This window comes from Rhinopithecus bieti, unplaced genomic scaffold (assembly GCF_001698545.2).
Source record: "Rhinopithecus bieti isolate Rb0 unplaced genomic scaffold, ASM169854v2 scaffold_6380, whole genome shotgun sequence".
NCBI lineage: Eukaryota > Metazoa > Chordata > Mammalia > Primates > Cercopithecidae > Rhinopithecus > Rhinopithecus bieti.
Window position 1 is genome coordinate 10,585,580 of NW_016806642.1, and position 141,206 is coordinate 10,726,785.

General features: G+C 43.1%; 1 long non-coding RNA gene across 2 annotated transcripts; it reads left to right on the top strand.

Annotated features, from left to right (window-relative positions):
• The first annotated feature begins 39,348 nt into the window (after positions 1-39,348).
• Positions 39,349-85,767, top strand: LOC108532923 (uncharacterized). 2 transcript variants are annotated; one of them, XR_001886590.1, is made up of 5 exons: positions 39,349-39,431; positions 46,323-46,391; positions 50,735-50,795; positions 81,274-81,466; positions 85,612-85,767. It is a non-coding gene; the product is annotated as an uncharacterized LOC108532923 (long non-coding RNA). The 2 variants fall into 2 exon arrangements; XR_001886591.1 differs by lacking the exon at positions 85,612-85,767 and adding an exon at positions 81,716-81,833.
• The last annotated feature ends 55,439 nt before the right edge of the window (positions 85,768-141,206 follow it).

Sequence of the window (141,206 nt, forward strand, 5' to 3'; positions counted from 1 at the left end):
TATATATATATATGGTAAAATATATATAATGTATCATTTTGACCATTTTTAAAAGTACAGTTTAGTGTCATTGAGTACATTTGCATTGCTGTGCAGCCATCACCACCATCCATCTCCAAAACTTTCATTTTCCCAAAATGAAATTTTGGACCCCTTTCCCCCATCCCCTGGCATCCACCATTCTATTTTCTGTCTCTGAACTTGACTACTCTAGGCTCTTCATGTAAGTAGAATCATACATTATTTGCCTTTTTGTGTCTGGCTTATTTCATTTAGCATAATGTCTTCAAGGTTCATCCATGTGTAGCACATTTTAGAAGTTCCCTTCTTTTTAAGGCTGAGTAATATTCTATTGTATGTAATATACCACAGTTTGTTTATCCATTTATCCATCAGTGGACACTTGGCTTGCTTCCACCTTTTGGCTGTTGTGAAAAATGCGGCTATAAACGTGAGTGTATATTTCTCCCTGCCTTTGAGCCTCTTGTGGTCTAATGTGGGGGAGGGATATGTAGATTCACCTTCAAGTTGCCTTCCATGAGCTTCTGTTTCCTAATCTGTAAAATGAGGACCATGTTACCTACTGTGGAAATTAAATGAGACAATGCATGACTTAGTACAGTGCTTGTCACACTGTAAACATTCTATAAATATTAGCTCTTGCTGCAGCTACGGCTGCTATTAAGCAGAGATTTTTCAAAAGAAGAGAGGACTGGAAATGGGGTGGTTAGCTTGAGATCTCTCATAAACATCACATCAACCTACTCTCACAAACATCCTGGCAAGTAGGCCTGAAGATCTCGATTTTCCAGACAAAGATAAAGACTTAGAGAGGCCCTCAACCATGAGACAAAAGAGGAGAGCCTGCAACATAGCTTGCTAGGGCTTCTTACTCAAACTGTGTGAGCAGGGGCAGAAAGGCTCAGGGGAAAGCAGCAAATAAAATCTCCCTTGAATGCAGGGCTGTCCTGGTATAAAGCAAGCACATTTGTCCCAGGCAGCTGGAGGAAGGAGCTGGGAGGGCAGAGTGAGGAAAGGTGTTATGCAGAGGCAGGAGCACAGCCTAGGCAAAAGCCTAGAGGTAAGAAGTATATAGCATCTGCAGGAGAAGTGGCAGGACTCCAGTCAATGAGGTGCAAAGGGCATGTGCATGGGAGGGTGGGGCCAGGCCACAGAGGCCATTGCAAGGCGGACCAGCCCAGTCCAGTTCCTGGGCCTGAGCGGGTTCTGATGAACTGCCCAAGGTGGCATTTCAGGGAGATTAGTCAGACTGATTGGACAGAGGTGCTTGCCTTGCAACACTTTCCTGCCTTCAAACCACAAGCAGTATTTTAAAAATTAAACTTGTGTCTTACCAACATTATGTACGTAGTTCAAAAAGTCAGATAGTTCTACAAAGCCTATTTCCCTCCACTCCCAAATCTTACCACCCAGAGACAGCCACTGTTCAATATTTCTTCCAGTATTTAAGTCCGTGTTTCTAAATACTATGTCTACACATCTTTCTTAATTTTTTCATTAGCAATATGGCCTATTGAATTTCTATTACAAAAGAGAAGGACTTAGCTCTGTTCTCTCATGGAAACAGTTTACCTTTTCCAACTTTCCAATCTAGTTATAACACTCCTTTTGTTAGATTGGTGTTTATAGCATTGCGACCATATAAATCACAGCTAAGCCACATTGTATCATGATTAAATTTTTGCTTTTATATGACTTATTCTTTTCACTGAAACTGATGCTTCATTTAAAAAAATCTGTTAGCGGCCGGGCGCGGTGGCTCAAGCCTGTAATCCCAGCACTTTGGGAGGCCGAGACGGGCGGATCACGAGGTCAGGGGATCGAGACCATCCTGGCTAAGAGTGAAACCCCGTCTCTACTAAAAAATACAAAAAAACGAGCCGGGCGAGGTGGCAGGCACCTGTAGTCCCAGCTACTCGGGAGGCTGAGGCAGGAGAATGGCATAAACCTGGGAGGCGGAGCTTGCAGTGAGCTGAGATCTGGCCACTGCACTCCAGCCCAGGCGACAGAGCGAGACTCCGTCTCAAAAAAATAAAAAATAAAAATCTGTTAGCTTTATTTCCTAGGCACACACATCCTTCTCCCCTCAGTGAGAAATTTAAGTCTGCTCTCAGAATCTTCAAGCACATCAGGTAATCAAGTCATCCATCTTGCTTCCTTCCGGAGCTCTCAGTGGTTCTGCTCTCACCTGGATGTTTGTTCTCTGTCTGCTGCCAAGATGTAGCTGTCCCCAGGATGTGGCAAGGCCATCCCTGATGCCAGACAGGTGAGCACCATTCATCTATGGATTTTACCTAGAAAACACCTACTGTGTGCTTCCAGATGCCAAAGCGGTCCCATGCTGGTGATGCAGAGATGACTTGGATACAGTTTTTACCTTCAAAGGGCCCTCAGCCCAGTTGGAGTAAATACAGTAAGTGATGGGCCAGAAGTGAGCCTGGGTATTATGGGAACTCAGCCTTTGGAAGAGCCAGGAGTCATGAAAGGCTTCCTGTAGGAGGTGATGCTAAATGAGCCTGGGCTCGTTAGGAAGCATTTTCCAAGTGTTCTGGGAACAGATTCCTTGTAAGAGTGCACAGTCAGGGGAGCATGACAAGACATGACTCCTTCTGGAAATTATAAGTAATTAATTAGTGATGATCATGTGGGAGGGTTCCAGTCGAGGGGTGGGCAGGGTCCTGTGTGCCAGGTTAAGGGACCTGAGAGCAGTGGGGAGCCACTGAAGGATTTTAAGAAGGGGTGATATGGTCAGGCCTGCATTTAGAAGGGCTAGTGAAGGGGACATTGAGGCCTAGCAGAGGATAAAGAGGCCTGAGCTAACACTGGCACTGGGAGTGAGGCATGGGGCTCAAGATACCTTTTAAAGAAACCAAATGGACTGGACTTGGGGACACAGGGGATGTGGGGATGACCGATAATTCCCAAAGGAAAATGGGTTTCAATTCCACACATGTCTCCTGGGAAACCTGAAGGTACTCTAGGCTGGGAAAGCCACTGGCCCCTTGGGACCAGACATGCTAAGGGGGTGGATGCTCAGAGACTGAAGGAACAGGACCAGGCCCTAGGGTCTCTATAAATTGGAGAGCAGAAGCAAGCCTGAAAGGCCATGTGGTGGAAAGGGTTGGTGCAGCCTGATAGGTAAGAGCATGAGCTCTAAGCTCAGGCAGGCCTCAGTTTAAATGTCAACTCTGTCACCTGCTTGTTGAGCCTCAGTTTACCCATCAGCAAAATGGGGACCATAATACTACCTACCTCATGGAGTGGTTGTGAGGATTAAATGAGGCCTGGTCTGTAAAGCACTTGGCGTGATGCCTGGAAGAGAAGTGCTTCGTGTTGTGTCTTCCTACTGTTGGTCTTGGAGAGCAAAACCTGCTTCAAAGATCAGGTGACATTTGAGGTGATCTCCGAAAAGGAGCAGGCAGAGATGGCTTCATGGGCAGGCCCACAGGGCCATGAAGAGCCCTGTACATGATTGAATGTTCTGCTCTACCATCTTGAAATTCTCAGTGATTTTTGAGCAAGGAGCCCCACATTTTCATTTTTCACTGGATGCTGCAAATTCAATAGCTGTGCTGTCATAGGAGACCATCAGGCAGAGAAGAGGAGGGGAATGCTTTTTAAGCAAAAGGGCTTTGAGTGTGCAAAGGCATGCTGGAAACCAAGGCTCAGCCTCTTCTGAGAACAACCAGCACGAGGTTTGATGTTCCCAGCTGGAGAGTTGTGTACAAGGTAGAAGCTCAAAGAGGAAAATAGTGGAAGGCCTCAAATGCAACACCAAGGAATCTGGCTGTTACATATTGTATATGTGGGGGGCTTCCAAATGTTTCAAATATGAAAATGTTAAGGTCAATGATATTCAGGCAGAACACTGGTGAAACTGGAGGTGGAATGATGTGGAAAGTGTTATGATCTGTATTTTATAGAAGAGAAAACTGAGTCCTAGCGAGGTGATACGAGCAGGGCTGCAATATGATTTTCACAGGCCCTAGGCAATTTTGCCTGTGCGGACTCTTTTCTCCAGAAAAGTGTGCGTGTATGTGTGTGTGCATAAAATTATACTTTACAACTACATTGACATAAAGGCAAAGATCTTACTATTCTATAAGAAAACATTTTCTTATAGACCCAAGGTGCTGTGTCTGCTGTGCTGAACAAGTAAGTCGTCTGGGATGTCAGTTGCTCTCTTTTCAGATGTTGTAGCCAGGACTCCTGGGCTTTTCTGAAATGGGTGGGCAGTCCTGTTTCTCCTCAAAGGGAATGCTAGCTAGTCCCAAAGGCCATTTCAGCTGGGGCCGTCTGTGCCTCCAGAGACACTGTGTTCCAATCTCCTACAGAAGGAACTGAAGGTTGTCTGGGTTTGGAACTCGAAGGTGGGGCTGACTGACAGGTAAAGGAGAGAGAGTTGTGAATGTTCCGGGGTTTGGGGAGAAATCAAAGGTCTCATATCTGCAGATGTTTGCGACTTTACCCTTATGTCACCTACAGCTTCAACCCCAGGGACTGGGCTGCCTACCTACTCCACCCACGGAGAGGGCGGGGAGGCTGAGTCAGCGGCGGCGGCGGCTGAGGATGTCTGGAGAGGAGAAAGATCACTGTCTGTCTGTTGGGGTTCCAGAGAAACCTGTCTGGAGAGGGGGAAGCATGCAGGCCTTCCTTTGCACGTAGGTCAATTGCTCACGTAGCCAGGAGAGTCGATAGAGGTTCTAGAAGGATAGTCCCTGCTTTACCTCCTTCCTGAGATTTTCCTCAATGATCTTCACTAGCCTTCTCTTCCTTTCCCCCTGCAACCCAAGACTGTGACAGGATGGCCTAATTCATGAGCTTCAGTCCATTCCTCCCCCTCTCCCAGCTTTGACTACTCATGTAACTGGTGGGGAGGGAGAATGGCAAACAAAAGACAGCATAGGGAGCAGGGGGAACTATTTGGGAAAGAAAATAGATCTGGCATAGCTGTCCCTTTAGGTCTCAATCTTCAAATCACCTTTCTCCAGGCCCCAGACCCTTTCTTACTAGGAGTTTATGAGTGAATGAATGAATGAATGAATATTCAACCTTTCCTGGTCTTAAAAGTCACCCCACCTTCTGTCCTCCAGTTCTCACGGTCAGGAGATACCTAACTGCTTCTAAAATAGGAAGAAAATGGATCAGAAAGGAAACCTGCAGATAAATTTGGATGAGAATTATTGAAACAATTCCTACCTGATGACCTCTATTTTCTCTACAAAGGCTGAAGGTTTGGTGGGATAACAAATAATAGGAATCACTATTGCATAGAGAAGGGATCTGACTGCGGAATTGCAAACATGTTACAGGGCAGTGTGTGGCCTTACCCTGTGATTTTGGTGGCTAAGAGTAATAGCTAATGTTTCTTGAGCGGTTATTATTGTCCAGGCGCTGAGCTTAAAGCTCTGTGTACATGACCTCTTTGGTCTTCAGATGCACCTAGGAGGCAGGTGCCCCAGTCAAGATGAGCCAGATCATACTGCAGGAATTACAAAAAACATTCTAGGTGACTGCAGACACAAAGGTCTATTTCTTGCTCCTGCTCCATGCATCCATCAATGTGGCAGGGGGAAGAGACATGGCAAGTTGCAAATCTGAGAAACAAATAAGGTTTGAAAGACTGGGAAGGAACGGAGAAAGGGGTTCAGAGTCTGGAATTCAGGAGGAGGTCAGTGAGTCAGTCTGAGGAGAACTCTGAAAAGATAAGAGGGAAGGGTCAGAGTGGGACCCTGCTATCTGAGATTTCAAAGGTGGGCACAGTAGCCAGCCGAGATAAGAGCTGGGTGTGGCTCTGAGTACAGGTGACTGTCGTGGAATAAAACAAAGGTCCCTGGAGTTGAGGAGGTCAAAGGTGGGAAAGAGGGAGCTATACTTCTAGACTTAGGAAAAAGAGGGTCTGAAAGGATGGAACAAGCCCCTGGTGAAGTATAGTGCAGCTTCTTTGGGTGTAAATTTTACCAGGACATGAGATTTGTAAATGATGTTTTTTAATAACCAAACATGGAAATAAAATTTAAGATTTCAAAAAAGTGTGTGTGGAGATCCACATGCCTCTACTGTGGAAAGCTGGAGAAGCACTAGGTGTGGGGGAGCCACTTACCTGTCATAGATGATAGCAACCAGGAGGACTAGAGACACAAACACCCAAGGACCGGGGTCTTTTCTGATTTCCATCTAATGATGATAATAATAAGAGCTAACAGTTCATGAGAGCTTATTGTATGTTAGGCACTGTCCTAAACACTTTAGGTGTATAGCTACTTCAGTCATCTCTTGATGCCCTGTAGGGACGTGCCATTTTTATTCCCATCTTATGGAAGAGGAAAAAGAAGCCTAGAGGAATTGTGTACATTGGCCAAGGTTGCATCACTAGTGTATGTCACAAGTGGGATTTGAACTCAGGTAAACCGGCTTTAGAACCCATACCCTTAAATGCTGCACTGGTGGTTTTCCAACATGGATAACCACTAGAATCGCCTGGGGTGGGGTGGGGTAGAGGATTTGTTAAAGCAGGATGTTTGGCCCCTCCCCTAGAGTTTCTGATTCAGTCAGTCTGGAGTGGAGCCCAAGAATTTCCATTTCTGAGAAGTTCCCAGGTGATCATTGAGCAGCTGGTCCCAAGGCTGCACTTTGAGAACCTCTGCTCCACTTCATACCGCCTCGCAAATAGACACACACAGCATCTCTTCAGTGCATGGCAGATCCAGCATCTCTTTCCAGATGTGACTACCAAATGTGTGGCAACAGGTGTATGTGTGTCACAGGAGGGTAGAGGATTAAGGTATAGGTAGCACTAGGGGACACAAAAGAAGCTCAGTCCTGCTTCTCAGCTTTGAGGTGTGTGAAATATGGAAAAGCAAACCATCTCCATGGGGACAGTAAGGTATACAGATTCCACTTCAGATCCAGAGACAGAGCCATGCAGAGAGGTGAGGTTTTAAGTGGAGTATATTTGGCACAATACTGGGATACTACAGGGCGCAGTAGGAAGAGGGAGCAAAGAAGACAGCAGCAATGGGCAAAAATGAGCAAGTTGGGTGTGAGTGGAGTATTGCTGAGGGAGACAGGAGTTGTCTAAAGAGAGCAGTGCTGCAGGAAAGAAATGCAGACAGGCAGTCCCTGGAGGTGTTCCTGAAGTTGATGCTCTCCAGTCCACTTTCAGAATCTTCCCAGCACAGAATCTAATGACAAATAAGATAGAAGCTGATGCCCAAATAGAAGTGAAAGAGCTTGAGACTTCTCAGGGAAAGGGAAGAGAAAGAAGTTCAGAGTGAGTCAAAACCAGGTGTTGGCCTCTGCAAAGCCAGCTTTTAAAAGCTTGAATTCACGTGTAACCAAAGTGGCCAACTTTTTACCTTCTAAAGAAAATCTTCTGCCCTTCCCATTCATTCCTTTGCATGAGTGTGTGGGCCACTGCAGTTTCCCACCCGCCGTCTCTCCTGCAGTTTGTGGTCCAGCTTAATTAAGAGTTCTGCTGGTCCATTAGTCTCGTTCACCTCTCTAATTGGGCACCAGCTGTGTTTTCTCTTGACAACGACTCCTTTATGGAACTTCTAAAATGCATTACATGAAACAACATAACTGTTTCAGGGTTATATGGTTATAAAACCAGGAACACTTGTTTTCTAGAGAAATGAAGAGTTCATCTTTCTATGTTCCAGAAACTATTTTTTGAAAAACGGGGAGGGAGAGTATTGAAGGGCGAATTCTCCATGTGTTTATGTTTGGAATATGAATGCTGATTGTGGTTTTGCATAATCACAGGTGTTGCTGCATAAAGACTTGAGAAGTTTCCTGGCAGAAAAGTGAGACTTGAGAAATTGAACCATGAATGGCTCCATTTACGAACAGCCACCAATGATTGACAGAATGACTATTAGTAGCTAATATTAGCTGAGCTCTTCCTATGGGCTTAACTCTATGCCAAGCACTTGACATGGATTACCTTGTTTAAACCTGGCTGTTGCCTTATGGCCTTATTAGATGAGGGCAGTTACTTTCCCCATTTTCACAGATCAGAAAACCGAGCCCAAGGAAGATGAAATAATTCATGTTTAAGGTCACACAACTCAACATGAAGTGGCTGAAGTGGAACTGAAACTCAGGTCTGTCCCATGCCAAAATTCCTTTCTGCTTCTCTCCAACTAAACAATGCAATTAACTGGTGGAGCTAAAGTGCTCCACTTGCAACAACTGCAAATATCAACAACAATCTCCCCTAACATTGGTACAGAGCTTCCAAGTACCAAGTTCATTTATGTTTGCTGCCTTATGTGAAATGACAGCCCTGTGTGAGAAACAAAGCAGTTGCCATAATCCTATATTACAGATAAGAGAACTGATCTAGATTCTCAGGCCTAGATTATTTAACCAGACACATACTACCAGTAAAGAATGGAGTCAGATCTTTCTAATTCCTAATCCAAATCTAGTGTCCATATCACTACTTCCTACCCTCTCCCAGTGTGGGTTTCTTGTTGAAGAAAGGGAAGATAGATAGACAGACAGATAGATAGATAGGTAGGTAGGTAGGTAGGTACACAAATAATAGATGAGAGATAGGTATTTCCAATTATTCATTTATTCATTTGTGCCTTTATTCATTTAATTAGTTATATTACATTTTTAATTTTCCTATCCTGATCACTTATAAGTTTATTTAGTTGCTGCCTGTCACCCCTCCTTGGAATGTGAGCTCCATGAGAGCTGGACTTTGTCCCTCTTTTTTTTTTTTAATCAACTTTTACGTTCCAGGGTACATGTGCAGGATGTGCAGGTTTGTTACACAGGTAAACTTGTGCCATAGTGATTTGTCACACAGATCAACTCATCACCTAGGTATTAAGCCCAGTGTGCATTAGCTATCTTCCTGATGCTCTCCCTCCCACCACCGCCCCCCAGCAGGCCCCAGTGTGTGTTGTTCCCTCTCACGTGTCCATGTGTTCTCATCGTTCAACTCCCACTTTTGTAAGTGAGAACATGTTGTGTTTGGTTTTCTGTTCCTGTGTTAGTTTGCTGAGGATAATGGCTTCCAGCTCCATCCATGTCCCAGCAAAGGACACGATCTTGTTCCTTTTTATGGCTGTATAGTATTCCATGGTGTATATGTACCACATTTTCTTTCTAGTGTATCATTGATGGGCATCCTTGTCCTTGATAATTATATTCCCAGGCCCCCAATAATGCCTAGAACTTAGGAGATTCTTAATTAACATTTATTGTTGAATCCATTCAAACAACTATTAATTAATTTGCTCAATAAACATTTATTATCTACTATGTGCCTGGCACAGTTAGGTCTGAGAGATACTGCCCTGAAAGAGACAGATATGGTTCCTACCTCCATGGAGCTTTCATTCTAATAGGGAGGGGAGATTTATTCACAAGTAAATGAGATCATTGCTGCTAATTGGGATTTGTGTCGTGTGGGGTTTACCAGAGTGATGTGATAGAAAGTTTTTGTTCTAGAGCTGTTCACATGCTACTGAGGCAGACCTTGCAGCCCCCAAAGCAGCTTCCATCTCACGTGATTAGTAGGGGCTTTACAAACTCAGAGAAAATGCGCTTAACTCAGAATGGGAGGGGTTGGGTTGGGGGGAATCAGGGAAGGCTTCCTGAAGAAGAAGCATCCCAGTGGTTTTAAAGACAAATAGAAGTTCTCTAGGAAAGGGGTGAGGAAGATTCTAGGCCTGTGCAAGGACAGGTGGCAGAAGGCCAGTGGGCACACTGCAAGGCATGACTGAGACTTAGTGTGGGGTGGGAAGAAAAGAGGTGAGCGAGATGGTTATGAATCAGGTCCAAAAGCACCCTGTTAGGATGGTTAGTTTTATGTGTCAACTTAGCTAGGCTATAGTACCCAGGTATTCAATCAAACACTAATCCAGGTATGCTGAGAAGGTATTTTGTGAATATGGTTAATATCTACAATCAGTTGACTTTAAGTAAAGAAGATTGTCCTCAATCACCTGGGTGGGCCTCATTCAGTCCATTGATAGGCCTTAAGAGCAAGACTGAGATTTCCCTGAGAGAGAAAGAATTCGGCTTGTGAACTGCAGCTTTAGCTCTGTCCAAGAGTTTCCAACTTGCTGACCTGCCCTGCATATATCAGACATGTCTAGCAAGATCCCACAACTACAGAAGCCAACTCCTTGAAGTAAATCTCCAGATAGATAGATAGATAGATAGATAGATAGATAGATAGATAGAGATGGATAGATTCAATGATATGTAGATTAGATAGGTAGGTAGGTATATAAGATAGATAAATTAGATAGATAAGGCAGATGATAGGTAGATAGGTAAGATAGATGATAGATAGATAGATAGATAGATAGATAGATAGATAGATAGATAGAAAGAATCCTAATCTCTTACTGATTCTGTTTCTCTGATAGACTCCTTCCTGACTGATACGCATCTACCTAGCTAAGAGACTTAGACGTCCTCATTAAGGTGAGGGGAAGGACTCGTGGAGGGTTTAAGCAAAGGCACAGCATAACCAGATTTGTGGTGGTTTTTGTTGTTGTTGTTGTTGTTTGTTTGTTTGAGACAGAGTCTCGCTCTGTCGCCAGGTTGGAGTGCAGTTGCTCAATCTTGGCTCACTGCAACTTCTGCCTCCCAGGTTCAAGGGATTCTCCTGCCTCAGCCTCCAGAGTAGCTGGGACTACAGGCGCCCGCCACCACGCCCAGCTATATTTTGTATTTTTGGTAGAGACGGGGTTTTACCATGTTGGCCAGGATGCTCTCGATCTCTCAACCTCGTGATCCGCCCACCTCGGCATCCTAAAGTGCTGGGATTACAGGCGTGAACCACTGTGCCCGGCCTGTGTTTTAAAAAAATAGCTCTGGCTGCAGTGTACAGTGGATTGGAAGGGGCAAGGCTGGAGCCGCTGGGAGACCAGGTTGGAAGCAGTTGCCTGAACTAACTCATGGCAATGAGAACACCCAGAAAAGAGGGAATCAACTCAAGTGATTCTATAGAAGCAGAATTGGCAAGACTTGGTGGCCAATTGCACAAAGATGGTGAGGAACAAGGGAGTTGCAATGAGCCCCAGGCCCTTGGACATCTTGGTAGAAGCAGTGTAAGTGCTGTAAGAGCAGGGACTATGTCCTCTCCTTTGCTGTAATCTTTACTCCTTGAACAGTACCTGCACCTGGAAGGTGTTTATTACACATTTATTGAATGAATGGCGGTGCAATTCTCTGAGATCCAGATCACAGGTTGGATGATTGGGTGGTGAGGATGAGGAATACACAGTGCAGGAGAACCTCCTTTCTCCTCACTCCATATACTCTCAGAGTGACTTCAGTATACGGAGTGAGGAGGAAGGAGACTGGGGACTGAACCTTGGAGAAACTGCAGCATTTAAGGACTAAAGGAAGGAAAGGATCCCTTACAGGAGAATGAGAAAATGGTCAGACAGGGAGGAAGGGAATCAGAGGCCACAGCAGCAGAGAACGTGCAGGGACAGAGTGCTCCCATTGCTGCTGAGGGGTGTCATTTAGATTTACAACAGTGACCTTGGGCAGGGCGGTTTTGTTTGGCGTCAAGGGGACAGAGGTCAGACTGCAGACATTTGCAGAGGGCATGGGAAATGAGGTAGAAGAGGTAGTGTCTCCAGTGGTGTCCCTCAACCTTCCTACCAAAGAGTTGACAGACAGCCCATTACCACCTCATTTTAAAGGGTCTGAAACTGAGGCACGCAGAGACAAAATTGGTTCAAAGTCATTAGCAAAGGGGAGTTCTGCTAGAAGACCACAGCTGTCCAGACCACACACTACCTTTTATGACTTGGCAGGATACAGACTTTGAAAGAATGGTTGTACAGGGTGGGGCCCAGGCCCTGTCCGGGCTGATCGCTGCCGACGTGCAGGGCAAGAGCCTCCAGGGCGTGCGAGAACATTTTCTCAAGGGGAACCACCTTCCCTTGAAACAGCTTGTTCTGCTGAGTTGACAGGAGAGAGGAATGGGGACTCCTCAGTCCCGGGCCTTGTGCCAAAACACGGAGCAAAGGCGCCGGGAGGCTGGGCCTGGCTGCAGTCTTCCTGGGCCCTGTGTGGGCCATCCCAGCACCTCTACCCTCTCAAGGCACTGGAGGGAGGTTGCATGTGTTGGATTTGTTTGTTTTGAACTAATATTAAAAGAGTACTTACTATGGGACAGGCCCGGTATTCATCATTTTATGTACTCGAATTTACTTAATCCTCATTACATTCTTATGCTGATTGTCCTCATTTAAAGATGAAAAACCTATCCCCAAGAAGTCAAGTCACTTGCCCAAGGCTTCACAGCTAGTTCTGTAGGTGGGAGAGCAGGGATGCTCAACTTTTGAACCTATGGGGTGGACAACTATTCAGCCTTGGAGTGTGGGTTCGGATTATCCCCAGACACAGGAATAAGGATCCAGGTCAGGTCAGGCTTCCCTCTCTGGCTCTGGGACCTGGGGTAAATTACATCACTTCTCTGAGACTCAGCTTCCTCATTTGTAAAATGGGAGACATGTTGCCCACATCACAGGATAAAAGAAAATGTTTTCAAAGTGTCTCACGGAGAGTCTCCAGCCTAGGGTGGTTGCTCCATAAAGGTTAATTCTCCTTTCCACTCTTTTTGTTTTTTTTTTCCCCATAAGCTTTGGTCCAAACCAGTAGGTTGGCAGATTAGGGCAAGAGCACTGAACTGTGAATCAGAAAAAAACCAAGATTGGTGCTTCTGAAGCCTAATTATTTATTTTGAGTTAGTCACTTTTCCTTGATAGAGCCTCAGTCAGTTTCCTCAGCTCTAAAATATGGGAAGATCAGCTTAGTCCAGGATGGCATTCAAGCCCCAAGCACCTCCCTCTATGCCTCTGCAGGCATCACCAATTGATCACAACCTTTTCAACTGAGCCAAAATAACACCCAAGAATCCTTCTTAGTAGTGACTTCCTATAGGTTGGGTGTAATTCTTCCAGTAAGCAATTATGCCATGGGTTAAATCACCATATTTCAAGAATGTACTTGCTGAGATGCAAAGCCCTCTGATAAAGGTAGCATATTAATCTTATCATCTATTTGCATTAGTAAGGATAAGTTCATATAGGAGCTCCAGAAAGCACAGGTAAGTTTATTGTTGCAGTTTTGTGTTTGGGGTTTTGTTTCAATTTAAATCTGGTGGGGTATAGATGAATAAGCCTGGGATAGAGGATTGATCTATGCATCCAGAAGAAAACAGGGAAAGGGACAGTTATCGAGAGGAAGTTACCAGTAATTGCAGTATACAGATGAGAACAGTGTGCTGGAAAATGAACCAACTAACTGAATTAGCTATTTTCACAGCTAGTAAATGGCACAGTTGGGATTCAAACCCAAGCAGTTCCACCTCCAGAATGGACAACTATGCCATAAATGCAGAATCCATTTATTTAGTCCAAAAGTTATTATTGAATGCCTACTCTGCACCAGGCACTGCTTTTAAACCTGGGAATGCAGTAGGGAACAAAATTGTCCAAATGCCTTGCCTTATGAAGCTTACAGTCTAGGATCACATTTACTTGGCACCTGTTATGTACCTAGTGTTTCACCAGCACTGGAGACAGCGAGACCCAATGTCAATGGCTCTTCTTGGCAGGAACATATGTTTGAAGTTTAGCTCGGCAGCTTCCTATTAGATAAGGGAAGCCATTCCATCACTTTGCTCCTCAGTTTCCTCTTTGAAACATGAAAAGAGTAACAGCTACTTCCAAGGATTTCTGGGAGGTTTAGACAAAGCAGTATTTGTAAAGCACACAGTATTGCAAATTTTGGATACTCAATAAATTATAACTAGCATTATTAATTCTGCATCCTCTTAACAGCTATATGAAGTACGTACTGTTTTCTCCATTTTGCACAGAGGGAAATTGAGTCTTTGAGAGTTTAAGTCTCAGAGAGGTTAGGCAACTTGCCCAGGGCCACACAGCTAACCAGTGGTGGAACTGATACTCAAATTCAGGACTACTTGACTCCATTGCCCAAATATAACACCGTGGTCACATTTTTTAAATTCACAGTTGGAGTAGCTGCAAGGCAATGGCAAACCATGTTCCTCCTTGGCGTCTTATGCAACAAACCATATGGACCCTCAAGCTCTTACATAACTGGCCTAATGCTAACAAGAGGAAGTTTAACAACAACACAAAAAACAGATCACATTCACAACAGACCACCATATGTTCTCCCATCCCCTGACAGCAGCCGTCCCAACTCCTACTCGGGCGCCCACAGAAATCTTCTCCACAAAAACAGTTTTATTCCCAAGTGACTCAAATGATTGATGCCTTTATAAAAAGAAGGGGCAGCAGGGAAGAGTCTGCACTCCTTCAAAAGAAATCAATCTTAGTAACTCCTCGGGAAAGCCCAGAAACCTTCAGCCTCTACTTGGCCTTTTCTTGGAACCTGGAAGCTTCTCTGGGAACGGCATAGACTCTGAGACATGGCAGCCCCCTCACTCAGAGTGAGGGAGGCCATAATGGGTTTTGGTTTCTGTGTTTACAAGCCAGATAGCCTGGGTTGTTTGGGTCACCCCCTTCACTTGGTCTCAAACTCTTACATACTTTGGTGTTCTGGTGCTCAGCTAGAGAGTCTCAAGTTTGCTGTAGGCTTTCTGAAAGTGCCACTTCTGGAGCTGAACCCAATTCTGGAAGGCTGGTTTGACTGTGGACATTAGGCAAGGGGTGCCTGTGGATGCCTCCAAGCCAGGCACCATCTTCCTCCTCTATATATAATGCTATGCCTAGTCTCCTGTTTCCTTCACCGCCTGCCATCCATTTCCCTGCCCCACAGCCAAAGCAATTTTGCTAACATGTGAATCTACTTCTGTAGCGCTACTGCATAGATCATGTCCATGTGGCCCTGTGCAGGCAGGATAGCCTTCACGCTCCTTATGGCCCCTTTGGTCATGCATGCTCTATCTCTTCACCTCCCTTTGCCCTATTCCCCTGGTCCTCTAAGCTCCAGACATATTAGCATTGTTTCCATTCTTTGTGACTTTCACTTGCTTTTCCTTCGGCTCAGTCCATCCATCCATTCTCCTTCTGCTCACTCCTCATTTGTTTTGTTTTGTTTTGTTTTGTTTGGTTTTGTTTTGTTTTGTTTTGTTTTGTTTTTGACACAGTCTCGCACTGTTGCCCAGGCTGGAGTGCAGTGGCGCAATCTTGGCTCACTGCAACCTCCGCCTCCCGGGTTCAAGCAATTCTCCTGCCTCAGCTTCCAGAGTAACTGGGACTACAGGCGTGCACCACCACGCCCAGCTAATTTTTGTATTTTGTAGTAGAGACGGGGTTTCACCATGTTGGCCAGGATGGTCTCGATCTCTTGACCTCATGATCCATTAGGAAAAACTTATTTTTCCAAATAAATAAGTTTATTATTTGGAAATAAATAAATAAGTTTATTATTCTTTTTTTAATTTTTTTTTCTTTTGTTTTGGAGACAGTCTTGTTCTATTGCCCTGGCTGGAGTGAAGTGGTGTGATCTCGGCTCACTGCAACCTCCGCTTCCTGGGTTCAAGCAATTCTTGTGCCTCAGCCTCCCCAGTAGCTGGGATTACAGGTGCCTGCCACCATGCCTGGCTAATTTTTTGTATTTTTAGTAGAGACAGGATTTCACCATGTTGTCCAGGCTGATTGTCCACGTTGTCCACCATGTTGTCCAGGCTTGAACTCCAGAGCTCAGGTGATCCGCCTCAGCCTCCCAAAGTGCTAGGATTACAGGTGTGAGCCACTGTGTCCAGCCTCATTTTCTATATTTTTAACATATGTTTGATCTTTCTGTTTCTGTACTTTTTAATTAATGTAAGTACTGAGGTATGAATTTTCCTCTGAGACTGCTTTATGGTATCTCATGGTTTTGATATATAATATTTTCATTAATGTTGTTTTTAAACTTCTCTGTCTAAATTAGAAGTTATTTAAATGAAGTATGTACATCACTAAATTAATTTTTAAACTTTATTATAACTGTCTTGTTTGGTTGTTTTGTAAGAAAAGAATATTACCATGAGCATTTCTGCATTTTGGAATGTTTGAAGTTTGGGCAGCTAATATATGATAAATTTTCACGAGTATAAAGTGAACTTTTGAAAACAACATAAAATGTGGTCTCTATTTTCAGAGTATGTAGTTTGAAACACATCAATTAAATTGGATTTATATTTGTTATTTAAGTCTTTGTTACATTTAATTATGTATTTTACTTACTTATGCATGTATTTATTTATTTATCCTTCCACTTGATCTATCAGGGATTGAGAAAATAGGTTACATTTTTGTACCGTGTTTTTTTTGTTGTTGTTAATTTTGTACTATGATTATTTTGTTGTTAATGTCTTCTTACAGCTTTATGAATATTTCTGCTGTGTTATTTTGGGTATAGATTTATAAAATTCTTGTAGCCTCATTGTGAATTTCACACTTCATCATTGTTGCATACCCCTCCTTGTTTGGTTTAGTTTTTTTTTTTTTTTTTTTAACTTGAATTCAGCAGTTTCTCATATGAAATGGCAACCTCAGCGTTCTTTATGTTTGAATTTGTCTATTATACATTTTCTCATCATCTTATTTTCTTAATCTTTTTGGACAATTTGGGATTTTGCTTTATGATCCAGTCTGATAGTCTTTCTCTTAGTAGGTGAATTAAAGTTCATTCATACTTATTAATATAACTGCTATGTTTGGCTTTTATTTTTGTCATTTAATTTTATGTTTGTCATTTAATTTTATATTCTCAGCTTTATATACATTTTAATTTTAAAGAAATATATTTTTGTAATAACTTTATTGAAATATAATTTATAAATGATTAAGTAAACATATTTTAAAGTATACACTTGTAATAAGTTTTGACATACATATATATCCATGTAGTCATCACCATACTCTAGATAGGGAACATACCCATCACACCCAAAATTTCCTTTTGCAATCTCTCCCTCCCATCCTCGTGCACTTCCCACCATCCTGCCCCACCCGCCTTACCCTCAGCAACTAAGGATCTGCCTTCTATTACTATAGTTTTAGTTGCATTTTCTAGATTTTTCTATCAATGTAATCATACAATATGCACCCTTGTTTTGTCTGACTTTCTTCTCACTCAGCATAGTTTTGCTAACCATCCATAATACTGCATGTTTTTCTTTGTATTGCTAAATAGTATTCTGTTGTATGGATATACTATAATTTGTTTATCCATTTTCCTGTTGATAAACATTTGTGTTGTTTTCCATTTTTAGCTATTACAAATATAGCTGTGATAAACATTTGTATACAAGTATTTATATGAACATATACCTGTTTTTCTATTGGGTAGTACCCAGCAGTGGAATGACTCATAAGGTAGGTGTATATTTAACATTTTAAGAAACTGCTAAACTATTTTCCAAAGTGATTGCACTATTTTACATTCCCACCATCAGTACATGAGCGTTCTGCTTATTCTACACCCTTACTTATATTTGAGATGATCAGTCTTTCTAACCTCGTGATTCTGATAGTTGTGTAGTGGTATTTCACTGTAGTTTGAATTTGCTTTTCTCTAATGATGCTGAGTATCTTTTCATATGCTTATTTGCCATCCGTATATTTCCCTTGGTGAAGTGCCTGTTCAAACCTTTTGGGCTCTTTGTTTTCTTATTATTACATTTTGAGAGTTATTTATATAGTCTCTATATAAGTCTTTTTATCAGATATATGCTTTACACATATTTTCTTCCCATTTGTAGCTTGTCTTTTCATTCTTTTAACAGTATCTTTCAAAAATAAGTTCTTAATTTTTTATGAAATCTAATTTATTAATTTGATATTTTATGGACCATGCTTTTGATATTGTACATGAGAAAACTTTGTTTTCTCTTATGTTTTCTTCCAGAAGTTTTATACATTTTGGTTTCACACTTGGGTCTATGATCCATTTTTAGTTAATGTTTTTATATGATGCAAGGTATAGGTCAAACATCAATATTTTTTCATACAGATTATCCAATTGTTCTAGAAACATTTGTTGAAAACACTAAATTGCCTTTGCACCTCTGTCAAAAATCAGCTGCCCATATATCTATGGATCTACTTCTTGATTTTATATTCTGTTCCACTGATCTATTTGTCTACCATTACATCAATACTACACTGTTCTGACCACTGCAGTTTTACAGTGTACTTTGAAATCAGGTACTGCTAGCTCTCCAATATTGTTCTTTTTCAAAGTTGATTTGTCATTTCAAGAACCTTTACATTTCTATGTAAGTTTTAGAATGAATCTAGATCAATTTGGGGGAAACTTACCTCTTAACAATATTGAGTCTTTGGACCTGTGAATAAGGTGCATCTCTCCATTTTATTGTCTTCAGTAATTTCTCCCAGCAATGTTTTGTAGTTGTAAGTATACAGTGTCTGACATCTTGTGTCAGACTTATCCCTGAGTACTTCATATTTGATCTTATTGTAAAGGTTATTTTCTACAACTTAAATGTTCAATTTTCATTGCTATGATATAAAAATATAATTTTAATCCAATATTAATCCTGTATCCTGAAATCTTGCTGAACTCACTTATTAGTTCTAGTACTACTTTTCTCTATTCCATCAGATTTTCTACTAGGCAATCATGGTTTTTTTGTTTTTTTTTTTTTGTTTGTTTGTTTGTTTTTGAGACAGGGTCTCACTCTGTCACCTAGGCTGGAGTACAGTGTCATAATCCCTGCTCACTGCCACCTCCACCTCCCAGGTTCAAGTGATTTTCATGCCTCAGCCTCCTGAGGAGCTGGGACTACAGGCATGTGCCACCACACCCAGCTAATTTTTGTATTTTTGGTAGAGACAGGGTTTCACGATGTTGGCCAGGCTAGTCTTGAACTTCTGACCTCAAGTGATCTGCCCTCCATGGGCTCTCAAAGTGCTGGGATTACAGGTGTGAGTCACCACACTGGGCCCAATCATGTTTTTGAGAATAAAGAGTTTTATTTCCTTTTTTCCCAATCTGAATTCCCTTTATTTCTTTTTCTTGCCTTATTGCTTTGGACAAAACTCCATTACAATGTTGAAAAGAAGTGATGAGAGTGGATATCATTGTCTTTTCCCAATATTAGGGAGAACACACTTAGTTTTTCACCATTGAGTATGTTAGGTGTTCATTTTTCTTATATGCTCTCTATCAAGTTGAGGAAGTTTCCTTCTAGTCTTAATTTGCTTAGAGATTTTGTCAAGAATGGATGTCTCATCTATTGAGATAAGCATGACTTTTCTTTTTTGCCTTGTTAATAAAATAAATGTCATTAACTGATTTCCAATATTAAACAAAATTTGTATTCCTTGAATAAACTCCATTTGGGCATAGGTATTATTGTTTTCATATACTGTTGGATTCAATTTGCTAGAATTATTTAGAATTTTAAAATTTATGTTCATTATGGATATTGGTCTGTAGCTTTTTTTTTTTTTTTCATTTTAATATATTTGGCTTTGGTATCAGGGTAATTATGGCATCTTAAAATGAGTTAGAAAGTATTCTCTCCTTCTCAGTTTTCAGGATGTTTGTGTCAAATTTATGTTTCCTCCTTAAGTGTTTGGTAGAATTCATCAGTGAAACCAATTGGAATTGGAATTATATTGGTGGAGAGATTTTCAACTACAAACTCAGTTTTCTTGATAGATTTAGGGCAATTCAGGTTACCTATTTCTTCTCAAGTGAGGTTTGATAATTCATGTCTTTTCAGGAATTTTTCCATTTTATCTAAGTTCCCAGAGGTTTCTTGATTTTCTCAAAGAACCAGTTTTCAGTTTCACTGATTTTCTTCATTATCTTTCTATTTTCCATTATATTGATTGTCATTCTGATTTTTACCCCTTTCTTTTTTCCACTCACTTTGGGTTTGAGTTGCTCTTCTGTTCCTAGTTTCTTAAGGTGGAAGCTGAAGTCATTGATTTGGAACTTTCTTTTTACTAATATAGGTGGCTAGTGCTAAAGATTTTCCCTAAGTACTGTTTAGCAGCATTCCACAAATTTTAATGTATGGTATTCTGATTTTCATTCAGTTTGAAATACTTCATAATTTCCTTCTGATTTCTTCTTTGACCTATGAGTTAGTCACAAGTATGGCAGTGATGGGTATTTTTCCCTCTAATCCTTTTGTTGGGTTCTTCCCCCAGCTTTGGATAGCTTCCTCAGATGTGTGTGCTGACCAGAATCTTCTGTGGATCTTTCAGGCCTTCTCTGCCTGTGGCTTTATCCTCTCCAGTACTCTGTCCTATGAATTCTGTGTACCATGGTCTCTCTGAACCCTCAGTTTCATCTCCTCTACTCCAGAAGTCTGCTGGACTCTCTCTAGGTCCCTTCCTTATGTCACAGCCTGGACACTCCCTCCAGGCAGTAAACTGAAGCAGTTGTAGGGCTCACCTCATTTGTTTCCTTTCTTTCAGGGATTGCTATTCTTTATTGCCTGACGTCCAGTGTCTTAAGAGCCATTATTTCATATACTTTGGTACTTTTGGTTGTTCCAAGTGTGAAAATAATCCAGTCCCTCTTATTCATGTTGGTTGGAATCAGAAGTCAGTCTAGCTTGCATTTATGTATGTATGTATGTCATTTACTATAAAACAGTTCTATTTTGGTTTTGTTTGTGCTTTTTTTGCTATTTGGGATGGGTTACATTTCTATTTTAGTGGTTACCAGTTTATGTCTTTATAAAACATCCTTAGTTCTCTCTACTTTTTGGACACTATCTGCTAGTTCATTATAAGTGATGACACAATTAGTGTGCTTATCTTCCTCCTTCTTAACAAACCCATTTCAGTCAACAACATTTTCCTTAGTGCATCTCTTTATATGGATACTTATGTAATTAAGCTTATACTTCTATTACTTGAGTCTTCTACTTTCCATCCTATTTTTATTGTCCCTTTATTACAATTTCCTGGTTATAAGGGCAAAAATGTTGACTTAAATAGACATATTTGCATTAGAAGTCCCAAAAGCATTGCTTTAGAATATAAAGACATATATCTAAGCCCTGGTTCCTCTAATTACCAGCTCTATTCTGACCTTGGGGTAGGAGCTTAACCCATCAAAGTGTCAGTTTTCTAGTCTATAAGAAAGAATAACAATACAGTTGACTGATGAACAATGTGGGGATTAGGGGACTAACCCCCTGCACAATTGAAAATCCATGTATAACTTTTGACTCCTCAAAAATTTAACTTCCAGTAGGCTACTATTGACTGGAAATCTTGCCAATAATATAAAAAGTCAATTAACACATATTTTGTATGTTATATATACTATTAGTATACACTGTATTCTTACAATAAAGTAAGCTAGAGAAAAGCATATGTTGTTAAGAAAATCTTAAGGAAAAGAAAATATATTTACTATTCATTAAGTAGAAGTGGATCATAATAAATGTCTTCATCCTCTTTGTCTTCATGTTGAGTAGGCTGAAGGGGAGGTAGAAGGGCGGAGTTGATCTTGCTGTCTGACATGTGCAGAAGTGGGTGAAAATCTGCATATGAACCGACCCTTGCAGTTCAAACTGTGTTGTTCAAGGGTCAACTGTATCTATTTTTTAAGGCTGTCATGAGACTTACTCCATATAACACATGTAAAATGTTTAGCATAAAGCCTGATGCATAGACAATGCATAAAAAATGTCAGTTATAATTATTATTAATAGAAATAGAAATCAACAAGCAAATATATATGTACTATACATCAGGCACTGTGCTAGCCACCTTACATTCCTTATGTAATCTTATGAATCTACGGCAAATGCATTGCCTCATTTTAGAGATGAGGGAGGCAGGCCATAAGAGGTTAAGAATATATCAAAAATTGCTCAGCATGGGCAGGAATGACAATGGTGAAATTAAGACCCAAATGATGCCAAGTTCAGAGCTCTCTCCACTACTCCACAGCTGCCTCTATCGTGCTGAACCTTGCTCCGCTAATGAAAGCAGCACACATACACATAGACACACATATGTGTGCCCACTTTATTCTGAGAACAAACTTGGCCTTACAGCTCAGTATGTAGACAGGATACACCTGGATGAATATAACCTGCCTGTTTTTCCAAACCCTAGGTTCAGAGTCTGGCTTGCAGACAAGGTACAGATGGAAATCTTCCTGGACTCAGGCCAAGAAGAGGAGAAAGGGTGGGAAAGGCTTGCCCCATGGCCTGCAGTAGCCCTGAGTATACCCTTTAGATTGATCCTTGGAGAGTAGCTGGAGGGATGAAGCCAGCGTCTCTGGCCTGCCCAGTGCTTTACAGTTTACAAAGTTCTTCCACACTCATGCCCTTTTAGACTTTTCATGGCAGTATTATAGCTGAGGAAATGGAGGGTTAATATCCTGCCCAAGACCACATGTTAGTTGGTGATAGGGCCTGGACTACAATCCCAGATCTCCTAGCCACCTGTCCAGTGCATTTCTCATGATATGGTTTTGACTTTAAGGATGGTATTTTCCCTTTTCTAGTTCTGTTGTGGTATGATTGTACCCCATAGATGTGTAAAAGGAAAATAATGTTTGACTGGATACTGAATGTCCTCAGCGGTATGCTATGAGCTGCAACAGATAAAAAGGCTTAAAGTCTGGTGCTGGTTCTTAATATTCATTCATTTACTCATTCATTCATTCATTCATTCATTCATTCATTCATTCATTCTAAGGGTTCACTAGTATCAGGCCCTGTTAGGATCTGGGAAATACACTTCAAGGGGTTCACTATATAATAAAATAGACAGATTCAAAAGTCAACTGTTCCAACTCAGAAGGAGAAGAGCTAAAATACATGTATTTGGGGTGCAGTGGGTTGTACTATTGAGAGTAGTTAACTTTGCCTGTGGGATTCAGGAAGGTATCCTAGAAAGATGAGTGTGGAAAGCCTCATAGGAGTTGAGGGATAGAATCTGACACAGATGGAGGCAGAAGTGGGCCTACCAGTGAGTAGGTGTGACTGCAGGCAGGGAGGGTAGGGCAAGGCTGGGAGTTAGGTGGGCCACATGGCCACATTGTGGAGTCCTCATGGTCATGCTGAGGAGTTTAGACTCTATCCTGTGGATGATGGAAAGACATTCCAAAACATTAAAGCTGGGCAGGGTGGCTCACAACTATAATTCCAGCACTTTGGGAGGCTGAAGTGGGAGGAACATTTGATTCCAGGAGGTCAAGACCAGCCTGGGCAACATAAGGAGATCCCCATCTTTACAAAAAATTGTTTTAAAAATTAGTGGGGTGTGGTGGTGCAGGCCTGTAGTCCCAGTCACTCAACCACTCAAGAGGCTGAGACAAGAGGATCGATTGAGCCCAGAAGGTTGAGGCTGTATTGAGCTATGATTCCACCACTGCACTCCAACCTGGGCATCAGAACAAGACCTTGTATCTAAAGAAGAAAAAGTAAAAAAAAAAAAAAAAAAAGGAGTAATAATATGATCAGATTTGATTAGAAAGCTCACTGCAGCACAGGTGGGAAGAATGGACCAACAAGGTGGGATCAATGAAGAAACTGGTCAAGGTGAGGCCCACACAGCAGGGTGTGGGGGAATGGGGAGAATTGTTCTGGCTAAACCCTACTCACATTATAAGGCTCAGCATAGACAACAGCTCAAAGAAAGACCTTCAATATGGTTAGGAGCTCCTCCCCAGGGACCCCTCTCCCGTGCCCTCGAAGCACAACCTGAGCTCAGTAGTGGTTACAGCCACAGCTTTTTTTTTTTTTTTTGAGACGGAGTCTTGCTCTGTCGCCCGGGCTGGAGTGCGGTGGCCGGATCTCAGCTCACTGCAAGCTCCGCCTCCCGGGTTTACACCATTCTCCTGCCTCAGCCTCCTGAGTAGCTGGGACTACAGGCGCCCGCCACCTCGCCCGGCTAGCTTTTTGTATTTTTTAGTAGAGACGGGGTTTCACCGTGTTAGCCAGGATGGTCTCGATCTCCTGACCTCGTGATCCGCCCGTCTCGGCCTCCCAAAGTGCTGGGATTTAAGCCAACTTTTTAAGCCATTGCACCTTCCTCCACTGCTAATGAGTTGTGCGACTTTGGCCAAGTTGCTTATTCACTCTGTTGTCTTGATTTCCTTATCTATAAGGTAAAGATAATAATATCACCTGTCATTTAGGGTTATTGTGGTGACTAAATGGTTTAATGTATATAATGCTCTTAGAACAGTGTCCAGCAGTGATTAAGTGTGCAATAAAAGTGGGCTTTTATTATCACTACACCCACTTGCTATTGAGAAATTATGTATTTATGGATGCACCTGACCAGTCAGGGAGCTCCTCAGGGACAGGTATTCCTGTGCCAGCACAGGGCCTGGGACAGAGCAGACTCTCATTGAATATTTGTTAAATAAACTGGAGATGTAGGGGAAGATACATTCAATGAATAATTGAATAATTAGGAATTAAATTGTGCATCACTGGGTGATGGACAGAACATTAGGTAGAGGGTTAAGGAGGAGAATAAAATCATTCTGAGCTTTCTAAACTGGGACAAGAAGACAATGGTGATGCCATGGCTGAGACAGGGAATCTGAGAGAAGGAGCTGGTTCAGAGAGATAAGTATCTAACCTGCCTGAGATCTAATCTATAGGAATGGACAAAGCAGAGATTTGAACCCAGGTCTGTAAGAATCCATGCCCCATAAACAAGTTTATGTAACCTTTGTGTCTGTATATCATTGCCTAGCACAGGGTCTAATGCAGTAAGTATTAAATAACATATGTCAAATGAGTAGGTAGATGCTTAAGTAAATGGCTCTCCTTTGTAGATGCCAGGGTATTATGGTTGCTTTTGTTTTCAATGGTAAATAGAAGTCTGTGAAGACAAGAGAAAAAGAAAGGAAAATCCCCATTAAAGTTTAAAGAAAGAGGAACTAGTAACCAATATTTCAAATGAATGAACATGAGGAGCCATCTTCCTTCTTTTCCCTTTTCTGACACATCAGAACATTTTTTAAATGATTTCCAGCTTCATAACATACTCTTGAAAACTGCTAGGAAGGATGACTAAAACTACCCACCAGGAAGTTTTGCAAAGCTGAAGCCAAAAAAAAAAAAAAAAAAAAAAAAAAAAAAAAAGTGATATCAAGCAATCTAGGAAACAGGAAAATGCCTGGTGACAGGGAGAACAGTCATGCAGGCTCCTCTATATATGATCCCCATTTCAATCACCACCTCCTCAGAAACAGATTTCTTAAGTCAAAGTGCTTATGGAATTGGCACCTGAGCATTAGGGCAGGAAGAACTGTCTAGATAGTGCCTATTTGAAATTAATACGTTCTCCTTTAGTATAAGCCTGGGTAGCAGAGCAGTAATAATAATAATTATAATGCCTATAATTTATTGAACGTTTTCCTCTAAAAACTGGTGAGTACTTTATGCACACTATTTCATTGAAACCTCGCCAAATCCTACAAGAAACATACTCTTAGTCCCATATGAAAGACAGGAAAACTAAGCCTCAGAGAGGTTAAGTAACCTGACCAACGTCACTCAGCAAGTAAGGAGATACAAACCCTTATTTATAGATAAATTTTCTCCTTGACTCCTTTGAATTTGGAGCTGCGCATGGTTTAACTTCATCCAAATAATCCTAGTTGAGGCGTGGAGCTGACATTCTAACTCCAGGGATGACAAGAATGTCTCTGCTCAGATGCCTTTTGCCAGTCCAAAGAAATTCGAGTCGTGTTGTGCAAGGATCAAGAGACATGGATTCAGAGAACTGGGTTTCAATATTGACTTTGCCACTTATTGCCTGTGAGGCTTCTGCTGAATCCCTTAAATTCTTTGGGCCCTGTTAGTTTCTTAGTTTTTCTTCCTTCCCTTTCAACCTTCCTGCCCAGCACATACTCTTTGGAATATAAAATAAAAGGATTTATCTCAATGATCTCTCAAAGTTCTTAGGAAACTGATTTTTTGTTTCAATAATTGTATCTTTTCTAATAAAATTTTCTAGTTAAGAAGGAATACAAACTTATTAAAGAAAACATACCTGTTAAAGAAAACAACACATACTTCTTAAAGGATACAAAAGAACAGAAAGTAAAAGTTTCTTTTAGTACAAGTAGAGTTATTGCTAGAATTTTAAATTTAGAAAAACTATTAAAGGCTGGGCGTGGTGGCTTATGCCTGTAATCCCAGCACTTTGAGCTGAGGCGGGTGGATCACCTGAGGTCAGGAGTTCAAGACCATCCTGACCAATATGGTGAAACCTCGTCTCTACTAAAAATACAAAAATTAGTCAGGCGTGATGGCGAGCACCTGTAGTCCCAGCTACTTGGGAGGCTGAAACAGGAGAATTGCTTGATCTTGGGAGGCAGAGGTTGCAGTGAGCCAAGATCACACCGCTGCACTCCAGCCTGGGTGACAGAGTGAGACTTTGTTTAAAAAAACAAAGAAACAAACAAAAAAAAACTATTAAAGAAGTTTGATAAATCTTTAACATTTAGCAACGACAACAAGCATGTTTGAACACTTCTTGTCACTTTCCTAAATATTTATTGACTTTCCTCTTGAAGGCATTTGTATTTCATATCCCCTTTTCAATATTCAGTGTTAAGGCCTAACAAGTTCCTAGGAACATTTTTATTCCTTTGATGACTGAAAGTAAAATAAGGCAAAACCAAATCTTCTTGGGGAAATTCCTGTCCAAAATAATTCACTCCACAGCCTCTAGTTCAGAGCCTACTGTGCTCAGGACTTGTGCAAGGAGATGCACAATGTGGTACTAGATGAGGGAACCCAGTGCTTAGTGGAGGCAAAGCCAAAGAGGATCTATGAGTGAATGAAGGTGAGTACCCAGTGCTGTGCGAGTGCAGATTAATCCTGTCACAGAGGAGGTGACAGAGGCTGGGTCTTGAAACGTGAACTGGAGTCCAACAGATGGCAAAACCTTAGGAAAGCAACCACTTAGACAAGCTCTTGTTTGGTTACCCAGTGCTAGAGTGACTATATAATTTATTTTCCAAATTATGGTACCTGATAATAAAAGGGGAACTATTGGTAATTACGTCAGGACAATGGGCATAAACCAGAACCTCCTAGGTAAATCAGATGATATGGTGACTTTATTTCACGCAAAGATTTTATATCATGAAAAACAGGGTACTGAATCGCATGTCATACTTATTGAAACCTGTGACAAAATAGTATGCTAAAAATCCTCCAGAGATGGCTTCCCCACCCTGGGTAACTTTCTGAAAAAATGGTAGCGGTTTCCCTAACAATGCTCTTTAGTCCTATTGCTGGATTTTAGCATAACATCTATACGGCAAATTGTTAAAACTTGGGAACACATTCTTGTACTATCTTTAAATTAGTTTGGTAGCAACTCAAGACTTTCCAAACCACACTGATAGTCAACCTTATCAGTTTTTATTTTCTGACAATGCTTTGGGGACCCACTCAATGCCTTAACCTTCAGTGTTTCTAGTTGGTGCTTTTTGATTTGTTTAGCTGTGTTCTCAGCTGTAATTCCAAAGAGGCAGCAAAGGTTCTCTCTTAGCAGGGACTATTCAGGAATGGGAGAGGAAAACCAATGCATTTTAAAACAGGATTGATGTTTTCATCTAGATGTGACATCTGTGGTGGGTCACAGGGCAGGAAGAATAGCATGTGCAAAGGCAAGGACGCAAGAACAAGCTTGGAGTATTCAGAGGACTACGTGAGATTCTCTGGCTGGGAGTGGAGCTGGGAATGTGGTAGGAGGAGAAAAGGCAAAAAGGGTGAGTTAGGACTAGATTGTAGAAGGCCTTGATTGTCACCCCAAGGAGTCCAGACTTCATCCTGTTGGGAAAGGTGAGCCTCTGGAGCCATCCGAGCAGGATTTTTTTTTTTTTGGAAAGACAGCAAACTGAATAAAACCTGGAGCCAATTTCTCCCTCCAGTTTTGCAGGTCTGTTTTAGCCTAACTTTTTGCTAATGTGTTCGCTGCCTCCACCACACTCCAAACCCCACTTTCAAGGAAATGTATCTCAATTGACTGGGAATTATAGACGCAAATTTCTGATGCTTTGAGTTCAGCCCACTCCCAATCAAGGCTGTACTGAAATTCCTTAGCATCTCACAGCTCTGTCGCCAGGCAGGACCCGTCAGTGGACGGCCGGGGGCGAGGCCCCAAAAAAGTAGGAGCAGAGGCTTCTGTCCTCTGGTCACCCTATTGTAAACTACTCCTGAGACCCTCCCTTGGGGGAGTGTATATTCTCCCTTTTCTTAACCCATTAATACAAATTATGTCTACCTGGAGCCCAAGTGCAAATTCATGCATGAAGCTCACGTAAAAAGGCACCTTTAGGCTGGGAGTGGTGACTCACGCCTGTAATCCCAGCACTTTGGGAGGCCGAGGTGGGCGGATCATGAGGTCAGGAGATCAAGACCATCCTGGCTAACACGGTGAAACCCCGTCTCTATCAAAAATACAAAAAATTAGCCGGGCGTGGTGGTGGGTGCCTGTAGTCCCAGCAACTCGGGAGACTGAGGCAGGAGAATGGCGTGAACCCGGGAGGCAGAGTTTGCAGTGAGCCGAGATTGTGCCACTGCATTCCAGCCTGGGTGACAGAGTGAGACACCCTCTCAAAAAAAAACAAAAAAAGGCAGCTTTACCCTTTTCGGCTGTTCAAGATGCTTAATAATGAACAGGCTTGAAAGACAATAGCTTCTTTGTTCCCAGAGGTATCGAAACAGGCATGTGTTAGAGAGGATTCTTACAGGCCCTGGGAGCCTAAGCCTGACAAGTGATGATCCTACATCCTGCCCAGGTAGTTACAAGCTTGTTAACCTCAGCCTCTGTTTCCTCAGCTATAGAATGGGGATCATAGTAGTGGCTTCTTTACAGGGTTCTTGAGAATATTAAACAGGACAATGATGGCAGTTGGCCCAATGCCAGGCGCTAAGACATGCCCAGAAAAAGTTGGCAATTATCAAAACTGGTACAATCCTCTACCTCTGAGTTCATGGTGGCCAGTGGTTGAGCTTCATGCTTCCAGGGGCAAACCAGTCATTTACTTTTCAGTGTGACCCCTAACTCGGAACATTGCACAAGCAAAGTCCTAGAGGCACAGAATTAATACATTGAATATTACCCTTTGAAGTAATCTAGCAGTGGGAGCCAAACTTATCATTTTGCAGAAGGGGAGATAGATTCAGACAGAGGGAGGAACAGGCCCAATCCAAACATAAAGTTAAGGGCAGAGCCAGGATGAGAACCTAGGTCTCTGATACCTACCCCTGCTCTTAACTCTGCAACATGCTTTCTGTCTCACTGTCTATTAGTAAGCAACATTCAAGACCTTCACAGCAACGCCAGAAGGCTGATCTTTTTGTCAATCTCCATGTTGTAGACAAGGACAGTGAGGCAGAAAGGGGTTAAGTCACTTGGTTAAGCCTCACAACCAGTAGATAGTAAAGCCAAGATCTGAAACTGGACAGTTGGGCTCCTAAGCCTGTGACCTTAACCACAACACCATATTGACCCTCCAAGAGTGAAAAAGTGTGTGGCATCTGCCTTACTCCCCAGGCATACTCCCCAGGGAGGAGACACAACCTACAATAAGTGTGTGCAGCCTCCTACTATGGGCACCAAGAGAAGAAAGGAAGGAAGGGTTAATTTTACAGGGGGAGGAGGGAGAGAATCAGGAAAGCTGCCTGCAGGAGGTGAGCTTTATCGTTTCCAGAGCTGACTCACTTTCCTCTAGGTTTCTCTACAGATGGGGGAGTCTTTGCTGAGGCAGGCAGGTATAAAGGGACTGGAGCTTAAGGGGTGCAGTCAAGGAAGTCAGTGAGAGAGGGAGGGCAGGGCACCAGGCATTAAGTCATGAAGTGTGTGAGGTGGGCAAATTAACGAACCTCCAAGAACCTCAACTTCCTCATCCGCAGAATGGAGATGATAACACCCGCCTTCTGAAGCTGTTTGAATATTAAATGAGATAATGTGTATATACTTTCCGACCCAGTGTTATTCCTCTTTATTTACCTTTCATAAAACTATTTTGGTCACTAAAAATAAATTTAATTGAGCATATTTTTGACACAGTAGCATTAAAAATCTTGAGTGTCATTATTAGTCATTCATAATAACAATATAATGAATAATAATGTTAATTGCCATTGAGAGCAATAAGTGCTTAAAATGTATGGTCTGTATTTATCCAATCTAATTCTCAGAATGTATCTTAAAGATAGGTAAGGCATCATTATCCCCATTTTACAGATGAGGATAATGAGGCTGAGAGAGATGGAGAAAGGCATACAAAGGTCACCCAGCGAGGAAGCGGCAGGACGGGTAGTCAGATCCAGGCCTGTCGGTCCCGGAAAAATGTCCCTACACACCGAGGATGTCCCGTGTTTGCAGTTCATGTTGGTCTTGGCCACGTCCCTCCGCTCTTTCTCAGAAGGAAAACAAACATTCTAAGAGGTCTGCTAGGCCGAGGGAACGCGAACGCCCAAGAGAGGGAGGGAAGGGGCTGGCCGAGGCCGGAGGATGGGCCCAGGCTGGGAGGGTGGAGCCGGCTCCTCGCCCCGAGCCCGATGGCCGCATAAAGCCCGCTGCCTTCACTGGCCCTGGAGCGCCGGGCAGGGTCAGGAGCCGCGGAGACCCTCGGTCTGGCAGGCTGGGAGGCCGCGATGCTGAGCTGGGTCGGCGCGCTCCCCGGGTAGCGCTCAGGCGGGGCGCGTTCATTTCATCTACAGTCTGTCGGGAAGGATTCCCGAACTCCTCCTCCCTGCCCGCCTTTGCGCAGGGCCGGGCTCTACGCAAACTGAAATCACTGCCGCCCGGCCCCACCAGTCCTCGTGGGATCCGGCCCGGGTTTACCTTCTATGGGGAGGCCCAGGAGGGCCGGGCGGAGCGCTGGGGCGGGCAGGCGCTGACGTGGCGGGCGGCTCCCTCCACCCGCTCCTCCCGCGGGCACTGCCGAGGCCCGTGGGCGGGAAGCCGGGCGGCGGGAGGGACGTGGCCTGGATCCCGGCCCTGCCCCGCCGCCGCTGCGACTCCCAACGCCACCAACGTCAGAGTTGCAGTTTCTTTAGCTGTCAAATGCAGACGAGTACTACCCATCTCTCCTTTGGAGTGAGCAGCATGTATGTACAGTACCTGGCACCTAATAAATGCTCAATGTATGGTCCCTACATGGTATCACTGTGATTGCTGTCGTTGTTGTTACGCTGGGCTGGGCAGCCCATCTTGTGAAATAATGAGCTTCCATTGCTGAGACTGTTCAGGCACAAGTTGAATGAGTTGGGGGGACAAAAAGAAATAAGTTAGAAGAGGAAGGGACCCAAACTTGGCATCCCTCAATACTGATCTGGTGACTTCAGAATCACCTGGGAAACTCAAACAGCACCTCAGACCAGGGATCAAATCCCGGAAGGCAAGCTCATCTGCAAATACAGCTTCACGTGTAAACCACTGATCTAGGCCAATAGTCCCTGCACTTTTCATCTTCGAAGACCCGTCTGTGATTCCCTCCTGCCCCACTGACTGCACAGTGTAAAGTATGTTGTTGACCAAACTAGATTTAACTCACACTTAATTTACTCTCTAAATAAATTATTAATCAAAGCCCCAGAGTTCATTAAACAACTATTGAGTACCCACTATGTGCCAAGCACTGTGCTGGACACTGGTGGTCTCGTGGAGAAGAAGATGGACAAGGGCTCTGTCCTCATGGACTTGCCAGTCTGAGGAGGGAAAGAAGAAAATGAACAAGAATTCAAATACACTGAAGCCAAGAGAATCCAGCTGAGCCGAAGACACCCAATAGTCCTACAATGAGCAGATATGGGTATGTCAAAAGCCAAAGCAAATAAAAGCCCAGCGCGGTGGCTCACACCCATAATCCCAACACTTTGGGAGGCCAAGGCAGGCAGATTGTTTAAGTCCATGAATTCAAGACTAGCCTGACTAACATGGTGAAAGCCCATCTCTACTAAAAATACAAAAATTAGCTGAGCGTGGTGGTGCACACCTGTAATCTCAGCTACTTAGGTGACTGAGGCACAAGAATCACTTGGACCCGGGAGCAGAGGTTGCAGTGGGCTGAGATCATGCCACTGCACTCCAGCCTGGGCAACAGAGTAAGACTGTCTCAAAAAACAAAAAGGAACTATATAATTCCCCTGAGAAAGGTGGGTGTAACCCTCAGCACACAAGCACACATGCATATACCACAGTATTATTATTTTCACAGACCCCAAAAGGTCCAGGTCCTAGATGGAGAACATGAAAGGCCTCATGAAGAAAGTGGCCTAAAGCTGGCATACAGGAAGACCCCACAGGCCAGATTCCCGCCCATGTGACCAGTCACACTGCCTGCCTCACCTGTGAGGAACTACTAGCAGCTGCCCCCAAACACTCCGAGTAGAGTGGCTAGAGTATGGGCTCTGAAGCCAGGCTGCCCAGGGCTGAATTCTAGCTCTATTCCTTACTAGCTGTATGAACAAAGGCATGGTGCCTGTTCTCTATGCGCCTATGTTTCCTCTTCTATAAAGTGGTCTGAATAATAACTACTTCACAGAATTGACATGGGAATTAGAGAGATGGCACTTAAAACAGGTGGTAAGCACTCCGTATGTGACCTGTTAAACTGTATCTTTTTTTTTTTTTTCACCTTTGATGCTCTCTCTCCCTGGAGTAACCCCTTTCCCCCTTTCTCTGCCTGGAGAGCATATTAGCCCAATGTCCCTTCCTTTCCAGAGGCCTCCTTCCTTTACTTCATCAAGTAATTTGATGCTTTTCCTCTATGTTCTTGTCGCTCCTTTTAGACACCTCTTACAGCACCTGTCACATTGCAGTCATTTATCTTACTGTTGTGTAGGTGTTTGCCCTTTTCACTGGATTATTAATTCTTAAAAAGCAAGGGGCAGATTTTATATATCTTTTCATCTCTAGGGACAAGACAGTCCCCGGAGTAAGCAGTTGACATGATCTGGTGAATTAGTGAATAGATGGACGATGATGGATAGACGAGAGAAGTGACTTGCCCAGGATCACAGAGCTTAAATCCAGGGTCTCTGTTTAATTTATGTTGGGAAAATTACTCTTCCGCACCTCTGGTTTCCCATCTGGAAAACAGATTTGGTAATAATGGCTCCTACATTTTGGCATTGGGAGGGTTCAACAAAGTACGCATAGGGAAGTATTCAAGAATATAAGCTCTAGAGTCAGATTGTATGGGTTCAAGTCCCAGCTCCACCACTTATGAGCTGTGTGATCTTTGACAAATTCTTAACCTTGCTATGCCTAGAGGAGGCAGAACACATTAATGAGCTGTTCAGAAAATTAAAAGAGATACTCTCTGTGAAGTCCCCAGTGCCTGGCTCAGAGTAGGTATTCAGTAAGTAAATATTGGTTTCCTTCCCTGAACCCCCATCTTCTGCAGACCTGTGTGGCTTGGACTCTGAATACCCAAACCAGCTGTTTGAATGCCATGTTTTGTTCCTAGTGACTAATGTCCCTTAAGCCAAGGTTGGAAAGGCAACTCCAGAACTGAGCTTACACTTGGGTACTGAGTTAGATGAGGGGAATGTGGCTGAGTGGTTTACTTAATTAATAAGGAAACTTTTGAAAGGAGGCAGTTTAAAATCAACAAACATGTCAAAAAATTGAAAGCAAGAGCTATCCCACAATTTTATATGTGGATTTCATATGTCATTGGAATATTCCTTTATATAAAGCTATGAATAACAGGATCATCCAAACCCAAAATGTTTTACAAACCATAAGAGCAGTGATCAGAATTGGTTTTGCAGCAAATTAGCCAGTTAATCAGTGTACGACATTATAACAATTCTTGAATTTCCTTCTACTCTATCACAATATATTCTAATTAACTATTCAAAATTCTCCAATGGTCACATGTCAATTACTAAGCCAAAAAGTATGGAAGAAAAAGGGAAAGATCTTTCTATGTTGGATCTAGTTTCCCATCACATGCCCACCTGGATCTCCCCAAACTTCCTTCTTACTGTGGAATTTGGAAGAGGCTGAAATGTGGGTACCCAGGACCCTGGAAGCCAAGGGGTGTCTGTGGCTCAGCCAGCAAGTATTTGGCAGTTCAGTTCAAAGAGAAGGTCCGAGAGGGTAGGGGCCTCAGCGGGACCAAAGGGATAAGATGCACAGAGAGGAAGGGAGAAGGGCAGGAATCTTGTTAGCAAAACCAGCTGCCTGCCAAGTAGGGCGTGTGTCTGAATTTCTGAAGAAAAAGAGAGGATCATAGCTGTTAGTTTTAATTTCAGTGCTTCAAAACTTGGGTAAAAAGGGGAATTGTGCGTGTATATAATACTCCACTCTCCATTTCCCAAATAAACTCTTATCTGCATCTTCCATCTGAATCTTTCTTAACCTGAACCTTGCTTATCAATACCTTGAGGCTTGTTGAAACCCTGTTCTAAGAACTCCTTCCTGTTCTCTTCCGTTTGGGAACGAATCTCTACCTTCTTCTCTTACGTGCCCGTGGTACTTTGTGTCTCCATTTTAAGACTGCTCATAGACTTATTTAATTATACGCCAGCCAACTTCCTTCATTCTTTTCCCCACTTATGTTCCTCTTTTTAAATAGCTTTATGGAGATATAATTGACATACAATAAACTGTGTGTATTTAAAGTGTACAATTAGATATGTGCAGACATGAGAAACTCTCAGCACTGATAGCAAGAATGTCTACCACCCTGAAAGGTTCCTTGTGCTTCTTTGAATCCTTTCCTTCTACCTCACTTCCACAAACAACCATGGATCTGCTTTCTGTCACTGTAGATCAGCTTGCATTTTCTGGAGTTTTCTATAAATGGAATTATACAATATGTACTCTTCTTTGATTGGCTTCTTTCACTGTGGACAATTCTGTTGAGACTCATCCCTTCAACCTTCCCTCCTCACTGGATTGTGGACTTCGCCAGGCAGGAATAATGGCTCGCCCAGGGCATGGAGCTCAGTGATGGGCACAACGCAAGACCCATGGAGGAGGAGGAGGTGGTGTGATGGGCAGCTCTGGATTTGGTAGGAGAATATATATGGCTTTCAGGCTGGACTCAGTCACGTGTAGCTGTGTAGCCAGCAGTCAGTCAGTTACAGTCACAGCCTCAGCTTCCTCATCTGTACATTGAGGGTGATGGTAAACTCCCTTCTCTCTGGAGGGTTCTGTGAGACTCCACTGAGCCAGGAGATAAAGTGCTCTGTAAACTGTGACAGGTCAGACCTGGGCAAAGGATTAGGCCTGGATCAAGCCAGCAGCACACTGGGAATGCCCCAGATCCCAGGGCTAGTCAAAGACAGCCTTGTCATCCAGGGAAGCCCTGTGGACTTGAGAGTCCTTGTAGAAATAGCCAATAAGGACTATGTCTGGTGGACTTTAATCCTGGCCCAGTCACCAAAATGTCAAGGTTTCTTTCCCCTTGACCCTCCCCCCTTCCTCTGTGTGGGCTGTGTTTATTTAGGAGGTCTCCCTCCCTCCAGAGAGCCACACATAACCGGAGGATTCCTCCTTTGGCCTGGAGCCGGCTGATAAGGGCAGTCCATCTGCTGGGGGCTCCCAGGACCAGCAGGAACAGGAATGAAGCCTGTGGAAGGGAGCAGGGGAGACTGCCAGGCCTGGCTGCAGCTTCCTCTGGCTAGAACTGAGGAGAAGGGGGAGAAGGAGAGAAGGAAATATTTGTCTCATATTTAAAGTCAACTTGACCTATAAAATCACACCAAAACTGGGGAGGCTGCCTATCTCCTCTGACGGACTACGTTTCTTATATGGTATTGCTTAATAAAGAGAAGTGTGGTGAACTGGAAGAGCCCAGAGATGGAGATTCAAGGCCTAGCACAGTCACTAATTTCCTGTGTGAGCTTGCCAAAGCTGCTTTCCCTCTCCAGGCTTTACTTAATTAGAACCATTAACTGAATACCTACTGTGTGTTCGACACAACACTACATTCTCCATATGCTTTTATAAATGTAACCTTCAAAGCTATCCTGCAAAGTGAATATTCTTCTACTCATTTTACAGTTGATGAAGGTGAAGTAACATGTTCAAGGTCACCTAGGAAACGGTCAAATTATGAACTTAGCGCTGTCTGGCAACAGAATCCACATTTTTTTTTTTTTTTTTTTTAAAGAACTTAAGGACAGCAATTCTCAGGGAATTAGCTTAATAATAAATTATTTGGCTGGGGGCGGGGTGGCTCACATCTGTAATCCCAGCACTTTGGGAGGCTGAAGCGGGTAGATCAACTGAGGTGAGGAGTTTGAGACCAGCCTGGCCAACATGGTGAAACCCCATCTCTACTAAAAATACAAAACTTAGCAGGGCGTGGTGGCGCTGGCCTGTATTCCCAGCTACTTGGGAGGCTGAGACATGAGAATCGCTTGAACCTGGGAGGCGGAGGTTGCAGTGAGCTGAAATGGCACCACTGCACTCCAGCCTGCTAACAAAGCGAGACTCTATCTCAAAAAGTATATATATATAAATAAAATAATACTAATACTACTACTACTAATAATAGTAAATTATTTCTTGCTCATACTCTGTGGAAAGAAGGTTCTGCGACCAACTTCATATGGGGAATGCTGCATACAGCATATCCCTGTCATGAAGAACCACAATTTCATTTTCATGTCTTAGAAGGTTCTGAAAAACCTTGGAGTAAAGGGATTTAACTCCTTCATTTAACCAAAACTTTCTCATATTAAATTTATCATCAACCTTTTTACCTCTGTAAACCTATTCATATTCCAAAGAACAGGTGCTCCTCAGAGCACTGTCTGGGAATCGTGGTTGAATCAGAGTTGGAGGGATTGCAGAGTTTATCCATCTAGCTATCAGAATTTCACTAACGATGCTTTTTTAACACCTGCAGTGATGAAAGGCTCACTACCTAGTGAGAAAGCTTACTCTGTTGTTGCACAAATATAGCTGTTAGAATAGCACTGCCCAGGAGAAGAATACTGAAAGCCATATGTGTGATTCTAAATTTTCTAGGACCTACAGAATAAAAGAAAAAAGAAACAAAATTAATTTTAATCACGTATACTAATCAGCCCAGTAGACCTAAAATTATCATTTCAACCAGTCCTCAAAAGAATATTAATTTGATATTATACTTTCTTTTTAAATTAAGTCTCAGTGCTTAGTAGCCGCATTTGGCTAGTGTCTAGCAAAACAGATAGTACAAGGTTAGAAGATTCTTCTTCAGGTGGTGCTAAGCTCTTCTTACCTGTGCCTCTCTTCCAAAGTCTTTGGGTTCAAGACATGAATACATGGCCTCACACGCAGCCACCAATCCTGAGGATGAGTTCTGCTTGGCTGTGTCCTCATACATCCTCCCTCAAGAGTCCCTCATCACGGAGCTCAGCCCTCTGGCAGTGATCTGCTAAGGTCTGTCTTTCCCTGGAAAAGGGCTTTCCAAACTTTAAAGTGCTGCCTGAACAAAAGGCCTCATTCCCCTAACTCCTAGTGAAGCAGGCTTAGAGTTCCACAGGACTTTTCATGCTCTCATCACACTGTTACTTTATATTGAACCTGTAAGCAGTGGCCAACACATTGTCTAGCCCCAGCAACTCCTTTCTGCTCCGTGGGCCTCAGTGTCCCCATCTGTCAAATAACAGATTTGAGCTTTCATGATTCAGACACTTTTAGTCTTTTCTTATCCACACTTCTCTCTTTCCCTACTTACCACATTTCTTATTAAACCAAGTCTTCTGTCAGTATTCAGGAAATAGTTTTAATATACCATCATAATAAGCATTTCTTGGATGTTTGTCATGTGTCAGGCACTGTGCTAAGAGCCTTATAGATAGCATCTCATTTAAGCCTCTCCATACCCAAGTGAATTAAACACTATTAATCCCTTTCACAATTGTGGAAACTGAGGCATCAAGCAATTGAGTCATAGATCACATGCCGAATGAGGAGAACAGCTGAAAATTACAACTCAGCATCTTCTCATGGCTCCCTGATCCTAGGCTGTGAATCAGGACCTGTCCTCTGACCTGAGCTCAACCCAGGTCTCAGATTACAGAAAAGAGAACAAGGGTCCAGGGAAGTTTTTCTTGTTATTGTTGTTTGTTGTTTTGTTTTGTTTTGTTTTGGTTTGGTTTTTAGCCTTTTGTTGTTGTTGCTGAAACCCATGGAGCATCCTCCTTTCTGTTTTGCAGAGGAAGGAAATACGGTTATACTTTCCTTGCTAAGGAAATCCAACCCTCCACCAGGCTGCTTTCTTCCCATCCCCTTGACCTTTTAGGAAAAAGGTGAGGCCCCTGGGAAGGCTCTGGGGGAGACCAGAGGAGCTCAGTGTGCCCTGTCTAGGGCAGGGGTATTTTTAGAGCTGGCTGCACACTGTTTACAAGGAAGTCAGTCCCTTGAGCGTGCCCTCGCCCTACAGGGAAACACTGGCCGCCAGCCCCACCCGCTGGCCCAGGCTCCTGCTGGCCCTCCCTTCCTCCCTCCCTCCCAGCTGTTCCTTTCTTATCGTCTCTATCAGCACGTTGGGCTCTATCAGCATGTGGGTGTGCTGTCATTACCACCCTGAGAGCACAACTGAACAAAACTGTAGCCCAGGGCACTGGAAACCTCTTGGAGAAGGCCAGGTGTGACCAGGTACTGGGGAAAAAAATAAGAAGCTGCTGTCAGTTGAGAAGATGGCCCTGGCAACTGGCAATCAACTGAAAATCCTGCAAATGGGTGTTTCTCCTGTGAAGAAGCTGTGGAACCTCATTGTCCAGGACCTCCTGAAAGTGAAGCCCTGATAACTGGAGAGGGTGGCTTGGGGGAATGAAGAGGCCACAGGCCTGGGCCAGGAACTCAATTCTGCCTCCAACTCTTACCACAGGCCAGTTGCTCTCAATTGTGACAAGTCAGTTACCCTTCAGAGCCTCTCTTTCTGCTGCTGTAAACCGAGGAGGGCTTGAGTGGTGAGGGCTGTCTAATCAATGACTGAACGTCTCAGGCTCCTCAATGATGAAATGAGAGTACTTAGGCCTGCCTCATGGGGCTGGTGGTGGATCTTCAATAGGTTGGTGGTGTTAAGCCCATGGCACATGGTGGGCAGGCAATACACACGGCCATGAAGGATACTTGCCTTATCTTTAGCACTTCACAGTGTCTAGCACAAAGTAAGCACCCAGCAAAAGATGCTTTTCTTTATTCTTGTAGCTCAGAGTTCTTTCACTTCTAAGACTATACAAAAGCTCTCTCCAACTATGCACTTTTTATAATTAAGTATTTATTCCTTCTCCCCTAGCCCTGTGCCCATCCCACTGTGTCACAGAAGACACAGTGTCACAGAAGACACAGTGTCACAGAAGACACTGGAAAGCCTTTCTCTGAGTCACAGTCTGTATCTTCTAGAAAAGGCTGTCCATCTTCACCCCAAGCCCACTGGCTCCTGAAACACAACATCCAGACCCAGTGCAGCTGGACCTGGCCCAGGTAAGCCAGGCTTCCCAAGGTCCGACCCCAAGCTTGCAGGGTTGGGTAGGAAGCTGGACCCAGGCAGCCCAACCCTGCCCAAGCTTCCCCGGATGTGAGTATAGAGATTACAAAGCCTGCAGCCTCCTCAGAGGAAGTACCCTTCTTCCTCTGCCCTGTGGGCAGACTGGATTTCTCTAGCAGCTGCAAGATATTGCAAGATTGTTATTTGAGGTGGATAAACTCTCACCAAGTATTCTCCTCCTCACTGCCTCCTCCATCTGCCCCTCCGATTTCCCTCTTCCCTTCCCAGTCCTTTTTCCTTCCTCCTCCTTCACTCCTCCTTCTCCTCCTCTTCCTCACCCACATTTCTTTCCTCCTCTTCTTCCCTATAGCTGTGCTTTTGACCCAAGTGACAGCCTGCTTATATTCCTAAGGGGAGAGTCCCAGCCGAAGGGAGAGGGATTGGCTCCTCTCTGTGGCTTCATGCCTCCCCTCTCAGTCCTTCCACAAAGGTGTTCTGGTGGCCTCTGGCGTATGTGCCAGGCACTGGGCCAGAACCTAAAGGGCATAGCCAGGGGCTTGCATAGAGCTAGTTAGCCTGCTGGCCTGGGCCAGGCAAGCACACTTTGTTGGTTGGGTTGCATATTAAAAAACTGTCACTTCTGGCCACCTTCTTTACTGTCTCAGGGTCTTGCATGCGCACTGTTTCTAGAATCATTTTGCTGTATCTTCAACAACTATCGTAACGACAGATTACCTTAACTTTAACTAGCAGGTGCCACTTTGGGAGAATTTTTTTTGTTTTTTGTTTTTTTTCTTTTTGAGACGAAGTTTCACTCTTGTTGCCCAGGCTGGAGTGCAGTGGCACCATCTCGGCTCACTGCAACCTCCACTTCCCAGGTTCAAGCAATTCCTCTGTCTCAGCCTCCCAAGTAGCTGGAATTACAGGCACCCACCACCATGCCAGGCTAATTTTTTGTATTTTTAGTAGAGACGGGGTTTCACTATGTTGGCCAGGCTAGTCTTGAACTCCTGACCTTATGATCCGCCTGCCTAGGCCTCCCAAAGTACTGGGATTACAGGTGTGAGAGAATATGTTTTAGAAAAGAGATGCCTCCTGTTTCTCTCTATCTCCTGCCCACCAGGGCAGCACTTTTTTTTTCTTTCTTTTTTTTGTTGCTGTTGTTTTTTGTTTTGTTTTGTTTTTGAGATGGAGTCTCGCTTTGTCACCCAGGCTGGAGTGCAGTAGCACTATCTCGGCTCACTGTAAGTTCTGCCTCCCAGGTTCACGCCATTTTCCTGCCTCAGCCTCCCAAGTAGCTGGGACTACAGGCGCCCGCCACCACGCCTGGCTAATTTTTTTTTTTGTATTTTTAGTAGAGACGGGGTTTCACTGTTTTAGCCAGGATGGTCTCGATCTCCTGACCTCGTGATCCACCCGCCTCAGCCTCCCAAAGTGCTGGGATTACGCATGAGCCACCGCGCCCGTTGTTCTTTTTTTGAGACGGAGTTTCACTCTGTCGCCCAGGCTGGAGCACAGTGGCGTGATCTCGGCTCACTGCAACCTTTACCTCCCAGGTTCAAGTGATTCTCCTGCCTCAGCCTCCCGAATAGCTGGGATTACAGCTGTCTGCCACCACACCCAGCTATTTTTTATATTTTTAGTAGAAACACGGTTTCACCATGTTGGCCAGGTTGGTCTCGAACTCCTGACCACAGGTGATCCACCCACCTTGGCCTCCCAAAGTGCTGGGATTACAGGTGTAAGCCACTGCCCCCGGCCAGAAAGCAGCACATTTAATGGCACAAGTGGTCAAATGAGTAACAGGGCCAGCCAGCTAACATAGGTGGCTTGAGTGTGGAGTACTGGCAAGGAAGGATGTCAGGAGAGGAGGCTGGAGACCCAGCATGGGCCAAATCATGCCAGTAGCCACCACTGGAAGCCATTGCCCCTCTCATTCTGCAGCAGGAACTGCCTCTAGGAAGACATGGAGGCTGGGCTAGAGAATGGAGAGAAAAGCAGCAGGAAGACCTGGAGGAAAACAGTGACAATTCTTCTGATCCCATCGAGCCTCTTTAATTCCAAATCTTTTTCTTCTAAGCCACCGCTGACTTTACAAATCTCAAGGGTCCTAAGAGGCATGTGTTCATTCCCAAGCCTATACTTCTATACTCACTTTCTGTGCCTTGCTGCCTGGGTGACCTTAGATAAGTCCTTTAGCCACTCTGGATATATTTTCTTTATCTGTAATCAGAAAGAAGGGGTGTGTGTGTGTATGTGTGTGTGTGTGCATGAGAACACACACAAAAACACACACAACCACCAAAGGGTGGTTACAAAGCTTTAATAAATAAGACAATGTTACAAGGAAAGCACAAGCAGTTCTCTTTCTGCTCGCCTTCAGCTGCTATTCCCATTCTACGAGGGGAAATCCTCACCCGGAAAACCTTGTTCACACTGGCACAGGTCCCAGGGCGTGAGCCCCTGTGGAGGCTGGGTCTCTCCCTTTCCATTTCCCTTGTTGACTTCCAGCACGACTGTTGTTAGCTCGCAGATGGACAGGCAGTGCTCCATGACTTGCCAGCTGCCAGGCTGATTCCGCTTTGGTTCTCTAGGAGAACAAGCCTGATATCAAGGATGCAAAGGGGGCCAGGGCGCCTCTGCTCAAGGCGGGAATCTTGGGTGTCTACACATAGTCAGACAAGGGCTTATGTTTAGGCTGCAGCTTCAAGATAACCTGCCACCTCCAGAAAGCCTCCCAGGAAGACAGAAGTTGGTGAGGTGACCTGGGAGTTAGGAAAGAAGAAGCAACAGGGGAGGAGAGGGAATCCCAGGAAGAAAGATGGAGCTTTGCAAAGGCACAGAGGTGTGAATGAACAGGACAGGATTGCAGTTCATGGCCATTACTCGCCTGAACACAGCTTCCCTGTTAATCAGTCGCATTTTTGCTTTGATCATTTCTTCCCCACAACTGCCCCAACCCCATCAACTGCCAAGTTCCGTGCAGATTCTACCATCTTGTACATCTCTAGTATCCATTTCCTCTTCTCTACCCTGATGGCCATTGTCTGTGACACATAGCTCTTCTGGTCTAGACTAATTAGAACAGTTTTCTAACCAATCTCCTTGCCTCTAGTTTCTCCCACCTTCCAATCCATTCACCTCACGTTGCCAAAATAATCTTCTGACTGTTCCTTTTCTGCTTAAGTCCTTCAAGGACACCCCATCACCTCTGGGACCAATTCTGTAGCTTAGGACTCAAAGCCTCCATAATCTGATCCCATTGTCTTCCTTTCCTGCCTAATTTCCCAACAAAACCTACACAAACCCTGAGTTATTGCCACACTAACTATCAGTTCCCCCAAATGAGGCATACAGTTTAATGCTGTCTGTTGCTCTTCCTTTTACCTGGAATTCCCTCCACCCCTGTCTTTCTGGCTAACTCCTACTCCTTCTTCAGAACCCAGCTAAGGAAGCACCTCTTCTAGAAAGGTTTTTCTGACCCCTTCTCTGTGCTCTCAGAGCCTGAGAGCACATATATCTCTAGCATCGAGGTTCTTAGGGCTAGAATTCACGAGCTTTGTGCATTTGTATGGGGGAAGAAATGTTCACTAATTTGTACCTAAAATTAATTTAACATTTCCTTCAATTACAAATGTAGGCTCAAATCACAGTGATATCAATAGTTCCTGTAATTTATTACTAATAGAAATCATAGTTATTTTCATATCACTTTACAGTTGCTACAGATTATCTAAAAATTTTATCTATGATTATCAATATTTTGAAAATAAAATAGTTACTAGATCTATGTAGATCTGGTTACTCAGTATACAAATATGAAACCACATACATTATTACCAATTAATTTTTTTCTGTATTTTGTTAACTTTTGAAAATAATTGCTTTCTTTGCCATTGTATGTTCTTAATTTTATGCATTTTTAAATGTTATTCTGAGAAGAGGCCCAAGGGCAGAACCAAACTGTCCAAGGGCTTCCCAGCATGAATGATGACACCTTCTCTGGCAGAATCCTCTTAAATCCCCACTGTAACTTTTGGTTTATCTTGTCCTCCTCTGTCAATAGAGTGTGTGCATCTTGAAAGAAGGGGGCCCTCTCTTTACATGAAAGACTTAATGCAGTGCGTGGCACCTGGCATATTCCTAGAAATATTTTTTGAAATAAATACATGCAGACAAAAAGGAAGAAAAGAAAGGGAGGAGGAAGGGAAATATAGAGAAAATTTGATCTTCAAAGGCCATCTGCTCTTCCCTCTGCCTTGGACACTCTACTCCCAGTTGTGACTAGCTGTCCTGCCTCCTCTATGCCTCCGTAACTCTACTCTACTCTGTGACTCTATTCTACTCTACTCTACTCTGTGACTCTATTCTACTCTACTCTACTCTGTGACTAGCTATCCTGCCTCCTCTATGCCTCTGCTCTAATGTGATCTTCTCAGGGGGACCATCCATAGCACTGTATTTAAAATTACAGTTCCACTCCATGGTCATACTCTGTCCACCTTCCCTGCTCTGTCTTCTTAACACTTAGCACCATCAGACACACCATGTGTTTCTGACTTTTGACTTATTAACTCCTTGCCTCTCCTCACTAATGTAAGCTTCATGAGGCAGGGACCTTTATCACATTCATTCATGTCTGTATCCCTAGTACCTGAAATAGCACTCAACAGATAATAAGCATTAAGTAACTTGAATGAGTCAATGGAAGCCAGCAAGTGGTGAAGGCCCATCAGTTAGCATGAGCCCCATCCTGTTGGGAGAGGTTGAGGGCTGCCAGGGTCGGTGGCAGAGCCAACTGGCTATGGGTGAATGGTGGGAAGAAGTTGGGTTGTTTGGATTGGGCATGGATGGAAGGACCTGGCACGGTGGCTGGGAAGTTGGACCCTGTGGGGTGCCTGTTTTCAGTGGAGAAATGACAGAGTCCCAGGAAGGCCGATCTGACCCTGGGAGAAGTACTGGAGAGCAGTATGGAGGCTCATAGGGAAACATCGCATCTCAAGGCCATTGCTGTTGAATCAACAGCCTGGATTTGGGAAACTCCTGCCACCCTATTTTCCTCAGTTTCTGGGAAAGCCCAAACCTATTCCCTTGTGAGGCCTGACAGCTCCGAGAGCTCGGAAAGATTCAGGAACCACAATTAGTATGCCCCCGGATTCCTCCCAGCTCTGTGTGCAAACCTCTGCCACAGAACTTACTCAGTGAGGTGGTGGTGTTCCTTCCTCCACCAGGCAGCGAGCTCTCTGATGACAGCACTACCTCACAGTCTTCACTCATTGATAGTACAAGGCCAGGCTTGACACATAGTACGTTTTCAGAGACCATTTATTGATGGAAAAATTGTGATTAGAAAATCACAGATGTGGCCAGGCGTGGTGGCTTATGCCTGTAATCCCAGCACTTTGGGAGGCCAAGGTGGGCAGATTACGAGGTCAGGAGATAGAGACTATCCTGGCTAATACAGTGAAACCTTGTCCCTACTAAAAATACAAAACATTAGCCGGGCGTGGTGGCAGGTACCTGTAGTCCCAGCTACTTGGGAGGCTGAGGCAGGAGAATGGTGTGAACCCGGGAGGTGGAGCTTGCAGTGAGCTGAGATTGTGCCACTGCACTCCAGCCTGGACAACAGAATGAGACTCCATCTCAAAAAAAAAAAAAAGAAAAGAAAAAAGAACAGAAAATCACAGATGTGATAGTGATCATTCGTTTGAATCATGGGGAGAGTAACGAACTTTGAGCTCCTACTGTAACCAGGTATTGTGCTGGCTACCTGAGCCACAGAGCTGAATCAAATGGGGCCCCTCATCTCCAGGAGCTTGTGGCAGAGGACGAGCTCAACTACAAATGTGTAATAACAACACAATGTGCCAAGGATTGAGGGACCACACTCAGGAAACCACCCCCCACCCAGTCCTCTGGTACTTACCAACTTAAGTTACATTATTATTTAATTACTTGTACTCCGTCTTCCCATAAGAATATTAGCAACGAGAAAAGCTTTGTCTTGTTCACTGCTCTCCTCCTAGCACATAGTAGATGCTCACTTAGGAAGTCTCAGTGGGGCACTCGTGTAGGTTTGATAAATATCTGTGAATACGTGCATGGCCTGAGGAAGCACAGAGAGTTGCGGGAGCCTAGCTCAGTCCAGGGATGGGAGCCACAGAAAACTTCCAGCAAGAAGAGGCCTTGGCCAGGAACACGGCGTTCCAAAACTCACACCCTTCAGCATTCCCCATTTAATGACTTCTTCAAAACTCAGTGAGGTCACACCCATTTTATGAATGAAGAAACAAATCTCAGAGACAGGAAGAAGCTTGGTGAAGGCCACTCAGCTGACAGAGCAGGGCCCACATCTCCCGCCGAAAGTCTATGCCTTCTCCTTACTGTTCTGCCTCCTGCCAACACATAACGAGGACTCCCTGTGGCAAAGGATGACTTGCTGTCCATGCAGCTTCCGAGGAGGTGAGAGACCATTCCCACGGAATGGAGGGGGCTGGGTCCAGGGACAGATCATCATCTCCAACATCAGCAGCTAAAGGAATGCACTTTCCCAGAAGCTCTACACAAGTTCACTCACTCTTCATAATCACCCGGTACTGAAGGTTCAATTATCGTTCCCAATTTACAAATGAGCAAACTGAGGTACTATTAGGTAACTTTCTTAGATCACACTGGTGGTAAGGAAAATGTCTGGGGTTCAAACCCGCACAGTTGATCTCAGAGGCTACGCTTTTAACCATTTTGTCTCCTGCCTCAATAGAACATGCCCACCTTGCCCAACTCTGGGAGGCTGCTAGAAACTTCCCAGTTAAGCACTCTTCATGTTTTAGACATGATACTGGGTACTCTGAGGAAAAGCTACAAAGAATAACTTTCTAAACTTCCAGCCTTCAAGAAGTTGCTGACTCAGAAAAGAAGACATAAGAAATCAATGAAACTAAAATGAAAGGTACAATGTAAGTACACCGGGGATAGGACATTTGAGCTGGGCCTTATAAATTAAAGAGAGAATGGTGCTCTAGGAAGAGGTCGCAGCATATACCACCTAATCCAGGCATGGCAATAGACTCCAGGTTAGGGAAACATCAAATCAATTTGTGTGTCTGAGGAACAGAGGGTATAGGGTGAAGACAGGGGCAAGTCAAAGGAGAGTTGGGCCCCAGATCCTGGAGAGTTTGAATTAATACAGTAAATACAGAATTTGCTCACTGTTTAGTCAATGCTGACCTATCAGAGGTGGGGAAAAAGAAAGTAATATAACCTGACCTGCAGTTTAGGAAGATCATGTGGTATCTGGGAAGCACTGGAGAAGGAAAAGCCTGAAGAAAGGAAGACTAGTGAGTCATTTAGCTCCTTCTGCAAAATCAGCCACCCCATAACCTAGAGGCCTAAAATAACCACTGTCTTATTATTGTCCACAAGTCTGGGAGTCAGTGGGCAGTTCTACAGTCAGCTACCTGCTCACGTGTTTGGTGGGTGCTGGATGGGGCAATGGAGATGACTGGGGCATGTATCTCTTATTACCTTGGGCTTCTTCTCATGGTAGATGGTTGCCAGGTTACCAAGAAAAGCAAGAAAGGGCAAGCCCTGTTGCACACAAGCTCTTTTCAAGCCTTGGCTTATGTCGTCTTTCTTAGTGTCTCATTGGCCAAGCACAGATTCAAAGGGTGGTGCAATAGACAGCATTTCTTGACAGCAAGAACAGCAAAGTCATATAACAAAGGGGTGTGCATAGGGATGGGATGAATTTGGGGTCATTTTTGTTAGGATGCCATTTCTGTAATGGGCCAAGCAAGAATTAATAGTTGCTTAACCTAGGAGATGGCAGAAGAAACAGAGAGATGATTAGAATATATTTGAGACATATTCAGGAGATGATTATGAGCGAGAGGAAAGAATTCAGGATACCTCCTAGGTTTTTGGAGAGAGTAACTGGGCAGATGTTTCCTCATATCAATGAAGGGAACCAAAAGGAGAAGCAGGTTTAGCAGTTGTAAGCACGTTCCAGCTTATATGATTCTGCTGAGGTCCATGAATGTGCTACCTTCCTTTCTTAGAGAAATGTTCTTTTTCCAAACCTCCCTCCACTCTGACCACGTGTCCACATGGAAAGTGAGATGACTTGCATGACCCTGCCTTCCTAACAGTAGTAATTGGCCAGGTGTAGACATCTGATTCGAACTGAGAGTGCCCAGCCCCACATCCACTGCCAGCCAAGTCCGCCATGTACAGTTGTGCAGGTTATACCCAGTACAAGCTTGCCTGGCAGGGATAATAAGTGGGGACTGGAATCCAGCCTGTGCTCTGCAGCGCAAGCTTGCACCTGTGGAGTTGCAGACACTCAGAAGATAGTGCCCTCTTCTAACTCCCACAGAGGTGCTCTTTGCTGCCAGCCCCAGTGGCTAGTCCAGGGACAGGCCCACATGCCACACTAGGTAAATTGGACTCCCCTAGGAATTATGACATTGGAGCACATGAGAAAGAGGTTTTTTCTACTCTGACCCTAGAACTGTATAGATGGGAGTGTGTAGCATCCACATCTCTGTGATATTGAGGAAACTGCTGAGACAGAATGAGGCCAGTACATCAATGAAGTCAGAAAAGGGAGGTGTAAGAGAAAGAGAGCTGTCAGAATCAGAGCACCCTGTTCCAGGCAACTCTGCCTTTCCTGGGCCTTGGTAGTTTGGTTTCTCCATCAGTTCTTTGATTGTTCCTATATTCTTCTGATTTAAAATCTTTTTGGCTTATGCAAGTTCAAGTCGGGTTTTTGCTCCTTATAACCAATACAATCTTGCACAATAAAGTAAACAAGTTCATGTGTTCAGATTTGGAGACAGGTCACAGGGTGAATTGAAAGAACGTGATGACCAGTTTGATGAGAGTCACAGGACAGAAGGGGTGTCCTGGGGAAGTCCTGGGCTTTTGGCTTGAGAGACTATAGAGAGATGAGGATCTCAGCAGAAGCAGGCAATCCAAAAAGTAAACTATGCCGGGGTGGAGGGAGGGAAAATGCACCCTTCCATTTATTCATTGAACAATTGTCCCCCAAGCCTTGTCTAGGCACTAGGTGCTCAGCAGTGGATACGGTGAACTTAGATTCAGATGGTATCTGTAGGACAACACTGGCTATTTATTCAACAGTAAGCACCCACTCTAGGCCAAGCATTGTATCTAGAACTGAGCATAAATCCAGGCAGTGATGTCCAGCAGGCAGCTGGAAAGAGGGTGGAGCTGGCATTTCTGTTGTAAGCATCATCCCCATGGGGATAATTTTGGAAGTTGTGGGAGAGAGCACTCGGAGAAGAAAAGTCTAGTTCCACAAGCCTTGTCCATCATGCCTCAGCTTCATTCGTGGGCTGGGAACATGGTGTTTCTTTGGCTTGTATGGCTGAGAGGCAGATGCAGAAAGAGTGTGAGTTGGAAGAGCCCAATCTGGGGCCAGCCTGGGGTCACACAACAGCCCTACCAGGCAACCGTGTGTATGACTGACTGAGTTGGCTAATCTCGCAGAGCCTCAGTTTCCTCAGTCTCAGAAGAAAAACAGGAATGCTTATTCTCATATTAAGAAAAAATGTTTGTAAAAGTGTATTCATTCAACCACAAACAGCTATTGAACACCAATATATGCCATGTTATAGGGTAAAAGCCTCAAATGGGAGTATCAGAGCCATCACCTGGGAGGGATATATGAATCTTTGTGACTGCCATATCTGGCTTCTGCTGCACCTAAGGCTGCCAATCTCCCCCTGTCCACCACCAACCATCACCAATCTGCCCCTTCCCCAGCCCATCTGAAAGGCAATATTTTTGTGATTAGTAAAGAAAGAAAAAAAACGCACGTTGTGCTGTCCTGTGGAGAGCTGGTCTCCAGAGCGGCAGAAAAAGGGCCCACGTGAACCATGCTGTTCTTGGCAGCCACTGCACTGTTCCTCACAGTCAAAGGCTTAGAGCTTTATTTGTGGTTTGAGTTACAAGCAGGGGTGAAAACCCCAGAAAAGTGGGGGGAAGGGAGAAAACATTTTAAAAGTTGAGAAAATTGCCCTGTGTTCTCAAGTGCAGGCAATTTGTCCAAACGCCTGAGCTCTGTAGAATCCTAGTCATCTGACTGGTTTTATACTCTGGGGCTCTGGGCCCAGTGTCAAGGGTGGGGGACATTTTTTCATACATTAAGAAAATCACAAAATCACTTTTTACAAGATATTAATGAATACCTTTACTGCTTCAATGGTGACATTGTGGGCAGTTTTGAAAAAAATCCAGGTGAAGGTTTGGGGGTGATTTTGTTTTGAAGGCTGCTACATAAGGTTTTTCACAGTCATTAAACAGGAGATTTGGATGTTGCCCCCAGGATCCAATGCAGAGGAGGCTAAACATTTTAGAGATAGAAGAGCCCTTTAACATCTTAAATCCAACCCTCTCCTTACACCAATGATAAAAACAAGGCCCAGAGGAAGTAAGAAATATGTCCAAGGAAACACAGCAAGTCTGTGGTAGAAGTAAGTCCAGATTCCAGGACCCGAAGGTCTTTGCTGCAGCCTTTGTGGTAGCCTGGAGGTGACATTGGACCTCATAAACCATGGCTGGCCTCCCCCTCATGTTGACATTTCTGCGGCAGTGACTTTGAAAGCTGCCTTTTATGGCTCTGGCTTTAGAAGGGCAAACACTGTTATCAGTAAAACAACACAGGTGCCTTCTAGAGTTGGAGCCAGGTGGAGCCAAGCAGGAAGGGAGACCCTTTCGCACAGGCAGACATGACCCAATCACCTGTCTGGTTCAGAAGGGTGCAAAGACCCTCCTTGGGGAGTGGAACAAGAGGCTTCTGTGGTGGTGAAGGGCATGGCTTGGGGGCCAGACAGGATGGCTTCACGTCCCAGCGACACGGCTGGCTAACTGCAACCTCAACAAGCTCCCTGACCAAGCGTCAGTTTCCTCGGCTATAAAACAGGGACGCTGATGGCTCAGTCCCATGACTGAGCATATTTCAGGTGCTCAATAGCCACATGTGGCTAGTGGCTACTGTATTATACAGCACAGATACAACATTATCACAGAAAATCCTATCATGCAATGTTGGTAGGGACTCTGGGCTCTTGACATTAGTTCTGGACCTCATCCACTGCAGCTACTGAAAACAGAAGACTGGTCCAGGTGAGGTCTCCAGCTCTAAGGGCTCAGATTCATGGCAGAGATCCACGGTTCCTGGCTCCTCTCTCTAGCCCTCAGTCCTCTCTATTACTGCAAAGATTTGGCTTCAAGGTTGGAGCCTGGCTGACTGCCTTTCTTATGCTTCCCTAAGCAGAACCCCAGGATGAGAGGATGTGTGGGTGAGGGGAAGAGTCTGACCAGTGCCTCCTGTAAAGGTAGGTGTTCAGAGTCCAAAAGCCTTGGGTTCAATTCCTGACTCACTCATTCGGGTGTTAATGGTTCCAGGTAAGTCACTGAACCTCTCGGAGCCTCAGTTCTCACATCTGTGCTTGCTCTGGTAAGGGGTAAAGAGGTAATGGAGGGAGAAACACATTGGAATCTGTAAAGTACACTGTTCAGAATGAGAAACTTCTACAAGTAGGAAATTGACTCTCCTTGCTCTGCCCCTTTCTTCACTAAAAGAGTATTTAGATAGAGGCAGATAGCTGCCTTAGAATATATGCAACAAGATGTTATATTTAGAAACATTTTCCAGACATCTGGAGATGAGAAGAAGCTGGTATCCCAGAGACACCCTGGAAGAGTCCCCTGAAAGAGAACAGGAAAAGGAAAGCATTCTCTGAACACCTATTATACTCTAGATACTGTGACAGTCCCTTCCATATATAAAGAGTGGCAATGATGATGATGCTGGCTAACAAGAAAGTTGAGTGCCCACTGTGTGACAGGTACCCTTTTGAGTGCTTTACATATATTATCCCCATTTTACAGATGAGGAAGCTGAGGCCCTGCAAAGTAAAAATAAGTTTCCAAGGTCACCCTAAGCTAGGGTTTAAATCGCAGCCGCCAGAGTCGCAGGGCTGTATGCATAGCTGTCTCTCCACACTGCGTTCATAGTCTGCACATTGTTAGAGTCTCATGTAACACCACCTGCCACTTTCAGATAAGGAACTGAGCCTCAGGAAGATGACATTACTTGCTTAGGGGCACATAGAGGGGAGAGAGGAGGTTCATTGAGTGTTTTGCTTTTTTCTTCTTACTTCAAAATATTTCCTTCTTTGGCTATCTTTTTGACAGAACAAAGGCATTGTTGATTCAGTTTGCATCTGAATCTTCCTTCCTATTATTTCCTCACTTGAGTTCTGGTTTCCCCTTAGGATCAGACAGAAGACGCCTACTGCCTTGTTCATAGGGAAATCTCTGAAATACCCAAAGCTTATCCTCCCAACACCTTTGCTTCTTTTCATCTTCAAGAGAAGAAATACAAGTCCTTCCGCCTTGGCAAATATGATAGTACCATTCCTTTCAGTGTGCCGGTTCTGCTCTATTGAATAAGTTCCGGTTTGACTATGACTACGTGAAAATGTGGAACCAGACGTTCACCCCACATTCCAGCTCCAGCTCTACCACACAGGAAGTGCAATATCACCTTAGTTATTCAACACATTATGCTCCTCGTGATACAACCAGAGTTCACATCAGCAATCTTGGCAGCTCTCATCACACTGCTGACTCACGACTCTCTCATGTCCCCATTTCCTGTCCATTGTTCTTTCCTCTACTTGGCCTGATTTCTAAAGGCCTCTCTTGGTTGCATTAAGCGGGATTCCTGAGGGATTCCCTTGGCAGTTACCTTGGGGGAACCCTCAGGTTTGGGGCTGATCCATGTCCTCTAAATGTGGGACTTCAAAGCTCCCAAAGATAGGCAGACCCAGTGGGAAGCTGGGAAATGCTTTCTGACCCCTCTGGGAGAGCTGGCAGTCAGAAGGCTTTTCGGAAAGAGTCAGACCTGATCCATAAGTCCCTGGAAAACACCCTGCCCAGGGAGTAAATGCCACTGTGGTCTTGACTGAGGCTTCCGAAGAGTTTGGGAGCTGCAATTCATCCACACGCGCATTCATTTTCAAGTAGTGGTTTGCAGTTCAGGCTTTGGAGCTATATAAGCCTGGCTTCAAAGCCACTTTCCAGCTCTGGGACTTCAGGAAGTCTCCAAATTTTTAAACCTCCAATTTTTTTTCCTGTAAAACTGGGGTCTTCATGGTACTTACTTCATTGTAATGTTGAGAGAATGAAAAGAGAAAGCATAAATAAACGGCTTAGCCTCGTGCCTTGGCACATAGAAAGTACTCAGCATTTGTGATTATTTCTTAATGTCTTTGTTCTCCTGGTGAAGTATTTATTCAGCAACTGTTCACCAAGAGGCTGCCCGGGCAGCTGGGTGCTGCGGCGGAAAGAACACAGATGCTAATAAAAGCCTGAGCACAGGATCAGGCTCTGTGGGTAAAGATGCTCCAGGGGACCAGCTGAACACTTTACAGGAACCTCGTTCTGGCTCTGCATTTGGACGGCTGAGCTCCCACCCACTTCATCCCCCACCCTCAGCACACACACCAGCTCCTGGGCCATTTCTGAGTTTGGAGCTTCTCAGATTTCGCTCAATGTGACCTTGGGCAAATCCCATCACTCATCTCAGCCTCTGGCATACTTCCTATAAAACAGAGATAATAATACCCACCAAGCCAAGTTTTTGTAGTAGATTAACCAACAGCAAATGTGAAGTGCCCAGCCAAGCCCAGCATGTGGCTGATGCTCCACAGCTTCTAGCTCCATTCCCCCCACCACACCTTCCATAACCGTGTGCCAAGCTTGGGCTAGATGCTGGTGATCAAAAATTAAAAGAAGCTAGACCTGCCTGCAGGGAATTTAAACTTTAATGGGGGAAATAAACATTTGAACCTCTACCCCAGAGAAAGAGTGCTAAGGGCTGTGATGAAACTATGTCTGAAGGGTTATGGAACACCAGGAAGGGCAAATGGCTTTGTCAGTTTGGCCCTCAGTTTCCTTGTGTGTCAAATGAATGAAATTGGTTACTGCTCCATGTGAGATGACTTAAGTGAGTTAGGGAGTGTGCAACTACATGTTGGAAAGTTTAGCTCTGTGCTAGTGCTTCTATTTACTTATCTGTTTCCCCATTAGAACTTCATCCCGGCCGGGCGCGGTGGCTCAAGCCTGTAATCCCAGCACTTTGGGAGGCCAAGACGGGTGGATCACGAGGTCAGGAGATCGAGACCATCCTGGCTAACACGGTGAAACCCCGTCTCTACTAAAAAAAAAAAAAAACTAGCCAGGCGAGGTGGCGGGCGCCTGTAGTCCCAGCTACTCGGGAGGCTGAGGCAGGAGAATGGCGGGAACCCGGGAGGCGGAGCTTGCAGTGAGCTGAGATCCGGCCACTGCACTCCAGCCTGGGCAACAGAGCAAGACTCCGCCTCAAAAAGGCCGGGCGCGGTGGCTCAAGCCTGTAATCCCACCAGCACTTTGGGAGGTCCGAGACGGGGGGATCATGAGGTCAGGGAGACAAGACCATCTGGCTAAACACGGTGAAAACCCCGTCTTCTACTAAAAATACAAAAAAACTAGGGCCGGCGTGGTGGCGGGCGCCTGTCTGTCCCAGCTGCTCAGGAGGCTGAGGCAGGAGAATGGCGTGAACCCGGGAGGCGGAGCTTGCAGTGAGCTGAGGAATCTGGGCCACTGCCACTCCAGCCTGGGCGACAGAGCAAGACTCCGTCTTCAAAAAAAAAAAAAAAAAAAAAAAAAAAAAAGAACTTCATCCCCTAGAAGGGGATGTCTTCTAAGCCTATGTCTTGTTCATTCCTCTGTCCCCAGCACACTGGCATAGAACCGGTGCCCAGTCAACATCTGTTGAGTAAACAGATACAAGGATTTATTATCTAATTTTATCCTCCCAGACCCCAGAGAGGTACAACATCCTATAGATGGAGGGAAAACTGAATACAGAGTTCAGTGAGTGGCCTGGCAATCAGTGGCCGAGCCAGGCATCTTGGAACCTGTGGTGATGACCTTTCTGCTAGATTTCACAACACAGGCCACTCTGGCTCAGGTGGAGTGACACTGCTTTTCTGGATGTGACTCAGCTTTCCCTGGGGGTCACTGAACCCATCCATCAGCCTTCACACTGAGTCATGGGCTGAGGTGAACTTCAGACCTAAGGAGGGAGCAGGGCTGCCCTGCCAGGTGGGCGTGCCCAGGGATCCCTCAGTCCAGCTGAGCACACCACCTGGGAAATCCTTCATGGGATGAAGATGGGGCGGGGACAAGGACGTCACATCAGATCCACACCCGTCTCCCACAAGAGTGTCTAAAGAGCAACACCTATCACGTCACTGTGACTGGCGGGCTCTGACTCAGAGGCACCCCTTCTCCATCCCCAGTGTCACGTCCTCAGCATTGACCCCAATCATCTTTTGTTCTGCCTGGACTCCCAGCCTCCACTCTATCAACCTTCCTTTCAAAGAAGTTAAGTGATTTGCCATAACCACACACTGTGAATATCATGTGCTTATGTTCAGAAATTCTTGACTGGCTCCCTAGTACCTAGAAAATAAAATCTAAACCTCCAGCTCAGCACTCAAGGTCCTCTTGCTGAAGCTTCAGCCTGCTTTTCCTGTTTTTTTTCCTCTGTATACCCTTGAATCCTTCACTTTAGATCAGTCTGTGTGTTGCCATTCTATAGAGTTGCCCTTTACTTTGCCTTCTCCTTGTCCTTGCTAATATACTAACTCACTTTCATCTGGAATGCCCTTCCCATGTCTTATCCATTCTTCAGATCTGAGCTTAAAAGCCACCTTTTTCATGAAGCTCTCCCAGATCTCCTCAGCCCAAACACTGGGATATTGCCAGTTATGTTTATTGATAATTTCTGTTGTGCAAATGTTATGATCAGTACTTTATATGCTTCATTTTAGTTGATATTTCCAATGGTCTTACAGGTAAATGAATATTTACTACCCCCATTTTATAGATGTGGAAACTGAGACTCAGAGAGGAGAGCTAACTTGTCCACACTTACATACCTGTTGAGATTCAAATACCAGTGTGCCTGACTCCAAGTTGTTCCATGACTTTGGTTCGTACTTCCTATGTTCTTTGCACCTCTTTGGGGTACTCATGTTGTTGGGTGTTGTATTTTCCTAGGGGACTCATCCACTCACTTCTACTGTGATTTTCCTGAAGACAAGTGACTAGCTCTGTATGTAGTGTCTGACATAGACTGGGCTGTGAGGCAGAAAGCACATGCGAGAGAGCGAGAGTTATGGAGCACCGCCGTGTGCTAGTCCATGCTAGTTACCATAAACATGCATACATAGCATTTAAGTGTTGTTAGTCTCATTTTACAGAAGAAGAAACAGAGGCACTGAGAGGCTAAATAACTTGACAAAATCTATGACAAAAAAAAAAAGTGGGATAGACCTACATGGAATAATCTCAAAAATATACCATTAAGTGAAAAAAACAAAAAATGGAGTGCCTGTTTTCATTATGTGCTCTCATTAGAGAAAATAGAAACATATTAAAACATACATACGCTTATTTATGCTGAGACTGCTTTAGGGACACACAGAAACTGCTTTGGGGAGGTGACAAAGGAGGGCCTTAGAGGAATAGAGACTGGAGAGTTAAGGTAGACTTACTTTTTAAATCGTCTAACAGTTTGAGTCTAAATAGGTATTTTTAGTTATTTGCATGTATTTCTTTCTCAAAAATAAAATTTGCCTATTTAAAATATGGATCCATGAAAATTTCTGAAGATCAAACATTCCAAAACAGAATTTGGACTTGGGCTTTTTTGACTCCAGGAATCTTTCTATTATAACCATCTCATTTCTGACATACAAGCATACCTCGAACATATCGTGGATTCGGTTGCAGACCACAGCCATAAAGCGAATATCACAATAAAGTAAGTCACATAAATTTTTTAGCTTCTCAGTGCATATAAACATTATGTTTATACTATACTATAGTTTTTTAAGTGTGCAATAGCATTATGTCTCTAAAAACACTGTATATACCTTAATTAAAAACTACTTTATTGCTTAAAAAAATGGTAACCATCATCTGAGCCTTCAGTGTGTTGTAATCTTGCTGGTGGAGAATCTTGCCTTGATGTTGATGGCTACTGATTAATCATAGTGGTGGTGGTTGAAGATTGAGTGGCTGTAGCAATTTCTTAAAATAAGGCAACAGTAAAGTTTACTGCATCGACTGGTGTTTCTTTTCATTCCCATCTTTGATGACAGATTTCTCTGTAGCATGCGGTGCTATTTGATAGCATTTTACCCACAATAGAACTCTTTTCAAAATTGGAGCTAATCCTCTCAGGTTCCTTCCACTGCTTTATCAACTAAGTTTAGGTAATATTCTAAATCCTTTGTTGTCATTTCAACAATGGTAACAGCATCTTTACCAGGAGTAGTTTCCTTCTCAAGAAACTATTCTTTGCTCATCCATAAAAAGCAACTCCTCATTCATTCAAGTTTCATTATGAGATTGCAGCAATTCAGTCCCATCTTCAGGCAGCACTTCTAATTCTAGTTCTCTTGCTATTTTTGCCACATTGCAGTGATTTCCTCCACTGAAGTCTTGAACCTCTCAAAGTCATCCATCAGGGTTAGATTCTACTTCTGCCAAACTCATATTAATGCTGATATTCTGACCTCCCATGAATCACAAGTGTTCTTAATGGCACCAAGAATGGTGAATTCTTTCCAGAGTGTTTTAAATGTACTTTGCCCATATCCATCAGAGGAATCACTACCTATGACAGCTTTAGCGTTATGAAATGTATTTCTTAAATAATAAGACTTGAAAGTTGAAATTACTTCTTGATCCATGGCCTACAGAATGGATGTTGTGGTAGCAGGTATGAAAACATTTATCTTCTTGTACATCTCCATTAGAGATCTTGGGTGACCAGGCTCATTGCCAATGAGCAGTAACATCTTGAAAGGAATCTTTTCCTGAGCAGTAGGTCTCAACGGTGGGTTTAAAATATTTAGTAAACCATGCTGTAAACAAATGCGCCGTCATCCGGCTTTGATGTTTCATTTGTAGAGCACAGGCAGAGTATATTTAGCCTAATTCTTAAGGGCCCTAGGGTTTTGGGATTGGTAAAAGAGCATTGGCTTCAACTTAAAGTCACTAGCTGCATTAGCCTTTGACAAAAGCCAATCTGTCCTTTGAAGTTTTGAAGCCAGGCATTGACTTCTCCTCTTTTGCCATGAAAGTCCTAGATGGCATCTTCTTTCAATAGAAGGCTGTTTCATTTACACTGAAGTTGTTTAGTGTAGCCACCTTCATCAATGATCTTAGCTAGATCTTCTGGATAACCTGCTGCAGCTTCTACATCAGTACTTGCTACTTCATCTTCCACTTTTATGAGACTGAGACTTCTTTCCTTAAACCTCGTGAACCAACGTCTGCTAGCTTCAAACTTTTACTCTGCAGCTTCCTAACTCTCAGCCTCCATAGAATGAAAGAGAGTTAGGGCCTTGCTCTGGATGAGGCTTTAACTTAAGTGAATCTTGTGGCTGGTTTGATCTTCTATCTAGACCACTAAAACTTTCTCCATCTCAGAAATAAGGCTGTTTAACTTTCTTATGATTTGTGTGTTGACTGGAATAGTGCTTTTAATTTTCCTCAGGAACTTTTCTTTCACATTCACAACTTGGCAAACTGTTTGGTGCAAGAGACCTAGATTTCAGCCTATCTCAGCTTTCAAGATGCCTTCCTCGTTAAGCTTTATTATTTCTAGCTTTTGATGTAAAATGAGAGATGTGACTCTTCCTTTCACTTGAACATTTAGAGGCCATTGTAGGGTTATTAACTGACTCAATTTCAACACTGTTGTGTCTTAGGCAATAGAGAGACACGAGGAGAGGGAGAAAGATGGGGAATAGCCAGTTGGTGAATTATGTTGATCATCTCATATGGGAGCAGCTTGCAACACCTTAAAACAATGACAATAGTAACATCAAAGATCACTAATAGCAGATCACCAAAACAGATATAATAATAATGAAAACATTTGAAATATTGAGAAAATTACCAAAATGTGACACAGAGGCATGCCTGAAGTGAGCATATGCTATTGGACAAATGGAACCGATAGATTGCTCTGTGCAGGGTTGACACAAAACTTCAATTTGTTTAAAAAAATCTAAGCACAATAAAATGAAGCTCAATAAAACTAGGCATGCCTGTAGTTGGAGAAAATTTTCATACATGGTATTATGAGAATTATGGTCAGCTGTATATGACAGAAAACTCACAATCACTTAAATGTCAATAAGAATAATATCAACCTCACAGCATTGCTGGGTGGCTTACATGGCATCATGAGACATTTGAAAAATTAATTTTGATAATATATGTAATATATAACCATGATGTTTAATTCTCTCACGTAATAACAGAAGTCAAGACAGAAATAATCGTGGACTGAAATCCCAGATTCCTTCTAACTTGTTGTTGTGCCATCCTCAACATATAGCTATGCCATCCTCAACATTCTAACTGGTCCAAGATGGCTGCTCCATTAAGCAAGAAGGATGAAGATCAGGACAAAGGGTGTGGCCTTTGCATTTAAGAACACTTCTAAGAAGTTGCAAACCCTACTTCTGCTTACATCTCATGAACCAGCACTTAGTTACCTGGCAATACCTGGTTGTAATGGAGCCTCGACATTGCAAGATTTCATTTTCAGCATTCACATGCCCAGCTAAAAATCAAGCGTTCTGGATGGGTACAGTGACTCATGCCTGTAATCACAACACTTTGGGAGGCCAAGGCAGGAGGATTGCTTGAGGCCAGGAGTTTGAGGCTGCAGTGAGCCATGATCATGCCACTGCAATCCAGCCTAGGCAACAGAGTGACACCCTATCTCTAAAACAAATTTTTTTAAAAAATTAAAAAATAAATCAAGAGTTGTATTGTTAAGGAGGAAGGGGAAAGTAGTTATTTGGGAACAACCAGCCTGTCTCTACCACAGACACGAATGCTTTGCTTTCAGAATTTATCTGCCCTGCTCTCTAAAACTGATGTATTACTGGATATGTTTCATGTTCCTGACATACTCCTGGGCACTCTATAGAGAATATTAAAACACCTTGAGAGAAAACAAGTAACTTCCCATTAAAGGCCCACTTTCTAAACCAAATCATCAATGGGCTTTCTCTGAAGGAAGGTCCAATTATATGATTCTGGGCAAATGAATTACCCTTCCTAAGTCATATGACCTTGGACAACTCATTTATCACTCTAAGCCCATTGTGTATCACTTAAATGGCAATAAGAACAATATCAGGCCGGGCGCGGTGGCTCAAGCCTGTAATCCCAGCACTTTGGGAGGCCGAAGCGGGCGGATCACAAGGTCAGGAGATCGAGACCATCCTGGCTAACACGGTGAAACCCCGTCTCTACTAAAAAATACAAAAAAGTAGCTGGGTGAGGTGGCAGGCGCCTGTAGTCCCAGCTACTCGGGAGGCTGAGGCAGGAGAATGGCGTGAACCCGGGAGGCGGAGCTTGCAGTGAGCTGAGATCCGGCCACTGCACTCCAGCCTGGGTGACAGAGCGAGACTCCGTCTCAAAAAAAAAAAAAAAAAAAAAAAGAACAATACCTACCCCCACAGAGTTGCTGAGTGGCTTTACACAGCATTCTGAGACACATGAAAAAATAATTTTGATAATATATGTTATTTAACCCAAATTATTCTAAATCTTATCATTTCAACATATAATCAATTTAGATTACCAATAAGATAAATACATTCTATTTTTCACACTAAGACTTTGAAATTTAGTGTATGTTTTATCCTGATAAAACAGACCAGTTACATTTCATGTGTTCTGTAGCCACGAGTGGCTGCCAAGTTGGACCAGGCAGGCTGAGACTAATTTAAGTGTCCTTGCTGGGTGCTCCCTTAGCACCCTATACTTACAAGTAAAGAAGTCATCCTTTCTGTGGCAAGTGTCCATGTACTTGGTTTATCTACAAGCAATTCCCTTGAGGAGATGGAATAAGAGGTACCCCCAGGACCTACATAGTACTTAGCACAGAGCAGACACTCAATAAATACTTGTTAAACAAATATTATTCATTTCTCTATCCCCAGTGCTCAGCCCAGTGCTTGACCCTCAGTAGGCATTTAATAAAGACTTACTAAATTAATGAAGCCATGACCCAACATTTTAATGGTAAGTGAATTTGCAATTTGACAGCAGGTGAAAACCTGGCAGTTTATTGCAGAGGAGACAATGGTACCTTTCTAAGCCTCAAAGTAACACCTGCCGTTAAGTCAAATTTCCTTCACTGCCTCCTTTCTCCCAAACGGAACTGGAGCCAGATGGGAAGCCATGGGCCTTTCCATTCCAGTAAAATCACACAATGCCTGGTCTGCAATGATAAGCAAGCATATCAAGTTCCCATGAACAATTAAAATTAACTTTCAGAGAGGGCCAAGTTTCTCCATTTCACTGTATCTCTTTTTCTTGTCAGAGTGTGCAAGGTGAGAGGCTCTGAAAGGTTGCCCATCACTGTCTGATTGAAATCTGGGGAGCTTTACAATAAGGCTGACAGTAATTAAAATGATCAGACATTTCAACCTCAGCACTGCACCACCACTTACTAAATGAACTGAAGCAACTTATGTGTCTTCCAGAAACATTCATTTTCTCATCTGTAAGATGGCCAGACTTATCTGGCCATGCTGCTGTGAGGACCCTATAAGAACAGAGCTCCCCACACATGCTGGTGCTCAGTGACTGGCAACTTGCATCATTCCTGCAGCAACCTGGCACGGCTCTCTGAATGATATTTGCAAAGTGAGAGACTTAGCATTATTTTTGTCTTGACAATCAGCCATAGGCCAGATGATTTTCTTAAAGTTGTGTTGAGCTGCCCCCGCCCTCTTTGTGGACAACTAAAACACAAACACTATTTAGAAAGATCTGGGCCGAGTCATTTCTTTGGAGCCTGGTGGCAGGCCAGGAGGCTGATCACAAAGGCAGCATTCAGCTGCAACAACAGCAGCCTGGTGGGCAAGGGCCTTGTCCCAAACATTCTTGACTAGGCTTCTTGGGGGAAGGTGTTACCGGCCTGCAAATATTTGTTGCTCTATTTCCATAGCAACCACAGTGGCCATAGTGAAACCCTGAAACTGCACATCGAAAGTTGGGAGGTGCTGCAAAGTCAAGCCTGTTCGGGAGGAAGCTTTCTCCTGGACCCTTCCCTCCCCTAAAACTGAAGACTTTTCCAGGATTCTTTCAAAGGGCGTTAAAGAGAAGCTATTGTGCCAGCTGCACACAGCCTACTGCCTGCTCTGAGGAAGACGTATGGGCAAAGACTGTTGCCAATTGCCCATGATAGGCTTTAAGAGACTTTAAGCCAAAATGAGTTCCTGCCTGTTTTCTGCAGAGCTTTTGCAGCACGGTGTGCTGAGTCTGGCTCTGGCACAGAACAGTGACACCACCTGTGCAACCTCAGGGAAGTTGCTCACTGTCCCTGAGTCTTTTCCTCAGCAAAAAATGCAATTAAGCCCAACGTAGTAAACTCATATTGACATCTACTCTGAGCTAGATGCTGAGATTACAAAGCTGAAAACACCAGGCTATTCCCCTCAGGGAACTCAGATAGCCTATCAGGCAGAACTGTATTAAATATTAAGTTTGATCGGGCTGGGCACAGTGGCTCACACCTGTAATTCCAGCACTTTGGGAGGCCGAGGCGGGTGGATCATGAGGTTAGGAGATCGAGACCATCCTGGCTAACACAGTGAAACCCCATCTCTACTAAAAGTGGAAAAAATTAGCCAGGGAAGGTGGCAGGCACCTGTAGTCCCTGCTACTCAGGAGGCTGAGGCAGAAGAATGGCGTGAACCCGGGAGGCGGCGCTTGCAGTGAGCCAAGATCACACCACTGCACTCCAGCCTGGGCGACAGAGCGAGACTCTGTCTCAAAAAAACAACAAAAAAATTATACATATAGATATATAAAGTTGGATCATGCCAGACACCCACTGCCTGGCACCCAGTGGGACCTGTTGTACTATAAAAGTTTATTTCCCTTCTTCAAACCAGGTTACTCTAAAGAAAGCCCTGAAAGATGATCAAGGGCCCATGTATTTTTAGAACATTCTTCTTGTACCCAAGATAAATTTATCAGTTTTGGACATGATCTTTTACTGATGGTATACCTTATATATTCATTATAACATGCTTTCATGATCCATACCTCACTGGACTTTCTTAACCATCTGCTGAATTTGGAAGGACAAGAATGGTTGTTTTCACTTGAGACTGAAGACACTGAGGCACAAAGGTGAAGTGATTTGTCCAGGTCGCAGTGGGAATTAGAGGCACAGCTGGAATTCAAACACACATTTTCCAACTCATTCTTTCAGTAAATATTTCTTGAGTAGCTGCTACGTGCCAGCATTGTTCTAGACACTGGGGTCAAAGGTAGTGAATAAAACAAATTTGCATTAAAGAGCTCAAGTTCTAGGGGAAGGAAGCAGACTGCTAACAAACACATAAATACAGACTACATTAAGAAGTGATAGGCACAGTGGAGAAAAAGTCAGTAGAGTAGAGATGATAGCATTGCTGGATACTATTAATAGTTTATATAGACTGCCTGGGAAGTACTTTCTGAGGAAGCTGGGGAGAAGTGAGGAGCTGGCCCTGTGGATGTCATGGTTGAAAAGTGTCCAGGTAGGAGGAAGAGCAAGGCGTGAGGCCCTGAGGTGGGCACATGTTAGCACATTGTAGAGCAGCCAGAAGGCAGGCATGGCTGTAGCAGCAGAGGGATAGGGAGGTTGGCAGGAGAGGAAGCCAAGGAGGAGTGAGTGGTCCAGTTCATGGGGAAATTGTAAGGTGTGGAATTAATGTTGGGTTTTATCCCGGGTGAGATGGGAGCCTTTGGAGGGCTTTGGGCAAAGCAGTGGCCACAATGTGATTCAGCAAGTTAAAAAAGATCCCTCCGACTCCCACATGAACTACAGTCTGAAGGTCAGCAAGGATGGAAACAGGGAGACCGATTGTTAAGAGGCTACTGCAACCGTTGAGGCAAGAAAGGAGCATGGCTTCATGAGGTGATGAGAAGTGTCAGATTCTGGATCTATTCCTCAGGAAAAGGCTTCAGGATCTGCTGATGGTTTGAAGGTGGGGTGTGAGCAGGAAGAGCCCCTTATGACTTTAGGGCTAAGTAACTGGAAGAATGACGTTGCTATGTCCAGAGATGAAAAAAATCTGAGAGAGGAGCAGGTTAATGATAATTAAGATCTTTCTTTCTTTCTTTCTTTCTTTCTTTCTTTCTTTCTTTCTTTCTTTCTTTCTTTCTTTCTTTCTTTTCTTTCTCTCTTTCTCTCTTTCTCTCTTTCTATATAGAGACAGAGTCTCACTCTGTCGCCCAGGCTGGAGAGCAGTGGTGCGATCCTGGCTCATTGCCAGCCTCCGCCTCCCGGGTTCAAGCGAGTCTCTTGCCTCAGCCTCCTGAGTAGCTGGGACTACAGGCGCGTCACCATGTCTGGCTAATTTTTTTTTTTTTTTTTTTTTAATTCTTAGTAGAGATGGGGTTTCACCATGTTAGACAGGCTGTTCTCAAACTCGTGACCTCAGGTGATCTGTCCGCCTTGGCCTCCCAAAGGGCTGGGTTACAGGATGTTTCTCTTAAATATGTTACATTTGAGGTGCATATTGGAGATCCCATGGAGAGGGCAGGGAAGGTGGAAAGAGGCAAACTGAAGAGATTCTTTTGCCATTCTTCAGAATACATGTTATTTAAAGCCATAGGCTTCAGTCTAAATCCCCAAGGGATTAAATGGAGGTAGAGAAGAGGACCAGTCCTTGGAGCACTTCAGTGCATGGAGTTAATAAGAGGAAGAGTACCCAGCAGGAAAGCTATGAAGGAGGGGCTTGTTAAGGTAGGAAGAAAACCCAGAGACTCCCGTCCTGGAAGCCGGATGAAGTATTTTAAGAAAAGAGTGACCCAAAGGGTCAAATCAGTCATTGGTTAGAGTGACAAGTGAGAATTGACTTCCGGATTTAGCACAGAATGATCCTTAGTGATCTTGACAAATCTGTTTGGGTGAAGTGAAGGTAAAAGCCTGATCGAGAAAGTTCAAGAGAATAGGAGGAGAAAAAGCAGAGAGTGCAAGCAGGTGCAACTCTTTGGGGAGTTTATCTGGAAAGAGGAACAGAGAAACAAGGAGGGAATGGGGATCAACGTAGAATTTCATTTTAAAACACGGTTGGCTTCATAGCATGTTTGTGCATTGATGGGAATGGTCTATCGAGAAGTAGAAGTTAGTGAGGCAGAGGAGCCCTGGTATAGGGTCAATGCTCCGGAGTAGATAAGAGGAATGGGATCAATTTCAATCCCTAGAATGTCTTCTACTAAAATGACATGGCTTTTTATTCATAAAAGCATACATCTGGGGATAATTTTAAACTGCTTTCAAATGCAAACATTTCTTTTAATTACATAGCATAAGTTTACCAGGAGATGCCAAAATATTGCCTAATGGATCATGGAGAAACTACCTTAGTGGACACAATGAGTTAGTCACTCTTCCTACTGGGTTCCCTCGGCATTGTTACACACCTAATTGCAAGTTATTTATGTGGCAAGGCTTCCCTGGTAGATATGAACGCTCCACAGGGAGGGACTGTGTTCTGTTCTTGTCTGCAGCCCCATGCCTAACAAATGCATCTTCACAAACCATTGGGGAAATGAAGGAGAAGAAGGAATAAAAAGAAAGAAAGTGAGAATTGGATCATACTGCCCTATTGAACCACTCTCCCTTCAAATGAGGCATGAGCCTGATATTATTTTGGAAACATATTTTCCCAATAGTGGAGTGAGGAAACCATTTATTTTCTTTTTAATTTGTGAAACACAAAGGAAGAGAAGGAAAGGAATGAACATTTATTGAGTGCCCGCAATGTACTAGGTACTCTGCTAGCCAGTCACTTGAGTCATCTCTTTTACAGATAGCCAACACAATTAGGAAAAAACTCCATTTTGCACACTATGTCACCAGCACTACCCTTAAGGTTAAATTGTCATGTGATGAAATGGGATGCCCCATAGAGCAGTGAGCTTCCCATCAATGGAGTTACATAAGCAAAAGCTGGATAATGTCTGTGGGGAATCCTAGCATGTAATGGTCATTGGGCTTTATTAACTCATGGACCAATCCAATCCTGGGATTCAATGAGTCCAAATTATATAATTCTATAGGTGTATAATTGATACTTCAGGGTTTCTCATCATCTAAATATGAACACATACAAGTGTTATGTCAAGAGGCAATGCTGGCATAGTACTTCAACATGTCGATGCTGAGGTCAGACTGCTGGAGACAATATCTGGCTCTGCTGCTTATGAACAAGACTATGTGCCTCAGTTCCCTCATCTGTAAAATAAGAATAATAATAGGATAGACCACAATCTAAAATTCATTTAAAGTGCTTAGAACAGCATCTGGCATATAGTAAGTGCTCAGTAAATGGTAGCTATTATTTATTCAGTTCAACCAACTCATAGACTGCACCACCCTGGGACCCATGGGTATCTGTTTTGGCCTACTCTTACATATTAAACCAAAGCCAACTCCACCTAGAAAGGTTGGGCTCAGCAGACAGAAACCCTTGGGAACTGAGTTAATTTGATGGGGGTACCAGCAGCCCCAGACAAATGGCCCCCTTCCTGCTCCACAGTCATACCCATCTGCCCTGGCTGGGCAATGTGCAGAAATGTTTATGGCGACCTCATTTGTTTTCCTTTCTGTGACTGCTGCCTTCCAAAGGCCAGGAACTGCTGAAATTAAACCAAGGCAGGGGCCAGGGGAGCAGACAGGGCCTGGGCCAGGGCCAGGAGTAATGAAGTGGAAAATGTTCACACCACAGGCAGCATTACAATGCACCTGTACAAATAGAATGAGACCTGCCCACCCCCTTCCTCCCAGGGGCCCAACTGCCTTGCTGACTTCTCTTTATGGCTTCACGCTCTGCCTTGCCCGGTCAGTGCTTAGGCCTACAATGAAGATAAGAAACAAAGACACCTAGAGTGGAGAAGGGACAAAATCAGAAGCAAGTGAAAACAGAGATACCCTTAGCTCACACATTTCCTGAAAATTGTAGCAAGTTTTCTGAAGGCCCAGTTATCTAAAACATGGGAGAAATACAGCACAGTTAATAAGTGCCAACTATGCACCAGGATTCTAGCAGAGCACTTTCATATACCTTTACTCATTCCATTCATCCAGTACAGTGTAGCTCCATGTCTCAGACAAGGAAACTGAAGCCTAAGAAGACAAAGCTGACAGGTGACCAAACCAAGATTTGAACCCAGGTTATTGTCATTCCTCTTTTATAATGAGGTTACTCAGAACCAGGGTGGTAAGTGACTTTCTCAAAGCCATGCAGCTGTAGAGTGAAAACCCAGAGGTCCTGGGCTTTTGGGATGGTGGTCACCATGGCACTAGCCAACAGGAAGGAGGCTTAAGAGAGATATGTAGGCCAGTCTATCCTTGAATGGTTGGGGCAGTGAAGATGAGGGGCTTGGCTTCCCCAAGAAAGAGAGGCATGGGGGCCATACTGCTACCATGATGGAAGACAGAGAGAGGACAAAGGCTAACCTTTGACCCATGTTTTATAGTTTTTGAAGTAGTATGACTCTTGGTGAGTCTCTCATTCCCACCATGGCTCAGTTTCTCCATCTCTGAAATGGGAATTCTGTGAGCCTTAAGTGACAATGGTATATCTTAAGTGACATGGTATATCTTAAGTGACATGGTATATCTAAGACCCAAAGATCTGTTGTTTTTCACCTGTCCCAGACTCAGTCACTTCACTCCCAACTCCAACTGTAGGTAAGCACAATGTCTGATCCAGAATCCATGCCTCCTAAGTGTTTGTTGTATAAAAACAATGACTGAAAGATGAATAATGTCATCTTTCCATGACGTTTATCAGAACTATTATAACCCAGTTGCTCCTAAGGCAAATTTTCCCAATCATATTTTGTGAAATGCTAGCAATCTTTAAGGTAGGCTTTGTCCTGAATAATTAAAAATAAAGAGTAAAAAATAATTTTGAGATACTTAGCTAAAATATAATTTAACACACATACAGTTAACCCTTGAACAACATGGATCTGAACTGCATGAGTCCACTTATAGGCTGATTGCTTCTGCCTCTGCCACTCCTGAGACAGCAAGACCAAGACCAACCCTTCTTCTTCCTCCTCCTCCTCAGCCTGATCAATGTAAAGATGACAAGGATGAGGTTCTTTATGATGATTTACTTCCACTTAATAGTAAATATATTTTCCTTATAATTTTCTTAAGGAAATTCTTTTATTTTACTTTATTATATGAATATGGTATATAATACATATAACCTAAAAATATGTGTTGACTCTTTGTGTTATCAGTAAGGCTTCTGGTCACTAGTAGGCTATCAGCAGTTACGTTTTTGGGGAGTTATACATGGATGTTCAACTGTGCAGGGCAGTCAGTATTCCTCACCTCCATGTGATTCAAGGGTCAACTTTACATAAGAAGTATGTGCATGTGTATATTCCTTTTTATTACAGCATAGGATGCATAATGTTGTAGTTTAAAAAAAAAAGATGAGAAATGGCACATCTTAAATTAGAATGCCTGGTGGTCTTATGAGAGATTCCTGATTTACAAAACCTGGAACATTCTACTATAAAATGATACATAGGTGGCTCTAAACAACTCATTTATATTGCCTTTTGGATGATTGTTAGTCTATGTTATATATATATATATATATATATTTCTTATAAGAGCACCATGTATTTCTGATATTACTCAGTGTTTGTTGTACATTAAACATATGAATCAATGTGATCATTTCTTGCAACAATTAAATCAGACAAACTTTTCATTCGTCTTTTAATCCAAATGTACATTATATTTGTAGGTTCCTTTTGGTATTTCATCAATATTTTAATACTATTTTTCCTAGGTTTCCTACATAAATAAGTTTGAAAAGTACTATCCTTATGGAGGCATATCATTGAATTGCTCCTGCTTCAACTTGCTGGTTTCCTTGGGGAAACAGTTTAGAAATGGAGGGAAAAGTGTATAGCGGGGTATAGGTAATAAAATGAGGTTCCACAAAAGTTAAAACTTTTAAAGAAATGAACCTCTTATAAATCCACTATTAACCAGGATGGCAAGGGAACTGTAAAACATAGATAGATAAACAGAAATGAGCTTGTAAAGGATAGAAAGTCCTGGGCTAGGTTTTAAAACAGAACCAGTGGTTTGTCTGTATAAAAGACAGGCACATGAAATGTCACAGGAAGCTTAAAATAATGAGGATGCAACCTTATTAGTTAGATAATTTTAAAGAGAAAGCAAGATTAGTTAAATATTAGACAAAGCAGATTTCAAAAGGAAAAGATAACAATAATCACTTTATAGTAATAAAAGTTATGATCCCAAGTGAGGACATGTCAGTAATGAACTCATTAAAATTAAAACACTGCAAACTATTTTGAAATATGGAAAAAAATGAAGATTTCAAATTTTATTTATGCTTTACTGAATTTATTCATTTTAAATAAGAAAATTGAATTAATAATATTTTAACTAAAAGCATTTTAAATAAACCATTCACACCAAAGAAAGAGTGATGTGAAGTAGAAAAGAAACTATAAAGACCAAAATTAATTATTTTGAAAGCACGAATAGAATATATAGTGACTTCACAGATATTAATAAATCTAAAGACTGTTTCTCTGGGGTAAAAATAAATTATCCTTATAAACCTGTGACAAATCTATTCAAGAAAAGGAAAATAAATTAAAAATGCAGGAGGAATATAATATATATAGAAAAAATAAATGTCCAAAGAATGTTATACATAGCTATGTGCTTATGCTTCCAAAATTTTTTTATTAATTTGGATAATTTCTGGAAAAAAATTAATTAATTGGTTCAACAAGAAATACACACACACACACACACACACACACACACACATCAATAACCACAGCGCAATTTAAGAAAATTATCTTCAGGATTACCCTCTCCTTCAGCCTGACAGCCTCCCGGCCTTATATGGTGAATTCTCTAATACTTTAAGGGAAAAGATTACTCTGCTGCCTAAAGTGTTCAACAACATAGAGAAATATGAAAAGTTATCTCATTTTTTTATAAAGTTATCACAAATCCTCATAGTAAAATCTGACAGATAATACCACAAAAGTATTTATAGTTTAGCTTCACATATTAATATCTTAGTGAAAATGCTAAATAAAATGATAGTGATTTGAATTCCATAGTATATTAAAAAGAAAAATCCACCATGACTAAGTAGGGTTTATCCCAATAATCTAGTCATTCTTAATATCATCTCGATGACTACAGACAGGAGAAATACAAACTCGAACAAATAATCATAAAGAACTACTGTTGACAAATTTTGGACATATCAAAAGACTACAATTATTAAAACAGCATAATGCCAAACACAAGAAAACACAGGCAGATAAATGGAATACAGTACATCCCCCAAATTGGCCCCATTTTACATTTAAATGTAATAACATATAATATATGTAATTATATATATAATACTATATAATAATGATGACATCACAAATTAATAGAGAAAAGAGAAGAGAGGAGATATGGGTGGGGAAGGGAGGAGAAAACAGCTGCATTTAAATATCTTAGGCTCATTGGCAGAAAGAGGGATCCTTCTCTCAGTTGAGACCTCAAAAGCAGCATAGTTCGGAATGGCCAACAGGGAGGGAGATGTTTGCTCAATGAACAGAAAAGCAGAGCAGTCTCCAGAGGATGCAAGCAGGGCCCGGTATAAAATTTGCGGGAACCAGTGCAAAATTTAACTGTGGGACTCCTGGTTTAAAGGCTGAAGCATTTCAAGACGGTGGCGGCAGGGCATTATACCAAATGTGGGTGTGTGCCTGCACGATGGCCTGGGCCTGGGCGTGAGTTTCCCATCACAGGAGACAGGAACTGGAGGACACACTGCTGTGGACGTTGTCAAGTGGCGTCAAGCATGAGACAGACAAACAGACTAAATATTTTATTCTAAGATAATCAGTGATGACCATTCCCCTTGCTCTCACATTTTCATCAAAATCAAGAGGCAGGACATGGACACACCCTGGGATGCCATTTTGATACTTGCCTCCTTCTCCATTGAATCACCTAGAACTGTGCCAGTTATTAATACATAGCGCTTGCTCATATATGTCCTGGAAATTTAAAACTGTGGTTTGTGTTATGTAACTTTACCGTTTCACAGCATTTCCACACATATTACCACATTTGACCATGATAGAAAAGCATTGTTTTCTTCATTTTACCTGAAAGGGAAGTTTGACCCAGGTAAGTTCTGATGTGACTGAGTCACACAGCTGGTGCATTGGCCAGGTGGGGCTCAAACCCAAGTCCTCCAACCCTAAATCGTTCCATTATTTATCTATCCTTCCATCCATCTTAACTCCTACTCTACAACCTCCTTGGTAGGCCCTGGGGACTCCATAGCTCTTGGCCTTAGGAGCTCATAATTTAGTAGGAAAGACTGACACATACCCAAGTTCCACCATGCCATGAGATGAGTAAAACAATGAAGGTGAATACACAGAACAGTAGTTGAGCAGAATGCTGAACTCTATCTAAAGGGGCTAACAGAGGTTTCACAAAGAAAGCAGCCACTTAGTGGGCTTTGAAGAGTGAAATTGAGTGCTTCCCATTACATGGCTAAATTGAGCCGTCACAAAAAAAGACATAAGCTCCTCTGGGTTCTCAAGGGAATTTTGCTGACAAAACAGGTCCACACCCAGTTGATGTAGTCCCCCTAATGGGAACTTTGTGCCATAGGGACCCATTTGTAGAGAACAATTTCCCTAGCAAGTGATAAAGACCTGGGAACCCAGATTAGGAAGTAGTCAGGAGCTGAGAATAGCCAGGAACCCAGAGATAGTCCACACCCCAAAAGTATGTTCTATGTGTTGGACAAATGTAACACATCTCATTTGGGCTCATGGTTAGCACCAAGGTCAGTGACCAGGATCCTATACATGGTTCAAAGATAGTATTCACATGGAACATGTTCAGGGTCTGTGCTGGATTGTACCTCTAGCAGGTACTAAGACCAGGATCAGAACATACTGACTTACCTCCTATCCAAGCCTACATTCACTTGCTCCACGAGGAAATAAGATGTCTGCCTAACAGTCAAAGAAATAGGCCTCATCATTCTTGGGTAATTCCCTTCATCTTTGTGGTTCAGTTTACCTCCAGGGCAAACATGACTGATAGTGTCTACTGCCTGCCTATTAATCCTAATAACCCACCTGATATGTCAGCTGGAAAGCTCTAGTTCCACAACAGATTTTATCAAATACTTGGCCACCAAAGAGTTCATTGCTATAATGAGTTTACATCAGATAGAACAGTGTTAGGAAAACAACAAAAGTGGTCATGATAACATTGTATTGTTAAACGCAGCATGGATATGAAGATGGATGATGCATGCTAGTTTTGGCTCTGCCACTTTCTGGCCATAAGTGGGAGCCACGGGTGACTCAGTCTCAGTATCCTTTTATAGCAAATGAGCATGAGGTTACCTACCTTATAGAGTTGTTATGAGAATGAAACAACATAATAGACAAGAAAATATTTTTATGTTATACAATGCTATAGAAATGTTGGCTTTTATTATGCCAGCAATAATATTCCATTGTACTCAGAGGAAATTTGTATCCCATTATAATTACAACCCCAAATCCTCATTACTTGTGTGAAGTCCACATTACTTCTTTACATAGGAAACAATCACATTAAGGTAGGATGAATTTTAAAGTAAATTGCTCCAGAACATATAAGTTGATAGGACCTTAGCTGGGACCAGAACCACCCCCTTACCATCACAAATGAACCACATATACACATACTCAAAGCTTAAATTAGGTTTCACAAGGGAAATATCTTAAGATCTGGGGCAAGTTGTCAACATCTCCTCGTAACGGCTGGTTCCTTAGTTGCCTCCCAAGGAACTGGCATCTAATGGCGGGAACCAAGACATGCCTAAAGTACCATAATTCAAGGCATAAAGTATTAAGGCCATCAGCTTGACACAGATAGAGTGTGAGGGAGGCATAAAAAAGACAAAGATCACCATTATCTGGATAGAAGAATCAAAGAAGCCTTCCTGTAAGAATAACTTTTCAACTGGGCTTTGCAATGAACACAGATTACTGGTTTGCTATAGTAGAAAGAGCACGGACTCTCGGTTCAGCAACTAACCTGTTGTTGACCCTGGTCAAACAACAGCCTCTACCTCTGAGCCTAAGTTTTCTCATCTGTGAGGTAGGATAAAGCTACCAACTGTTGGGGATAAATTAGTAAGCAAACATTCGTTTAAATTGCAGACAAAAGGCTTTCATTTCCACTTAATACTTCTGCCCCTCAGTGAGTTCAACTTATGTTTCTAAAAACTAAAGGTGAGAGATCGAGACCATCCTGGCTAACACGGTGAAACCCCATCTCTACTAAAAACAAATACAAAAAATTAGCCGGACATAGTGGCGGGCGCCTGTAGTCCCAGCCACTCGGGAGGCTGAGGCAGGAGAATGGCCTGAACCCGGGAGGCGGAGCTTGCAGTGAGCCCAGATTGCACCACTGCACTCCAGCCTGGGCGACAGAGTGAGACTCCATCTCAAAAACAAACAAACAAACAAACAAACAAACAAACAAAAAACTGAAGGTGATAATTCAACCAGGGGGTATTTATGGAACATGCTATATGAGCCCAATAAAGTGCTGAAAGCAATTTGAGTATCATGGACTTGCAGTATTTGTTAAATTCTAAGATGCCTTCAAATGTAAAAAGCACCACTGATTTGATCACTTTTAGGCTTGGGGGAGGTAACATCATATGAGCATATCACTTATAAGATCATTACTGATTTCAGAAAATTTTGAAAAGTATGTTTTGAATGTGAAGACATGTGGTCTATCATATAGTCTTTCCTCAAAAAGTAAGCAGTCTAGTTGGCAAAATAAGACCACATGGATGAAAAAGAAAAAAAAAAGCCAAGTAAATAGATAGCTAAATAATGCAGACAAATTACCAAGATCTCAGTCCATCTTTCCCTTTTTTTTTTTTTTAAGAGCACTTGGAGATGTGCACAGGGTCTTACTCTTATATTGCTTATAACCCATAACTATAGGCCATGTGTTCAGACATTCTTGACCAGGCCTAAAGATTCCTGTAGACATCTACCATTAGGTAGCCTTCAGAATTGCAAGTGCACGTTCAAGTCAAACCAATTCAGTTTTAACATTTCCTAAGCATCTACTCTGGGCACACTGTTGTGATGAGTGCTGTGGGAAGATCCAATGCCTTGCTTATCCCCACGGTCCCGTCACAGCCCCTAGTAGAGCACACAGCACACAGTCAATGTGACTATTGCTTTCCAAACCTAGCTGAACGGATCCTATTCTCCAAGTGAAGTCCAAATTCTTATGCAAATGAAACAGAACCAGTCAATCATTAGAGAATGGTCTGCATCAGTGCTTCTCAAAATGCCTACGGTAAAGGACCAGGTTTTTATTTTCAATCTGTGGCCAACTGATGCTTTTTGTAAAATACAAAATTACATGCTTGGATGCCATGGTGATGTCAAATTGCTATAAAATGTCTCAACATTCATTCTCAACTTCTGTACTTATCTCAGCAAGGACCCATGATGGTTTGTAAACTGACACCGGTATGCAGACCTCACTGGGAGGAGCACCAGTCTATATGATACCCAGAACCTCATTATCTGAAAATCTCAGAATGACTGGGAAAAGCAATTCACAAGGTTCATGAAGCACTAAATAATCGTGATGCTAAGAATATTTATTGTTTTTCAAGTGCTTCTTATGTGAAAGGCACCATCAATGATGAGAAACTTGTCTAATCCTATATTTTCATTGAGGAGACTGCTTTGAATTGAGGAAAGCAATCAGTGCACCCTTCAGTTCTCTTTGTCCATGGCTTAAATGGAGCAAGCACAGGTATCATTGGCAATAGAAAACACAGGGGCTCTAGAAGTCAGGCAGCTGTGGGTTAGTCCCTGTGCTTCTATTTACCATAGATATGAATTAGGGCAAGCAACCCCCATTTCACAGAGCCTTGATTTTCTTATCTGGACATAGGGACCTCGGTTACCTGTGATTATTGTTTGAGATGTATGATGGATTCCTATGGTGTCAATGTTGTCAGGAGGCAGTCGAATGGCTTCTCACAGACTCCAATGAGAAATAGCAGCAGAGAGAAAAATTCTGATGAGGCTCTCAGAGTAGTAAAATTCCTTAAAGTCTCTCTAATAAAGAACAGCTGAGTGACAAGAGAAGCGTGGCCTGGAAGAGTAGCAATTCAGGACAAAAGCGACGTCTTCATTTTAAAAGAGTTGTTACGTGGGAAGGAACATGGCCTTTTCTGGTCCCAAAGCCAAGGAAACAAAGCCAATATGAAAAAGTTATAGAGAGAAAGATTTCTGCTCAAAGGAAGAAGTTTCTGGCATCCAGAGTGTTCCAAAGATGGAAAGGGCTAGCTGGACTGGAGTGAGCTGCTGCTGGTGTGTGAAGCCTGTGTCCTCTTGTCAGGGAAGCCTGTAGTGGGTGACAGTAGCAGAAGATCAAAGATTGGACTAGGTTGTCTCCAGGTATTTTCTGGACCTACCTTGACAACTCTAAAAATCCAAGAAGCAACTTTCCCACTGTGGGAAGAGCCTACTCAGCCTTTTGTTGACTTGGGTATATAAGGTAGTAGAGTTAGGCAGATGTCAACAATTTAACCAAAACTATTAAAAATGACAGAGTCAGTGCTGAAAAGTGGCCCTATGTCCCTTTTATTTGTCTAGCCTTGTATGGTATGTGAACCATCTTCATACGTTGCCTCAACCACAACTCTGGGAGGTTTTACAGAAATGAAGCAAAGGCTCAGAGAGGTTTCTAGTTCAGCAAAGAATTCATACCCAGAAAATTAGAGACCCAGGGCTCAAACCAAATAGTCTGATTCTCAATCGCAAGCTCTTCCCACTGCCTCTGACCCAGCTTCCATCCATCCCTTTCTGAGACTCAGTGTTCTTATCCTAGGTAATCATACCCACCACAACACTTAGGCTGCTTGTGAAGGTCAGAGGTGGAAAGATATTTGAAAATGCTTTGAATAATTAGAACAATTTCCTTCCTTCCTTCCCTGCCTCCCTTTCTCTTCCTTCCTCCCTTCCTTCCATCCTTCTTTCTTTCCTTCCTTCCCTCCTTCCCTTCTTCCTCACCCTTCCTTCCTTCCTCCCTTGCTTCCTCCCTCTTTCCTCCCTTCTCCCTTCCCTCCTTCGTCATCTCCTTTCCTTACTTCTTCCTTCCTTTATCCTTCCCTCCCTTCTTCCCTGTCTCCCTCCCTCTCTTTTTTCCTTTATTCCTTAAATGTTTACTGGACAGATTTAGTGTTCCAGGAACTATGACAATTATCTAGTATGCCAAGATGAATAATATATAGTCTTTACCTTCAGGGACCTACCAGTGTAGCTGGGGGATACAGACATGATCAAGAGAAAGTCATAAAGTGTGTCAATAGTGAAAATATAAATGTGTATAATGAAGATCATTCAGAGGTAGAGGTGATTAATTCAGGTCGAGGAGTGGAATGGTTAGAGGAGGCTTCCCAGAGAAGGTGACATCTGAACTAGGCTTGAAAAGAAGACTTGCAGCTAACCAGCCAGGTGGTATTGGAAAGGTTTGGGTGGGGAGGGAGAGGCTATTTCAGAAAAAGAAAGGAACGTTCACTAAGCCATGAAGATTTAGAACATCATGGTATATTCAGGGGCCTGGAAGTAGAATTGGGGGGTCAGGTAAGCACCAGGAGTGGTGAGAGGCGGGACTAGAGAGGTCGCTGGCAGTGGGGAGATTCAATGCCAGCTTAAGGAGCTGTGATTTTTAATCTTGAGTGAAATGAGTTTCTAAAGTGATTCAGTCAGAGAAGAGACATAGTCAGGGTTATAGAAGTAGTATTCGGGTATCAGAGTGTAGAATGGATAAGAGGGGAGAGGCTTGTGATTCTCTTTCCTATGCCCCAGATGCATTCTCAGCAGTTTTCTGCCCTGCTCTGTGTCCAGGAGGCTGACTCTTGCAGACTGTTTCTTCTGGGCTCCCTAGAACTAGGCTCTGGGTCCAAACAATGGGAAGTACCAACAGAGGGAAGGTGGGTAAAGAGTGCATTGTGTGATTTCTCTCCTGCTCTCTCCATTTCCACATGGCCTCTCTGGCTATGCCCCACTGGACAGCCCTTCCTCTACAGTTCCAGTTCTCACTGGGCTTCAATCTATTTCTCTCCCTTGTCCCTTTGGTTGTAGAGATGATAACAGCTTCCAACTGTTGCTAGTCTCTAGGCGCCTCAACATCCCTTGTTTATTCCATTAACACTGCTCCACCCCTCTAAGCAGTTCCTTCATTAATGTTTCTTCACTTGAATCATATGAGGTGAATTCTGCTTCCTGCCATTTCCCTGTAGGTCACCGTCAAGGTTGGATAAAGGCCTAGAGAGAGGTAGAATCATTGCAGTAACTAGAGAGTGGGACACAGAGGTAGTTGAGGGTGAAGAAGAGGTAGCAGAGTGCAGAATCTTTCCAACAGAGAGACGACAGATCTTGATTTCAGCTTCTGCAAGATTTGCAAGAGAGAGAAGGTCCTGAGAGATTTCCAACTTGGCGGGACATTCCCCAAAATGGAGAATTCAGGAAAAGGAGCAGGTTCCAGTAGACTGATGAGATTAATTTTGAGCAGCTGAGTTTGAGGCACCTTTGGGCCATCATGAGAAGATGTCCAGGAGACAGATGGATTAAAGGATCTGGTATAAAAATTTAGCCAAACCACCAGCATACAGAGCTAATAGTTAAGGTCCATGGACAACAGAGAAGTGCACTAAACTTGCCATAAGCTCATCTCATTGGTTCTGTATTAATAATTATTGATATGAAAATAAGTAGAGTTATAATGACCCAAGATTTCACAGAAGACTCTATTCAGAAGTGCCTGTTTTGTGCCATGATTAGTTGCCCCCCTCTTAAAGATGTAGGGGTTTGTTTTTCAAATCCATGATTTTCCCTGGTGTTCCATTTAGTCATTCCTATTTTCACCACCAGACTGTTTGCTGGGGAAAAGAACAAAACAGCAACAGATGTCTTTGTTTTGGGGTTTTGCAAAACTCCCTGGTTAAGATAACACTTTCAATTAAAGAAATTATATCATCCAAATACCATATGCCTCTAAGCCTGCAATTGCAAAAATCACCTGCTTTCTGAAATTATTTGAAGAGTCCCTGTAACCACCACTCAGTAACTCAGTTGGACATCCAAATAGGTCCCTCTCTTCTTTCCTGTGGATTCGGAAAACTTCAGTTCAGAAAGCTAGTCAAGAGGTGCATCCTCTGATTTGTTCTCAGAGCTTCGTAGACACTCACCACTAAGTTCTGAGTGTTCATGTGTGCTGGCTCCTGCTTCCCCACACATACACACACCTGTATGTGTGTAGCCTTTGTACTATTCTTTGTTCATTAGGACCTGGCATATTTCAGGCACTTAGCAAACAACTGTGGAATAAACTAACTAACTTCTTCTATCCTTTCTTCCTCTTTCTCTCTTTTTTCTTCTATAACTTCACATTTCCTGAAAGACTTCTGTGCCACATGGTTGCTAAGCACTGAGAGCACAAAGATAATTAAGCCAATTCCCTGTCCTCAGCACACCCATAGTCTAGTGGAGAGATGGTTAAGTAGAAGGAGAATGCTAATTCCAGGAAGAATAAGAGCTGCTTAAGAGAAAGAACCAGCCTTCATTCGCTTTTAGTCTCTTTTTGCACAGTGCCAGGAACACTATAGACATTCAGTAAATGTTTGCTGAATGAAATGTTTGTTGAATGAAGTATGCCTTACCCAGATAAGCAAGCCCTATGCTGCAGAAGCACAGGAAAATCATGCTAAAAATCTGAGTGGGAGTGAGCAGAGGAGGATTCATTGAGCAGGTGGTATGTGCCCTGAGAGCTGAAAAGGGCTAGGGGAAGGCAGAGAGCAGGGCCTGCTGTGCTGGAGAAAGCACTTCCATCAAAGCACTGAGGTGTGACTGTGCTTAGGAAAACACCATGAACCGTCAGCAATCCAATTTGGCCACTACATCAGGTGAGAGGAGGACATGTGAGCTGAGCCCCAGTGTAGAGGGTCTTCAAGGCCTGCTTTGAAGAGTCTGGGCTTTGTGAGACATTGAGGAAACACTGCAGGCTGTGACAAACATGAGGTGGCATCTAGTCCAACTCAAGCCTACTGTGATAGACTCACCCACCCTGTCCTGTATTATGAATGTTAGGTAAGTCTGATCTTTCTTATTTGACTACAAGCAATTTCAGAGTGGGGATTTGAATTCAATATTTATGGAATAAGCAGCTGGATATTTTTTCTGCCCATCTAGATCCACTCTCTGCACTCCCTTATCCAGCTCTGTGCCCCTGGAGGCTGACCATGTAGAGGACATCAAGGGGCTCCCTTGTCCCCAGTCTCCAGTTGGTTTTGGCCAATGGGTGCCACCAGCAGGAGATCAGAACTGAAAGGAGAGTGAGGTTACGGTATCTCCTCTCCTGGCTCCTTTTCTGTCAGGTTGCTGTGGGTTAGCTGCATTTCTCTACCAAAGCCCACAGCTCTTGAAAGACTACAGCCCTATCTGTGACCACCTCCTCCTTGTTCCATGACCATGCCTTCCCCTCACCCTTTCAGGCCCGGGGAAGATAACTGTGCCCTTCTGTTGCTAGCCTTCAGATCTAGCATGATCCTTCATTGCTTTCTCTATGCCTGTAACTCTTTCAATAACTCTTCACCTGAAACTACCTGGTTGGAGTGTTCTAAGACTTATACTTACACCTTGCATATACCAAGTACACTCTAAAGTACTTTTCATACATTTATTAATGTAATCCTCTCAAAGTATCAGGTAAATATCAATGTTTCCACTTACAGATTAAAAAAATACCTGAAGTTCAAAATTTTTAGATAATTGGTAAAGATCATCTTCTAAGTTGGAATCCCCCCATTTTAGAGTAGTTCCTAGCTCCTTGACTGAATGCATGAATGAACACAAGGTTGTGCATACTAAATACTGATATGAGTGTTAGAGATCACAAGAGCTTTTGAAATTCAGTGGTAGTAGGAGTAGCTTTGGAATCAGAAAAAGCCTAATTAAAATCCTAACTCCACTACTGACCACTTCTCTGAGCCTTAATTCCTTATGTGGAAATTTGCATGACAGTTCCTACTACATAAGGTGGTTGTAAGGTTTAAACAAGATAATATTCCAACAATACCCAGAACAGGTGATTTATAAATGGTAGGCTTAATTATACATACTCTAATTAATAGTCACAGCAGTGTTGAAAACCCACGTGGACAGATAACCTCAATGAAATATTCTTTTCTTCTCTGCTCTGAGTTATTGCTCCAAAACACAAATACATACAAACATACATACAATTCCTCATTAGAGAAATTAAGTTGCCAGTGCTTGAGGTTTCTTGTTCATACTGTTCCTGTTTCTTTCACTTGGCCATCTCAAAAGCTTCATGTTGGGTCAGGCACAGTGGATCATGCTTGTAATCCAGCACTTTGGGAGGCCAAAGTAGATGGATCACTTGAGGTCAGGAGTTTGAGACCATCCTGGTCAACATGGTGAAACCTGGCCTCTACTAAAAATACAAAAATTAGCTGGGTGTGGTGGCAGTCATTTGTAATCCCAGCTACTCGGGAAGCTGAGGCAGAAGAATCACTTGAACCTGGGAGATAGAGTGTATTAGTCTGGTTCACGCTGCTAATAAAGACATACCCAAGACTGGGAAGAAAAAGAGGTTTAATTGGACTTACAGTTCCACATGGCTGGGGAGGCCTCAGAATCATGGTGGGAGGTAAAAGGCACTTCTTACATGGTGGCAGTAAGAGAAAATGAGAAGGATGCAAAAGTGGAAACCCCTGATAAACCCATCAGATCCATGAGACTTATTCACTATCATGAGAATAGCATGGGAAAGACCGGCTCTCATGATTCAGTTACCTCCCACTGGGTCCCTCCCACAACACATGGGAATTCTGGGAGATACAATTCAAGTTAAGATTCGAATGGGGGCACAGCCAGACTATATCATGGAGGTTGCAGTAAGCCAAGATCATACCACTGCACTCCAGCCTGGGCCACAGAGCAAGACTCTACCTCAAAAAAAAAAAAAGAAAGAAAGAAAGAAAGAAAGAAAGCTTCATGTTGGAGGTTGTGCAGGTAGAATGGATGTTAACAGGAGAAAGAAAGAAGGAAAGAGACATATTTGAAAGCTACCATGTACCGGGCACTTTCATATTCTCTCATGTTTCATTTTCACAAGAACACACAACACATAGACAGAATTCCTGTCTATGTGATGAACTTGGTGAAGTTCAGAGATGGTAAGTAGCTTGCTCAAGGTCATACAGCTTGTAAAGAGTGCAATCAGGATTTGAGCTCAGGTGTTCCAGTTCCCGAGTCATATTCAGCCCTCCCTGTGCCTTGCTGTGGGCTCTAAGCCACCTCCCGCAGCCAGGTGGATTCCCCCATCTTTCACTTCACTGGATGCTTATGTGTCTTCCTTTTTAAGCTCAAACATCTTCAACTGGAAGCAGCCAACCATTCCAAGACACATGATAATTACTCACTTAGGAGTGAGCCACAGGTCTTTCCTGCTTTGCTTTGACAGCTCTTCTCTTTTGTTTCCAGGGGAGAAACGGCACATTAACAAAATTCCAATAATGAATATCATGGTGACAAAGCAGAGAGAAAGCACAAACAATAGAAGGAAATGTTGAACGATTCCCTTTCATCTCCTAACGGCAGTGTGAGGCTGGACACGTCTACTCCTGGGAATAGAATCCAAGGGCAAAAGTCCCTCGCAATGAGGAGCCCACATTCTGTAAGTGCATGGTTACTCTTCCTTCCATTTTTTAAAAATATTTTTCTAACCAGGTCTCCGGAATTGAATATAAACACTGCCAGTGTTGTTTCATCCTTTCCAAACAGCATTCCACTCCCCAGCCGCTAACGCCCCTGTTGAGAACTTGAGTGTCTAGATAAATGGGCCCATGCCTTTGAAATCTTGGGAAAAAGAGGTGAGACATAACAAAACATACAAGCTCTGTTCTGATTCTGCTTCCATCTTCAGAGTGACTCTGTGAGAGCGAGCCGGAGGGGAAAATAGGACGGAAACTCGGATTTGATCTTCACTCACCTGGGAGCCTCAGCTGTGCTCAGAAAATGAGGCAATGAGAAGATAGTGGAATTGAACAGAAAGCCTTGCTTATGAATCCTGATTCTTGCATGTATTAGCAAATGACTCAACACATCTGAGCCTCAGTTTCTTCAGCAATGCAGTGGGGACAATAACATCTACCCCTCAGAGTTGTTATGAGGACTCAAAAGATACTCTGTCCCTTGCTATGGCACCCAAGCTAGTCTCTTTGGGGCTCAGGCTGGTGCTGGTTGATGGGTGTGGCCACCCCATCCCTACCCCTGCAGCCTTTTCTAAGAGGAGGAGGAAGCTTCAGTGTGAGCACTTTGAAGCATCTGCTTACTGATGCGAAGCCTCCTCAAGTGGAGCCCTTGGGCACAGCTGCACTCAGAGACTGAGGTTTCACAGCTCAGACTACAAAAGCTTCAGCAAGTCAGTGTGTTCACCACTCTCTTTTTCATTTTTATTTATTGTTTTTAAAAGGGAATTACCACATAGAAGGCAGGGACAGAGAGGAATGGGGAAGTGAGGAGCCGGTGTGAAGACAGGATCTGGGAAGACCAGTCTGGCTCACGAGGTTGGTTGGGCCTATCTTATTGGAAGATCCTTGTAGAAGGATTGTGGAACAACATAAGGATCAGACAAATAGCAGTATAGCAGCCAGGCAGACAAGAGAGGAGCCAGAGCCCCACATACCCTAAAAAAGAGCAAAAAGCAGTTTATTTATTTATGCAACAATTTTTTTTTTCAGTACCAACTGCATGCCAGATGCCAAGCTAGATAGAGGTGGTGTATATATCTCTGAGTGAGACTATAACGACCCCAGTTTTCCTAGAGCTTATATTTTGTTGGTCTGGAATCAAATACTTAATAGTTGTGTACCCTCAAGCATGTCATTCTACCTCATGGAACCTCAGTTTTCTCACCTATAAAATGAGAATACCCACCACCAGGGCTGACACCATAGGTCTTCCTGAAGGGCTTACAAGTCTTACGAGTCTCTGAATATTTGTTTAACGTTCATTTAGAAGAGAATGTATTGGATGAGGGAAGATCTGAGAGGGCACGCACGGTAGGTCCAGGAGTTATGCAGGGCACAATCTCACAAGCATGCCTGGTGCCCCAGGATGGCAGCATTCCACTAAGCACTGCATTCAGCTCAGCAAAAACAAGTCCTGTGATCATCTCAATCCGCCCTCCATGGAAGACAGTTTGGGCAGTTTATCTAACTTGCTTCCAGCCACATACATTGCTCTGTCTCAGAGCTCTTAAAATGTCTCTCTTATTTCCAGTGATACTTAATCCCATTTGAACCTTGGTGGACTTTGTTCCTGTTCAACTGGCCAAACTATACCATAACGCAGCTTGGTTTACTTCCAGGATTTGAAGGGTTAAATGAAAAAGAATATGTAAATCAGGACCTGGCAGGCAGGACCCACTCAACAGGAGATAGCCCTCATAATCCCAATCACCCTCAGCACAAAGCTGTTGGAGAAGTAAATGAGGTGATACAGAGGGGGTGGTATCCAGACAATGCTCTATAGATCCCAGTGAGTATTATTATTGTCCATTTTCTCAGTGGTAGGAGCAACAAAGTCCCAAACAATCAGCAAACTAGATAGCGAAGGGTCTGAAAACTCAGAACAAACTAAGGAAAACAGAGTAAAAGATGACCAGAAATACCTCATAGTTTGCAACCCCCTGGACAAAGACATGCCTGCCCCTCTGCTCCTGCACAGATTCAGAAGGAAACCTCTCCCCCTACCCCATTCTCTCCTACCTCCCCAGTTCCCACCCCAGCTTCCACCACGCAGTCTACATTATTTTCTGGGCCCCTTTAATTTGGAGGCTTTTAGGGCCATATCCTGCCATCAATTTGGGGGCTGACTTCAATGAATGCTCTGTGCAGGGCGGGAGAGGGGCAGGATACAGCTTTCTCCTGGCGGGCCCTGATACAATAGGGTTTTCTACTGAGATCAATGGATTAATTGCAAACGCTCCATTTGGGGCCATAAGGAGGTGCATTGTTTTCCCACAGTCGGCTGGCTGTCAGGGCTAGGCTTGCCAAACTTCATTTTTGAAAAGTCAGGGAAAACAATTTTATGAAAAAGGGGTAGGGGTGGAGGGGTACAGCACAGTAATTTTGATCATCTCACTAAAGGTCAATAACAATTATAGAGAAAATTCAGAAGGCACACTTGTTCTCTGACTGAGGCCCTGTCTGGAAAATTCCATCCCGAAACAATTTGCTGTCTCTCTTCCAGCCCTCCCCTCCTCCACAAGGCTCTCTCTTCACCAATGCCCCAGCCCATTTCTAACTACCGCATCCTCTGGCTCCTCCTACCACATCAGAAACTCTCTCCCCTGGAAACAGCCTTCTAGGTTGAGAAGCAGAAGCGACCAGGGAATTATCTTCCTTTCCCTTGGGAAGTTGAGATGGGTACAGTGGCATCATTCCTTTCTCCCTGGGGTGTGGAAGTGTTTACCTGGTGGTGGAAATGGCACGGGCATAGGGGAATTAAAGTCCTACTTCTAACAGTTAATAGCTGATACTTGGGAAAATTCAATTCTGTGAACATCCACAGTGTCGTCTGAAAAATGGGAATAGTAATCTGGACCTTGTGGGATTACAGTGAAGATGAAATGAAAAGACTGAGACACCATCTGAACTACAGTAGATGCAGCATAAAGGCAGGGCTGAAAACCACCTGAAGCAAGAGGTTCTGATCATGGCATTTCCCTGTGTGGAAACCCTTCATAGCACATTACTTGCACACCATCAAGGCCACATCTGTTGGCCTGACATTCAAAGTCCTCCACTTCTGCCCTCCTCCTCCCTTTCCAGCCTTATTTCCCACTCCTTCCTTCCTCCCTCCCTCCCTTTTCTGTGCATAACCTGTCCTTTCGCTATCCTAGCCACTGTTCTCTGAATTCCAAAATGCACATGTTGACATCCTACCCATCCTAAAACTAAATCCTAAAACTAATTCAACTTCTCCAAAAAGTTGAATTCTTTCAGCTACGATGAATTCTCTCCTCTGCACTTAGCACCTTGCTTCTTCCATGCCTTCAGAACTCCATATTCCACTTAGCTGTAGTTCTCTCAATCCCTCACTGATTCATCGAACACTAAGAATTGTAATTCAGAGCCCAGCCCTGGGGTCATGAGTGTCTGAATTTGAAACTCAGCTCTACTTCTTGCTTGCTGTAGGATTTTGCCCTTTCTGTACCTCAGTTTCCTCATTTGTAAAATGGGAATAATAATTGTAACTACCTCAGAGGTGGTTAATATGGGATAATATATGTAAAATCCTTCAAAAAATGCTTGGTACATGGTAAGTGCTCAGTAAATATTGGATAATATTATTATTAAATACCTAGTCTGTTTCAGAGTCTAAGATTACAGTGATGGATAAGACAGGCTTTTCTTCAACAAATATTTCTTAAGTGGCTTCTATATGCCAGGGATTTCTACTACTTCTAGGGGGAAGAAGAAAGGAGTGGAGATAGATAATAAACAGAAAAAAAATAGATCAACAAGAAAATATCATCTTGTGAAAATGCTACATTGCCAATTACAGTACATTTAAGTGATGGAGTATACGTGAAGGGCTTTTTTAGACAGAAGGCTGAGAAAGCATCTTCGAGGAGGTGGCATTTAAGCTGCATGGACTAACCCTTAGCTCCCACTTCCCCACTTCCTGTAAAGGTGAGCAGGAGCTCCTACAAGAGAATGGCATAGGTGCTGGCTAGGGATGTAAGGGTTGTGATGTGAATAGAATCAGGTAATGTCTTCACTGGATGGCAAACACCTTTGTATTCTCTTGAAGGAGCTGAAATGTATGAACACCACAGCTTCAGGGCCAGGCAAAGTTGGGTTTGTGTCCCAGCAGTGCAACTCTCGGGCCTTTGAGCCTCGTTCTCCTCTTCTATACAATGGAGCCACTGACACCTCTTTCCTGTGTGTTAGAAACACCACCTAAGAAGATGTAGATAAAGTGACTCTGCAAGGTAAGAATTCCATAAATATTGACTCCCCTCCCCACCACATCAGAGAGCCCTGAAGCTGAGAACTGCATTTCTGTACTCATTACTATAGTAAAATCTAAAGGGGAAAGAATGGAATATTCTAGTGACTACTTGTTCATCTCCCACTCAAATGCCATAAAATGTTTTTTCAAGGGAAACAAAATAGTAGGAAAAGGAAGGATGCTTTTTTTTAAAAAAAATCTCTTTCTCCTTGCCTAAAAAACAAAAAACAAAAAAAAAAAAAGTTTCTAGAACATCAAAAAAAAAGCTCCTCAAGGAATCAACAATATTTTTTGATGATGGATAGTATGAATAATCAACATATGGATTGCATTTCTTTAAATTAATACAGTACTCAACCAGGAGGGAAAGAGCGTGCTGGTCAAATGTTTTCAATTTTATAAAACCTAAGTTCTGAGAAATACTTTTATGATCTATTACACACACACACAACATTTTTCTCTATCCACTTTCAGAAAAAAAAAATTTATCACAATGAGCACTTCTTCCTGCTCAAAAGGTTGTCCTGGCCAGTTCTAATTTCTTCCGCACAGTCATTTCATAGAAATTAGGTGACCATAAAATGGTTCGGCTCTCAAGCTCTACTAACATACCACTTGTGTGACCTTATCCAGTCCTTAAATTCTTCCAAACTTGGGCTTTCTCTATTGTAATAGAAGAAACAGCCAGACTTCGCAAATGGTGGGTGACAATCAAATAGATGAACCCATTTGAGACAAATCTTGTAACTGCAATGTAGTTCATGTGAGAGATGGAATGGCTCCAGGGAAGTCTCCATGCCTGGATCAGTGGAGACCAGCAATGGCTAAGAGGTGCCAACTGCCCACTTCAAACTCCTGCTCTGCCATATTAAGTTGTAGTGTTTCTGGGCAGATAACTAAGCCACTCTATGCCCATCTTACTTATCCAAAGGGGATCTTGCTAACAATAATGGTCTATTATCACACAGTGGTGATGAGGATCTAAATAAGTATAATTTTATAAAGTAGTTAGGATAGTGCCAGTGTTTTTGAAGGATGAGAAACGAGAAGCAGGGAGAAGGAGAAAGGAAGAAAGGAAGGAAGAAGGAAGAAGGAAAGGAAGGAAGGAGGAAGGAAGGAAGGAGAAGGAGGAAATAAACATCCCACTAGAGATCTCCTGTGCTGAAAATTCACCATTTAGTCCTTGGTATTATACTATTTTTTTCTAAGAGTCCTTTTTGAAAATGCAAATGCTCATAAAAGGCATGGCATAGCAATTCAAATTTAATGTGCATTTACTGAGCAAGTGCTATATGGAAGGCAGTGTGTTGTGTCATTTAATCCTCTGACCGCTTTGAGAGTGGGAGTGGGGAAGGTGATGCATGGAACCAAGAGGAAAAGGGGAGACAGAGGGAGAGAAAGAGACAGAAGGGCCATTTCCCCTACAGTGGCTTTGGCATTGAAAGGACTTGGGTCCATATGTCGGCTCTGCCAGTTACCAACTCCACGACCTTGGACAGGCATTCATCACCTCAAGTTTTACCTTTTACAAAATCAGGATAATGACAATTAGGTTGTTGTGGGGATAAAATGAGACAACGTGTGTACACATCTAATTTTTCTCCTCCCTACTCCACATTTTTGTGACATGCCTCCCGTGACTTCTATGCACTGGATGGAAAGGAATTGCTAACGGCAGCAGATAGAGGATTAAAGTCAGAACTCTCTGAAGAGGAAATCAGTTTGCCACTTTCTCTGTTCAGTAAAAAGGCAATTTTTGTGGAGACCATGCTCCACTAACTCATAGGAAAGCATTTCCTCCCTGTGACATCTCCAATCGATTTCAGCCGGCAGTAACCAAGTGACTAACTCTTCCTCCAGGGGCAAAGAGCCAGACCTGGTGTTCGACTTCTCCCTAACCTCCCAAGTGCAGAGATGATTCCCGCTGGATACTGGTCCTTGGAGGAAATGGGAGAGAAATTCAGCTTTGGATTTAGCAATTCAACTGATAAAGGAGGCAGGGAAAAAGCTAAGTGAGACGGAGAGACTACAAAGCCCTCTTCCTGGATTCTGGCAGATGCCAAAGGAAGAATCCGTGAGTGAGTAATTCTGCAGCCTGAAGCCCAAAGGCTGCAGCCAGAGGCCTGTGCCAAGAAGGCAGCGGGTGCAGGAGAGGTGGGCGGCTCCCGGGCCGGCCTTAACCGGATGGGGGACAGCTCAGTGTGAGTCAGAGGCTGTGCCTCTCCTCCAAGGGCCTCCCACAGGCCACATCCATTCAGAGGGGCCTCCCACGAAGGAAGCTTTCCCCTGCAGAGACTCAGGTGGCCTTTATTGTGATAGTGTGTCATCAGTAGGCATTACATGCAGATGATAGCAAATTCCTGTGGTCCAAGCACAAGTCTGCACAAAAACAGAACAGATAGTCAAGGACGCAGGTATCAGGTCTGTGCCCAGACTGTGGGCTGCCGAACTCCCATGCTGAAAATGACAACAGCTATCATTTATTGAGAGCTCACCTGGTCCCATCACTGCGCAAAGTGTAAGCCAGCTCCAAAGCCCTTATGTGCAACTACTAAACATTTTGGTCTCCAGAGTGTACAGCAGAGCTAGGGTAATATTAGGTAAACCAGTTCTCTCACTACCTCAGTTTCCCCACTGCAAAATGGGGATGATATTTGCCTACGTTATGGGTAATTTTTAGAACTGGAGCACAGTGATTCAAAACCCAGACTTTTGAGTCAAAAAGATCTGGGTTCGAGTCCCGGCTCTGCCTCTGATTTGCTGTGTGAGTTTGAGCAAATGTCTTACTCTCTGTGAGCTTCAATGTCCTCATGTTTTGTGGATCGTAAGAGAACCGACCTCAAAGGGTTATGACAAAGATTAAATGAGATAGCATGTCAACCTGCTGCCTCATCTGTAAACCAGAGAAAATAATACGCATTTTTCTCATTGTTGTGAAGAGTAAATAACATTTTAAGATGGCTTATTAATATATTTCATATTCAGTAGGTTCATGGTTATTATTATTACCATTTCCATCAAATAAGCCCTTATATGAAAAGTTATAGGTAAATTTTAAAAGGCTGTTTTTGATTAAAAAATATATTATTTACTATATTTAAACAAGGCTCTAAATGTGGTAATTAGTATTTTGATTGTAACTGCCATTTTCCTCATATACTAGAATCTCAGTATGGGGCAAGGGAGCAAAAAACTCACTTGATCTCTCTGAGTTCCTTTCCAGGAGAAGTTTAGGTTACATTAGGATTTTCAACCTCAGACCTGTGGACTCAAAAGGGTCTGGGAATGTAGTAAAGGCAGTGAGAGAAGGGTACCTAGAGGTACCTCTGAAGGACCTCTGAAGCCAGAGTCCCTGGCTCCCCACTTACCAGCTGTATAAACTTAGGCAGGATTTATAACCTCTCTGTGCCTCGGTCTCTTCATGTGACAATACTGGATAACAATATTGCTTCCCATGGAGCTATCATAAAGAACCATATATGTAAAGGAGTTAGGATAGTACCCAGTCCACAGTAATCACGCCATGTGATGAACTCAGTTGTCATTGTCATTGCTATCAGATTTCAAGAAACACCTTCCCAGACTCAAACATGAATCATCAATGGTAACAATTGGAAACATGTTCAGAATGAGTTTCTGTGATGGGAAGAAAGCGAGCCCACACTTATTGGATGTGTATGAAGCGCTGGGCTACATGGTACAGATGTCATCCTATTGGATTTGGCTCACCATGATGTAAGATGAGTGTCTTACAAAGGAGGAACCAAGGCTCAGAGGGGTCCCAAAGTCACAAAACTAGCAAGTAGAAGAACCAAGATTCCAATAAAGCCCTTCTGGGCCCCACAACAAAATTTCTATGAATTATACCATGGGGATGCCAGGAGAAAATTAAATTACAGAGGGTCATTTTTGTTTGTTTGTTTGTTTGTTTGTTTTCTGAGATAGAGTTTCACTCCTGTTGCCCAGGCTAGAGTGCAATAGTGTGTTCTCAGCTCACCGCAACCTCTACCTCCCAGGTTCAAGCGATTCTCCTGCCTCAGCCTCCTGAGTAGCTGGGATTACAGGCATGCACCATCATGCTCAGCTAATTTTGTTGTTTTAGCAGAAATGGGGTTTCTCCATATTGGTCAGGCTGGTCTCGAACTCCTAACCTCAGGTGATCCGCCCACCTCAGCCTCCCACAGTGCTGGGATTACAGGCATGAGCCACCACGCCCGGCCCGGAGGGTAATTCTTAAACAACAGCGTGAAAGTCCTTAGTCTAGGGTTGCAGATGCTTGGTGAAATGGGGCATTCTTCTCCTCTTCTGATATTGGCAACACTGAGAAAAACTTCCAAGCCCTCTTTGAGTCATAGAGTTCTCTCTCTCCTGGTGGACTTCAGCTTCTCTTATTATCCTTGGAATCCATACCCATATTTATGATAGCCACAGATTTAAACAGTTCTGAGGAGCCTTGGTTGAAAATCACATTTCTCATCTTAGCAGTGGCAAATAAGTGATTTTTGCTTCCCAATTCACTTTAATTGGTCTTTTAACTAATGTATTCAACCCAAGACTTGAGAAGGTAGCAAAGAATGACTGACACTCCTTCACATGCATGCTCATTCACTCCACAAACACACACCGAACCTTCTGTGTCCCAGGTTCCGTATTGGGTGTTAGGGACACAAAGTTGCCGGCATAAAGAACTCTCCATCTATCAGGGGGTGCAGACAAATATATAAAAGGTGGCAGTTGCCACTTCAATGGAGGCAGCCACAGGTCCCTGAGCTCACAGGTGTCTGATCTTCCCTAGAGGAGTAGTGAGAGGGACCTGGGAGGAGATGGTGTCTTACAAGACCACCAGGGTTTCCTGAGCAGAGAAGAAAAGGAGGAACTGCATCCTCAATAGAAAACAGCATAGGGAAGGGCCTGATGGCATGAGGAGGCAGCAGTCAGATGAAGAAGGACCTCGAAAATGCCTGCTCAGAAGCTGGGATTTTATCCTTGGAGCTATTGACAAACCTTAAGCAGGGGAATGGCATGATCATATTCTGCAAGTTTCACTTGTGTCATTTCCTGGTTTGACCCCTTGACCTGTTTTATCAGTAATATTCATGAAGGCATCTGCCATCCAAGAGCTTTCATCTATACCAAGAAATTAGATGACAATAATTATTAAAATAATACAAAACTCATATTAGAGTTATATTGAAATTTCTTTCTTGCTTAACAATGAAGTTCTAGAAGACAGACAAGATTTTGTTTACTAATGTTTTCCCAGCGTCGACCACACACAATGCCAATATACAGCAGCTTTTCCTCAATAAACATGTAGTGAGTGAATGAATGAATGAACAAATGAAAGTTTGTTTCCACTGCTCAGTTTGCCAAGCACTTTCATACTCATTTAAATCTCTCAAAACTTCTGTGAGGTAGATAATTCCCCTCCTTGCCCTGCCCCATTTTGCACATAGAAAAACTTGGGTCAGAGAAGAAAGACATCTTATAGTGATGCAGGGACAATATAAGACAACATGTATGGCAGGCGCCATGAGAAAACACTCACTGCTAACTGGAGTGGCCAGGGAAGGCAGCCTTGAACCTAGCCTTGAAGACCTAGTGTGTGCTCTTGGCCCCCCGTCCCCACTCAACATCCCTCAATGCTGGAATTTTACCTTATTAATAGTCAGACCTCCATATCTATGGGTTCCACATCCTCAGATTTCACCAATCACAGATCAAAAATATTTAAAACAATAACATAAATAAATAACAAACAACAATAAAAATAATATTTCTTTTTAAAATGCAGTATAACAACTATTTACATAACATTTACATTGTATTAGGTATTACAGGTAGTCTAGAGATGCTTTAAAGTATACAGGAAGTATACTTTAAAGTATGCTTACTTTGTTAAGCCTACTTTAAAGTATACAAGAAGCATATGTGTGTAGGTTATATGCAAATACTACACCATTTTATATTAGATTAATATCAGGGGCTTGACCATCTTCAGATTTTGGTATCTGCGGGGATCTTGGAACCAATACCCCATGGATACCGACAGACAATTGTAATTGGTATTGTTTATCCAGTATTTACTATGCCAGGCATTATGCTGACAGGTTCACACGCATTATCTCATAGTTTCACATGAAAATTAGAGTAGTAAATACAGTCATCAGGTCTATTTAATGAATAAGGAAACTGAGATTTGAGATATTACATAATTTGACCATTCTTCCGCAATAAGCAAGCAAGGAGCTGGATTGAAACTCAGGTCTGTTTGACTCCAAAATATTTTTTCTCACAAATGCAGGGCCAAGAGTGATCACCTGCATTTCAAAGTATCATCTACGGGCACAGAAATACGGAAAAATGAGTATAAACACCTTTTCTGCCACCATTCCATTCCCACTCCACAGGGTTGGCATAAAATACACCAGGAGCTGGGAGAAGGAAGGACAGTCTGCATTCACCACACAAGCTTTAAATAATGAATAGGGCAATGGATTAGAAGTCGAGGTATCTTTGAAATAATGTCAATATATTACTTTTAAGGTGTGGACCTTGGTAAGCCAATTAACTCCTCTGCTATATAAGAAAGGGACCAGAATTGATACATTCTAAAATCATTTTAAACCTGAGTCTCCACGACTCATCTAGACTTTTTTTTTCAATTTAGTTGAAGCATTTCTAGAATATCTTGCTTACATATTATGTCAGAAGACTTGCCTAGCCCGCATCTTAGCAGTCTCATATTCCCTTCCCAGGAAATCTTAAGAGGTTTCTAATTGATGACCAATGCTATATTGAAAATCAAAGAGAAGAATAATTGTTTTTCCACCTGGCCATAAGAAAAAAATGATAATAATAATCAAAATACTGCTCTTTTGTTAAAAAGGGTTAAAAATCTGACTTAAGGCTGGGCGCAGTGGCTCGTGCCTGTAATCTCAGCACTTTGGGAGGCTGAGGCAGGGGGATCACCTGAGGTCAGGAGTTTGAGACCAGCCTGGCCAACATGGTGAAACTAAAACAAAACAAAACAAAACAAAACATAAAACAAACAATCAAAAATCTAAAAAAACAAAAAAATACAACATGGTGAAACTAAAAAAATTTTACAAAAATTAGCCAGGCGTGGTGGTGTGCACCTGTCATCCCAGCTACTCTGGAGACTGAGGCAGGAGAATTGCTTGAACCTGGGAGGTGGAGGTTGCAGTGAGCCAAGATCGCACCACTGCACTCCAGTCTGGGTGACAGAATGAGAGTCCAACTAAAAAAAAAAAGAAAAAAAAAGAAACCTGACTTGAGCATGACCTTTTTACCCAGCTACCTATGTGCCCTCTGGCCACAGGGACATTATATTTCTCCCATGGGGGAATCAGCACCATGGCACAGCAGTTAAAGGGAACCCTCTCTAGGAAATTTCCCTCTGTAAAATGGGCATTTTCAAAATGTTTTGTTCTGCCTACTTCACAACGCTGTTTTGTGGATAAAAAGAGATAATGGATGAAGAAGGCACTGGACAAATACAAAGGGGATGAAGATGATTAAGATGATTGTATATGTTAGGGTTCTTGAGAGAAACAGAACCAATAGAATGTGTATACATGTACAGAGCGAGACAGAGATTTATCATAAGGAATTGCCTCACACAATTATGGAGGCAAGCTAGTCTCAAGATAAGCAAGATGAGTCCACAAGCTGAAGACCCAAAAGAGTCATGGTTTAGTTCCAGTTTAAGCCCAAAGGCCTGAAAACCAGGAGAGCTGATAGTTAACTCCAGAGCAACGGCCTTCAGGCTTGAGACCCAGAAAGAGCCATTCTTCCTATTTGAATCCAAAAGCAAGGAAAAGCCAGTGTCTCAGTTCAAAGACCATTAAGCAAGAAGAATTCTCTGTTATGCAGGGGAGGGTCAGGGTTTTTGTTCTACTCAGGCCTTCAACTGATTGGATGAGGCTCACCCACATTCGGGAGGACAATCTTTTACTCAGTCTGCCAATTTAATTTCATCCAAAAACCTCTCACAGAAACACTCAGAATGTTTGATCAAATACTTAGGTACCCCACAGCTCAGTCAAGTTGACACATAAAATTAACCATCACAATGATGAAAATGTAAGCTCAGTGAGAAACCAAAATTTATCTATTTTGTTCCCTACAGCATCCTCAATGCCTAGGAAAAAATCTAGTACTGAGAAAGAGCTCAAAACATATTGAATAAATGAATGAATGAATGAATTAAAATGAATGAATGAAGGAAGGAAGAGGAGGAAATTTGGAAGCCAGTGCAGAAAAAAAATCCTAATAAACAACTATTTGCTAGTGACATTTTCATGTATTTAATCAACAGTTTAACTCCTAAGTAACTGAATCCTTCCATCCTTACTTCTTTATGAGTTCAGCATTATTATTTTCATTTTTCCAGGTAAAGAATCTGAGGTTCGGAGAAATTAAGTATTCAACAGCAATGTTATCTTTATTCTGCAGCTTTGTGGGTTTACTCTCCTATCTCGCTGCTCACCACAATGTGCAATCATATAACTGTTTGTTTATCTAACTTTATTATAGCCTCCTGCTGTGGGTTGAATGGGGTGCCCCAAAAAATAATGTCCCCCTGGAACCAGTGGATATAATCCTATTTGGAAAAGGGTCTTTGCAGTCATAGTTAACAATTTCAAAGTGAGATCATCCTGGATCAGAGTAGGCCCTAACTCTAATGACAAATGTCCTCATAAAAATAGAGAAGGGGAGAGATCCACAGAGAAGGTGGTATGAAGACAGAGATAGACATTGGAGGGATGTATCTACAAGTCAAGGAATGCCACCAGGAGCTGGGAGAAAAGCATGGAACAGATCCTCCCTCAGAGCCTTCACAAGGAACCAACCCTGCCAATACCTTCATCTTGGACTCTGGCCTCCAGAACTGTGAGACAATATATTTCTGTCCTTTTTAAGCCACCCAGTTTGTGGCAGTCTGTTATGGCAGTCACAGGAAACTGATATGCAGCCCTCTATCCCATCCCTCAATTAGATTGTAAGTGCCACAAGGGCAGTCATAAATTCTATTATGTTCACTGTTTTACACCTAGTGTCTAGAAGTGCCAGGATCAAAGTAGAGCTTGACAAATATTTGTTGAATAAATGAAAGCATGACTAACCAGATTGCAGATGTTTGCAGCCAGAAAAAGGCTGTTGAGCAAGGACTCGTGGGTTCTCTGTTCCCTTACTCCCACCAGGACACACTCCCTGAGACTAGCATCACAACTTTTATAAAGTTCATTGTGTTTCTGGAGGCTTTATCCAGTAGCAAGAAAAGGCTGAGGGAGCGAATGTGTGTGGGCGTCCATCTCCCCGCTTATGAAATGGGCATGGAGACTTCTCCCCAGGAACCTTTGGAGGCTGGCACCATCTTTACTCACCAGCAGGGGTCAGTGGTATGTGAAACAGGAGTTGATGGGGTTCCCTGGCCTGCAATGGGGGAAATGGCTCTTCCCAGCCGTGAGGCTCCATTCTGGCTGGGCCCTTGGTCTCCAGGTTTCTGCACCCTGTTCCTCCTCCTCTTCTCCCTTTCTGCCACCTTCCTTCCACTTGTCCCTGTTTCTCCAGAAGTTATACCAAGGCCCATTTTGCTGTCCTGCTCACTGGATCCCTCTGCTGAAGAAAAAGGGGTCAAGGATAACCCAGACACATTCATGGGGTGGGGTGCTAGAGGTGTCAGGTAGATGTAGCTGCCCCAAGGTCGGGGACTCAGGAACTTGGGCTCTACTGCAACCCACCCCTTCCTCACATCTAGTGTGCCGTGGCAGAGTCCTGGCTCTCTCCAAGCTGGTTCCCAAGACTTTCCTCATACATTTAACCAATCCTTACTCAGGACCTCCGCTGACCTGAGCACTTCCTACATGGAAGGGGCTCAATACCAAGGAAGAAAACAGATACATGTACCCTTTCTAAGTAGCAAAACTGGGTTCAAATCCTCAGCTACACCACTTATGTGGTGAGTTACTTACCCCATTAAGCATCAGTTTCCTCCGCTACAAATTGTGGTAATAAGACTTTCTCAGTTTGAAAAGAGGACAAAACAAGATGATGTGTATTAAGGCATCGAGGAGAGTGTCAAATACGTAACAAGTGCTCCACTCATCACTTTACCTCCCTTTTTACTCTCTTTTCCAAAAGAGATAATGGATGTTTGCAGTCATTCATTCAGTTCATTAAATTATCTATTAAAATGCCTAACAGTCCTTGGACCTGGAAGTGCTTAATTAATGGCATTTGCTGTTTTTCATCCTTTGAGCAATTATAGCATTAGTGATCACTTGTGATCAGAAAATCAAAGATCTAAAAGGGAGCTTCAAGAACATATAGCCCATCGCCATCATTCTTCAGGTGAGGAAACTGAAGTTCAGAGAAGGCAAGGAATTTGCCTGAGGCCATACAGCAAGTAAGCCCAGAATTAGGAAATAGTCTGCTCTTTCACCTGTTGACTCAAACTTCAGCTAGTGCTGATAACAGCCATTCAACCAGTATCTTCTGGTACTTACAGCACCCGGGGCAGCACTGGCTACTCTGGGGGCCCTAGAGACTCTCAAAGGCCCACCAGAAATATGGGCAGATGGAAGAAATTATAAGGCAGGCATTTAGGAAACACTTCCTTTCCAAACCAAACGCATTCTTGCTGCTGCACTATAACATTCATATCCTAAAAATTGTTATTTAACATGCTTTCCACATCCGAATGTGACTCACTCTTTGAAATGAAAATCTGGGCATTTGGGGTGGCATTTCCCAGTGGCCAGTGGCAGGATAGTGCTTGTGGGCAGTGCCACAGGCAGCCTTGACTCAAGGCTGAAGGTTCAGCCTCCAAGGCCACCCAGCAGGCTGCAGCTCGGCCTTGGGAGCGTTGACCTTGTTGGCAAATGGATCTGTTTCTGATATGGTGTGGCAAATTTCTAAATCTTAGCTGTGGGATGGCATTTGCTTCTTGTGGAATAAGAGCAAGGAGCCCAGGAGGTTCCAATTGATTCAAAAGTAGAACCAGCTGTTGGAATCCTGCAGTGCTGATTAGGGAAGTTCACTTCCAGGTTGCGGTTTCCAGTTGACAGAGCCCTCTCTTGCCCCTCACCCCAACTCAGTGCTCTCAGAGAAACCCCTGAAAATTGAAATTGCTGCATCCATTCATCTGGACCTGGAAGCCAGGCAAAGGCAGGAGGAGGGAGGGTCTAGAAACAATAGCTTCCATCTCTTGAGTACCTACTTACTATGTGTCTAACTTTACACTTGATACTTTATTATTTCCAATCCTTACAATCATATAGCAACACTGGCATTTCCAGATTTACAAATAAGGAAAAAAGAGATGCAGAGAATAGTAATTCTTATTACCTTTATTTTTCTACACAAGTTACTGAGGGCTTACCATGTGCTATGCATTCCTGAAGAGCCCTGCACATCATCTTCCAATTTTATTATGACATCAACCCTATGATCCAGTGTCCCCATTTTATAAGTGAGGAAACTAAAGCTTAAAGAAATTAAGAAACTTCTCAATGTCTCTCAGCTTGAGAGGCCCAGCAAACAGCTATCAGCGCCTGAGCTATGATACAAATCCAAGTCTTCCTGACTACAAATTAGTAATAATAATAATAACGGCTAGCATTTGTTGAGAGCTTACTATGTGTCACATACTGTGCTAGGCTTTTTTAAAAAACATATGTTACCTTATTGAATCCTCGTGTCAATCCTATGCTGTGTGTCACATTTTCCCACTTTTATAAATGAAGAAACTTAGATTCAGTAATTAAGAGAAGCAGAATTCAAATGCAGGTTCATCTGATCCTGAAAGGCTAGTTGTTAACCTCCCCAAGTGTCATGAGGGCTCCTATTACTTGGTTTGAGTTTCCAAAATTTTCCATTCTTTGGTATAATTGTATTCTATTATGGAAAAATGGGAGCTAGCCTCAAACTCGGCTCCAGGTTTCAGGGTGACTCTTCTGTCATTCTTTCCAATATCAACCTTCAAACGCCAGTGTAAAAATGCATTTGCAATTTGAAACTTGCCATGTAAGCTATAAACAGACCATTAGTTGAAACTGGTGTTGATTTTGTAGACTATTAAGGATGAAATGGGTTTGATATTTACTAAGTTAAGGGAACATGAAATTTATGGTTTTTAATTGCTTTGAGAAGGCTTACTAGAATTTTCCCTTATATAAAACCATAATGAATGGTACCTTTGACAATGTATACATTCTTAAATAGAGGTCTACTTGGCCTCGCAGATATCCTTTAAATCGAGGTGAAGTTGATGCATCTAAAAGGGAACATACTGACTAATTGCATTTATTTTATTTTATTATTTTTAGAGACGAAGTCCCACTATGTTGTCAAGGCTGGACTTGAATTCCTAAGCTCAAGTGATGCTCCCACCTCACCCTCCCAAGTAACTGAGACTACAGGTGCACACCACTGTACCAGCATAATTGCATATCTTCTCAATCAACCCACAGATACTAAATACCTACTGAGGTATCTGTGTCCCCTGGGCATTTTCCAGGAGCTTTCAATATAATTAGATTTGTTTATTAAATTTGCATAAATATGTGATACAAGTAGTTATATATTCATGTGATCATTTGTTCATTTGTAAATATTAATTAAATGCCTTTATGTGCCAGGCACTATGGCAGATACTGGACATACAAGGATCCTCCAGAACCTCCAAGTCTAGAGGGGAAGCCAGGCAAGTAATGCCACATAGAGGTCACCACTGATGCCACAGGAGAAAATGGAGGCCTCTAATCCAGGCTGGGTACAGGAGAGATCAGGAAAGCATTCTGGGAGAAGTGTCACCTAAACTGATGAACTAAGGATGAGGTGGAGTTAATCTGAAGAGAGACAGGCAGAAGTTCCAGGCAGAGGGAAGAGCTTGGCAAAAGACTTGAGGGGAGGGAAACAGTATTTGCTAAGTGCTGAAAGAATGGAACAGATTGCACTGTCAGAATTTAGAGAGGGGAGGTCCATTTAAATTGGAATGGTCAGGAGACATTTTTTGGAGAACTAAAGCTAGAATGCAGAGATTTTAGGCAGAGGTGAAGGATGGGGAGGTCTGAGGGAACTACGTAAGTAAAGGTACAAAAAGCAGAACTCACAGTCAAGGATGATACTGAAGAGAAGACCCACCATACTGAAAGAAGCAAAGCACACACAACACCACCACCACCCTCACCCTCATCATGGCTAATATGCACAAAGCACTCACAATGCACCTGGCCCTCATTGATAGATAATTCTCCAAGATGTCTCAAATTTCTGCATGTCTTGTGATTAAAGGACTGACTGCCTTTGTTCTAGACATTCTTTTCAAGGATGTTTTTACAGGGACAAAAAGAGATAGCGTCTCCCTCTAGAGCAGAGGGTAGGCTTGCTTAAAACAAATTCGAGTTCCTTAAACTTCAGATTTCTCTCCTAATGCAACTCTCAAATGCCAGGTGTCATCTGGTCCTCTTCACATTGCTCCATGGGAATTGGAGCTCAGGGGAATAGCATAAGGAAACATTGGTACTGCTGGACATGGTGGCACATGCCAGTAATCCCAGTGACTGAGGAGGCCAAGGCTGGAGGATCACTTGAGGCCAGGAGTCTGAGATCAGCCTGGGCAACATAGCAAGGTCCTATCTCTTTAAACACACACACACACACACACACACACACCCCTAGCCAGGTGTAATGACACACTCCTGTAATCCTAGCAACTTGGGAAGCTGAAGTTGGAGGATTGCTTGAGCCCAGAAGCTCAAGGCTGCAGTGAGCTATGATAGCGCCACTGTACTCCAACCTAGGGAACAGAGTAAGACACCATCCATAAAATAAATAAGTAAATAAACAAAACACTAATACTCTGGCTACTGCTAGCACTATGAGTGATAAAATCCTTTGTCTCCCACCTAGCAGTCATGAAATGGTACCAGGCTAACCTATTAGTTTGCAAGTAGTGGAAGACTTCAGACCCCTCACAGCTCTTAAAAGTCATGTTCTAAGTACTTTTCCAGCATGAACGCATTTAATCCTCTCAAAAATCCTTGAATATAGAAATGATTACACCCCTGTTTGGACAGGACAGAATAAAACAGTCCAAAGAGAAGGTTGGTGTTGGATCATAAAGCGTCTCATGTGCCAGGCTAAAGAGTGTAAACTTTATCCATTCAACAGCCATGGAAGGATTTTGAGCAGGAGAGGAATATGAGGAAAATAACATTTTTGAAAAGCTTCTCTGGCCAGGGCCTGTTAGATGGATTGGGCTGGGAGGAAATCCTGTTAGGAAACAGGCTAGCAAATACTAGGAGGTAGAACCAAGATTCAAGGCAGGCTTGAAGGATGGGCTAAATGTACCCACAGTGGAATTTCACAAGCTGAAATGTCAGGCACTGGACAAGGCTCCACCACACCTAGGGCTCCAGGAAATGGCTGGGGAGACGTGACTTAGCAGTGCAGCCCTTGAGAAGGAAGCCAAAGGGACCAAGCAACCTGGAGTGAGTCATCAGAGGGTGAGTCTGCCAAAAGGGCCACCATGATCCTTGAATGCATAAGAAGCCAGTGTCAGGGCCATGAGGCAACAGTCCAGCTCTGGCCAGCCTCCCCCAAGTTGACTTGTACTCAGTTCTGGTCCCACACTTTGAATATGGCCTCAGAAGATGTTTACTGACCACTTGCTGTGTGCCAGGATGTGTGTCAATCTTTCACATTTATGATCTGATTTCAACCCCCCAAAGGCCAGTGGGGCATTATGGCCTTTCCATTTTACACATAAAGAAATTGAGGCTCAGAGAAACTTGTCTAACCTCCTAGCTAGTAAGTGGTAAAGCCAGGATTCAAACTGAGATCTAATGTAGGCCTGAAGACCACTCTCTTAAGCACCACGTTAACTCCTACTTTCTGAAAGATGCTGACAATATGGTACAAGTTCAGGAAAAGTGCTCAAAAATAAGAAGGTAGCTAAGAACCATGACATGTCCAGGGGACAGAGATGATCATGAATGAGGAACCAAGCCACACAAACAGCATGTGAGCTCTTCCCACATCTAGAGGCTGTCCTGTAGAATCCATGCACACACCTGTGTGGTCCCTCAGAGTCACAAGAACTGATGAGGGATATAAATCCCTCCAGGTGGAATTTCCACCATCAATCTCTTTGCCTGTAAAATCCCTGTGCATCCTTTAAAACCAAACCCATGCACTATACCCTCTGAAGTCTTTCCTAACTGCCTGCGTACTCCTCCTCCGTGCTTCCTCAAGCCTCTGGACTTCCTTCCATCTACCCTTTCTACCCTGGTTCAATGCCCCCAACCTGGGAATGCCTCAGGGAAGAGGCTGTGTTCAACTCTATACCCCAGAGATCCACAGGTGCCTGGCCCAGGAGATGGGTGTTGAATGAAGACAACCAGAGGATCCACTGGTAAATAAGAAAGCAAACTATGACCTCTGAGAGACACAGAGGTCATGAAATAGATCCAAAAACTCTGATGTGCAAGGAGGCAGGTGAGACAGCTCTGAGGTGCAAGGAGGCAGGCCCAAGAGAAAGGCCTGGACAGCACGTCCCTAGTCCTGTCCAAGAGGGAGGATATTCCGGAGGGCAGTGCTATTCCAGGTTTTTTGGGCAGCTGCCTCCAATGACATTCAGGCCTTTGCAGGCTGGGGACAGGAAGGAACTATCCATCTTATACAGTCAGTGTTTCAACATCTTAACATCCTGCTTCTTACCGGAGACATTCCAGGTGGCAAGAAAGAATAGGTGCCCAGTCACAGACCAGTGTTTCTTTAGGGCCTATGGGGCCAGTATGCCAGGGACAAAGCTCCCCTTCCTCACCTCTGCATGCCGACTTCAAGAACAAAAAGGCAGGCAGGAATATAAGAAGACAAAAAAATAAGTCAGACCTTCACAACTCTACTAAGCTCTACTATATACCTGGCACTGACAGATAAATACCAAGTAGCATTGTGTAGCCAAGAGTGAACAGGCTGGGAGTTAAGCCCATTTTAGGAGAAATCCCAGGTGCATCCCCTATGAACTGCGGGACACTGAACAAATAACTTGACCTCTTGGAGCTTCAGTTTCCTGTCTATAAGAGGGGGATCGTATGATGCAACAGGATTGGTGGATTGGTGTGAAGGTTAAATGAGATGATCCACGTGAAGGGTTTAGTAGGTAAACAGCAGGCATGCCCTACATGTTCTTTCTTTTCCCCCTTGCCTGCCTGCAGCAGGCATATGAGAGAAAGCACAGGACTGATAGGCAGACAGGTGGGTGCAGCAGGCTTACCTGATTGATCCCTTAAACTCTCTGAGCTCTCTGAGGTGATGGATGTGAATATACTTTGTAAACTGCAAAGCACTATACAAATGTAAAGGATTGTTGTGACTGATATTAATTCTGTCATTCAGAATATTAAACTTCATGCCTAAAGAGATTTCTGAAAACACAAGCATTGGTTGGAAGTGCCATTGGATTGGTGCAGGAATGTAGGATTCAACGAGAAGAGGCCATGGTGCACAGTGGCTGGAGGGTAGGCATGTGTAGGAAAAAGCTTCTTTCCTGGAGGATAATTGCGCTTAACGGGAAGAGCTTGGATAGGCTGACTCAGCCCTCTAGGAGGTATTCCCTGTCTCCCCCAACCCGCATAAATGTCGTTCCTCTGGGTTCCCGCAATCCCTGTGCTTCCCTCTTTCAAAGCATACCACCCTGAACTGTAATTGTCAATTTATGTTTTCATTTCCCCACAAACCACGAGGTTGGGGACCACCTTTCTCCATCCTTGTATCCCCAGTGGCTGGCACAGGGCCCATCACACAGTGAATGCAGAATAGATGCATTTGAGGAAGGAGCAGAGAGTGAGAGCATAAAACCAAACCAGAAGTCCTGTTTGAACTAAAGCAAAACCCTGGGAAGGTTTTCTGAGCCACCAAAGACCTAAGAGCTCCTGGTCCCATAAAGCATTTCCTCACATGAGGAGATAAGACCTGAACGGCATCAGGGTTTGGTCCTCCATGTCTCAGCAGCATCACGCCCAAGAGATCCAGGCAGTTTGGCCTGGCTCAGCCTTCTGTAAGCCAGACAAGTGCCATCTCATGGGAAGAGTTTGTGGTCCCCATCCTCTCCTTCATCTCAGCACTGGCTGCCTTGCCCCTGATGCTGTCTGCCAAAAGGGGCATTTGAAGTCTGGAGAATAGGCACTCAGCAGCCCTTTTCCTCATGAAAGTGCACCTTGAACCTTCTAATTAGGCTTCTCAGCACACCTGTGAGGCCACAATTCCCTCCCTGCCTGCTCCTACTTTTATGATCAGGAGCCAGGGGGGGCTTTGCAGTGTGCCTTTCTTTTTCTGCTCCACAAAGAGAAAAAGTCTAATTTCGAAGACTTTGTGGCTCCTCATCCTGTACTCAGACCCCTACTTACCTGTTTCATAGGGGATTAGGGAGAGGTAATTATTGCTCCTGGGAGCTTTGAAGGTTGACATGCTCTGTGGCAAGAGAGGTATCAAATGTGACGATTAGCATTAATAATAATAATTATTAGCAACAGGGCTTAGCTCTTTCGAAAGGGGGAAATATTCTCGCAACTATTTCCCAACCGCTGAAGCTCCTTCCATTGCTAAGTTTTGCTGTTAAAGAGGATGACAACATCATGACAGGATATGGTGGGGTCAGGAGCTGGGCCACAGAACTGTAATGGTCACAGGCCCATTCTGGCCAAAGATGGAGAGAGAGCACTGGTAAGCATTCATTGTGGGTCTGGCATTTGACTATTCCTCGAGATGCCTAATATGGACCCTGCCTCCTTCTCCCCCTAGTTCTCTATATGAGGACGCACTGGCCCTCTTTTACTTCCCCCAGCATGCTCTTTCCAACCCCAGACTGTTACACATGCTAATCCCTCTACCTAAAAGGCCTTCCCCCAACCATAATAACACTTCACTGAGATGATATCAGTGCATTCTTGGGCCTCTGTTATGTGCTGCTGGGTGTTCATTCTTCTCTTTGGTAGCACAGATGTTTAGTCAGTTTCTGCCTCCCCTGCTGCAGTAAGAAGTATCGGGCCTGGATCAGAGATCCTCCATGAGTCAGTTCATTTTACTGCATTCTCTGTACTAAGTCTGACAATGTAAGTAGGTGCTTATTCTAGATATTACGCCTAGCCAAACTTCAACTGAGCAAAACCTGGCAAGATTTCCCAAGTGTAAGCGGTGCAAAGGTCCCCCATTACACACCCAGGCAGGCCTGCATCTCCAGAGCTGGAGCATCCTTGAAGAAACAGAAGCCTACAGAAGCGTCCCCATCACATGTATTTTATTGTTTAAATTCCATTGTTGGTTATGAATACAAATGGGCATGGCCTTGTCTGTGCTTTCTCCACCCCTTGGCCACAGTAGATGGACCTGAGACCCAAGGTGGGTCAGTGGTAATACCCACTCTTAGCCAGGGAGATCTGTTTAAGGCATAAACATGTCACAAGCCAGGTCAATCAAAGGATTTCCATGGGACTTTTCTACCCCACGCTGTACGAAGAAAGTTTCTTCTCTCTCTGATTGCAAGCTGTAAAAATGGAAGCCTAAACTTTACATATATTATTATATACTCTTCTATGTATTTCACACATAAGTTATATTTTACAAATTAAAAAAGACTCTACAAAAGCTGGAAGACAAGCCTGGAGCTTTGGCAATCACATGCTCATCCCGTGTAAGGAACTCAAGAGAAGAGAACGATTCCAATATGCAGGAAGGCAGAGGGGAACAGACAGGGATGGTGTCCCATAAGTGCTGGAGACTCAGATCTAGCCATTTCCGATCCACCCTGCCCTTCTCACAATGTATCTGAGCAAATAGTGTCTCCTTTTTGGCTTAAGCTGAGTTTACGATTATACTTGAACTGACTACCAAGAAATAAAAATAATATCTCATATTTTATTTATGCCCACTTTTTTCCACAAAGGATTGATTTAAAGTTAACATCCTTCATTTGTCTTATACTTTCTGATTTATGGTTTATTACTTCACTCAAGGTGATCACTCAATATAGTTTTCTGAGGCGAGCAAAGAAGTGTAACTCATTCATTTTACAGATAATCTAACTGAGGCTCAAAGAAGTAAAGGGACTTAGGTCACACAGCTAGCAAGTGGAAGAGCCTGGACTAGAATCTAGGTTTTCTTATTTTTCTCTCTATAATGAGAACCTAGAATTTAGGTTCTCTTATTTTTCTGCTAATAGATCATGGCTATAAGCACTAAGAGAGAGGCTGTTAGGTTACTTGGGCTCATAAGATTCCCATAACTTCCTACTGTAAGCAACTATGCCCTTTTAAGAAGCACATCTTCATAGTACAGTAACACTTGCTAGAAATATTCCTAAGAAGTAATAAAAAAATAGAGGCTATCACAAAGTTTGGGCTTTGTTCAGGTCAAAATAATATGTATATTTAATGTCAAAGAGATGCTAAAACCTTGACTTGTAGCAAGGATAGGGTGTTCTGGAAGGAAATGTTGGGTGCATTTGGTGCAGAAAACTCCAATGGTGTTAAGAAGAGGTAGGAAGTGAGAAGGAGGGGGCTAGGAAAATTTTGTCTTTCATCAGCTGAGCTGTAAAAAACAAGATGGAAAGTTGGAAACCACCATTGTAATGCAAGACAGACCTGAGTTCAAATCTGGCTTTGACCAGCCACTAGTTAACATCTTGGGCAATCGCCGCATCTCTTTATTTCTCTGCTTCTTCATTTGTGTAATGAGGATAATAATATCTTCTTTCAAATCTGTGTGTGTGGATTGTGCATATAATAAAGGTGCCCAACAGTACCTGGGACATACTATGGGACACAGATGGTCAATAAAGTCTTCTTCCCCTTTATCTCTCTTTGCCTTATAGTAGCAATGCTCACATTTTGTCCCCTATAAGGAGAGTCAGCAAGAAACACCCATGTGCCCCAGGGGAGGTTGGTACACAGTGCATTTGGAATTTGGCAACTGGACCCTTCACCATGCAGGCCCAAGTGCCTTCCCCAGCCTTAACACCCTTTCTCTTATTCCTTCTCCCATGCTGTTTTATACATTCCAGACTACTTGTCCTTCTTTGGCCAAATCTTTCTCTCCCAACTCCTGTCTCCTATTTCAAAGTAGAATGTTTTCCTGGACAGTTTATTTGCTACTTAGGCTTGTCGTGAAAGAGATTCTACTGGCATCCTTTCTACAAAAAGTAAAATATCTTCCAACAGAGAAAAGAGAGGGAAGCAAAAAGGGGGGATGAAGGAAATTTTCCAAGATAGAAAGAAGAATGCGGGAAATAGAATAGACTCACTGTTTCAAGGACTTTTCCCAAGAAAAATATTTAAAGACATAGGAAAACACTAGATCCCATTAAACATCATATTTATCAATGACTATACCCAAGTTCTCTGTTTTTGCAGTCTTTCACCACATACTCCTTTCTCCTGGGTCAAAATGCTACATAGCCGTCAAGGCCCAGCTCAGTGCTTTTTGGCTTATGTAGTTCATTTAGAGTAATGCATCACTTAACAATGGGGATAAGTTCTAAGAAATGCATTCTTAGGCAGTTTCATTGTGTGATCATAGAGTGTTCTTAACATAAACTTAGACAGTATAGCCCACTACACATGTAGGCTATATGGTATAGCCTATTGCTCCTAGGTTACAAACCTGTAAAGCTTGTTACTATACTGACTGTTGTAGGCAACTGTGACACAATGGTATTTGTGTATTTGAACATATCTAAACATACAAAAGGAACAGTGGAAATACAGTATTATAATCTTATGGGACCAGTGTCATATATATATATGGTTAGCAGTTGACCAAAACATCATTACGCAGCCCGTGACTGTATTTGACTAATTTAGATTGAATTCCAACTATGTGCCGAACACTGTGCAGGGTGCTGGGGATATAGTGGTGAACATGACTGATGTCATCCCTTCGCTAATGAAATTTAGATGCTTGCCCTTGTTCCCCTTTAAAAACAATACTCTTGTCTCCTGTGTCTGCTCCCATAACTACTGTTGCTGCTGTTACAATAATTGCTATTACATCTTCCTTCCTTCTTTAAAAGCCTGTAAACCAGCATGATGAACTCATTTCAGTTTGCTTGGGAAGTACCCTATCCTGAGAAGCCCCTCAGTCCCAGGCCAATTGGGACAGTTGCTCACCCTACTAAGTCAATGTTTAAAAACAACAAAAATATTCTTTGAAGAAAATCACTCAATCATTCTTTCTTCAAATATTTATTGCATGCCTAATTCCTATATTGTTATAGCTGGTTGCCTGTATTTTATGTTATATCTCTTTTACTATACTGTGAGCCCCTTGGTTTGAAGTCCATGTATTTTTCAATCTTGCATTATTAGACCCCAGCACAGTATCTGTTCATAAAAGTCACTTAATTTTACACAAACCACTGTGTTTTTTATTGATAAGCATTGCAAGTTTGTGCAAAACAACTTTATAATATGCGTTCCTATAATTTTTAAGCAGCAATTTCTGTCTAGTGACTAGTTTGGAGTGTTCGGCAAGTAATAAAATCCATTAACAATCCCCCTTCTCTTCTAGGCTCCCTCTAGCCCTTCCAGAATATAAGGCATCTCTTAGCAGCTGTGGCAGCTTAAAGGCTGAAAATTGCACACATACGCATACCAGGGTCATCCAACCCTAGTTAGGTCTTTAGAAAATTCTAGTTTTTAAAATTCTTCTATTAACAGAGTTAAAATATAAATCTCTGTAGCTTCTACCCACTGGGTTGTGATTCTTGTAAGTGGAGACACAAAAAAACCAAACCCAGACTCCTATGGCTGGAAGCCTTCAAGTATTAGAAGATTATTCTCATGCTCTTATCTCTCACCCACTCCATGACCCATATGCACACCTGAGATTTTCTTAGTCATCCTAACAGTTCCCTCAACTGTGGCCAGAGTGATACAATTTTACAATCCTGGTTTCTTTCCTCTGTATTTGTCCCACTTCACCTCCCTCTTACAGTGCCTGAATCCGAATGGTTCGCTAGATTGTTCTGACAAGTAGATTAGGACTATTACTTTCACCCTGTACCTATTTTAAGAACTAGGTTAAATGATTGCTGACTGGCTGGATGGATGCATGTACAAATTCACTATGTGGGTGAAGCAAGATAAAGATAGTTAAAACCACAATCATAAGAACATTGTATTGGGTGAATAGTGTCCCCCCAAAATTTATGTCCACCTGGAACATCAGATATGACCTTATTTGAAAACAGAATCATTGCAGATATAATTAAATGAGTTAAGATGAGGTCCTACTGGATTAGAGTGGGCCCTCATCCCATGACTGATGTCCTTATAAGTGGAGAAATGGAGAAGACATATGTGTGCAGAGGGAAGACAATGTGAAGACACACAGGGAGAACACCATGTGATGATGTAGAAGACTTTGGAGTGCTGCAGCTACAGCCAAGGGATGCTAAGCAGTGCCAGCAACCACTGGAAGCTAGGAAGGGGCAAGGAAGGATTCTCCCTTAGAGCCTTCAGAGAGAGTACAAGTCTGCCAGTTCCTTGATTTCAAACTTCTAGCCTCCAGAAATGTGAGAGAATAAATTACTGTTGTTTGTCATGGCAGCCCCAGGAAACCAGCGGTCTCCAACCTTTTTGGCACCAGGGACCAGTTTTGTTGGAGACAATTTTTCCATGGTCGGGCAGGGGGTGGAGGGTGGTTTCAGGATGCAACTGTTCCACATCAGATCTTCAGGCATTCGATTCTCATAAGGAGTGCACAATCTAGATCCCTGGCATGCGTAGTTCACAACAGGGTTTGTGCTCCTGTGAGAATCTAATGTGGCCACTAATCTGACAGGAGGTGGAGTCCAGGTGGTAATGCTTGCCCGCTACTCCCCTCCTGGTGTGCAGCCCAGTTCCTAACAGGCCACAGATGGGTACTGGTCTGCATCCTGTGGGTTGAGAATCCTTGTATTAAATGTTTAACTCTTCCTTTTTGTACTTATCCTGAAAGGATGTCTTGAGATTATTGGAAGAATATTCAACAAAGTTAGAAGACCTAGGTTCAAATCATGATTTTACTACTCACCAGTTGTGTGACTCTAAAAAGTGACCTATTTCTTAGATCCCCAGTCTGATAGAGATATAAACATATAACACAGAGGATTAATTTAGGGACCAAGAGTGATAAGAAATGAGATAGTGTTTTACAAACTATGCAAGCTTTTCAGATGTTTATTATTTGATTTTTTTCCCCTCTCTTTTCTTCTTCAGTTGGCTTTCTGGAGGTTTGTTTTTCTTTCCCCCCCCCAAAGAACCAGCTCATGATTTATGAATTCTACTTCTTTAATTTTATTGATTTTCTAATTACTTATTATCCTTGCTTTTTTTTAATTGCTCTGCTTTTCTTGGTTTTGTTTTGCTGCTCATTTTCTAAATTCTTAGGTTACACATAGAGTTGCTTTCTTTTACTTATTCTTATTTTAAGTGCAAATATAAAAGCTATGAATTTACCTCTAACTATGACTTTGGCTGCATTATATACATTTTCATATCTTGTGTTCTCATTTTATTCTTTTCTAAATAGTTCACAATTAGGTATTTTTAAAAACTTCTTATCTGAGTTATTATTAGCATCATCCTCTACCCTAAGAACTATGAATTAGCCTTACTGATCCAGGAGCTTTCACTATTGTTATTATTATGTGGAAGCTTGAATCACAATTTCCTTTGAACAAATTTCTCTCTGACATTTTTTAAAACAAATACATCATGGCTGAAAAGAAAAGTAGAGATTTTTATTTTCTCATCATAAAAGTATCAGCCATAGAATATTAGCAGCTTTCTGGATTCAGACATTTTTCAATGGATAAATTACTAGAATCTTCTTATATCTTCCTCCTATTCCACAAAGAACTAAAGAAATCAACAATCTTGCTGAAAAGGGAAATGTTACCAGCACTACTCAATGGCCCTGACTTATGAATTAAGTTCCCAACATTATAGTCTAAACATCAGTCATTCTTTAAGGCTTAAAACAAGATCCAATTTTTCTCCGAGACCTTCACAAACCACCTCAACACAGAGGAGTCTTTCCTTTCCCAAATCATATATTTTGCCCACAAGTCTAAGGCTTAGCCCTGACTCCCATAATAGACAGTAAGTTTCTTGAGTAAGATTATGTCTTATACTTCTTTTCATCCCTTCTTATAACCTCTAGCATCTTACTTCTTGAATTACATAATATCAAACAGTAAATGCTACGATTAGTTACAATTCTTACAGGACCTCTCCTGGGAAAAAGTATAACTTTGAAATTTTGGGCCAGAGATTTTTAAAACAGGCAAGTGATAAAATCAAGAGCCATTTTAAAACCCTTCAAAATGCTTGAGGCGAATACCTTGGATGCCTGCTTTGAGGAGGAAGAACATCCCAAACGTTAAGAAGCAACAGTTTTGAACACTGTGAAGAAGCAAAAATGACATATTGATAGTTATACAACAAGAGCTACATGTGAGCTCATGTTCCATCAAGTATGGTGGTGATGGCAATATAATACAAACAATAATGTTGCACATGTGTAAAATACTTTACAATTCACAAAACTCTCCCCTGTGTGAGGTCATCTGATGCTCAAAGCAAACCTGAAAGGAAAGCAAGTTAGGGACAATTATTCTCATTTTGGAAAACAGTTATTTGGGATTCAGAAAAGATTGGCTAATCTGCCTAAGGTCACAAAGCTAGTAGTTAGTTGAAATAGAACTAAGCCCAGATCTTCTGATTCTCAGTCCTACATTCTTTGGGCTACCTCAACTCCAAATTGACTTGGGAACTCTTGAGATAAACATCAGTCACCAACTTCAACACCTAGATATTCACTCATGAAATACCCTTGGGATAGTCACGTGCTCTGAGATACCAGAGGTAAAAGACATAGTCTCTGCCCTCAAGAAGCTCACAGACATGTAACCTGATCATTATAATGCACAGAAGAAAGCATAATTTCTGCAAATGCTGTGAAAGAATTAAAATAACTAAGAAGACTAGTAAATAAGTAACACTTACCGAGCACTTACCATTGCCTGTTTCTGTCCTAAACACTTTGCATATGGAGTGGGTAACCTTATGTACCACACTGCCTGGCTCATAACAAGAGCATAAGAGCTTAAGAATTGCCAAGTGGCTGGGCGCGTTGGCTCACGCCTGTAATCCCAGCACTTTGGGAGGCCAAGGTGGGTGGATCACAAGGTCAGGAGTTCAAGACCAGCCTGGCCAACATGGTGAAACCCCATCTCTACTAAAAAAATACAAAAATTAGCTGGGCATGGTGGCATGTGCCTGTAATCCCAGCTACTCAGGATGCTGGGGTGGGAGAATTGCTTGAACCTGGGAGGTGGAGGTTTCAATGAGCTGAGCCACTGCACTCCAGCCTGAGTGACAAAGCAAGACTCTGTCTCAAAAAAATAAAAGAAAAAAATGGCAACCAACCATTTTTATTATTATATTTTTAAATATAAAATCAAGGGTTATTATCTTTTTTAAAAAGAATATTTAAAATTGAAATTATCCAGGGCAACATAGTAGGGGAGCAAATAATCAACCAACAGGGAGAAGTTGGAGCTGGGTCCTAAAGAATAATAAAGGGCTCACAGACAAGGAGAGAAGAACAGTCCAGGTACAACAAGCACACTTGCAAAGACTTGGGGCCTGAACAAGTCTAGGGAAGGGTGAGGCAGGGAGGGGAGGCATTGCTCTTTGGGCAGCCAGGACAACATACAGAAGAGGAAAAGGAGGTGGCCTCCAGCTAGAAAGCAGCGGGTGGGGCAGGCTGGGGGCACTCCCTGTGCCTGACCCAGGCACTGAGGGTGAGGCACTGATTTTCCAAGGCTATTTGTTTGCAGGTTACATTTTTCCTGAAATAATCCCAATGCTTTTGTTTTCACAGACAATTCTAGACTTCTTGGTCCAAGGGCTTTCCCGGAGAAATATCCTGATGGCTGTGGGCCAAGACAGGGTTCCACTAAGCACTGGACTCACAGCACAACAGTGTGGCAGGCTGGAATCTTCTTCAGAACGTGTAAGGAAGTGGAAATTCAGTCACTCCCTGGGAGATTTGTAAATATAAGTAATATGCCCTGTTGGTTCTGCCCCAACCAAACCCTCCTACTTGAGGTCCTCTGAATATGGCTTGCAGTGTGGAACCTCTGTGCCTAATAGGTCCCTTCCTCCTCTTTCCTGTTTGGCATGGTCCTGAACTTCCTGCAAGACCAGCCTCAATATTCTTCCTTTTGAGCCTTTCCTGGCAGCGGTGGCCCCAACACCAGAGTGGATGGGTAGCTTTGACTTCAGTGCTCCTAACAGAGCCATGGATGCACCTCTACTTACAGTCATCTCACTGTCTTGGAATTAAGTACCCCATCTCCCCTACCCTACCACCCCCTGGCCTCCACCTGTAAGCCAGTGTCAACCAAGGATGGGGAGGTAGTGAGCAGTCCACCTGGTTACAGGTTATATATAAGGGGATGCATTATCTGCAGTAAACTTTTAAAAAAGAAGAAATTTAACAAAAGTCAGTCTTTTTGTTCCTTGTCACATGGGCAGGTAATTCTGAATAATGTCAGGGATAAAATATTCTCCCTCGCAAGGGCAAATGTCTCTTTCTCACACCACTTGGTATTTCACTCCTGTGGATACTTTCCAGTTTCGTCTGTTCAGGAAAAGACTATGCTATTAGCAATAGAATGGAACACGGGGCGGAGCCTTTAGTCAGTCAACAGCTGCTCACTAAGACCTAGTATGCGTCAGGTACCATGCTAGCCATTTTACAAGCACTATCTCCGCTCTTCCCAACAATCCCTAAATATATGCATCTATGCATGCATCTCTATTGGGTTATTTGTCAGATGAAGAAACTGAGTCTCAATATTATTAGATGATTTGCCTAGGGTCCTACCATAAGGAAATTCAAACTCAGATCTGGGTAGCCCAGAGTTTGTGTTCATTCTCCTGTGGTTCACTGCCTCCCGGCTGTGAGCCCCTAGCCCTGTGCCTAGAACAGCATGTCTACTCAGTACCAGGGGTTAGAACTGCAAGCCACACATCCTTTTCTTAAGGATTCCACAGCTTAATGCAGAAAGGAACTCATGCAACTCAGCATGATTCAGTTTAGCATGTGACAAGTGGTTTTAGGAATAAAACAGACCAACCCCCAACGACTGCAGCCTTAAAGATACAAATGGAGAGGAGAGTTGTCAAGAGAAGTAATTAGTACTGATTGAACTCATAGCAGATGCTGTTTTGGATACCACACACACACATGCTCTCCTACTTGAGTCTTACTACAAACACCTCTGAGGTGGATCTTATTGTTCTGAGTTCTCAGATAGTGCTCAAACAGTTTAAGTGACTCAGCCGGGGTCACACAGTAACTAGTAGCTGGTAGAGCAGGGATTTGAGCAGAGACCTCTCTGACTCAGAAGCCCATGCTCTGGCCACAGCAGCCCCCTAATGAGAAGGGAGTGAATATGCCCACCCATAAGTTCTGCTCAGGGACTAGGGAATATACTAGTGACCAATAGGATAAGGATGATTAAAAAGTAATAACATAAAAAATAATAATTTTTTGGTGCTTTACAATTTACAAGATTCTTTCTTATCCATTATCTTATTGCATCCATATGAATTTGGCAAGGCGGGGGCTATCTCCATCTACAGATTAAAAAACAGAGGCTTTAGCAAAATCATATAATTTTTCTGAGATCCTATGAATTAGATGCAGAGTCTAGAATGACTTTACCAGATTTACCCCATGAATTACCACATGTAATATACAGGTACATTTGATTAGTATCTGAGTCTTAAGATAATCTAAAGAAGTAGGCTCAACAAGTCTAACCCTACCCACCTTAGAGACAAAGAAATGGAATTTGGAGATGGTACTGAACATTCCCAAAGTGGTAGAACTGGAACTAGAACTCATGCCCTAAGATGAGCACAAACTTTTCCTCTTTATCATATGATGTGCAAAAAAATTATTCACTTATTTGTTCAGAACCAAACTTGGGCAGGGTTGCCAACCACCTGAGAGTGGGCTTGTCCCTAAGAGCCCTTCCTTCCTCTAATAACTCTCAGATCCACCACTAATGCCACCATCAAATTTTGATATGAAAACACAACTAACTCTCTTAGACACTCTACTCTGTTTTACCAATAAAAGGCAAAGTCAACTCCACCCCCAACATAACTGCATCTTAAATAAACCTGGGCTTATTCTCCCTTCCCCTACCCTTTGATAAAGTTCCCCTCCAGTTCTATAGAAAAGTGTAAAATTGCTCCTCTGCAAATGAATTTCAAGTTTCCACATCAAAACCCTATAATTATAAGAAATAAAACAGCAAAGTAAAGGCTCGAATGATTACAAAGCAAGAATATCAATTATGCACTGTCCCACCAAATTGGTTCCTGAAAAACAGAAGCTCTCATTTCTGCTGTTTCAGAAACACTGTAGAAAGACAAGGCAGTATGATGGGAAAAGTCTGGGCCTGGGAACTATGGAGTGTTCCAGGAGACCTGAGGCCCAGAGAGGTTAAGTAACATGCTGAAGGTCACACAGCTTCCCAAAAGAGCTGAAAATGAAGACAGAATCTCAATTCAGGTCATTCTGCCTTCATGTTGCTTCCCTGCCCTTTTGGAGTAAGCTGCATGGTAATCTACCCTCAAAGCTGAGTAAGAGCAAAGCCAAGAGGTGGCAATGATGTGTCTACCGGCCTAGAGCTCCTGGCTAGCCCTACACCTGTCCTGGGTCCTGTAATCATTATGGTATAATGAATAAGAAAATCGTGAGGCAAAAGAACTTTGAGATCATCCTCTTTTATTCTGCTTTATTCTACCAGAATCAGGCAATGTCACTGCTCCACTCAGATTTCAGTGGGATTCCTTTTAATTGTTTAGGGGGTAGGGGGCTCCAATGTGCCTTCGGTAGCCAGTGCCAGCAGCTCTTCTGGGGTGGACTGTTAGGTGCTGTGGCTCTCCAGCCTTGGGCAGGGACAATTCTGAGGTTTAACCCACACTTCAGGGTCCTCAGGCAGGATCAAGCTGAAGCTACCCTCTGCAAGTGGCAACTTAATGCCATTCCCCAAATTAGAGTGAAAGTAACTTTTACATTTCAGTGAAAACAACCTTGGGATGGATGTGACAGATTCCTTTTTAAGGAATAAACACCAACATACCACCTGTTTTACACTCAACAAATCACTCTTCGTTCTGTTTTGATTATTTAAATTCATTTAAAAGGTCACATTGTTACATTTTGTTCCATAAGCCTTCATTTTGTTGCTAAAAGCAATAAAAATCTGATCAAGGTACTCAGCCTAATTTTCTGGCTGATAGTCCATGATCCATTCATTCATTCACAGCTGGGTCAAGCTTCAAACCAGCTGCATTGGCTGATCTGGTCACATCTACCAAATTACGGTCTGACCTTAACAACCACCCTGGGAAACAACCTAGGGCCTACCTCAGCCACTGTCTATGCTGTCAATCCAGTCATCTTGCAGTTCCTCTAACATGCCCAGCTTGTTCCCACCTCAGGGAGTTTGTACTTGCTGTTTCACCTGCTTGGAATACACTTGCTTCAGACCCTCTCCTGGCTCCCCTCCTCACTGCATCAGGGCTCTGCCAAATGCCACTTCCTCAAAGATCCTTTCTTGACTTTGCATGTAAAATGATCTGCCCATACTCTACTCTGTCTTTTTATATCTTTCTTCATAATATTTATTACTATCTGAACTGATATAGTTATTATTTACTTATTTATTATCTTTCTCCACCAGGAGAATGCAAACACCATGAGAGGAGATATTTTGTCTGCCCAGTTCACTCTTATCTAAATGGTGCCCAAAATAGCACCTGGGAGATGGCAGGCACTTGATGTATTTTTTGAATTAACAAAAAATGAAAGAATAACACTTCTCTTCTTCAGCCTTTTATTTGTGAAATAAAACTTTTCCAGAGGAATATTGCAAAGGCTTGGAAACTAGTAGATCTTCAGCTTTAATCCCATGGGTAAGTCTCTTATGTTACCTATGGATCAAGAAACTCTCTACCTCAAAAACCTGCAGTGGCTCCCTGTTGCTTCAACAGAGGACAGTTGTCTATAAGAGTCTCCAGCCTGAGTAAAAACTCAAGGCCACTATAATAAAATAATCTGACAATGACATTGTGTGTATGTGTGTTTCATAAACATTTAGAGTGCTTGCTAAATGCCAGACACTCTTGAAAGAATACAAAGATGTGGATCCACCTCAACCACCATCATTTTGGTAGTAGTAGAGTGAGATATCAAAGGAGGTCATAGATCATTAAGAAAAAGAGACTTAGGTCAGGCGCAGTGGCTCATACCTGTAATCCCAGCATTTTGGGAGGCCAAGGCAGGTGGATCATCTGGGGTCAGGAGTTCAAGACCAGCCGGGCCAACATGGTGAAACCCCTTCTGTACAAAAAACACAAAATTAGCTGGGAATGGTGGTGCATGCCTGTAATTCCAGCTACTTGGGAGGGTGAGGCAGGAGAATTGCTAGAACCTGGGAGGCAGAGGTTGCAGTAAGCCAAGATCGTGCCACTGCACTCCAGCCTGGGTGACAAGAGAGAAAGTCTGTCTCAAATTTAAAAAACAACAACAACAAAAAGGAGAGACTTGTAAACAACATTAAAGTGTTATTAAATGCCAAAAGATAATTCTACATGGGTACATGGGCACGTGTGCAAAAGGAATCAGTCCCCTTCACTTGGATATAGGCAGGAGTCCAGAAAAGCTCCTAAGGGAAGCTGCATTTCAGCTGAAGCTTGGTGAACAGGGGCTCCCCAGACAAGCGGGGAGGAGCGGTAGTGAGGGTGTTCCATGCACAGGAACAGCCTGAGCAAAGGCCAGGAAGGAGGAGGACACATTCTGGAAACTGGAGGTGATAAAGTCAGTCCAAAGTATGGACTGTGAGCTAGGGTTCAGTAAGAGACAAGGCTGAGAAGCAAGCAGGGTGTTTACGAAAAGATATCACACTGGAGTCAGGCTGACCTGAGTTCAAGAGCTGACTGTGTCACAAGCTAATCAGTCAGTCCCCTCCGGGTTCAACTTCCTCGGAAGTCAATGACTAGGAGGATAGGGGCAAAGGATCACCAGCTCTCCAGTGAGGTTGGCGGAGGCATGGAGCAGGAAACAAAAGCACTGGAAAGATTTGTTTTGTTTCAAAACAAAATACTGAAAACATCCCCTTGCTTTGATTGGTTTTGAATCATGATATTTTGCTTATTTTGAATTTGAAACTCATTAAAAGAGGATGTAAGGTTTTTGTGTTTATCTAGGGTGACTTAGATTATAAAAGAGGCAGAGAAACTCCGGGTGAGGTGATCTTAAACTCCCCTCTGATCCTCACCTCCAGCTCTAAAATAACTGACATCTGGGCATACGGGGGAAAAAGCAGAGAGGTGCAGTGAATCAGATACTGAACTTGAAGTCAGACCCAACTTCTTCTAACTCAAACTTTGCCACTCACTTTCTGGGCAAGTTAACAAGCATCTTGGAGTATCAGCTTCCTCTTCTATAATATGATCTTTTCCTCATAGGCTTATTGTGAGGTTTATTTGAAATAATGGATTTGCTAGCAACTGCCACATAGTAGGTGCTCAATAAATGTCAGCTGAGTATACCGTCTTTGACTGTTCTCTCCATATCCCTGTCTCTAATCATAATAGTTTCCTTGTGAATACCTACCATCTGCTGAGTGTTGTCCACAGGCTATCTCTTTTACAAGGAGAAATTAATGATTTAATTCTTTGTTGTCAGTTGAGTTCACTGAATTGCCTCAAGGCGGTTCTGACCCTCAGAATAGAGACACAATGTTTGGTGCGAATTTAGGGTGTGCTGTCTGGAACCACACAGATTTAAAATCTTTTAAAATTTAAAGTGGCTTTTTATTACTTTGGAAACCTATCCACTGCACGTTTTTATTTCTAAACATTATACATTTCCCCCCCTACTTTCCACATTTAACTCAAGGCTTCAAATACAAAAGCCAAGTTTGAAATAATCATAACATTTAAGCAATGAATGTAATGACAGCTTACATTTACATGGCAGGAAGATGTACACTCTATATATAATAGCTTTAGCCATTTACAGCAAAAACTATCACAGGGACTCCAAAGAGAGAGGTAGGAGGAGAATTCTGGGCCTTTGACTAAAGATGCCATAGTCATAAGCTGTTTTGGAAATGATTAAGTGATAAGTACAGTAAATTTACCCTCAGTTCTGGGAACCCCACAGTGCAGGCATTCCGCAGAATTACTCTGCAAAGGCAGAAGTTATTATTATTATTGTTAAAAGGTCTAAACCTTAAGCCTGTACCATTTTATTCTATTTAGCTGGAAGATCACTAAGTACATAGAGGAGGGAACTCAGGCATGTGAAGCATCTATTAGACACCAACTGCTCTATCACTTAAAACCTAACCTCCCTCCACATAACATGTAAGCACTTGTAACTGGACCCCAAAAAAATATAGTGAGGGAAACCAACAATCTTGAATATCTACAGTGTGCAAACTACCTTATTATATAAATATAGCATATGCATGCAATGCTTAATCATATATAAGGAATGCCCATAAGCTCAGAAAGGAACCCCTTGCCTTTGTTGAGGAGGCAGCTGTGTGTAGTATCATTCCTGGCTGCATTCCCATTTCCTAGCGTTTTGTCTGATACATCCTGCAGGAATTAAGAATATGGAATAAGGAACTAAATTTTGTATATTCAAGTCCTACTTAGTAACTGTGTGACCTTAGGTAAGTCACTTAACTTCTTTGTTCCTCAATTTGCTACTTCTGAAATGGGATGCTCTTAATACCTCTCTCATACTGTAACTGTAGAACTAAATGAGTTAATAAGTGTCAAATGCTTAAGACAGTGCTGGCAAATAGTGTAAGAGTTGCAAACATCATCACTTGTGCACTTGCTGGATAATGGGGACCTCACCATCACCCTGTGATGTAAAGTGTAATAAACTCCTTTCTCCAGGTGGGGAAACTGAAGAAAGTACACCTGCCTGGTCATCCAGTTCTTAATTGGCCTAAATAGGATTCCTACCTAGGCCTAAATAACACTAATAACAAAACATAGCATTTAATTAGTTTTTTCTTAATGTCCTAGGCCTTTACAGATAGGCACACATTTACTTCTCACAACAATTATATGAGGTAAGTGTCAGTAATTCACATTTTACAGATGCAGAAACTGAGACTGAGGTTAAGTAATTTTCCCAAGGCCATATAGTCAGCAAATGTCAAGTGTGCATTGTTTTGTTTGTTTTATATATTTTTTTCAACTTTTATTTTACTTCATTTTGAAACAGTGTCTCACTCTGTTGCCTAGGCTGGAGTTCAGTAGCAGGAACATGGCTCACTGCAGCCTGGACTTCCTAGGCTCCAGCAATCCTTCTGTCTTAGCCTCCAATATAGCTGGGACCACAGGTGCACGCCACCATGCCTAGCTAATTTTTAAATTTTTGTAGAGATGAGGTCTCACTTTGTTGCCCGGATGCGTCTCAAACTCCTGGCCTCAAGCGATCCTCCCCCTTCTGCCTCCCAAAGTGCTAGGATTACAAGAGTGAGCCACTGCACCCATCCCAACTTTCATTTCATAATTGGGGGTACATGTGCAGGTTTGTTACAAAGGTATATTGCCTAATGCTAAGGTTTTGAGTATAATTAAGCTTGTCACTCAGATAGTGAGCATAGCACCCAAGAGGTAATTTTCCAGCCCTTGCTCTGCTCTCTCTCCCACTAACTCTAGCTGTCCTTAGTGTCTATCATGTCCACCTTTATGTCTATGTGTACTCATTGTTTAGCTTCCTCTTATAAGTGAGGATATGTGGTATTTGATTTTCTTTTCCTGATTAGTTCACTTGGGATAATGGCCTCCAGCTGTATCCATGTTGCTGCAAAGGACATGATTTCATTCTTTTTATGGCTGCATAGTACTCCATGGTGCATATGTGCCATATTTTCTTTTTCCCATCCGCCACTGACAAGCACCTGGGTTGATTCCAAGTTTTTGCTATTGTGAATAGCGCTTTGATGAACATAGGGATTCATGTGTCTTTCTGGAAGAACCATTTATTTTCCTTTGGGTATAGACCCAGTAATGGGATTGCTGAGTGGAAAGGTAGTTCAACTCTGGATTCTTTGAGAAAACCCAGGCCAGAGAACCTGACTGTCCCCTACATGGAAGAAGGAGGCGAGGTCTCTGGAACCTGAAATTTAGCGAGTTGAGCTGCAGATCTGGCTGGCGTTCCTATGGTCGGACTAGGAATTGAGGACTGTTCGAGGACTGGGGATTGAGGCTGGGGCTCTGGGGCCGCGGGTGGGTTAGCGGGCCTGGCACAGGGGTGTGGCCCGCAGCGCCAGTTTACAACGGCCGGCAGGACCGCGGGGAGGAACAAGAGCAGGAAGTGCCGCGCGCGCTCGCACCGAGGGAACCCCGGCGGCGCCCCGCCTTTGCCGGCGTCTGGGCTCGGTGCCCGCCGTCCTCCCCAGCCGCTCCCTCGCGAGTCCCTTTCGCTTTTAACCCCAACCGCTCTGATTGCCTGCGATTACTCAGAATCGCCCCCACTTGGCTGGCTGAGCGACAAAAATCAGCAGTAGCTGTCCGAGGAAACCTATTCGCAAACAGGCGCCCCCACCCAGCGGAAACACCCCAAGCCGGAGCCCAGAAATCTCAGTCTTCTCCCATCCCCCGCTCTGCCTCTAGCTCTCAATGGGACTCGTCCGGGTCTCAGTTTGCCCATCTGTGCACACGGTGTGAAGAATTTCTGCACAATCGAGAAAAAAAGATGTCGAAACAGCCCAAAATAATTTTGATCCGAAATAACTTTGAGAGTTTTATAGTCTAATCAATTATTGTTTTAATAAGGATCTGTACTTTTCATGCAAAAGGAGTAAAACTGTCACCCAGGAAAATTCGCCTGTGGTTGGAGTTGCCCTGTGTGACACGTCCAAGGAAGCGCTGGAATGTCCCTTTCCGCTCCCATCTGTCTGTTAACCTGTAACTCGTTGTACATGTATTTGATTCTTCCCCGTTAGGAGTTTTACAATCTCGGTGACGATAGGTGGGATGGGGAAAGACTGGGTTTTGCAGCCAGGCATTGGGTTACAATATCTTGCTGTACCTTTTTTTTTTTTTTTTTTTGCCTGTGGGACCTTGGTCAAGCCGTTTAAACGTGCCGAGTCTCAGCCTCCCTTCTATAAAATAGGAAGAAGGAATCTCCTTGCAGGGTTTCTGGGAATATTCGGGCTGCTGTCTGTCTAGGGCCTACCACGTGTTGAGTAATCAGAGAAGGGTGCTCATGGATAGGCACTCAGACTGTCTGAGCCTTGGTTTCTCCCTCCTGGTCCTCCTTTTGGCCCAGGGGCTCCCCGGCCCTGCGCGAGGGCTGGGGCGTGGCCGGTTCCGAGCCTCCCAAGGCCTGCGCAGCGGCGGTAGCACCAGTTCCCGCCTCCCCCGCGGCGACCTGTAGGCGGAAGTCTGTGGCTTTATTTACACAGAGGGCAGCCCGTGGAGGCTAGCCTTGTAAGGACGAATCGCTGGCGGGGCTGTGGGGGAGGCCAGGAAAGGCGGCCTTCGCCTGATAAGAATCTGTGAATAAATAAATATGTGAATGGAAGAATGCATTGAAATTCCCTCCTAGGATCACAGAAATGCTTGCAAAGGCAGCCTTCAGAATCCACCCACTCGCCCCCATCCCATTTGAGGATCAAATTATTCAAATGAGTTATTGCCAAGCCAGGCCTCCTGCCTCCCAGACACCGCCGTCCTGGGGCTGCCTTTGGGGCGCGACTTCAGGGCTAGGAGTGAGATCTGGGGGCTAAACAAAGGGAAAGGGAACCCCGCTTTGCTGAACACCTGCTACACGCTAGGCACCTTTCCTATGTCACTTCATTGACTTTCATTCCCACGACGCTTTGGGGTAGGCACTGTCTTCCCACTTTCGTCTGGGAAAACTCTGGGTCAGATAGAAGTCACTAGCCCAAGAACAAAAGCGTGTGGGTGGAACAGCTTGGATTCAAACACAAGTCTGTCCTGAGCGCCTTTCACGCCACCGCGGGGCCCGGAGGAGGCGCAGGGACCAGGAAGAGAAAGCGCGCTGGCGAGGGCAGGGGAGAGGCGCGACTGCCCAGCTGCGTTTCCGGGTACCACCCCTTCCCGCGGTGTCCTTCGCTTGCCCGCTGGATCGCCAAAGCCTCTTCCAGTTCCACCCGTCAACTCATTCGCCGCCGCCCGGCCAGCTCACTCTCCTGATTTAGCAGCCAGAAGCCCCACGTTCGGTGACCACCGACCCAGAGCCCCTGGTCATGGCATAGCCAAAACCAGTGTAGTCCTGGAGGACTTATAGGTGCACCCAGGGTGCGTATTTCTCCTGCCTCCACCTGAGTCCCGGCTCTGCATCCGGTCCGGTAGCAAAGGAAACTGGTCCAGGTGCCTCTTTTCCCGGCAGGGCCCCACCCACGCCCACCCTCCTGAAGCCCCAAACAGGTTTCTTCACTTTCCCTGGCCCAGCTCCTGACCGGGGGCGAGGAAGGAAGCTGGTTGCTCAATGTGCTGGAGGCTAGTTCTCATTCTTAGGCCACCTATTGACCAGCCAATCAGTCAGGTGGGCCCAGGTCAAGCCACCCTGCAGGTACAGTGGCTTGAGCACCTAGGACCACTCAGCAAATCCTTAGGGATCCTCATGCAACACAACACATGGACTCTGTGTGTAGCCCGTGAGCACCGGGTCCCCTGGGGAAAATGAGGTGGATGAAGCCAGCCACCCCAGCCCTCTGGGTCCATCCTGCAGGCTTGCCCCAGGGTGACATACTGACTTCTTGCTGGGCCTCCTTCACACATGCACCCACTGACCTTGGAAGACTTTCCAGAAGCCCCAGCTCCTTTGCTTTTAGACCTCTTGGCCAAGAGGACAGCATGGGCAGAAAATTCAGACAGTGACAGGAGGAATTTATTCATAAATATTTGAGTGCCAGCCATTGTACTAGACCCTGGGGATACCAACGCAAACCAGACACAGTCCCTGACCCCAGGTGTCCCCATGTGGTGAGGAGTCAGACAGGTAACAGGTCATTTTAAGATGCCATGAGCCATTTCCTAGAGTGCATCTGGGAGAAGACCCTAAGTTGCTGGGGTGAGGAGTAGGGAGGCATCTGGAAAGACCTTCTCAGACTTCAAACACTGCCCCTTTCCTTCCTTCTTCCATCTTTCTACACTAATTTCTGGAGTACCTGCATCATGCTAAGAGCTCAGGGAGCAGGAGGTGGTTTTCAAGGGAGAACAAGTCACGGTGTCACAGTGTTGTGGTTAAAATGCCAGCACTTCGGCTACAGCCACTTATTCTGTGCCTGTGGGTGATTCACATAATCTCTCTGATCCTTGGTTTTGCTACCTGTAAAATAGGGATAATTGATAATATCTACTTCACAGAACAAGGCCCGGCCCAGGGTAGCCATTAATGAATGTAATCATACTATTTTGTGGTGGTTCACACTTTTCTGTTTCTTACAACAACCCCATGTGGCTGACAATACAGGTAACCTTATACCCATTTTACAGATGAGGAAGCTGACCCAGTAATTAACTGGGCCCATTAACTCAATGGCCCATGTCTGGTACATTTTCAAGATCAGGATCCTGGGGAAGGGTGGCCTTCTGAAATGGGGGGATATTAGGACCTTCACCTGCCCTCTCTGAAACCCCAGATGACTGGTTGAGGCTGAACTGTCTGGGGAACTTCCTCTGACCTAAATCCTGTCGGCTATACCCAAACACCAGCCAGAAGATACAAACAGACACACCCTCACTGTTTTTGCCCCAACTTGTGCTTCATGCCAGGGGATTTCTCTTTCAGGAACTACATTTAAAAAGGGGGGAATTATACGATAATTGGACACCTACTATGTGGCAGACATTACACAAGGCATGCTTGTGTGGGTTATTTTATCTTATGTGAGCCATTTTATGTGGACAGGGAAAAGAGAAGGATGATGTAGGAGGAAAGAATTGACTTGTTCCAACTGCTCTCCATAATAAAACTTCACTCAAGTGCATATAACCCTGAGTGTTCTTTCTAAAATGCAAATGTGATCATACTTCAACTCCCTTGCTTAAAGTCTCCCAGTAGCCTCCCCCTGTGTTCACAACAAAGTTGACACTGCACAGACATGCTCAGCTAGCCACATCGTCAGGTCCACTGTGCCCTCTGACCTCCTGGCCTTTGCACATGCAGTTTCTTCTTCCTGGAATGCCCTTTCCAGCTCCCCACTTCCTTTCTTACTTTTACTTGGTTAAATCCTATTCATCCTTCTGCCCTCAGTTTTAAATGTTACTTCCTCTAGGAAGCCTCCTTGTCCACTCAGACAGGAATAGGCCCCTGCTACATACCATGCTCTATACATACTATTCTCTGTTCTAAGTATCTGTTTAATACTGTCCCACTAAGTAATGAGCTCCTTAGGGTCAGGAATTATGTCCTATTCCTGTGTCCTCAGCACTAAGCATATTATGACTCCTAATAGGCATCCAATGTATGTTTAATAGATGGATGAGAAGAGGTTAAGAATAAAAATTATCCCCATTTAACAGAAGAGAAAACCAATGCCAAAGAAGGGGGAAAATGCCTATCTAAGCTGGTTAATGAATGAGTTAAGCCTCTCTAAATCAACCCAGCATTGTTTCGCTATTTCATGTATAGTGAAGATTATACAAACTTGTAAGTTCTGTTCGAAACTGTTCTTATCGCTATCTTTCAATACTGCACAGAAATAGGACCTGGGTCCTAATAATGTAACAATTATAAACACCAACTATCATGTCTATAGTTAGTCCTGGGTTCTGATTTTAGGTACCCAAGGCACATTATACCTCATGACATCTTCCAGATGCCACTCTCTCTTCAACAGATGAGAAAGCTGATTCAGAGAGATTAAGTGATTTATCCAAGGATCCACAGCCTTCAAACCCAAGTACTCTCCAACTCTTAAGCCCAGGTTCTTTTCACCTCCCCATCCAGCCTCCTGACATGGCTTGGAGCCGACTCTTTTGTGGCCTCACATCGCATCTGGGCCTCAGTTACCCCTCTGACAGGATACAGATGAGACCCCACAATCTCTAAGGGTCCTCTGGGCTTGGCCCAAATGTCATACCAACACTGGCATTTTTCCCTGGCCACTTTTCCCTTCCCCCCTTGGGTTCCAGCATCTGCATAGGCTCCACCTCTGGGGAAAAGACCTGGCAAATGAAGCCATTGTTGTTCCCATTAAGTGGCCACCTTGAGAACCAGGCAGGTAGGGGCAGATCCTCCCATCCACAGGTGTCTCAACAAACAAACTATATAGCAATTACATACACCCTTTGCCAGAGCTCCCACAGTCTTTCTGGACTCCAAAGAACTGCTCCCAACTCTAGGGTCACTGCAAGAGCTTCCTTCAGGTACTTGTATTGATTTATTCATTTAACAAATATTTGAGCACCTATTACATGCCTGACATTGTTCTTTTAACTAGCGACATTCCCCTTGGGGCCCTGGAACTTCTTCAACTATCTGAGATGAGGAAGTTCTTCCAAACAGTCTTATTTATACTAGACTAAAAGTTCGATGAGGACAGGGGCTATGTCTGTTTTGTTTGTTATTCTATCCATTACCTAGCACTGTGGCTGACATGTAGTAGGCCCTCATTAAATATTTGTTGAATGACTGAACAGGTAACTATTAAATGGTCCATCTATCTCCTAAAAGTTGCATCTAATCCTCACTGAGAAAACAGTCATGGCATCATGGCATTTAGAATCAGAAGTGATCATTGAGAGAGAGAGAAAAAAAGTTACTCTAATTCCCCCATTTTATAGAAAGGGAGCCCCGGAAAGAAGAGATACAGAGTTCAGGACAGAGTCTGGAGTATACCCCAGGCCTCTTAACTTTGGCCTAAGCATCTTCTCTGAGTTCGGACCCCACTCCAAAACCCTAAACATATTCTCGTCTCATTCTCACAGCAGCCGTCTGGGGCAGGGGAAGGGGAAGGGAAGCACTCCCTTTGCCAAATGGCAGAAGAGAAAATTGAAACTCAGAGATGTGAAGTGGAGTGGCTTCCCAACCCCAGGTCACACAATCAAGCATCTCAGGATTTCTCCTCCTTAACAAATGTCCATTCCACCCATCTCCCTCCCCACTGCTCGATGCTTTCACACGCCTTAAAAGAGATGTGAAAGGACAAGCCCTAGACTTGCAAAGACCTTCTTCTTTGTTATTCATTCTGCTTCTGGAAGGTTTGGTTAATCCATCTGCCCAGTGCAAAAAATGAAGTCCATCCAGACACTCATAATTGCTATCTATTCTTAAAGGGGGCTGGTGGCCCAAACACTTATCTCCGAGGCCAAATGTCCTCCAGTGACACTGAGGACATCTTTTCCCTTCTATGATGGCACTAGGTGAGCAGGGACCAGGGGTCTTTGGGAGACTATTAGGTCTATCTCAAACCTCAGAGGGCCCTCTAGACTCCATACACACCAGGTCTATCTGACTACAGGCTCATCCAGGCCACAGGTCCCTGCCTTCCTTATCGTGGCTGGTGCCACCTCAGCAGCCTCATACTATAGTGATGGGTATGGGGGAGTGAAAGATGTCTTGAAAGAGGCCAGGTACCTTAGGAAAAGAAGAAGAAAGAGGGCCAAATGAGAGCAAGAGTAGCAATTGTACCCTCCAGACTGACACGCGAGTGACCTGGAATGGAGATTTTTATCTCTGGGGCAAAGAATCTTAGTTACTCAGGAATGAAAAGATAATGCCTCTCTTTTTCTAAAAGAGGAGAGGCAGGATCAGTATGCTGTCATCCTATTTCATGAATTAGAGATAATTTACAACTATATTAAAAGACAGAATGTCCCACCAATAACTTTAAAATGCCAGTGTGGCCTGCTGTTGGACAGCACAGGGCAGGAACCCCAGCACTGCTCCATACCAGCTGAACGATCTTGAGCAAATCGCCTGACCTTCCTGAATCTGTCTCCTGGGCTGAACAGTGGCACTAATGGGCAAGGGTTTGTGAGAATTAAATGATGTCACATATTGTAAAGCACCAAGCACCATGCCTGGCACACAGGGGGTGCTAAACAAATATTGCTTTTTTTTTTTTTTTTTAATAATGGGGAATGAATTATACTTTGGAAATCAGATAGTCATGGAAAAACCTAGGGGTCCCCCAGCAAAATAAAGTTTCACCAGGGCTTAATAGACCCATTTCCCAATAGTTTGTTCAAGGACCAGCCCTCACACCATGTGACTAGCCTCCCACACAGTGGGTTTGTATGCTTCCTTTCGTGCTCTCCTTGAGCCAGGACTCACCAGCAAAAATGCATCTAGCCACTCAAAACGCCCTCATTACAACTCACCCAGCAGGATTCCCACATGCCTCTTGGCATGTGCACACATATACTAAAAATGCATGCAATGTGATGCAGCCCGATAAAGCGCGTGGCTCCCTTCCACATACGTTCAATGAACGGTATAGCAGAGTGGAAAGAGCAGGAGTTGTGGGACTGGATGGGTGTGGGTTCAAAGCTATTTCCTTCTTTTAACAGTGGTGTGATCTTGTACAAGTCTGTAAATCTTGGTCCCCTTCCTCCAAAAGCTGGTAATTATAATACTTAGCTTTTGGTGTTATTCTGAAGATCAAATAAAACAATGTGTATAAAATAATGGTCTGATATGCCATAGGTGCTTAAAGATATTGATTGCATAAAAGGCCAAGAATTAAAAATGAGAGGAGAGAAGGGACAGCCTAGCACTGAGCTCACCTTCTATAGGTGTTTTACCCAGTGAAGTGGTCTCTTCCGTTTCCAGCCTCCTTTGGGGCTATTTGCCTCTGACACTAAGACTTTGACCTTAGCTGGCCTTGCTCTGTTATTAGGCTGTTTTCATTTTGCCTCAACAGACTTGACATCACACTGAAAGTGAATCCCATGTTTCCCATCTACATCCCCCCATCTCCAACCCAAATGCCCAGTGCACAGCTGGGGAGAGCAGGGATCCTCAAGGAAGACAAGGGGACTTCTTTTCACCTCAAAGCTCTTTTCATGCCCTCATTCCTGCCCTCCTTCCCCTGCCTCTTTGGGTCTGGTTGGGTGAGACGGCCAGCAATGAGTAGGAAGAGTAGGGACAGAGAAGGGTATAGGAGAGTCACTCCAGATGTGGCCAGCATTTTGAAATGGAAAATAAAAGCAAAAAAAAAAAAAGCATTAGAAAAAGAGAAACTCCCTCCCCTCCTTCCCTCCTCATTCATCTGTCTAAATGTCACATAAAGAAGGAAGAAGATAAAGTGAAGCAGTTCATATCTGAGACAGATTGGAATTTAAGAATTATATGGGCAACTATTTTGCATAATGCAGCGAGCTTTTTACCAACTTTGTCCTATTTTACCTGCACACCATCTTAGTGAAGAAGACATAGCTAGTCCACTCTCAATAGTGAAACTGAGGATAAGGAAAGTATAGCCATTTGCCTGAGATCACACAAAAAGGAAATACCAGATACAGAGCTCAAAACTCAGCCTTTCTACCCTAGATCCCAGATTCTTTCTGTTATGAAAGCCATTTCTCCACAGGACGAAGAAGAGAAATTTCAAATGATTAGGCCATCTCTCCTCTGCTTCTACTCTGACAACCTATACATCTGGAAAACCTAAGCAGTATATACACAGGGCTATTCACTTTGTAATCATTCATCAAAATGCACTCTTATAACTTGTATGTATATCTATATATATGTTATGCTTCTTTTTTTAAAAAAAAAAGCATAAAATAAAATTCTACTAGAAAATAACTTTTCTCAAAAGACCTTCTCCAATTTTTATTTTTAACATACAGATCTAGTCATGTCACTCCCCTTCCTAGAGTCTTTCTGTGGCTCTCCATAGCTTTCTGTGGTTTTCAGCATCCCATTCAATCTGATCCCTTGTGCGCCTCTCCAGCCCCCTACGTAGTGCAGAACCTATAGAGGCCAGCCTGTCTTTCCTCCATTCCTTCTTCCTAGAACCATTCCCACTTTGGCCTCCTACTCCCTCAACCTTTAGGCCTTGGAAGGGACAACACTTCCTGCAGAAAGCCCTCTCTGAACACCAGCCCTGAGGATTGTAACTCAGACCTGCTAATGCCCATAGCATCAGGGGTCTACTTCTACCACAGCCCTTACCACGCTCAACTATAAATGCCCGTTTCTCTATTGAAGCAGTCTGTGAACTCCTTGAAGGCAGAGATTGTGCTTCCTCATTTCTCTCTCCAGCACCCAGCACAGCAGGGGCTCAGTGAACATTTCTAGATCAAAAAATTAATGGATCAGCCCCCCAGTAACCACCTTCAAATAAGATTTGTCTTACAGGCCGGGTGCGGTGGCTCAAGCCTGTAATCCCAGCACTTTGGGAGGCCGAGACGGACGGATCACAAGGTCAGGAGATCGAGACCATCCTGGCTAACTCGGTAAAACCCCGTCTCTACTAAAAAATACAAAAAACTAGCCAGGCGAGGTGGCGGGCACCTATAGTCCCAGCTACTTGGGATGCTGAGGCAGGAGAATGGCATGAACCCGAAAGGCGGAGCTTGCAGTGAGCTGAGATCTGGCCACTGCACTCCAGTTTGGGCGACTGAGCGAGACTCCATCTCAAAAAAAAAAAAAGATTTGTCTTACAAACTCTACTTGAAACGACTCTGGTTGTTCATCTGTGTGTGCTCTTCCGTTCCCTAATCTGAAATTCCTGGAGGCCACTGTAGGTAGGTTAAATTGTGCCCCCAACAAAAGATGTCTAAACCCTAAGCCCCAATACTTACGAATGTGAACTTATTCAGAAATAGGGTCCTTGCAGATGTAATTAACTTAAGGATCTCAAGATGAAAACATTTTGAATTTAGGGTAAACCCTAAATCCAATGATTGGTTTCCTTATTAGAGAAAGGAGAGGGAGATTTGAGACACAGAGACACACAAGAAGGAAGACCATGTGAAGATAGAGGCACGGAAGGGAGCTGTGCTTCCACAAGCCAAGCAACAGCAGGAGTCACCAGAAGCTGCAAAAGGCAGAGAGTAGATTCTTCCTTAGGGCCCTCGGAGGGAGCGTGGCCCTGCCAACACTTTGATTTCAAATGCTTTGCCCTCTAGAACTGTGAAAGAATACATTTCGGTTGCTTTAAGCTACAAAGCTTGTGGTCATTTGTTACAGGAGCCACAGGACACCAATAGCAGCAGAAACTATGCCTCTCACAGGCTTGATGCCCCACCCGCCCCTGAACCTTCCACCTTGCTGTGCGCATAGTAGGGCCTCCGTAAAAGCCCTTGTGAGGCACTGATTATGAAAGGCCTTGTCGTGAGCCATCCTCTGTTTTCAGCTGGGTTGCCTATCCTAATGGTTGACCAAAGCCAAAGAAAGTTCATGAAGACAGCACAGTCAGATGCATCAGTTAGCACGGCAGATGACTAGCATCTGTTGAGTGCTCACCCTGGGCTAGACATTCTACCCATGCTGTCTTGCTTAGGCATCTTTCATTCAACACGTTATTGAGCACCTGTTTTCAAGTAGGTCTATTTTACAAAAGAGGAAACAAGCTCAGGGAGGTGGGGTAACATGCTTGAGTTGAACAAGTGATGGTGTCAGGACTGGAACTGTTGACTCTGGATGTTATTTTTCACTTTTCTAAGCTACCACGGTTTATGATGTGAACAAAATTAAGACAGAGAGCATGAAGAGAAGGGAGAAAAAGGGTGGAGAAGAGTGATTCAGTGCTGGCAGACATTGTGCTTTTGTTTTCATAGTCTGGGAGCAATTAGGTAGCACACCTCTGACTTTCAATTTGTTGTGGTGGGGCTAAATTTAAACCTTGAGTCATCTTTATCTGTAATCAATATCTATGTATCTATATGAGCAAAAGTAATCATATTGTAAAGCTGCCATGGGAATTCTAGACAACATCATAACTATGGTACAAAGCACAAGCACAAAAGCCAGGCACACCGTCACGCAGACGAGACAGCGTTGGACACAAAGGTACGTGTGTGAAGGGCACCTGAGCAGCCACCTAATTCTCCTCATCGCCCTGGTTTGGTTAAGATGAAAGTTGATCAGTGACCCATTCAGGCCCCAAATCACCTGGAGCGTCAGTGCAGGTTCTTCCTTGCCATTTCATAAAGGGGACGCACACATTCATAAAATCCAGCAAATATTTATTGAGCACTTACTGTGCTCCAGGTGCTGGGGACACAGCAGAAAACAAAACCAAGTCTGCTCTTGCAGAGGTCACATGCTACTCAGGGAAGAGAGAAAACAAATAAGTAAATGAATAAGTGTCTAATATGTCATTGATAAGTGAAAAGAGGAAAACTAAAATGGAGGACTGGGAGTGCTTGGGTTTTTTTTTAAATATTAAGTCATCAGGGAAGGCCTTTCTGATATGGTGCCATGTGGGAGGAGGCCTAAGGAAGTGAGAGGATGAAGCCTACAGATATCTGGAGGAAGAGAGAACTATATGTGTGTGTGTGTGTATACATATATGTGTGTGTATATATATATGTGTGTGTGTATATATGTGTGTGTATATATATATACATATGTATATATTTATAAAAGACCCAAAGCAAGAATGTGTTTGGACAGTTCCAGTAACAGCCAGAAGGCCTTTGAGGCTGGAGCAAACTGAGCTAAGAGGGAGGTCAGAGAGTGCCAGAAGACAGGTCAGACAGTGTCTTGCAGGCCATGGTGATGAGAAGCCACCGGAGGGAGTGGCCCAGAAGAGCAGCAAGGTCTGGTTCTGGTTACAGAAGGACTGCCCTGCATGGAGAATGAAACAACAGGGACAGATGGAGGCAAGGAGACAAGTTTGAAAGCTGCTGCCACAATCCAGGAGACAATGGATGGTGACCTGGACAGAGGACCTCAATTGCAGCAGATAGAAACTGACCAAAAAGGGAAAAGAAAGGGAAGTGTCATGAAAAGGGAGAAGGAAAAAGAGTGGAAAGGAGGAAAAAAATAGAGTATGAGAGAAAATAATGTATTTTACATATTAAACAGGAACTCAGTCACCAATTATTAAATGTAAGACCCTAGGATGGGAATAAGGGGAAACAGAACCAACCTTCGCTGGATCCCTCCTGTGTGTTACTGCTGCACCAGGTCTCATGTGTCTCACCTCATGGTACTGCAATCATTTTAGGTAGAAATCAGGAGCCTTGATTGTGTAAATGAGGAATCTGAGATCCAGAAAAGGTATATAGTTTCTGTAAGGTCAGACAGCCAATATGGGAGTGCTGGAATCAGAATTGAGGCATTATCTAAGTCCAAAGCCTGTTTTTTCCAAACTTCATTCTGGCTGAGTGCAGAGAAGTGTATAGACATAGTTCCTGTCTCAAAAGCCTCCCTGGCATAGAAGAACCTTATGAGATGAGAACCGTTATCATCCCTACTTCTAGAAATGAAAAAAACTGATGCCCAGAGATGTTAAGTGACCTGTCCAAGTCATAGCCGCTGGTAAGTGACAGAGCCAAGATTCAAACAAATAAACAACAAAAAAAAAAGATTCAAACCCTGGCCTCGCTTCAGCTTCATATATCTTAACTACTACCCTGTATCATCATATGATGTAGTTGTTCTGAGTTTTAGTATATAAACTAAATTTTATTTAAACTTCATTTACAGACAAATAGCAAGTATAAAAGGAACAAAGTAATCTAAGTCCACTACTACTCTAAGTCTTCCTGAAGAATACACACACACACATGCACCACACATTTATTGACATATATAACTACACATATAGATATGGGCACACCCATAAAGTACAAGAATACACAACATTCCAAAGTCAATTACTTCCTAAATTATCTTCTGTTATCTGAGTCTCTGAAAATTAAGTCATTTACCCAATTATGATGAATTGCCAAAATCATCTTGTCCATTCCCAACAAGTAGACAGAGGTAGTCTTGAAATTGCTTATTTAAAAATCAACTGGAAAACTCTGTTAATTTCCTTCAGAAACTAAGGGAAGGAGTGGAGGTTGGAAGGCTGACATCTCATATACTCATCCTTTACCAATAGAGAACTCCACAAAACACCAGCTCCTAATGCCTTGCTTGTTATCTGGAAATACACTCAGTCTTCCTATAATTCAGTTCTAAACATCAGACAGACACTGTCTCCTGTTACGAGATGCTGTGGTGTAGATAAATTTGTGGAGACTAAATTTGTCCACTGATAGTCCTGAGTTCTAAGCCTGTTCCCACCTCCTCCTAGCTAGCTATGTGACCCCAACGTGGTGACTGGGTTCTCTCATAAACAAAATAAGAATAATATAATTCCTATTTCTTGAGCAATCATGAGGATTATAAAAGATCCCTTAAATAAAGTGTCAAGCACAGGGCTGATGTTTAAGAAATCTTCGGCTTCCCTCCTGATTCCAGTAAAGAGGCTGATGGAGGGCAAAGTTCATAGTCTTGACCTTTTCCCTACAGGCTAGAGAATCACTAACATCCAACCAATAGAACCTGTAATTACTATCCTTGGACACCACAGGAAGGAGTTTAAAAAAAAAAAAAAAAGTCAGATGTTTTCATGCCTAAAGACAGGCCCAGGCATCCTTACCATGTTGCTAGGTGTTGTTAAGCCACCCACCTAGCCACAGAGTGGGCAGCAATTAATGTAATTAGCGCAGTGATGAGTGTCCTCCACAACGATAAACAGCTCAGCCCTGCAGAACTTGACAGACCTGCTGCTCCCCAGGCTCCTGACCCTGAACTTCCATGTGGGGAGTGATATAGTGTAGTTTAGTGGAAAGAGGCCAGGTTCTGAGTCTGATGGAACCAGATGTAAATCCTGTCTTTGCTAATATCTAGCTGTGTGACTGAGGGCAAATCACTTCACCTCTCTAAGCCCTAGTTTCCTCATCTGTCAATGGGGTTATTAATATTCTCATGGGGTTGTTATAGTTATCTTCATCATCATCATCACCATCATCATCATCATCATCACAGAAATTGCAAAGGGTGGAGAGCAGGAGCAGCCCATTTCTTTTTCTCTGGTTAAACTCAGAGGACAAACCTCTTATTTGATGGCTTTAGGGAAACAACCACAGTTTGGGATAGAAAGAATATTGACACCCAGAAAAAAGAGACAGAAAACACTCCTTGATTTGATTATTTAAGATAATGTTATAAATAACACAAGTGTTATCAGAAAAACTACTGCTTACATAAAACAGACGCAACACAATAATCTAGTAGTTAGTAATATAAGCATTGGCCGGGCACGGTGGCTCAAGCCTGTAATCCCAGCACTTTGGGAGGCCGAGACGGGTGGATCACGAGGTCAGGAAATCGAGACCATCCTGGCTAACCCGGTGAAACCCCGTCTCTACTAAAAAATAAAAAAAAAAATTAGCCGGGCGAGGTGGCGGGCGCCTATAGTCCCAGCTACTCAGGAGGCTGAGGCAGGAGAATGGCGTGAACCCGGGAGGCGGAGCTTGCAGTGAGCTGAGATCCGGCCACTGCACTCCAGCCTGGGCGACAGAGCGAGACTCCGTCTCAAAAAAAAAAAAGTAATATAAGCATGAAACTTGCCCCTAAACTTTGGATCTTGCGATTCCGTTTTGAAAATTAATACCCTCAAAAAAGAAGTAAAATAAGCCAAAGGTTATGATTTCTCTCTCTCTCTCTCTGTGTATGTGTGTGTGTGTGTGTTTGTGAAACGAAGTTATTGATAATCATTAAGAATTCACTAATTCATTCAATTGGTAGTTGCTGAGTGCCTGTAGGTACCAGATAAAGACCTTGAGTGTGGACAAATACACACATACACACACACACACACACCATTAGGATTCACTGAAATAAAGGCTCTGAAAAAAGTCCGTAAAAGTAGAGGGAATCAAGGGAAGAGAGGAACCAATAGGACTACTGCTAAGCAAAACTGAAGCACTATTTCTGAGACTGACAAGGAAATCAGCCATATGGAGTCTTAGAAATGCGCATGTGAAACAGTGTTAAATGAAAACAAAGAAAAAAGAAAAACTGTCTCAGCACGCTTAGAATGTCAGAGCTAGAAAGAATCTCAGAGAACATTCAGTTCGGCAGTTCTCAATCCTTTCCATGAAGACCTTGTGGCAAGTGAGGCTCACACAGCATAACAATTCAGGCAGAGATCAATTAAGTTTTGGGTAATAATAACAAAAATTCCAAGTCTACAGCTGTCACTCCACCATTTTCTAGTTCACCTGAGAGAGCTTCAGTATACCAGAAAGTGAAGCTATTAGAGGAATAACCTTGAATCCACTCTAATTTGTTTAATAAAATAGGGCTTAGGAGTTCACACTGCATTGAAAGCCAGTGATCTGGCACAAGTCTTCATCAGTGGAGAAGCTGAGGCCCCAGGTGACCTATCTATCTGTCATACGAGCACATACATCTTGCTCAATCGGTATTTGTTGAATAAGTATCTGTGAATGAGCAGGCAAACGAGATGACATGACCAAGGTTACCCAAATTGCATGTAACTGGTACCATATACTGATTAAAACTTAGGGATTGAAAACCAAATGCCCATCAATGATAAACTGCATAAAGAAAATGTGGCACATATACACCATGGAATACTATGCAGCCATAAAAAAGAATGAGGTCATGTCCTTTGCAGGGACATGGATGAAGCTGGAAGCCATCATTTTCAGCAAACTAACACAGGAACAGAAAATCAAACACCATATGTTCTCACTCATAAATGGGAGTTCAACAGTGAGAACACATGGACACAGGGAGGGGAACATCACACACCAGGCCCTGTTGGGGGGTGGGGAGCTAGGGGAGGGATAGCATTAGGAGAAATACCTAATGCATGCAGGACTTAAAACCCAGATGACAGGTTGATAGGTGCAGCAAACCACCATGGCACAGGTATAGCAATGTAACAAACCTGCACGTTCTGCACATGTATCCCAGAACTCACAGTCAAATAAACAAACAAACAAAAAAGCCACCCTTAGAGATTGGGAGTTAATTTAGACCAAAGTACCTAGAAATGCCTGTTCTTATATTTCCTTTCTGAAATTTTCTCAAGCCTAACATAAGAAATGAAACAATGGCCTAGCCAACATAGTGATGTAGAGTTCAGCAGGCAGGACAGAGGGGCTCATGGTAATAACCTGACATGAGTGCTAGAATTGTCAAGATATGGGAGGTAACTGCCTGGTCTCCAGTATGCGAAAGCCCCAGGGGAGGACTGCACATAGAGTGACACTTTAACTGGCAGTCAAGGAACAAAGATTCTTTTAATAAAACCGGCCAAGTGAATACCCCACAGGGCAAAGTCCTCAACACCAGATCATTGTTGGTGGCTCTTTCCTGCCTGTGACCATTCCCATCTCTCCTCCAACTGTAATGCCTCTCTCACACTACCCTCCTTCTGCCAGTTTCAGTGTTTATGCCATTTATCTACATCCCTTCCTCAGAGAGGCCCTATCTGATCATTCTCTTTAAAAAGATTCCCACTGTTATTCTTCAAAACCAGAAGATATTTAGAGATCTTCATGATCCATAGGCACAACCGTTTGCCAACTCTTTGGTCAAATAATGTTTAAACGTTCAACTAGTTCCAGAGCTACACCCTAGGGAAAGCATAGTTCTAAGTTATAGGCAATTCCCACCCAGTTCTTTTCACTCATAACACATATTGCTTCTTGTGATTTTATATTGATTTGTTGACTTATTGTCTCTATATAGCAGTTATCATACTAGCAATTCTTGTTAATATTTATTGGGCATTTACTGTGTCAGGTACTAATCTAAGTACTTCACATATCAATTCATTTAACATTCACAATCACTCTCTGAAATAGGTTGATACGAGCCTCATTTGACAGCAGAGAAAACTGATATCCAGAAAGGAATTTCACCAAGTCCATATAGTAAGTAAAGGAAAGAGCCAAGTATCAGACTGAGGAGATCTGGCTTCAGAGGTTAAGCTCTTAAACTACAGGCAGTATGGAAGCACTGTGAAGGCAGATTTCATTCCTTTTTGCTCACCACTTTATCCCTAGGACCTTGTCTAGTGCCTGGCATGGAATAGGGGCTCAACAAATTGGGAGGGGAAGGGGAGGGGAGGAGAGAAGGGAGAGGGGAAAGGAAGAGGAGAGAGAGAGAGGAGGGAACGGGAGAAGAGAGGGAGAGAAGGAAGGATGGAAGGAGGAGTAAGGGAGGGAAGACAGGAAAGAAGGGAGGAAGACAGGAAGAAGGGAGAGAGAGGAAAGAAAAAGGGAAGGAAGGAACAAAGAAAGAGAAGATGGGAGGGAGGAAGGAAGAAAGGATGGAAGGAAGGAAGGGATGGAGGACAGGAAGGAAGGACAGGAGGAAGGAAGGAAAAGAGTTTGGGAGAGAGGAAGGAGGAAAGGATAAGAGGAATGAAGAAAGACAGAAAGGACAGGAATGAAGGAAGGGAGGGAGGACAGGAATGAAGGAAGACAAGGAAGGGAAATTAAGGAGGGCTGAAAAGGAGGATTTTCTGCGAGCCCCATCATGTCCCTCTCTTGGATAAAGTAGGGCTGGGACCCACTGAGCAGTTCCCGTGGACCAAGAGAGATGCAGGAGATGGTACTGAATGAAACACTGTCCCTGTCTCAGGAGTGTCTTCATCCTGGCCCTCATGGTAGTCCAGTGGATCTGATGCGCTCAATGAGGTCTGGAACCTCTTCAGTGGGTCCTGGATTTTTCTTGACTTAAAAAGGAAGTTCAACTGTAATGCTAACATTCTGCTCTGGGGCCTCTGTGCTGGGCCCTCAGAGCACATAGAGGAATATAACAGAGCCCTCTCTCAAGGAGCTTACAAGCTAGTGAAGAAAAGGAAACCTGAAACCAGGGAGGGGAGTGGATAGTAGCCTGGTCAGGCTGGAAAAGGAGGGAGGGACAGAGGGAGAGACTCGTGTCTCTCACCGTTTAATTATATCTCTGAGAGTCATTGCTTATTCTGCTCATGAAGCCTGGGATTTGTTGAGAGCTGCAACCCCTCATCTGCATCTGTGGACTGTTCTGCTATATACGTGACCCTGTAACACACGTTACTGTAAAACTAGGCAAGACTGATAACTAGAGGAATGATAGCACAATAACATGCAAGCTGCTGGATTTTTCCCAGGATGTCAAAGATTCGTTGCACCAAGGAGCAGCAGCTGAGAAGAAGCTACACTAGCATGGTTGAATACATTTGGCACAGAGAGGTGGATAGTGGGAATACTGGACATGATGCCTTTACCCACCCCAGCCCCATCATGCCGGGCTGTTTGTTCACATGCTCCTTCTTGGAAGAGCTTTTGGCATGGTGCTTTCCTATCTTTGAACATTTGCCCTTGCCTACACAACTAAGCAGCCTCATCCCTTCCTTAAGCCTTCCATCAAGCAACCTTCACTAGTTTTAAAGTACAGTCCTAAATTTGCTATAGCATATAGGCATTTGTGTATCCATTTAGTTATTCAAAGTTTAACAAGTCTTCTTAGCTCAATTATTTTTATTAGGATAAATATCCTAATCTTACTATTGTGGTCATAACATTGTACAGGTTTTGTGGTCTACCCAACCCTATTTTGCAAAAGTGCTGTTATTTTTAATGTACAATTCTGTAGAACACAAACTATTTCAGGATCCTGTATATAATGTTACGACAGAAATGCCTCTATCAGTTCACCAAAGGCTCTCCCATAAGCTATCATGGCATTCCTTACATAAGTTCTTTGAAGTAAATGTCAATCACCACATTCACTTTTCAAATGAGAAAACTGAGGCTCTGAGATATTAAATGACTTATTCAGTGGAGATGAATTAGGACTTGAACCCAAGTCTTCAACTCCAAGTCCCTTTATTCAGTCTTCATTTTACCCATGGTACTTAGCACAGTTCCCAGCACATGGTAGGCAATCAAACAGTAAGTAATTCTGGGAAAAATTAATACTGTCCCGATAGCATTTCTCTATCTAATAATATCATTCATGAATGTCATTTTGAAAACTAAAGAAAGAAATATTGAGGAAAGGAAAAAGATAACTAAATTTTTTTGAGCTCCTACTATGAGCCAGGAATAACACTGGATGCTTTGTAAACACACACACACACACACACACACACACACACACACACAAAATGAGATAGCTTTTGTTATTTCATTTTACAGATGAGAAACTGGTGGTCACACCATTTAAGGAAATTACTAAAGATTACAACACTGGCAAGGAAATGAGTTCAGATTCAAATCTAAGTCTTCCTGATTCCAAAGCCCATCCATACTTTTCACTGTATCAGTGAAAAAGGCCTGTTACTTGTAGAACAAGAGATGACTTTCAGTGGTAGATACATACATTTATTTTATAGTTTTGTAGTTATATTTATAGTTGTCTAAATGTTTATGACAATTGACGCTTGTTATCCATTTACAACAGTACTCATCATCTCCTATAAAATTTGTCTTTGAGTTTTAAAAAAGTGAGTCCATTTAAAGAAAAGTATCAAATAAATTGATTTTAGACATGTAAGTGGATATAGCAAAATGGAAACAATGATTTTTAGTAAGTGACTGAAACTTGGGAAACACAAATCTTAATCCTAACAAATTCCTTAATAAAACATTTTTTGTGTATGTGATTGGTTCCCATAACGTGTATTGGCAGATATTTTCTAAATTATTTAGAGGAAAAAGGAAATGAAAACAAGCCCGATTCCATGGGCAGTATTTTGAGAAATTTAACATGCTACCCTTTATTTCAATGTTCTGTGCCATTTGGTGTTTCTGTGGTAGTTGCTGTAAGAAGTGCTTGGGTTCTCTTAGAATAAAGGAAGCAGTAGAAGAATTCATACATTTTTTCAAGAGAGTAGTGGAAGTTTTCAGAGCCTAGTGAATACTCCCAAATGATCCACATGCTTAATGTTTGTGCTGTTCAGAGAAACAAAGTAAAAGACCCTGGGACTACTCAAGATACCCAGGTTTCCATCTCATCTCTGGATGTTAACTTACTACATCACTCAAGTAAGTTATGGATGGTGTGCTCAGTGTCTCCATTATTTAAATGACAGAGTTTTGATTTCCATAACCATTTTTCAGCAGTGTGAGACACACCCAATAGAGAGAATGACTATAACTGGCAAAAGCAGTTATTCCTATAACTTAGGAGGCACATGCCTACAGTGGGCACTAGAGCCCTTCCAGGTCTGAAAGTCTTATTTCATGATTTCAGTTCCTTGGATTGCAGATGGCCATACAAATAGCAGTAACGTATACACATTGCCATTAAACAGTCTCTGGATTATGCTTAGAATGTCACACCACAGACAGCATAAGTAAATTCGTACCTGTCCTACTAGATAGTGGGTATTCTGGTTAATTAAATGTCCATGTTAATATCACTGTGCTCATTATAAATGTAGATAAGGATTTTGTATTTTTAAGAAATGCATTATGTAACTGCAATATATCAAACACAATTTAAACTATCACTAGTAAGTGTTCTCTTTTCTTCACTTTATTAGTTTTTTCTTTGTTTTGTTTTTGTTTCTGTTTCTTAAGAAATTAATTTATGCTTATTGTGATAGATTATAATATTCACTCCCTCCTTCTGCAACATCCATGACTTCCCAGCTCTGATACTGAACTTAGCCATGAGACTTGCTTCAGTCAATAGAATGTGGACAGAAATGATAACAGTTCCAAGCCTGGCCTTAAAAAGTTTCATATCCTTCCATCTACCCCAGTGTCTCCCCTGAGAAGAATATGCCCCTGGTAGATTCTACCTCTCTAGAATGAGTTCTAGAATGAGACACATGGAGCGCATTTGAATTTGACCTTCAGCCCCATTCCTCCAGGTTGTTACCTACACACACATGCAACACTGCACTAAAGTTAGCAGTTGCAGGAAAAGCCATCATCACTACTTAGAAAACTGTAAGGGTGGCAGCTGTAATGGGGAGAAGACCAAATTAGGTCTTAGGAAGGTGAAGCCACCTCAACTGACCTGCAGACCAAAGAGCAGAAAATAAACTGATTAACATTGTATAGCTCTCAGATTCTGTGATGGTTTGTTTCATAAGAAGAGCTAATTAACCTACCTATTTGTGACAAGTAAAATTTACAAAATCTAATTTTAAAGCAAATAAAATCTTCTCTCTAATTCCCACCCCTGACTAAGGTTACTAATGATAACCATTTGGTATATAACTTTCTGCTGTTTTTTTTTCAAGGATTAAAGGAGCAAATGCATGTTAAAAAAAAAAAAATAAAAAAAAAAAAAAA